At 37.0% G+C, this 144179-nt stretch overlaps 1 protein-coding gene across 2 annotated transcripts; it reads left to right on the forward strand.

The window, feature by feature from the left end:
• Nucleotides 1–20636: 20636 nt before the first annotated feature.
• LOC131166819 (zinc finger CCCH domain-containing protein 16) lies at nucleotides 20637–79567 on the forward strand. Of its 2 annotated transcripts, XM_058125405.1 has the most exons (11): nucleotides 20637–20907; nucleotides 45225–45432; nucleotides 45656–45750; nucleotides 45871–45966; nucleotides 49413–49506; nucleotides 49878–50101; nucleotides 50261–50367; nucleotides 50451–50667; nucleotides 72214–72286; nucleotides 78480–78538; nucleotides 78935–79567. In XM_058125405.1, exons 1-10 carry the CDS (start codon nucleotides 20864–20866, stop codon nucleotides 78513–78515), a joined length of 1194 nt encoding a protein of 397 aa, XP_057981388.1. In that variant the 5' UTR covers nucleotides 20637–20863; the 3' UTR covers nucleotides 78516–78538; nucleotides 78935–79567. The 2 variants fall into 2 exon arrangements, with proteins under 2 accessions (XP_057981388.1, XP_057981389.1); XM_058125406.1 differs by lacking the exons at nucleotides 72214–72286; nucleotides 78480–78538; nucleotides 78935–79567 and adding an exon at nucleotides 71831–72162 and having other exon boundaries at nucleotides 20654–20907.
• Nucleotides 79568–144179: the final 64612 nt, after the last annotated feature.

Genomic DNA, 144179 nt, shown 5'->3' on the forward strand with positions numbered 1-144179 from the left:
ACCCAGTTTTGATAATGACAAATACTCTAGTATTTGATGGCTTTTAAGTTTATATGCAGGTTTATATTAGTAAATTAATTGATGCACGCGAAGTAAAGCCTCAAGACCCTGAAGATGACTTATTGTTCTAATTTATATTATTTGGGTCTAAAATAATTTATATCGGTCTATAATAATCTTTGCATGTCATGCATGTAGGTATGTGTAAGCTCATAAATGCCATAGACTAACCATAGAAACCGAATGACCTTAAGGCACGCCAGGTTTTTTGGCGTACTTAAAAATTGTGCACAAAGTCCCCATAATTACTTACATAATATCAGGGGAATTAATCAAAGTGAAAATGAACTTAAAAGGCATAAAATGTGTGAGGTCGGGCGACCGAACGCCAAGTGAACAAATCACCTCAAGCGCCCGAATTGTTGAGGAGCCAATAGTTTGACCAGACTTCGGGCGACCAAACCTATTTTGATATTACGGTCCTCGGGCGCCCAAATCCCTCAAAAGGGACTCCTCACCAACTCGGGCTACCGAACCATACAGTTCAAATCAGACCTCGGGCGACCGAACACACGAGTTCGGGCTACCGAACCTATGACCGGGCACCCGTAGTTACAAAGAAATGTTTCTGACTTTTGTTTGAGCCACCGAACTGAGACTCGGGCTGCCGAATTGATTTAAATGGCTTTAATAATTGTGTCTGTTCGGGCAACATAACCTAGGTTCAGCCACCCAAACCTCGGTGGGTTAAAAATTATTTAACTGCGTTCAAACAAGGTTAAGTTGGGTTAATGAGCTTTTAACATTTTGAATCTTTTCTAATTATTCCCAACAAGTCCCCGACGGTTATAATTTTACCTCTACCTATAAATATGAGTTCATTTGTGAGGATTAGGTAGAGATTAGCCAAAATCATTAGTATAAATCCTCTCTATCTCAAAATCATATTTTTGCCCAAATACTCTCATATCCTTATACCCTTGATACATTTTGGTATTGTGGGAGCATATTGGTTGTGTTAGTGCATATTAGGTTTTGCTAATACTCCCATTATTCTTGTTTGATTAATTGAGCTATTTTTGGGGAGTTAGCAAAGTTTATCCCACAGATTTGAATATAATAAATCTTGTGTTGGGATAAACTAGCAAGCTTAGGGTATTTGCATTGTTATTGCAAGTGCCTTATAGCTTTGATTTTTTCATGCAAAAACATTTTCTACAAGCTATAATATTCTTCAAACTACTCTTGAGCTCATTACATTGAAGGAAAATATTTTGAGTTAGTTTGGTTGTTTGATTAGCATCTTTGAAACTCCGATTAGCTATTGAGATTTGATATAAATTGTTTCAAAGATATAGCTTGTCTTAGAACACTCTTGAGCATACTTGTTATCATATCTTGTTGAGTGTAGCTTGCACAAAAATACACATCACTGAGCTTACATTTACCTACATTGTTGATGTGCATTTGATTGATTAAGTATACTGCGCGTATCTGGGTACACATCTGCTTTACATGAAAGCATAATTACTGTACCATTTCGTTGTATTTCAAATATTGTTGTATTTCCAGGCACGGGCCTGAAGAGGGAGACTAGCCCTTTGAAATAGTCCAGGATTGGCTTTGACCCGGTTAGGAAAGCTAGGTGCGCCATCCTGGTAAGGCGTGTTGGTTGAGATCAGCCTTTTAATTGACTTAGTTAAGGTTGAGTTCAGCCATGTGGTAATTGACCTCGTTGTATTAGGTTCCGCTCCACCCGTTAAGTGAGTGATTAGTGGAATCCTCGAGCTTGCGAGCTAGAGGCGGGGACGTAGACACAGTTGGCCGAACCCCGATAACATATCGTGTGTGTATTTATATTTCAGTACTTTATATTTACCGCATGTGTATGTTATAGTGTGAATGATGTGCATGATTTAAATTTTCGCATATTATTTGCACATTTGGAATTGCATAGACAGACCCTAGGTTATGAATGTACTGCTGTTGAACTAGCTAAACCTAGGATTAAATTTTAAATTCCAATTCACCGCCCCCTCTTGGGAATACACCAAAGCTAACATTCTTCGTCAAGGATGTTAATTTTGTTGAACTTTTGAGTCCGATCCCTATTTTGATACTGATAAAGCACAAGGTTCTTATGTGTGTTTTTAGGTGCTTGAACATGTTTACTATTCAACACACACATAAGGCTAAAGGGAAATGGAAGCAAAAAGGAGTCAAAGCATATACACCTGACGTATTCCATGAAGTTTGAAGAGCAAAAGAAGAAGAAGAAGAAGACTTATGATTTTATTTGTAATGCATTTAAGTTTAGTTTTTGGTATGTAATAATGCATGTCATGCATGATATGATTTCTAAGCTCAGAATAACCATATACTGACCTTAGGGGACACAACAACTGCACCAAAAACCTTTTTACAAAAGACTAGAAACATACAAAGCTTTTGAAATAGCTTTAGGGTATAAATTAGAGCAAAAACTGAGGAATTCATTGTCCTCGGTTGACCGACCTATTCCAGTGTTAAATACCTCAGTTGACCAAAAACACCGTAGGCCAAAAGTCAAAGTTTGACTAGGTTTAGTCAATCTACGATATTTTGAACTTAGCTTCCACAGTCGACCGAGATATGAACTTGGTTTTTATTATCTTCCTCAGTCGACCGACCACTATAGTTCAAAACAGCCTCAGCCGACTGTCCTTTAAAGCTCGGCAGACCGAACCTTAAGCCAGTCGACCAAACCTACGAACAAAAGGAAAATTGCCTAAGGACAGCCACTGGCCCTTTGCTCGGCCAACTGAACCCATTTTGAAAACTCAAATTGATGTATGAGGTCAGTCGACCGACGCTAGGGTCAATCAACCGAACCTCTAGGGTTCCGACAATTTTTAGCGCTAATCCGTGTTTAATTTTTAATTAAAAAAATTCTTAACTATCGAGCATGTCCCTTAACAGTCAAAATTTCTGAAAACCTATAAATACCCCTCTAATAACTTCAATTTGTAACTTTGATTTGCCAAAATTTTCTCTCAAATTTATTTGGGCGATTTTTGATCGAAGTTCCCCCAAACTCATTTTTATTGCAAAAATTCTTTCATTAAGGTCAAATCTTTAATACTTTCTCCAACTCTCTTTCCTTTTATTCATTTCAAAAATTATTTTGAAAAAGAACATTTTATTTGGGCATTTATTTATTTAGCACTTAGTCTCACTTATACTCATATTTTTAGAAAATCATTTTGAGAGTAATCTTTAAATTTCTCTGAGTTATTTTGTTAATAAATATTCTTAGAGAAAATTATTTTTGGTTATCTTTGAAAGACATAAGCACACATTTTTACATTCAAGTTTTCTTGTGCTTGGAAAAGTCTTCTTGCATTTATGCTTTCATAGATAAAAAAATCTTGCAAAAATCATTTGAAAAACCAAAACTCTAGGTTCTCCCATTATTCTTTGAAAAATATTTATGGAGAAAATCTTTATTAGGGTTAAATCTATGAAGAATTTATTATATACATCATCTTTCAAAGATTGAAAAAAATTATTTTGAGGAAAACACCCTTACTCACTTGAGTTCAATTCATATCTTGTGGGAGTGTATTTTTTAGAGTTTAAATGTGTACAACTTTACTTGTATTTAGAAGAATGTATATGTACTTAAACAATTTTTATGTATCGGTTCGGCTCATCCTGTGAATTGAGCTGGGGAGTCTCTGCCCCATAAGGGAGACCAGTTTGGTTTAGCGCAGTAAATTAAACTAGGGAGTCTTCGCACCATAAGGGAGACCAGTTGGACTCAGTCTGGTAATGGAGCTGGGTTTTGGCACCGCCCGTAAAGTGTGGCTGGGTTATGGCTCCACCCAGTAAGTGTAGTTGGGGTATTCCTCGCCCTATAAGGAGAGGTTGTAAACGACTTCTACTCTGCCCGTTCAAGTGAACAGGGATAGTGCAATCCTTGGGGGGTATGCCCAAGGTGGGAACGTAGACTGGTTTCGCCGAACCTTGATAACAAAAATCGTGTTTCTCTCTCTATTTGTCTCATTTATTTTCTGCACTTTAATTTCCATATGTGTATGTTGGTTTATTTACTATTATAATTATCTGCATGCACACATTTGAATTAAATGAGATATGCTGCACTCATGTATGTTCGCATTAATTAGTAAATCATTTCACATACACATTAATATTTAAATGGGATATAATGTGTTATCTGTATGCTAATATTTAAATTTGTTTTGAACACCTTATTGGTTTAGAATATTAGCATACTTGATTAATTGAAGGAATTGAGTTTGTTTAGAATGACCTTAGGTTATGTAATACTAATTGCAATGTTAATTTAACCTAGGAAGAATTTTAAATACCCAATTCCCCCCCTCTTGAGAATACACCTATTATATCAATTGGTATCAGAGCGAGGTTGCAATAAGTTTAACCGCTATTTGCATAAAGATTGCAACGACTCATGTTTGGTGTATTCCTGTTTTGAGGGTCAAACCTTTACAAATCCTCCAGTATTTTTAGTGCATAGATTTTACTGTTCAAAAATTGAAAATAATCTTTGTAAAATCAATTGTTTGGAGGATCTGGAAAGTGTTTGTCAAAGATAATTTATACCCCATTGAAAATGTTTTCAAAATGCAAATTTTCCCAAACTTGAAAATGATTTGAATGAGCATAACAAGAACTTAATGCATATCATTTGAGTATCATTCATATGTTTATATTTTACCTTAGTAACTAATGTCTTTATAAAGATCATATATAGTACTAGTTCTAAGGATTTTGGAAACCATAAGAAGTACAGAGAAATCAAGAGAGAGGAAGACGCCACTTTGAACTTAAATGATTAAGGAGTAAAATATATTGGTATATCTCTATCTCCTTCTATTTTATTAAATATTTCATGCCATGATTCTTGTGATATATGTTGTGTTAAATCCTTAGTTGAATCATGTGTTATAGCATGTTATCTTATGAGATGCCTTAAAAGGAATTTTATTAATACTCATAAGATGCTAGGATAAAATATATATATAAGGGGTCATAATGCTTTATATGATTAAATAGTGTTTTGTGCTTAATATGTTAAATTCTAATACACACTATTGTTATACTAAGAACTTTAGAAAGGCTAGCCATGTTAAAAAGGTTCATTGATATGCCCAATCTATGTTTAATATATATATATGAGTTTAATTGGGTATTATGCGATAACATTGGCTATAGCATAAGTAATTTGTGAATCGCCTTCAAATGGACAAAGGAGTTTTATTAGTGGAAATAATTTGTAATGCTATGTATGCTTTTGTATGAATATCTTGAGTATAACATATCTTTATCCATCACATGGAATTGAGTTTTAGGGAATCAATTTTATACTATAAATCATATAGCCCTAAACTCATAATGGAGCTTAACTGGTCAAACATATTCAAATACATTTGAAGCCCATTCCCCCCCCCCCCCATTAGAAATTATTAAGTTTAATTTAATCATAAAATAGTAAAGTGAAGTCTATTGAAAATTTAAAACTTTTGGCTAAGAATTTAATGCATAAACTGCATAATTGAGGGGGAGCAGCAAAAATTAAAATTCATCTAATAAACCTTTTATGGCAATGTGCTTATTTTCAAAACACCATTTTATTAAGGCTATATTTTATGCCTCTATGCTATCTCTACTGAATTCCACCATCCATTCCTTGTTTAAAGTTTGAATCATATTAGATGGATGGACTAGTTTTTAAACAATTTGCAAGTGTGCTAAATGCTACTATCCATTGATAAATAAATGATAAATTATCTGATGGATGGTTCATTAAATCCTTTGAGTTGAATGCAAATATCCATCTTCGATAAATGGTTATATTATGGATGGATAATTTATAACATAAATTGATTTGAGATATACTGAGTTACATTCTGGAATGCACTAAATGCTTACATTCCATTCTTAGCTTAAATGCTTAATCTTAATTGATAGATGATTTACATTTTAGCATGATCTGTTCTTTGAGTTGAATTCCGTCCATTTTTACTTAATGTCTATTTTTATATGATGGATAGTATATATATGCTTTATGGACTTTGCTTGAACTACTGGATTGCATGCTTTATTTGGAATGTCAACTGCATGGTTAATGCAGTATTGTGAATTGCATGCTGGTAATTGATTTTAGGAGTGCATGCTATTTGTATAGAACGCCATCTGCAAGGTTGTTGTAGAACTTTGTGAATTGTATACTATAGGAACTCCTAGGATGTCTGGTGCATGCTTTTGTGATATACAAATTTGGGAAATGTTTTATTTACGGATGGCATGCTGTCGAAATTTCGTTAGATTTACCCAAAATAATCAAAGATCATAAAACGTGTGCTAAGATGATTATAATTTGATGCATGTTAAAATATTTTTGAAAGGATGAGTGAATAGTAAAAGAATATTAATTCTCATCCTTAGTATAAAATGCATGCAAAGTAATTTAATAGATTAGTACATGTTGAATCCTATATATTATGTGATAAATTGAAAAAAAAAATATGCACACATTTTATTGTCGTAAGAAAAACTAGTTTGTGCACACCATTTGGTCCAAATCTTTGGATTATGTACTTTCATTCTAGACCCAGGTGGTAAAGCATCATCCATTTAATTAAACGTCCTATGTTTTGATGATGGTCTATAAATTAGGACAATTGCATGACTTAGAGGGAGTTTGCATCCTACACACACTTATCATGTATTTTGAGTTGTATTATTTTGAACCCCTATTGCATAACCTTTGAGTATAACCTTGACTGGCTATCATATTTTTAAATTAAAAAACAATATGTCATGCGTATATGTTGAATGTCAAATATTTGCTACATACTGAAATCTCTTGAAATGATGAATTTATGATGACTGCTCTTAAATGAACATCATCCTTGAACTTAATGCATGTATGTGTGCGTGCAAATATACAGAGGAGCTTAAGCCCCTCTCATAAGAAAAATAAATAAGTGCTTAATTCCTATATTCTCTCGTATGCTAAGTTTGTTATGAAGGATGAACATTTGGTGAATGTGCTTAAATGAAATTCATCATTGATTGTTGTTAATTTTGGTGTAATCCCAAGAGGGAGGGGTGAATTGGGTATTTAAAAATTATTTTATCTCTTAACCCCTAATTTAATATTCAACAAAACAAGCACAAGTATGGTAATACTTAGATTTCAATTATTACACTACCTAATAGATTTTATAAAATTAATATCTCAATAAATTTGGTAACACCCATTTAATCTCAAGTGAACGTAATATTTAAAACATACACACATATAAGATTAGCAATCAAACGCAAGCAGAAAATAAAAAGAGATAAGGGAAGAAAGATACAAACACCAGATTTTTATGAGGTTCAGCCTACTCCGGCCTACATCCTCGCCTTGAGCAAAGCACCCAAGGATTCCACTAACCCACTCCTTTCATTGGGATGGAGCTTCCCATTACAGCCTGTTGCTTACAAGAGGCATAACTTTCTCCTCACCCTAGTTCACAATCGAACCATGAATACAATAATTGAATACAATTTTCTACACACTCAGATTGTAACGACCCAAATTTTCTAACCATTTATTTTTTACTGCCAAACTATATATATATATATATATATATATATATCATAACTCTGATACCTTGTTTATAAAAATCTGTGAACATCATGGCCCAGAGTGGATACCGTGGTAACCTGTGCATTCCATGTATATTACTTATGCAGCAGGAAAACATAAATATCCAAACCATGTCCCAAAAATACACAATACCAGAGTACTATTGATCCACCGATAAATATATACATACATGTACATCATTTCTCAAAAATCCCAAAATACCAAGGGCTCCACTACTCAGCCCGAGACTCGCCCCAAAACTATGCTGACTCAGCCGCCTCCTCTATCCCTGAGCTCGCCCTACACATCTCTCTGGGTTACCTGAAATGTTTATAATACTAAAGTGAGACACCTCTCAGTAAGGAGAAACATGTTATTACCAGTGTATGGCATATGAGTTTGTACGCAAAACGTAATCATTAATTAAACTATAAATGAGAAATCATGCCAAAAGTATTTGTATAATAACCCACACCTATGTCAATTTAAAGTACAAAATTTCTGGTTTATCTATTCAATCATACTTCTAACTATAATAGGTAATCTCTGTTTTCTGTGTATATTGTATATGTATATAGTTCTAAAAACTTCCTTGGATGGTTGTATGTTATGATTTAACCCCTTATGATAAGGTTATGCGACCCATAGGCGGTGTAGTGACCCAAAGAATAATAATATTTAAATAATAAAGAGAGAGAGAAATGGAAACAGTAATAGAAGGAAGAAGTCGAGTTTGTCGACGACATTACATTTTGAATATAATAACCTAGGGAATTTTCTCATGGTCTCGTCGACGAACACAGGAGATTCATCGATGAGGGTACAAGAGGGTCTCGTTGACGAGGGCAAGTTTTGTTGATGAGATGATGCCGAGAGAGGATTTTTGGAAGTTTGAAATTCGTCGACGAGGGTGCAGGTTCGTCGACGAACTTTCTACAGGACTCATCGATGAGGTGACGTGGCTCGTCGACGAATCCCGTAGTATAAATAGCCCTAAACTGATTTTAATCGCAGAAATTCGGCCGCGATCTCTCTCTCTCCTTTCCCCTATGGTTCCTTCCTCCCCTTTCTTCGATTTGGGCTCCAATAGTTGTCGGATCGACGATTTTAGGCCACTATGATGCTCCTGGTGGAGTTCTCTGCAAGTTTGCCGAAGCGGATCATCGGTGGGACGAAGTTGGAATTCATCCCAAATCCAGGGTGAGGTCTTTTATTTGGAATTTGACTTTTCAGCAGTTGTAGGAAATGTTGTAGACGTAGAAATAGTGACGTTTTGTTCTTGGATATATGGTTTCCAGGGTGTTGAGTGGAGAATCCTGCAGGTGTAGGACCCGTCTCAGTGGGGGGATTTTAGCAAAAATCAGGTAAGGGAAATATATTATGTAGTATCAGACCTTGTTAGACCATACAACAGAGCATGGTACTGTAGCTACAGATATTCAGTTCAGAGTGCAACCACCTATTCAGATAATACGTGGTAGTAGGTTGATCGTGCCAAGACGTGGAAAGGCTTCCTATCAAATATGGGTTAAGGAGTGGCCGATCTAACTGAGGGAGTATAGTGGTTTACCCTGGTTGGCCAGCCAGGGTAGATCCCGCCTACCGGCCGCACAACCCTGTCATGATGGGTTAAATCATGACACACAGTTATCCACAGGTAAGTTTTCAGTTATTACTATGTTTATACATATTTATAGATATATATATTAGAAGTATTTTGAGTAGAAACTTAAAGTACAGATATGTTAAACAACAGGGAAAATGTGATGGTTTATATTACTGGTATTGTAATTACCGATTTAGTGATACATAATTATATAGTAATAGATTTTCACAACATTATAACTCAAATGCCACACACTAGCAGTAACATATTTCGTCTCACTAAAAGTCATCTCATGCCATTAAATTCATATTTTTCTCGTGTTCTAGTCGAGCGAGTGAGTCAGGCTCGCAAGTAGAGGGGCTTCTGTACTGCCCTGGAAATAGAATGAGTATTTTTGGGAGTATTTTTGTATAGCCCTAGTTAGTTGAGGATATTGTGAGAAATAGTCATATATGTATATTTTGGGAAACATTTTAGCACTCTCGTATTGTATATAATTATATATGGTTATGTTTATTTGATTTCCGTTTCTCGCTGCTTAGGTTGATGATTGGGTTTAATCCAGTTTGGTATCAGAACATTATAAATGTTATAGTATATATATATAAAAAAAAAAAAAACCTAGTTAAATAGCAGGTCGTTACAGGCAGGGCTGAACATTGGTTGGCCTACCAGTGCTAGCCTAATTGTATTTATCTATATCTATAGCACGAAAGGCCAGCTCCACCTGGTCCGGACGCCAGGGAACCCTCTACCATACCTATGGCACAATCGGCAACACCATACTCTATCTGAGACGTATGGTTGCACTATCTATACTGTATAGCTACGGTACCGTACTCTGTAAACTACTCTATTCCATCAGGGTCTGATACTATTTAATACAACTTCTATATAATATCTATCTGTTTTACCATGATTTTGTATCAACTATATTTACTATGATGCTATAATATCTGTAAATCTATATAATCTATATTTCTGTATGTCTTGGTTCTGTAAAATACTGTATAATCATGGTCCTGTATAATACTGTATGATCATGGTTCTCTAAAATACTATATAATCATGGTTCTATAAAATACAGTATATTCATACACTCCATATTTCTTGTCATAATTAAAGAGGATTAGCATTTTGATTAGCCTTTCTTGACTGTACCTACTTTTGCATAAAGTATTTGTCATCATCAAAAAAGGGAGATTGTTGACCTAATAGGTCATACTCAGTTTTGATCATGACAAATACTCTTGGTGCTAATGGTTGTACTAAGGCTTGCATGCAAGTTCACTGTGCACGTGTATTCGAACTGAAAGATATATCATGATGGCGTGTGGTGATCAAGTAGAAGAATGAAGAAATATGTGTTGTATTTGTAATTATTATTCATTTTCTTCATTCTGGGATGTAATATTATTATGGACTGTACACTCCTATGGCTTGTAATAATTTGCATCATGCATGATAGGTAGGTATGCTCAAATCGACCCTAGTTGGACTTTAGGTACCTACACAGACCTTAGAAAGACCTTAAGGATCACCCTTCGGTTGACCGATGCCAGATCTTTTTGGTAGGATAGAAAGTTCGTAGATCCCTAAACAAATGCACAAAAAGTATCCAACATCACTCTTCATATTCAGGGAATTAAAATAGGCTAAAAATGAACTTGATTGAAAATCTTGAGAGGGTTCATGTGACCAAACCTAAGCCTTATAAAATGGCTTGGGCAACCGAACAAGTCAAAAAGATTGACTTTGTGTTCGGGCACCCGAACCCGATTTGAGTGTATCTTCCTCGGGCACCCAAACCTATGTCAAAGCACTTTTCAACTACTCAGGCGACTGAATGATCTCATTCAAATTGGGCTCCAGAAACCGAATTAGATAGTTTGGTTAACCAAACTTGGAACCGAGCACCTTAATTTACGAACAAAATGCTACTGACTTTTGTTCAGCTGACCGACCGTTTCTTCGGGCACCCGAACCATTAAAAATCGATTTTCTGTGTGGGTTTGGGTACCTGAACCTCAGGCCGAGCACCCGAACCTCGCGGGTTAAAATAATTTTTACCTATTTTTTAATAGGATAAACTGGGTTAATTTTCTTAATGGCTTTTGAAACAAATTTAATTATTCCCATTGTGTCCCTAATGGTAAAAAAATTCTCCTTGCCTATAAATATCTATTCATTTGTCATAATTAGAGAGGATTTGCATTTTGATTAAGGCCAAAATTCTCTCAACTTCCAAAACCCTATTTTAGCCTATACTACTCCCAAACACTCACACACTCCATATTTCTTGATCTTTCAAGTGTTGTGAGTATTTCTAAACTGATTGTGCTTAGTCTTATTAGCTAATGCTCTCATTTGATGCATTGTTTGATTGATTTTATTTGAGAGTATAACCTTAAGTTTTTCCACCGGTTTTACTTGATAAATCTTGTATGGGAAGACTTAGAAGGTTGTGATTCTTGTATTGTCATTGCAAGACACCTAAACCTATATTTTTGTGTGCAAAAATCCTTTTCAAAAGCTAGTTTTTCAAAAAACTCCATTGTTCTTTGTATATTGAAATATCTTATTGAGATTGTTTGAATCAACTTGCTTAGCATATTTGAAACCATGATCTGATTTTGTATCATTCATGTGTTGTGTTCCAAATCTTGCTTTGATATACACTCTAGATCTGGACTGATAATCCATACTTGATTGAGTGTTTAGCACGCGTTAGAACACTGATCATATTTACGTATCATTCGTGCTTGCAATATTGATTGTGCTGAACTGGTGCACATATTTGCTTGTGTAAAAGCATATTTCTATGTACAAATTTTATACACATTGGTTGTATTCCAGACGCGAGCCTGAAGAGGGAGACTGACCTTGTTGAATAGTCTCAGACTAGTTTACACCCGATTAGGAAAGTTAGGTGCGTCATCCTGGTAAGGCGTGTTGGTTGAGTTCAACCCCTTGAATTGACCTGATTGTAACCGGTGCTGCTCCACCCGTTAAGTGAGTAGTAGTGGAATCCTTGTGCTGGTGTAGTCGACGTGAGGATGTAGGCAATTTGGCTAAACCTCGACAAAATATTGTGTGTATTGTTTACTTTTCCATACTTTACTTTTATTGCACGTGTATGTTTATTTATTGATTGCATAGACTAATCCTAGATTGTGTAATACTGCTGTTAAATCGATTGACCTAGGCGATAATTTTTAAAAACCCAATTCACCCCCCCCTTTTGGGATTACATCGAAGCTAACAATTGGTATCAGAGTCTCGTAACTTAAACTTAGACATCATTTAGAAAAAGATCATGATGGCTCGTGTTAGTACATCCCCTTCATGTGAAGGAAGATTGGTCACACACCCACCAGTATTTTGTGGTGATAACTATGCTGTACGGAAATTCAGAATGATTGTGTGTGTGAAAGCCTTAAATTTGAAATTTTGGAAAGTCATTGATCAGGGTGATAATGTGCTTATGAAATCTACTAGGTGTACTGATGTTCCTAAATTTGAGTGTGAACTGAACAATCATGATAGGAACTTAGTGTGGGTAAATTTTGATGCCATGAATACCTTACTGCATACTTTAAATTCTAATGTTTTATGTGAGGTTATGACGTGTAGTAACGCTAAGCAGATCTAGGATGAACTTGACAGGAGATATGGTGCATCCACGCAAAAGGAAGCCATCTCTCCATGCGACTCAAGCTCCATTGATCTTGAGGGTGGTAACCAGTGTTTTGTTGCTTTAACTGATGATGAGGTTATCTCTATTCCTTTTGCTTTAGTAGACAAATCTGAAAATGATTCATATGCTAAATTGAAAGATATGTCTGATTATGAATCATATGATAGCACTGATGATGAAAGCATGCCAACTTATGATGAATTGCAACATGAATATGTTAGGACTCATAAGTTGCTTGTTAAATCGAATAAGAAATATTCTATGCTGAAAACAAGTATGATGCATGCATTAAAGAATATGACTCAAAAGTTATTGCTGAAAGAGAAAATAATTTTAAAATTAAAAGATTGGAAAGTAGGAATGAGTCATTAGAAAAGGAATTGACTATTTTGAAATCTCAAGTTTCTAATGATAATAAAAAGGACCACTTAATTGTTGAACTTGAACAAAAGGAAAATAATTTGACTAGAGAATTCATTAAACTTCAGGATGATTGCAAGGGTCTTAAAAATTTGAAAATGAAAGAGCTTGAAAAGAAAATAGAGGACCAGTCTAGGATCGTTTACACATTCACTAGAGGTAAGGACAACTTTAATAAGTTGTTAGGATCGTAGAAAATGACCTTAGATAGAGAAGGTATAGGCTACAATGGAGTAAGAAATAGGAAGAAGAAAAGTCTATACATGGGGTACTTTGTAAGAGAGTCCAAAGATTTTGCTAGTACCTCTTCAGGTCCATACACCAACACATATTGTGCTTTGTGTAAGAAGAAGGGTCATACCAAATTTGATTGTGCGCTTAAGAGAAAGGGAGTTAAAATGAGATAAATTTGGAGAGTCTAACCCATTGGAGCTTTATATACTTAGAGATGAGTTGAATGGCTAACAAAATCGCCTAGATCTCAATCTAAATGAATGTATCAAAATTCAAGTAGACCTATGCACATGTAGTTTAAATAAAAAGTCATTCCAACTTGGGGCCTCTCACATATTGTAAATCATAAGAAAAGAGGCAAATATAGGCTTAGAACTCTTAAAGAAATAATCAATGTGATTTTTTGATCCATTAAGCCTATGAACTCAAAGCCAAGCTAGAATCATTGAAACTATTATAACTCTTGGTTATTGAACTTGAAGATGAAAGAAAAGGCATAAAATGAGTTGAGTGCATAACTCAGGGGGAGCATATATTCTTGTATGATTATATACATTAAAATGCTCTTAATTTTTTATTTATGCTTATATGTTTGTATGCTCTTATGAGAACAACTCTGCACCAATCTCATAACTATCCATTGTTAGTTACTTGTCATGTCATATGTTGGATAGTTCATTTCTTTTATGAGTTGTTGATTAAACTATTGGAAAACATGCTTGTGTTGAAAACCTCCTGCATGGCAGATGCAGTGATATAATTTGCATGCTAGTTGTGGATATTAGGTTGTTGCTTGCTTTATATGATCTATCTTTTGAAAACAACCCATTATTAGGTATAAGTTTTGTGGGAAAACATCCAATTTACAGACGGAATGCTGCTGAAATTTTGGTAGATTTTTCCCAAAATAAAACTTTGTATAAAGATGATTATGATAATAAAAATGTTAAAATGTTTTTGAAATGATGAGTGAAAATTAATTAAGAAAATTAAACTTCATCCTAGCATAATCATCAAATATTTAGAAAAGCTAAGATTCATCCCTAGAAAATGAGCATAAAGAACTCATTTATATCATGCTTTGAATTTTGAATATTGAGGCTCTTATAAGAATCTTGAATATCATATTCAGCTCTTAATGTTATATATTTAGATATGGATTGTTCTCGGTTATATGCTTTATTTCATGCTTTAATATATATTCTCTGATGCATTTTGAAGGATCTAGGGAGACTATACTAGTTGCCATGTTTGAAATAAATTAGCTAATATCCAGTATAGTTATGTTAAAAGTTTTAAAATGAATGGCTTATACTACTAGGCATAATGAAATAACTCTTTATTTAGTATAAGCATTATTGCATCTAAACTAGAATTCAAATTGATAAGGGGAGCTTCTAAAATTGAAATGCCTATCATATTATCCTCACAAACTTTTTAGCTTAGATATATTGTTGAATCAAATGTGAGATATGCTTGAATAAAATGATTATATTGAAAACTTTTAAGTTAAAATATGTTGATTTGCCACAGTCATTGTATTTGCCATATGATCTTGCATGTGATTGTTAAATTTTTAAGATCCTTATGGTTGTGGTTTTCTAGTTATATTTTAGTATGTATTTCATTAACAAACCAGAAAATTTGTACTTGTTTATTTTAAATTAAATCTTTTTCAGCAAGTACCCCCCATTACTTTTTGCAAATATCAAAGGGGAATATATTTATTATATATATGTTATAAAATTGCATAATTGGTTAGGTAACTTCACATAAAAATGCATGTGAACTAGTTAGACTGTGTTTATGCTCAAACCTTCTTTTTGGTATCATATGTCGTATGCCTTTAACTCAAATCTTCCATGGGTCTTATGATATGTTTCAATTGTAATGGTTTCTGTATGCTTCTAGTCTAACCTTGTTTTCATGTCATTTAAATCATTTAAATGACCAATTATATAGTTTATGTAATCAAATTGCTATGCAGGAGATATAGATGACAGAAGGTCTACAACGGGTTATGTCTTTACCCTTGTAGGAGGTCCTATATGTTGGAGATCCATAGTTCAATCTCTAGTAGCGTTGTCCACGACTGAGGCGGAATATATGACAATTGTCGAAGTTACAAAGAAAGCCTTATGACTTACTAGTTTTGTCAAAGAGTTGGGATTACAATAAGATGGAGTGGTGCTGCATTGTGATAGTCAGAGTGCCATTTACTTGGCAAAGAATTAGGTGTACCATGCTAGAACTAAACATATTGATGTGAGGTTCCACAGGGTTCGAGAGTTGATTACTTTAGGTGAACTCGTATTGGAGAAGGTTCACACTTTTGAAAATGTAGCGGATATGTTGACAAAATCGGTTACTTTTGAAAAGTTCAAGCATTGCTTGGACTTACTTCACGTATCCAATTGATAGAAGGGAGACAAACCCAACCAAGCGTTTTCAAGTTTAAGGTGAAGCAGTTAAACATGTTTTTTGGGATTCTCCTAAAGAGTGTATAATCGCCAAGGTAGAGATTGTTGTTTAAGGTGTGACTCTTATACTTGGAGTTTCATAAACAAAGGAAAGAAAGGGGGCTGCACAACAGGGAGTCATCGACAAGTGCTCTGTGTTCGTCGACAAGTAGATCCTAAGAGCAAGGAAAACTCAGAGTTTCTGAGATACCGAGAAGAGATTTAAAGGATTGTCGACGAGTGGCCAGACTAGTTGATGAGTGCCCTTCTTTGTCTCGTTGACGAATCCCCTGTTCTCGTCGACAAGTGTTTATGGGCTGCGAGCAGTTTTTTGAATTTTTAATTTGAACGTTGGGGTGGTTGGGTAATTGGAGGGAAACCTCCGATGGACTGTTATATATGTCATTCTAGGCGTGCATTGACAGAAATAGTGATCATTTGTGAAGTGTATTGTGTACTTTGACATTTCCTAAGTGAAATTCTTATGTCATTCCTTTCGTGGATGTAGGCTTTGCCAAACGACGTAAATCTTGTTGTTGTGCTTGTTATTTCTTGTTTACAAATGTGATTGATTTGTTTGTTGCGTTTTTATTCCACCGTGCATCCTATATTTGATCCTTATTTACAACAAAAAGTGTAGAGACCCAAACTTGTAATAAGTTGGGTTCGTCGATGAAATTCAGAGCCTCGTTGACGAGCAAATATTGAGCGGGTCAGAGAAATATCCGGAATTGGGCTTAGCGACGAATTTATGGCTTTGTCGACGAGCTGTGTGGCGGATTCATCGACAGCTCGTCAACAAAGGCACCGCCTCGTCGACGAGTTTGACTTGGTCAAAGGTCCTATAAATATCCATTTTGGTTGCTTAGAAGCTAAGTTTCTCCCAAAGCTCTCTCTCTCTCTCTCTAAATTAGTGAAAATCCTCTCTCTCTCTCTAAGATTCTTCGCCGTTCGACGTTCGTTTCTAAAAACGGAGGTTCCTGCGTGGATCAAAGGAGGAAGTTCTACAACTTTAGTGGATTGGATCATTGTTTTGAAGATTTTCGAGTTTTCTCAAAAATCAAGGTAAGGATCTGATTTCAATTTCGATTGACTGTTTGGATAGTAGTCGAAATTATAGTAAGGTTATGTTATGTGGTTTTTAGGTTTTGAGGATCCTAGGTTGTTGGTTTGGATCATTTTTGTACGTAATTTTGTTTCAAGTTTAAGGTAAGGGGAATTTGATTACAATAGTATTTTGTAAAAACTAAACCGCTAAAAAGTTGGGCTATGCTTATATGTATGATTTAACTGTTTATTTGCTAAATTCTATAGAGTAGAAATGCCGGTTTTACGATTTTTCGGTTTTGGTAAAAATATAGATTTTGGCGTATGGTCTCCAAATTTTTCAAAATTTCTTTATTTATATTATTATGTATGTAGGAGTTGCCTGAATCCCTTTATTTTATTTAAATGGTGTTTATTACATTATATACTATATAGCGGATTTTTGTTTAAATTAGTGTGACGTGTGGACGAAAATGAACTTGTGAACATTTGATATTATTAATATGGATTATAGGAATAGAGTTCCAACTTGTTATACTGGAAATGTGGAAAACAAAGGCCGGTTATATACCGAGTTGTATCTAGGGTAAACCGAGAGGATGTGTGCCGATTTATACCCGATGTGATTATCTAAATTTGTGAAAATACTAGAAATGCACAGGTTACTATATTTTGTTATAAATTGTATATATGATATTGGAATCACAACTTGCTACCAAAATAAGTTGAAAAAAACTTTAGTGATGGGGTTGAAAAATACTCTAAACTATTATAAGTACGGTTCCGATGCTGGCAGTACAGTGCAACCACACTTGAGGGATCAGTGTGGGTACTTAAGATAGTCGACTTGCGTGGAGTTTGTAAATTGCTGGTAAAAATAAACCAGGGGGCGATCGGAATAGTAGATGCTTGGCATTGTCTGTATGAATAGGACACTGTTAGAGGTATCAGTGCACAACTCGTGCCACGGGGGTAAACATGCAAACTTGTCATACCAAGCTGGTAGTTGTTCTAATATTCATATGCATGATTTAAATACTTGAATGTGCAGAAAAATCCTATATGTTACAGTATTATAAAGAAATGATCCATATGTACGAATTTTTATGAAAATATGCATATACGCAGTCACACACTATTGTAACACTTTCTTCCTTACTGAGAAGTGTCTCAACCTATTATACAACCTTTGTTTTCAGGTCCATCAAGTCGTCGGTCCTCGTAGCTAGAGGGACTTGGTAGGATTGTTTTTGGTTTAGCTTATTTAAACGTTCAAATCATGTATTACTTAGATGAAGTTCCTTTTTGGAGGGTTGTAATAACATGTTATATTCTATGTTTGGATTTATGTACTTGAGGATGTAATAGTAAGCTCTGGTATAAGTCTAGCAGAAATCTTAATGAATGTTTATGTTTTTCCGCAACATTTACATTGTAATTATGTATGGTTTATACCCATATGTCTAGTTTTAGGGCGGGATGTCCATGTATCTTGAACAGATACAAGTATTTTGCATTTGGATTAACGGTACTGGTCCGTATAAAAGGGTCGGGTCGTTACAAAAAGGCTATCCAAATGTGGACTTTTGTTCATGTAGAAGAATGCATGAGGAGAATGCAAAAATAGTAGAATGGAAAACAAACCCAAATATAACAAAGACAATTGACACTCTTTACAAGAAGATTAATAGCAAATTTGATTGGCCACATAACTACGGTTGTAGAAACAATCTAAAACACATTATCATTTAGCTTAAATATGCTCCTAATAAAATTAGCACTTAGAAACTCCCAATAGCTTTTGCACCTAGAAACTTTCATGTTTATTTCCAATCTTATATACATTAAATACCAAGTCATGCACATCGGTGAAAAGTATTTATTTCAAGAAAAGATCACTTTCAACTTTAAGAACCTACTTTATCTCATTTCCTGCATTGTCATTCACTTAACCCCCTTACCTGCATAATGTGTTAATCTATTTCCATTTTCCACCCCCAATTTGGTTACAAGATTGGTTTCTAAAGGACCTACTAGGAAAATATAAAACAACAAATTAAATAGGACAGTAGAGGAAACCAAATCACAACATATTAAATAAAAATATATGAACAATTCATGTTAAATAAAAATTTTTACCTGCTTTGTGTAGCATCATAATGGTGATTAGGGTTTAGTTTTTCATATGATAGGAGGTTAATATAAGGAATAGATGCAATTCTTAAATTAGGCAGACAAAAAAAAAAGCAACAAATTAAATAAATCAGCAAAGGAAATCAAGTCATAATAAAATTAAACAAAAGTATATGCACAATTCGGTTTGAATAGACAATTTTACTTGTTTCATAAGAGTTCTTTAAGCAACTTCATAGGACGGTGATTAAGATTTTTGGCTTTTTGATATGATTGGAGGTTAACTGAGGAATTTAAATGTTGATTCCATTTAAATTTTAGAAAATAGGTTTTGCAACTTTAGGTAATGTTGACCAAGTTCACAATGTGATTCTATGAGAGGAAGAGTTTGGAATGAAGAGCATTTGAGAGAGATATATAGATAGATAAATAGATAAATAGAGAGAGAGAGAGAGAGAGAGAGAGAGAGAGAGAGAGAGAGAGAGAGTCCAAAATTTAAGCATGTGTGTGTTTGTGTGTGAATGAGTGAGTGAATGCGGGTGAATGGAGAACAATGGGTGCAGAAGGTAGTAAGGAAGGTGTGATATTTAATAGGCTATAAGGTTAAATTAGCAACCAATAAGGTGTAAGGAAAATTTAGAGTAAACAATTAGAAGTTTTTAAAAGAATAAAATAATTGTAAATTTTAGAAAATTTCGAATCAACAATTAGAGGCTTGTGAGGTTAGGCTAATGTCTTTTAATATATTAGTGTGTCTATATATATATATATATATGTATGTATGTATGTATGTATGTATATGTATATTTATATTTTATTGGGAAGCTCACCATGCAAGCCATAGAGAACTCATCAACACACAAATAAAGGTCACACAATCAAATACTCCCACTCCCTTGATTTAAAAGGCCTAATTGGCATCACATATTGAGATAATTTTGAGTAATATTAAGCCATCAACTCAACATGTATAGTGGTGGTCCTGTTTTACTCGTATGTCGACTTGCGAACTCGGAGTGCTACATTTTTGACCTCTTGTGGAAAAAAAATGGGGAAAGTGCGGCCCAAGACCCACTTATTAATGTGTGAGTAAAACAAGACCACAACATGATATGTTAAGTTGGTAGTTTAAGATTATTTAAAAGTACTAATTAAAAATACCATATGGGATTTGAATTTATAGACCCATGAATTTATAGTTTGATTTGAATTTATATTTTCCATGAGGATACATGACAAATTTTCTCTAGAGATTATGAATTTGAAATCTCAAATTTGAATTTGAATAAATATAAATAAATTTTAATATAATTTTATATTATATCTCATTTAAATTTAATATAAACTCAAATCCGTCCCAAGGATTATTGAATTAGAAAGTAATAAAAGAGGAGAATTTGGTGCTTGCGTGGGCATGGAAGTCGATAATAAAAACGAGCAAATTGGTCAAATTTATGGCTTGGAACTTGAAGTGCTCATCTGCCTCGAACGCTCTCATCCAACCCGATTCCGAAGCCTGACCCAACATTGCGGGGACGAGCTTCCGCGCAACAGTATCGTATAAACTTCGTACTCTTCCCGCCGTGACACGCAGAGGAAGAACCAAGATGCCGGTTAAGAAAGAACTCTGCAGAAACTTTCAGCGCGGCAGGTTCTCTTTTTCTTTCCCCAATATTTTTCCTCATCATTCTTCTTCTTGTCATTATTTGTCTGTTGCATGATGCATGAGGAGAGGAATTTTAGCTCCCGTTCTCAATAAATTGTCGATTCTTGCTGCTTCATGCTACCCACTCCAACCCGTGTTTCAGTGTTCGTATGGTTGAAAACTCCTTAGCTCATTTGGGACGAGGAATTTTGCCTGGGACCAGGTGTCCATAGCTTCCTTCAACTCTGGCAGGCTTATTTCTCTTATTAGGGTTACTTTGGTATGAGTGGTTGGCCTTATGATGGGAAGTTCTGTAAATGAGCTGTTTGTTGTTGGGGGGTGGGCATCGGCTCTTATTTTCTCACACTGAATATTTAAAATTTGGGCATATTTATTTTTGTTATAGGTCGATTACCTATGTTATATATTTATTTATTTGATAACAAAAGAACAGATTTCGTTGATAAGAGGAATGTTATTTTGTTATGTATAAACTTGCTAAGTGCCAAGTCTCTTATATGGTGTTTTGGGAGCACATATTTTGGACTTTGGATTTGGATTTGGCTGGGTTTGGACAAAATGTAATATAATTTTATATTTTACTTTGTCCAAATCTACACAAGTCCAAATCCAAGACACCTTCCAAACATAAGATTAGGCTTTTTTTTTTTTCATGAAATTTCTAGAAAATTTTTGATTGAAGCTTTTGAAAGGTAAAAAACTAGTTTCTTATTGATAAATATATTCCATGGGTGTTTTTGTTAATTACAAAATTAACTTTGCAATAATGACATTTTGCAAAATGACATATCCATTTTGGCAATTTCAAACATTTCTAAAAACCCAACCACGCAGAATTAATTTTTTCTTTCAAACATCTCCTTTTGCAAAGGTGGACCAAACAATTTTTACAACACACGGATCAGCTCCTCTTTAAGAGTTTCTTTTCATCGGCCACAGGAGGGCCATACTAAGCTTAAGAACCATTGATCAAATGAATGCTTTATTCATAGAGGAAATTTTGACCTTTCAAATATTACGATGAATTGAAAAGGACATATTGGATTTAATTAGGTGGTTGAAGAAGGATTTATGAAAAAGAGTTGCTGAATCCAAATCCCAAATGCAAACACCCTCCCTTATTTAAAGGGAGACAATCTTGCAGTGAAAGCAAGGGAAGAGAGCTGCCCACTTTCCTTTCTCTTAAATTTCTACCAAAATGACAATCCCAAGTGAAAGTGTTACTGATAGAGATCATAGAGGAAGAAATGATGACCTTATGGATCATGGAAAAGAGATAGAGACAAGGGAATCACTTAGATATCATCTATTAATTAATACGAGAATCATCACCCAATTTATATTTGGTAAAAGGGATAAATGAAGGGTAAATTTTGTGAAATAAACATCCAAGGGCACTTAAAAGAACATCTAATAGCTAGATTTGCATCACAGTCATTCACCTGCAAGCCAAATTTACTTTTAATCAATAGATTTGTGTTTTCAGATACCAACTTTCCAACACCGACATCTCTTCTCCTTAGACCAACAGGCGACAAACAACCTCCTAACAAGCCAAATGATCCCTTTTTCCTCTACTTCCTTGACCGGAGAAAATCCCTCTTAATTTCCTCAAATGTTATTAGCTATCTCAACAAAAATTGTAAAGATAGACACGTAATACAACTTCCTAGCCCATTTGAATTTGTCTTTTGCCTTTAACTCCTCACTTAAGAGTCACCTCCTCCAACTCATTTTTCAGAAATATGCGTTTTGTAGCCTTAACATTCGAAGACCCCTTTACTTCCTCTTTTATACACAATGAATCATTGTCTTCCAAAATGCTAGCTTTTTTTAACCTTAATACCCCAAAAGATTTCTAAATTTCACTTCTTCAAAACCTCTTACCTTAAGTTTAGAGAGACCTTGGATTTGGATAAGATGTAATATAAAGCTGTATTGAAATTTGTCTAAATCCACCCAAATCCAAGGTATGAAATCCATGCTCCCAAACGCAATGTTAGTCTCTTTAAGTTTTTCTATGAACTCGAAACCTTCCCACATTCTTACGAAGCATTCACTCCAAGTCTCCCTAATCAGGGAGTGAAAAGAATGATGATCACTCCTTATCTTCTGAAGAAAATTGGGTTGGACCTCCTTGATCTTAATTGACTTTAGCATGATAGTAGAGTGAACAAAAATTGGTCTAGACAATTCCTCTTATCAAAGCTTGGTGAATTCATTCGCCCACTCTCCACAAAACAAGAACCCATCCAAATGATTGGCTACCACCATCACCCCACCAATTGACCAAGAAAAAGAAAATATTCTCCAAAGGAAGATTTCTAAGCCCATACCACCTAATAAAACTATCAAAGTTTGTGCGCTTGAAGAAAACTTGACCCTCGTGTTTTTTCCTGTAGGAAATTTGACTACATTGAAATCACCCCTACAATCCGTGGACAACAAGATCCAAAAACAGAACATAACTCATCACAAAATTATGAACAAAGAGTAGGCTAATAGGACCATAACCGGAGGTAAACCACCATTAATCCTTCCCTCAAACTTTGAGAAAAGCATAAAAAGGAAAAAAACATATTAAACAATCAATTCTTGAAACAGTTAGAGTATCTCATAAATTAATACCGCTAGTCACCCCCAAGAAGGGAGAAAATCTCAATCCTTACAACTACCATTCCAAATACCCCTAACCACCCCCATCCACACTCTCAAGTTTGTTTTCTTGCAACAAGACAATAATAGGAGAATGCTTAATCGAAAACTTTGTGATTAACCCTTAATCTTGTTATGGGCCTCTTAACGTATCAGCTAGTCACCCTCTCAACTCGATGACTTTACCTACATTCCCACTCCCCTACTTCCGACACAAAGGTTTTATTGAAGAGTTGGCTAACATGTTTCGGCTCTGCAACCATTGTTGGGTGGTAGGGGGAAATTTTAATGTTATAAGGACCTCTAGGGAAAAGTTTAGGGGATCTAGGGGGACTAGTAGCATGAGAAATTTCAATTATTTCATTAGGAATTGTGGTTATGGGGATGTTCCCTTGAACCATGGTTGTTTCACTTGGGTAGCATCTAGGGACATACAAAGCCTTGACCCACATCGATAGATTTCTTTTTATTGATGTGTGGGAAGACTTTTTCGCGAATATTGTGCTAGAGGTATTGATTAGGCCTACTTATGATCACTGCTTGATTCTTTAGGATTCCAACCCCAATAGGGCTTAGATTCCAGAATATGTGGCTTTCACATACTTCTTTTTGTGATCTCATTGGAGTTTAGTGGAAGGAGTGCCACGTTCAAGGATAAGAGGGCTTTAAGTTGTTGAGAATGTTGAAATTTGTCAAAAATAAGCTTAAGGTTTGGAATAAGGAAATGCTTTAGGATATTAAGGAGAAGAAAATAACATTTTGAGTGATATTAGTGTAATGAATAGATTAGAGGAGTGTGGCTCATTAGTGGAGGAAGATAGAATTTGAAGGGTACACCTTAACAATGATTTGAATGTGCTTTGGATGAGGGAAGAGAGGAGTTGGCATCAAAAGTCGAGAGTTGGTTGGGTTAGAGAGTGCGATTGCAACTCTAGGCATTTTCATAGGGTGGCTAATGGAAGGAAGAGGAAGAGTCTCATTAAGAAGTTGGAGGTAGATTCGGGGTGGTGGTGAGAGATTATAAACAAACTGAGGATGAAATCATTAACTTTTATGAAGGGCTGTATAAAGCTGAGTGTAAGAATAGGGTAATGGTGGGGGTGCTTGATTGGAAACCAATTGGGGATGAGGTGGCTAAGTGGCTGGAGAGGCTGTTTGATTTGTAGGAAGTTAGAAGTTGGATATGGATAGAGATGAAACACTAGACCCCAACAATTTCACAATGGCTTTCTTTCAAAACAATTAGGAAGTGTTTACTATTTAAAGATGATGTCATGGTTATTATTATTATTATTTTTTTGAGGAATCCCATAGGAGTGGAGAGGTGTACTAGAGCATGAAAACTCTACTTTCATTGCTTCTATCCCAAACAATGATAATTTAAACCTGTTAGTTTGGTTACTAGTGTCTATTAATGTAACAACCTGCTTATTTTACTATATTTTTTTTTCATGATAATAAAATTGATATAATAACCCAGCAGATCATAATCAACCTGAACCCGTGGGTACTAGGGATGTATCAGAATACAACACGGAAGCCTAAGCAGCAGGAAACAGAAAATCATATACATCTCATTTCACCAGTCAATACAATACTAGAATTTACTACATCCATTGTAATATATATATATACAACCCAAAAGAGTCCTAGGGTCACCTTCCCAAAAAATCCATTTGATCCTATCAAAAACACTTACCCTTCAGAAAGGGTGGATCAACTGTAACTATCTCTGCGGAGCTTTATCCGCTCTCCTATCGGGGGCTCCTGAAATGTTTATATAATTCGAGGTGAGACACCTCTCAGTAAGGGAAGATAAACTAATACTAGTGTGTGACAACATGAGTATCTCCGTGTTATGCACAAAACCATATATACACATATTTAATGTAACTGTCTGTATCATATCTGGGAAAACATATATAATCAAATCATGATAGAACATACTGAATTTCTATAAACATAATTCGTCTCATATGATAATAGTACAAAAACAACCCTGGAAGGTTAGCTGGCTGGTGTCATGTCTTGCCCCCACATGATTGGGTTGTGTGGCCCGAAGGCGAGACCTGACAATGGCTGGCCGATCACTGTCAAGTCAAAGTAAATGTCTGTAAGTACGATGGGTTTGCCAAACCTGGTCCGTACACTAGGGGCGCCAACATTTCAATAAACCACATCGACTATCCATCCTCACGCTACCCCGTACGACAGCGATAACACAATATCATGATGATCATGAACACATAGCTACGGTACCGTGCAAGTGTAAGCCTAAACCAAGCCAATCAGATTCTGATAACATATAACATATTTCAAATTGTGATACATTGCTATTTCATAATAATAGTTGTCATTTCAACATCATCATATCACATTTCATATATATAACATGAAAATCATCGGTCCTTACGCCGACATTTCGTATTCTATTAATCACGGCCCATACGTCGTATCACATATCAAATAAAAGGCTCAGCCCATACGCCAGCATATCATATTAAAGGCTCGGCCCATACGCCGGCATATCATGTAAAAAGCTCGGCCTGTACGTCGGCATATCATGTGAGAACATCTTCGACCCATACGCTGGTATATCATATAAAACTCTCGACTCGTACGCCGGTATAATATAATAAAACTCTTGGCTCGTATGCTGATATATCATAATAAATTTTGTATCATTTATCATATTCTCAGAATTCAATAAATCATAATAAATTCTAGTCATGCCACACAAAATGGGTATTATACATATTTAAATCATATTCTCATTTACAGCAGTATTTTCCCAAACATAACACCAGTATAAAAATATGTATATATATTTTGTGAAATTAGATGCTGTAAAATTATACATACATTTTCATGAAAACAACTTGCTTAGTTTATCCCGTTACCTGATTTCTAAAAAATTCCTACAATAATCAGTTTTGTACCCGCAGGGTTCCTCGTTCAACACCCTAAAAATAATATCTTCCAGAACTAAATTTCAGTATTTCTTCGTATATAACATTTCCTATAACTATGGTAAAGCCAAATTCCAAATAAAAAGCCTTACCTTGAATCTGGGATGAAATCCAAACTAGCCCCACCGACGATCCACTCCAGCAAATTTGTAGAGAACTTCTCTAGGAGTGTCGTGGTGGCTTCTGATCGTTGATCCGACGAAGAACGGACCCAGAAATTAAGAGAGAAAGGTAGGAAACCGAAGAGGAGAGAGAAGAGAGAACTTGCGCATGAAATTTTGGCCAAAAATGAAGTTTTGGCCTATTTATACATTGGCCTTCGCCGACGAGCCATGTCATTTTGTCGACGATGTCAAGAAGGCAATTCATCGACGAACTCTTATCCTTTGTCGACAAAATTCAGTTTCGCCAAAACACCCTCTTGGTATCTTCTCGTCGACGAAACACGTCGCTGTTGACGAGTCCCTTATGTTCTCTCGTCGACGAATCCCCTGTGTTCGTCGACGAGGCCCTGTTTAAATATAAAATTCAATTTCCTTTTCCCCCTTCTTCCATTATTTAAATACCATAATTTCTCCGAGTCACTACATTTTCCCCTCCTTATAAAATTTTGTCCTCGAAATTTACTATCATATGATTCATCATCCCTTAAAAGCAAAATGGTCTACTTATTTTATTATTTACCCTCTCTTATGGTGGAGGAATACCGTGGTTACATTCCAAGTCCTGGGAGATTACATATATATAAAATAAAATTCTCCTAAAACTAAAAGACTACTTATTAATTAAACCACTACATGTACCTACAAAAGAAACATTACCTATTATTACACTTTCTTGAATAATTGTGGATATCTTTGCCTTATCTGTTCCTCGAGCTCCCATGAAACTTCTTCTATTGCATGATTCCTCCACAAGACTTTCACCAAAGGAATCTTCTTATTATGTAATTCTTGCACTTTCCTATCCAGAATCTGTATTGGCACCTCCTCATAAATTAGTGAATCACTGAGCTCTAATTCACCGTAGCTAATAACGTGAGAAGGGTCCAGAACGTATTTCTTTAACATGGAAACGTGGAATACGTCATGAATCCTGGACAACATAGGTGGCAAAGCTAGCCTATAGGCAACCGACACCATTTTCTCTAAAATCTCAAACGGACCGATAAACCTTGGGATAAGTTTACCCTTCTTCCCAAATCGCATAACCTCTTTTAACGGAACTATTTTCAGAAATACATGATTACCAACATCAGACTCCAATTTCCTGCGGCGGTTAGCATAACTCTTCTGTCTGCTCTGAGCTGCACTGATTCCATCTTTGATGAGTCGAACTTTATCATATGTTTGCTGTACCAGCTCTGACTCTATAACTCGCCGCTCGCCCATCTTATCCCAAAATAAAGGAGAGCGACATCTCCTACCGTAAAGTGCCTCAAATGGTGCCATGCCAATGCTGGCCTGATAACTGTTATTGTATGCAAATTCTACTAGCGGCATAAACTGAGTCTTAGCTACCCCCAAAATCTAACACGCATGCCTGAAGCATATCTTCTAATCCCTGTATTGTCCTTTCAGTCTGCCAATCTGACTAAGGATGGAATGCCATGCTAAAAGACAACTGAGACCCTAGAGCTTCCTGCAAACTTTTTCAAAAACGTGACGTGAAACGTGGGTCTCGATCTGACACAATGGATACTAGCACCCCATGAGAACGAACTATCTCCTGAATATAAATCTTCGCCAGACGGTTGAGGGGGTAGCTGATCTTGATAGGTAGGAAATAGGTGGTCTTAGTCAAACGGTCTACAATCACCCAAATCGCATTCTGGTCATGTAATGCAGGCGGCAGCCCTGAAATAAAGTCTATAGATATATGATCCCGCTTTCATTCTGGGATAAATAGCAGTTGCAACTGACCTGCTGGTCTCTGGTGTTCAGCTTTTATCTGTTGACACATCAGACACTGGGCTACATATTCTACAATTTCTTTCTTCATACCACTCCACCAATAAGATTTTCGTAAATCTCTATGCATCTTCGTACTGGCCGGGATGAACTGTGTATAAGGATCTGTGAGCCTCCTCTAAAATGGTCTTCCTGATGTCAGCATCAGTTGAAACACATAATCTGGAACGGAATCGTAAAGTTCCGTCATCTGCAATACTGAATTTCTCCCCCTGACCATTCTGCACTCTGCCTAATATCTCTGCTAACTCTGGATCATGTTTCTGAGCAGCTTTAATCCTTTCTTGCAAAATAGGCTGCACCACCAAACTAGCAATACAAGCCTGAGAACCACTCTCAACTAACTCTATGCCGAGTCTCTCTTGATCCATCATAATCAGATATTGGATTTCCATAGCTGCCAATGCTAGACCCACAGACTTCCTACTCAAAGTATCAGCTACCACGTTCACTTTCCCTGGGTGGTAAATGATAGTGCAGTCAAAATCTTTAATGAGCTCCAACCACCTTCTTTGTCTCATATTTAATTCCTTTTGAGTGAAAATGTACTTTAAACTCTTGTGGTCAGAGAAGATTTCGCACCGTTCACCATACGAGTAATGCCCCCAAATTTTCAATGTGTGTACTATTGCAGCCAATTCAACATCATGGGTAGGGTAGTTCTTTTCATACTCTTTCAATTGCCTGGACGCATATGCTACCATCCTGTCATGCTGCATCAGTACACAGTCAAGTCCCTTTAAGGACGCATCACTGTAGATAACATAACCTTCACCTCTTGACAGGATAACTAGTACTGGTGCCGTAATAAGCCTCTGTTTCAACTCTTGAAAACTCTACTCACAGCTGTCGTCCCACTCAAACCTGACATTCTTCCTAGTCATTCGTGTCAGAGACCCTGATAATGCTGAGAACCCCTCAACCAAACGACGGTAATACCCAGCTAACTCCAAGAAACTCCTAATCTCTTGGATGTCCTCGGCCTAGCCCAATTCACTACCACCTCAATTTTATTAGGATCCACAAAAATACCATCTCCTAAAATGACATGTCCCAAAAACACAACTTTCTCAAGCCACATTTACTGAACTTGGTGTACAATTTCTTTTCCCGAAGCGTCTGTAGAACCTGCTTCAAATGCGTCTCATGCTCCTTATAGCTTCTCGAATAGACTGGTACATAATCAATAAAAACAACAACAAACAGGTCCAAGTATTGGTGAAAAATTCTATTAATTAAATCCATAAATACCGCAGGAGCATTCGTTAAACCAAACGGTATAACGAGAAACTCATAATGCCCATATCTGGTCCTAAAAGCTATTTTCAAGATGTCTTCCCCTTTCACTTTCACCTGATGATAGCCTAATCTGAGGTCAATCTGAGAATACACCCGTGTACCTTGAAACTGGTCAAATAAATCATCTATACGGGGTAGAGGATACTTATTCTTGACTGTCACCTTATTAATTTTCCTATAATCTATATACATCCTCATAGACCCGTCTTTTTTCTTCACAAATAATATTAGAGCTCCCCATGGAGATACACTAGGTCGTATAAAGTCCTTGTCAAGCAAATCTTGCAATTAATTTTTCAATTCTGCCAACTCTGTTGGTGCCATTCGGTAAGGTCCTTTAGAAATCGGTGCTGTACCTAGAAGCAGATCAATAGAAAAATCTACCTCACGATCAGGTGGCAAACCTGGTAACTCATCTGGAAAAACTTTCGTAAATTCCTTTACTATTGGCGTACTAGCGAGTTTCAATTCATTCCCTGACATTTCCTTTACAAAAGTCACGAATCCCTGACAACCATTCTGCAGTAGTCTCCTCGCCTGAATAGCTGAAACAATCTGAGGTAGAGATTGCACTCATGACCCTACAAATCTAAATTCTGGTGTTTTTGGAAGTCTGAATATCACTTCTCGTGCATAACAATCTATACTGGCAAAATTAGCTGCTAGCCAATCCATACCAAATATTATGTCAAACCCATGCATATCTAGCACTATCAGATCGGCAGACAAAATTTTTCCCTGAATATCAACTGGACAATCCCGGAACACCCTACTACATCTCACGGTTGACCCGATCGGTGTAGATACCTATATTTCAGTGTCTAACAACTGTGTTTCTGCCTCACATAGTCTAGGACACTCCAGAGACACAAACCAGTGTGTGGCTCTTGAATCAAATAATACAATAACTTTAAAAGAAAACACGCTAACCATACCTGTCACCACGTTGCCGGCTGTCTCAGCATCACCCGGCGTTAGAGGAAAAACTCTGGCTGGAGCAATATTCCTCTACTAGCCTCCACATGGTGCTTGATGTCCTCCCCGGTACGGTCTAGGAGCAGGATTTGCATCTGGTGGTGTAGAGCAATCTCGCACTAGATGTCCCTATCTACCGCAGCGATAGCAGACAGCTCGTCCCAGTCGACACTCTCCCCAGTGTCTCCTCCCACAAGTCTGACAGACAGGAGGATTCTGCACTGTCTAAACCTCACGATGTTCAGTCTCTTGCCTCCGTCTTCTGCCATAGTTTCCTCTCCTCCACTGACCCTGCTGGTAGCCTGAAGATGTAGATCTCTTCTTCTGTCCTTGTTCCTCCGCATCCATACGCTCACCAACCTCTGCCAGTGCTACTCTGTCAATTAACTCAGTAAAATCGTGAATCTTTAGTGCCACCACCTGTTTGTATATGCCTCTCCTCAATCCTCTTTCAAACTGTCTCGCCTTCTTTATCTCATCAGGAACAAAATACGGAGCGAAGCAAGAGAGCTCTATAAATCACGTCGCATACTGCTGGACCGACAACTGTTCCTGCTTCAAACTCAGGAACTCCTCCACTTTAGCCTCCCTAATAGTGGCTGGAAAATACTTGTCAAAGAATAATTCTTTAAACCGGTCCCATGTCATGGCTATCGGCGTCATCCTCTGCTGCTCTAGAAGTCTCACAGCAGTCCACCACCTCTTAGCCTCTCCTGTCAATTTATAGGTGGCAAAGAGAATTCTCTGTTCCTCCGTATATTGTAGCACCATCAAGACTTTCTCAATCTCCTGCATCCAATTTTCAGCAGCTGCAGGATCAACCCCTCCTGAAAATGCTGGAGGATTCATCTTAGTAAACTTCTCTATAGTGCATCCATGGCCTGCAGACGGACCTCCCTGGTCTCTAAAGCTCCTAGCGATCTTAACCATAACCTGCTGAGCCACGCTGCGTAGTACTATGTCAGAATCAGTCTCGCCTGCACTCGAGGGCCCTGCTCCATCACTGCCACTCGCATGGGCACTACCTCCTCCTGGGTCCATTATGAAAAACATTAAACATAACTTAGGAATCTTATCCTTATAATTTACCCACCTATCCTAACCTCTTATCTTAACATTTTCAGCTCATCTCTAATCCCAGTCCCGCATTTTAGGAACACAATCCGACAATAGTTTACTATGATTTTCCTGAAATCGTCACTCCAGGAAAAACATAGAAACCACCACGAAAGTCCTGCCTCTAGACTGTAGAACAACACCTTAAATCCTTTTCCGATATTCTGGTATCGTTTCCGTTGCACTCTAAAGTCTATAGATACTAGCAACCTAATTTTTGATACCAAACTGTAATGATCTGCTTATTTTATAATATATTTTTTTTCATGATAATAAAATTGATATAATAACCTAGCAGATCATAATCAACCTAGACCCGTGAGTACTAGGGATGTATCAGAATACAACACGGAAGCCTAAGTAGCAGGAAATAGAAAATCATATACATCTCATTTCACCAGTCAATACAATACCAGAATTTACTACATCCATTGTAATATATATATACAACCCAAAAGAATCCTAGGGTCACCTTCCCACAAAATCCATTTGACTCTATCAAAAACACTTGCCCTTTAGAAAGGGTGGATCAACTGTAACTATCTCTGTGGAGCTTTATCCGCTCTCTTATCTGGGGCTCCTAAAATGTTCATATAATTTGGGGTGAGACACCTCTCAGTAAGGAAAGATAAACTAATACTAGTGTGTGGCAACATGAGTATCTCCGTGTTATACATAAAACCATACATACACATATTTAATGTAACTATCTGTATCATTTCTAGGGAAACATATATAATCATATCATGATAGAACATATTGAATTTTCATAAACATAATTCGTCTCATATGATAATAGTACAAAAACAACCCTGGAAGGTTAGCTGGTTGGTGTCATGTCTTGCTTCCACATGACTGGGTTGTGTGGCCCAAAGGCGGGACTTGACAATGGCTGGCCAATCACTGCCAAGTCAAAGTAAATGTCTGTAAGTATGATGGGTCTGCCAGACTTGGTCCGTACACCAGGGACGCCAACGCTTCAATAAACCACATCGACTATCCATCCTCACGCTGTCCCGTACGACAGCGATAACACAATATCATGATGATCATGAACACATAGCTACGGTATCGTGCAAGTGTAAGCCTAAATCAAGACAATCAGGTTCTGATAACATATAACATATTTCAAATTGTGATACATTGCTAATTCATAATAATAGTTGTCATTTCAACATCATCATATCACATTTCATATATATAACATGAAAATCATCGGCCCTTACGCCGACATTTTGTATTCTATTAATCATGGTCCGTACGCCGTATCACATACCAAATAAAAGGCTCGGTCCGTACGCCGGCATATCATATCAAAGGCTCGGCCCATACGCTGACATTTCATGTAAAAAGCTCGGCCCGTACGCTGGCATATTACATGAGAACATCCTCGGCCTGTACGCCGGTATATCATATAAAATTGGCCCGTACGCCGGCATAATATAATAAAACTCTCGGCCCTTACGCCGATATATCATAATAAATTTTGTATCATTTATTATATTCCCAGAAATCAATAAATCATAATAAATTCTACTCATGCTATACAAAATGGGTATTATACATATTTAAATCATATTCTCATTTACAACAGTATTTTCCCAAACATAACACTGGTATAAAAATATATATATATATATATATATATATATATATATTTCTGAAATTAGATGCTGTAAAATTATACATACATTTTCATGAAAACAACTAGGTTAGTTTATCCCCTTACCTGATTCCTGAAAAGCTCATACAATAATCAGTCCTGCACCCGCAGGGTTCCTCGTTCAACACCCTGAAAACAATATCTTTCAGAACTAAACTTCAGTATTTCTTCGTATATCATTTCCTATAACTATGGTAAAGCCAAATTCCAAATAAAAAGCCTTACCTTGAATTTGGGATGAAATCCAAATTAGCCCCATTGACGATTCACTCCAGCAGATTTGTAGAGAACTTTTCTAGGAGTGTCATGGTGGCGTTGGATCGTCGATCTGACGAAGAACGGACCTAGAAATTAAGAGAGAAGGGTAGGGAATTGACGAGGAGAGAGAAGAGAGAACCTATGCATGAAATTTTGGCCAAAAATGAAGTTTTGGCCTATTTATACATTGACCTTCGTCGATGAGCCACGTCATTTCGTCAACGAGGTCAAGAAGGCAATTCGTCAACGAACTCTTATCCCTTGTCGACGAAATTCAAATTCACCGAAACACCCTCTTGGTATGTTCTCATCGACGAGACCCTTATGTTCTCTCGTCGACGAATTCCCTGTGTTCGTTGACGAGGCTTTGTTTAAATATAAAATTCAATTTCCTTTTCCCCCTTCTTCCATTATTTAAATACCATAATTTCTTTGGGTCACTACAATTAAGGTGTTAACTAAGGTCCTTTCGAGAAGGATTAGGGAGGTGCTGGGGGATATGTTAATGGTTATTGAGTCATTTAGCATTATTATTACATGGTAGAGTTACGTTAGTGAGTTAGTAAGGGTATTATGGTCATTGGCATTGTACTTGACATATATTATAAAAGAGGGAGAGGCTTATCATTGAAGTTAGATCTTCCATTTTACCCAATTATTCAACATGGTGTTAGAGCATGATTCCAAAACCTAAACCCTAATTGTTACAACCACCATAAAAAACCGAAGCCCAAAACCCTAAACCTGCTGCATGTCTACCATCATAGAAGAATTTCTAGCTACACTATAGGCCTAGAAAACATCCAGCAGCTCCCAGAAGTCAGACCAGTCACTGGAAATTTCTTGGGCGACATTGCCAGTTCAGGAACACAAAATCTACTGAAGATTTTTCAAAAACAATACCATAGTCACCCACAGACACTGCCGATCTCCCCCCCCACTGAAATCCCATCTCTAGGAAGTGCCCCACGCGCCGGTCGAAGGCAGCCCTGGGGCCAATCCCACACGCAAGCGTGTGAAGCTACTTTCAGGTATGTTTTGGACCTGAAATCATCTAGCATTGATCGAATGCCTCTATAAACATGTTGATGGAGTTTTTTGTGATGCTTTTTGTCCCAAGATCTCACATTTTTTAATTGCTCATGTGCGGCACCTAATGAATGGTTGTTTGATGCTTCTTGAAGCTGTTTATGAATGGTTATTGAGTTTATTGGGTCTGAAACAGTGGGATTTGTTGCGTTTATTTATTTATTTATTAAATGTTCTAATTCCTTCCATATACCAAAATATCAAGCCGTTGGGCATGTGTTTTGCTCAACAATCCATTTTTTGTTTTGATCATGCACTCGTGGTAATTTGTTAGTTGTTGTTCAGTGTTAGTAAAGTTCATTGGTGACTCTCTTGGAGCAGTGGTAGTGTTCATAAGCTGTTTTTGTGAGGCTGTGGCAGTGTTATTATAAGTTGGTGATTTGTCCGTGGTAGTTTTGGTGGCTCACCTCTCCAATTGTTCTAGTGCTGTGTGTTGGTTTCTTGTAGTGTTCATATGCTGTTTTTGTGAGGTTGTGGCAGTGTTATATATGTTTGTTGGTGATTTTTTTGTGGTAATTTGGGTGGTTCACCTCTCCGATTGTTCCAGTAATGTGTGATGGTTTCTTGGGGTTGCGTTTGAGTTTCTTGGTGCTGTGGCAGCCTTGTACTTATTTATTTGTGACTCGCTCATGGTGCGTCACATTCGTGGTTGTTCTGATTGTTCTAAGTTTGCGAGTATTGGGATGGAGTTAGCAAATCCCAAAAGTATGGTTCCCTTGTTAGTCACTTGTTTGAGTGAACCATGTACTGTGACTATATCAAAGGAGGAGTATTCAAGGATTGTACAGTATCAATCGTCTCAACAAGCATCTTATCACATTGCATCTTTTGCCCAGAAAGCTAATCCTATAGTTTGTATGTCATCTGGTATCTTTCCCACTAGTCCTTAGGTTATCGATTCTATTGCCATTGATCATATAACAACTAACAAGTGCAACCAACTTCTTTTTGATCTCCAATATCCTAGAAATCTGCCTTAAGTTACCCTTGCTAATGGGTCCACTATTGCTGTTATGGGGATAGGAACAATAAATCTACTCCTTCCATCTCTCTTTCTTCTGTTTTGTACATTCCTAGATCCCTTTTCAATCTTGCTTACAAAGCACTAAATTGTTTAGTCACTTTCTTTCTTGATTTTATGGTTATTCAGGATTTGAAGATGAGGAAGACAATTGACACAGGATATAAGGCTCGTGGGCTTATTACTTTGAGTTGCTTTCTCCTCCCATTTCCTGCACAGTCGTAGCTACACCACTTCAAATCCATTGTTACCTTGGTGATCCGTCCTTGGACAAGTTAAAATAGCTAGTTCCTACATTAAGTTATGTGTCTAATCTTGAGTGTGAGTCTTGTCAATTGGGAAAACATCATTGTGTTCCCTTTGCTTCCCAGGTTGACATATGGGTGGTTAATCCTTTCATGCTAGTCCATTATGATATTTGGGGTCCTAGTCATGTCACATCGAAGTTGGGGTTTTGATACTTTGTTACATTTGTTGATGACTACTCCAAGATGACTTGGTTATATTTAATGAAAGACCGTTCTGAGTTGTTTATTATCTTTTGTGCCTTCTATTCTCAAATAAAGACTCAATTTGATATGCCAGTCAGGATACTTCATAGTGATAATGCTAAGGAGTATGTCAGTACCCAATTCACTACCTATATGACTAATTTTGGTATGATCCATCAGTCCTCTTGTGGCTAGGCTATACAACAAAATGGAGTTGCAGAGTGGAAAAACAAAAATATTCTTGAAGTCACTTGTACCCTATTGTATCAAATGAATGTCTCCAAGGTTTTTTGGAGTGATGCTGTGCTCACAACTTGCTCCCTCATCAATAAAGTGCCATCCTTTGTCCTTGGTGGTAAAATCCCATATTTAGTTATCTTCCCTAAGGCTCCTTTGTTCTCCTTTCCTCGTATATTCGACTATGTGTCCTTTGTCCATCAGTTTACTCCAGGAATGGATAAGTTGGATCCTCGTGCTATCAAATGGTTTTTTCTAGGCTATTCCTATACTCAAAAGAGATATCGATGATATAGTCCTAATTTACATTGATTCTTTGGCTTTGCTGATGCCACCTTTTTTGAGTCTACACCGTACTACTTTGATTCCTTGAGTTTTGTTGACCTTGATGAGTCCCTTCCTTTGCCTTGTCTTCTAGATCCCAACCTATTATCTGTGCCTAATCCTTCTACATCTTCATCCAATTTGAGTCCTTCTCATCGCTTGGATCATCCTAATTTGCAGGTATACACACGGTGACTGAAGGAGGGAGAGCCTTCTCCAATTTCTACTACTGAGCCTCTAATTCCCTTGTCAGATGATCTTATTTCTCATGATGTTGATCTTCTTATAGCTGTTCGGAAAGGTAAACGCACTTGTACCCAACATTCAATCTCTAATTTGTTTCTTATATTTTTTTATCACCCTCATATTATTGTTTCGTTAGCACTTTGTTGTTTGTTGCTCTCCCAAAATCCATTCTAAAGCCTTGTCCCATTTTGGGTGGAGGATTGCAATGGTTGAAGAGATGCGTGCGCTAGATGATAACGATACTTGGGATTTGGTACCTCTTCCGCTTGTTAAGTCTGTGGTTGCTTGTTGTTGGGTTACAATGCGAAAGTCAATCCTGATGGTTTAGTGGCTCGTTTGAAGGCCCACTTTGTTGCTAAGGGATATACTCAGGTGAATGGTTTGGATTATTCATACACATTCTCTTCGGTCACCAAACTTGCCTCAGTACGCTTGTTCATCTCTTTAGCCACCACTTGTCATTGGCCTTTACATCAATTAGATGTGAAGAATACATGGTGATCTTCATGAGGAGGTATATATGGAGAAACCACTTTTGTTGCTCAGGGAGAGACTCAGTATGTCGGATTAAGAAATTGTTATATGGATTAAAACAATCTCCCGAAGCATGGTTTGGTGTTTTAATGTTGTAGTACATGAGTTTGGCCTTCAACGGTGTGCGGTAGATCACTTTATATTTTATCTTCATACTCCATCTGGCAGGATTTTGCTTATTGTGTATGTGGATGACATTGTGATCATTGGTGACGATGATTGATGCATCCAAGACCTAAAGCTTTTCCTATAGAGTAAGTTTCAGACCAAGGACTTGTGACCATTGAAGTACTTCTTGGCTATAGAATTATCGAGATCTCATACGAGAACTATCTTGTCATAGAATAAGTATGTTCTTGATCTTTTAGATGAGACAGTGTTGTTGGAATCCAAACTTGTTGATACACCTATGGATCCCAATAGTAAGTTAGTGCCAGATATGGATAATTAGTTGCCTAATCTAGGTCGATACTAAATACTTGTTTGAAAGTTGAATTATCTCACAGTCACTCAATCAGATATATTTTTTGCAACAAGTGTTGTGAGTCATTTTCTTAATTCCCTATGAACAAGTCACTAATTGGTGTCTTGGAAAAGTAAGGAACAAATTGTGGTCGCTAGGTCAAGTGTTGAGTTAGAGTATAGGGCTATGGCGCGGACTATATGTGAACTTGTTTGGTTGAAGAACATGTTGAAAGAACTAGGTTTTCCACATTCTCAACCTACCGAGTTGATATGTGATAATCGAGCTGCTATTCATATTGCCTCCAACCCGGGTCTTCCATGAGCGCATAAAGCACATTGAAGTTGATTGCCACTTTATTTGGGGGAAATTTATATAGAAGCTCATTACAACTACTCATGTGAAGTTTGAGTTTCAGCTTGCTGATTTGTTCACTAAAACCATGGGAGGTGCTCGTGTGAAATTCATTGTAATAAGCTAGGAGCATATGATATATATGCTTCAGCTTGAAGGGGAGTATTAATGGTTATTTAGTCATTTAGCATTATTATTATATGTTAGAGTTATGTTAATAATAAGTGTGAATTAGTAAGGGTGTTATGGTCATTGGCATTGTACTTGACATATATTATAAATAGAGGGAGAGACCTTCATTGAAGTTAGGTCTTCCATTCTACCCAATTACTCATTGAAGTTAGGTCTTCCATTGTAATTGATGTCTTTAGCCCAATCTACTTTCGTTAGAGATAGATAGATTTTAGATGTAGTTTTGGTAGTCAATAAGGTGGTTGTGATGCAAGGAGGAGAGATAAAAAGGGTGTGGTCTTTAAATTGAATTTCAAAAAGCCTATGACATGGTTAATTGGGGCTTTTTCGTGAATGTGCAGTGGATAAAAGGGTGCCTCAACTCTACTGGTCTGCTTGTGATTGTTAATGGTTTGCTTAGAGATTGGTTTAGTACTTTGTGGGGGTTAAGAGAAGGGAATGCTTTATTATTTTTTTTCTGGTATACCTTGGTAGTGTATGTTTTGAGTAGGATGGTTTCTCGAGCTCAGGATTTGGGGGTTTAGCGATCTTTCAATGGGTAGGGAGGAAGTGAAGGTGTTTCATCTTTAGTTTGTGGATGACACCATTGTTTACCTTGTGTATGATGTTGAGAAATTCCACAAGGTTTTGATTTTGCATAGGGTTTTTGAGAAAATTGCGATGTTGAAGATTAATATGTCTAAGAGTGGCTTAGCGGGTGTAAATTTGTGTAGTAGGGATTTAGAGAATTTATATCTTTAGCAGGTTGTGAATCCCTATTTTGGCCTCTTCCTTTTGAGGGTAATCCTTTGTTTGATGTTTTTTGGGATCCAATGATCAAGAGAGTAGGGAAAAGATTAGAGGGTGGGGGGGGGGGGGGGGGGGGGGGGAAGGCGTCTTGTCTAACGCTAAGGGGTAGGATCACTCTTATTTTTGCTTCTCTTGCCAATATTCCAATTTATTTTTATCACTTTTCAAGTTACGTTCTAGGGTGGCTGGGAAGTTGGAGAAGATTATGAGAAATTTCTTGTGGTACCACCTAGCTAGTCAGGATGTTGTAGGCCTAAGTCGGAGGGGGGGGGGGGGGGGGATGTCTTGGGCTTGGTAATGTGGTTTCTAAGAACATCTCATTAATTGGGGAATGGTTATGGAGGTTTTCCTTAGAATCTAATCCTTCATGGCATCAAGCAAGTAGTAGCGTAAATATGGAATGCACAGGAATGGATGGGATTCCAAAGGGAGTGGAGATGCTACTCATGCAAGCCCTTGGAAGTTTGTTTCACAGGTAGCTTGCCTTTTATTTCCTTTCACACATTTGAAAGCAGGATTTGGGGATAAAACTCGTTTATGGGAGGATATTTGGTTTGGTGAATCTGTGTTGGAGCTGTTGGTGCTGCATTTTCTTAGACTTCCCTCCATTCATATTGCACCAATTTCAGCTTTTTATTTCATTGAGCAGGGTTCTCTTTCTTGGAATTTCCACTTTTTTAGGAGTCTCAATGACAGATTGGTTGATGAGTTAACTTGTTTGCTGGGTGTGCCCTTGCCAAATTTGACGGGGGGACACAAGGTTTTGGATTGGAGATACTTCAGGGTCTCTCCTTCAAAGTCTTTCTTTTCTAATCTTACTAAATCAGCAAACCTAGTCTCTTTTAAACAAAGTTGTTTGGAAAGCAAAAGTTCCATTCAAAATCTGGGCTTTCATCTGGCCTCTAATTCTTAACAAGATCAATAAGAACGATGTGTTGCTGATAAGGAGGCCTTACAAAGCCCTTAGTCTAGATGTCTTCATGCTGTGTTGTGAGTCAAACGGTACTTCTAGCCATATTTTCCTTTGTTGGAAGGTTGTGAGATATATGTGGAACAACCTGTTTTCTTATTTTGGAGAGGATTGGGTGGCTCTGGAGTTTATTCAGAACATTTTGTTGGTGAAGTTCTGGGGTTTTGGGAAGAATAAAAGAGGAAGGATTTTTGGGTTTGTGCAGCTTTTACATTGCTGTGGGTGCTCTGGCTCAAAAGGAATGCTAGAATCTTCAAAGATCAGAAGACGCTTTCAATTTTTCTTTGGCAGAAGTTTTTTTTTTTTGCTTCTTTCTAGGCGCATTCTTTCAGGGTTTTTGGGTTCTAATGCTGTCCGATATCCAAAAAGGATTGGAAGGGGGCTTTGATGTAATTATCTTTTAGTTTGCTCATTTTCTGTTTCTTTCTGGCAGTATTTCTTATCCTCCATCCATTGTAATTACTTCTTTTTTTTCATTAATAGATTTGTTTTGTTTCCTTATCTTCCAAGGATTGTAAGCCTATAAAAGGCCATGCATTAGTTTCTATTCATACTTGAATTGAGAATTAAGGTAATTGGACGTTGGTCCTGCATCACATCCCCTTCACTATTGGATGCATATCCTTCCCTGCAATTTGATATCTCCTTCAAGGCTTGATGGGACCACCAGCCTGAGGCTTCTGCTGCCTCTGGAATAGACATAAATTGGTAATAACCAGCCTATCTGAATTTTTCAATGCACAAGAAACATCCCCATCTATTTGATAACAGCTTTTGGATTTGGAAGCCCCCCTCCATTCTCAATCTTCCACATTATGGAATATTGCCTTTCCCACAAGATCCTGACGAAAAAATTGGTGTAATATCCACAATAATTCTCTAGAACCCATCAACAAAAATGATGTCCATTTTGCCTTGGATTTTGAGATGTGAAGTGATACATTATCCACTTGATGTATGTTTATAATCTTATTATCAGCTTCAAATGAGTGGTGAAACCTCATACTTGACTAACAATCACCCCTAGCTGATATCTTTTGCCCATTTTAGGTCAAACAGTGGCCTTTTGCTGTCAGCCATCTTCTCATCTTTGTAATTATTAATATCTTCTCTTTTAAGAAACCCAAATTTCAGATAGTCCCCCATAGGCCCTAAACTAGGCTTGCCCTATCCACCGGAATGATTCATGAATATTATTAAAATCTAATGGTTAAAGAACCTGACACCGCTTATTTAAAGCTTATTCTTTCACTCTCTCAGGAATTGAGATTGGTACGGACTGAATCAGATTTCTCTGACAGTTGATACCATGATGAAAAGCTTATTTCTCTATACTTTTAAAGAAAAAGGGGGAGAGATTTGAAATTGGGAAAGTGAAAACCAAAGAGTAGGTGTTTCATGGTGTTTCTGGTGTCAAATGTTTGGCTTCACAAACCAACCAATAGCAGAACACCAAAGCAAAACTAGAAAAGCAATTCTACCTTAAACCAGGTCAGGATAAGTCATTTTCCCATTAATGTTCCTAGCATTCTGTATCTACCAAATAGACCAAACAACGGCAAAGGTAGCAGTCCTTCCGTTCCTTCCGACTCCATATAGCCTTAAACTTATGGAGAAAGAACCATTCCGAAGAAGAAGGACAATCCCACTGCTGCTGAGAGATTCCAAATAACTTATTTCACTTATGTGAAGAGATCACTCTAGAAGTGAAGGACACAAATATTGGGAAACATCAAACAGCTTTCTTTGGCCTTCTTAACTATAAAAAATCATTAATATTCTTTTATGTACCACTGAACAGGTTAAAGCCTTATTTTGGAAGGGATTTTAACATTCCATATTGGAGAACGCCAAGGGAAATGATCACCAATAGAAGTATAGAACCAGGATTTCAATGATTAAAGAAAGACTTGCAAAATAAAAGGAAAAAAATCTGAAGCACCCAAATTCCGATCCCTCGTATCCTCTCTTTGAAGGAGACAAAAGTATAATAAAGAATTTGGAACAAATGAGCAAGATCACTCAGAACAAAAGAAACTAAAAATGAGAGGTTTGTAGAGGTTTGGAAGGCGATAAAAGACTAGCATATGCACCAGAAAAAGGAGCATCTCCTCTCCAGTGATCCTCCCAAAATTTAATGTTCTCCCCATTGCCAATACATAACATTACCCGAGGAAGGAAGAGATGATAAATCAGTGCAATACATTTCCAAGGGCTTGCATGGGTGACATTGACACCTTCATTTGTCTCCCAACCACTCTGACGGACTCCATATTTACTCTCTATTACATTATGGCAAAGGGAGGCTGGCTTCAAATTGAAAAGTTTAAGCCATTTAATCACAAAAGCAATGTTTTTAGACACCAAGGGTCCTGTACCCCTGTTTGTTAAGCATATAAAAACTGATATTCATTGGCAATAATAGAAGAGAATCAAGAGATCAAACAAGATCATTGCATTGAAAGTGGGGGCGGTCAGATTGGGCAATGCAGCTCACTCATCTTTCTTTCTCATTCTCAACTCTATTTACTGAGTGGACTTTTGTATGGAAATTTTTGTATGAATGAGATGGTGTACGCTATTTTGTATCCTATGAAAAATGGAAGCTTTTGTGTGAATAACCATAAAATTTATTTTAATTTTTTTTATAGGTCGTTGAACATAATTGATCCTATAGGACCTACATTAATATAAATCCAACAGGCCATATTATGGTGTCTTGGCAATCCTTTTGGCTTTTGTAGATTTCTATGTACATGTGAATAGATGCAGTTTGAGGCAAATATATTCGTTTTTGTCTATTGAATTGACTTTTATTCTTTTAATAATGCTGTCGTTAATAACAAAGTTTTTCTATTGTCCTAGAAAATTTTCAGAACTTTCAACCCCGAAGTTGGAATTGTGTCCCCCCGCCCTCCTATTGCTGTCTTGCATTATACACGCTGAGTATGGGTTAAGAAGTTGGAATATTATGGAAAATTTGGGGGGTTTGAGATATTTTACACCACCAATTTATGTTGATGGGAAGCTGGAAGAATGCCATGGAAAATGAAAAACAAAATTTGCTGTCATTGGTTCTAGAGAAAACAATTAAATTACATCTACATTCTAGGTAATGGCCCACTGGTAAAGCTCATATGGAGAAGTGCTGGTCAAGGAAGACCTTGTTAAGGATATTTGGGATATCAAAGCCAATCTGCTGCTATTCTTTTACCACATGAGGGTAACTTTGGTTTCAGTGTGGAGGGTTCTCAAGTAAGCATTGATCATAGTTTAAAATCTGGATCAGACTGACTGGGTCAGACCAGACCTGGTCATCGCTGGTTGTCACAGTCCCACATCGGATATGTACTAAGGAAATCTTGGGCTTATAAGGAGGGTTTGGGCTCCAACTAGGGGAGGCGCCTTTTGTAGTACAAACCTGTGAGGCTAGTGGGCCAAAGCAGACGATGCCTCACGAGAGTTGGGCCCAAGACCGTTGCATTGGTCCAGGTGGCATGACAAACCTGGAAGTATTGTGAATTTGAATCAACACAGCCAAAAATAACTAGGGGCCATATCTATGCCTAGGTGTCACCAAGTTTGGTGACTCTTTTATGTATGGCCCAGATGAGGCCACAATAATGATCTCAACTGTTGGATTGAAAATTCCTCTTATGCCTAGCTTACCATTTGAATTTGGGTCCTATACAACATCGGATTGTCCTTGATCAATGTGGTCAAACTTATGAGTATTTTAAAAGTATTTAAAAAATCTCAATGTAGAAGCGAAATTTTGACTGCAATGATTGGGATCCACTCGTTATTGGATGAAACCCAAATTCACTGATAGGGATCCACTTTTTACTGGATGAAACCTAAATTTGAGTGGCAAGTTAGGAATGAGATAAATTTTCAATCCAGTGGCTGAAATGTGTTTTGAACTGCCAAATAGGCCCCACATGATAATGTGTCACAGTGAGGTGTTAGCGTAGCATTTATATATATATATATATATATATATATATATATATATATATGTATGTATGTATATACAGAAATTAATAAAATACTGTAATCCAATAATATATTTTTAAATATTGATATAAAAAGGCATTGATTAACTGGTTTGACCATGCAAATCTCTATCCGAGTCCAGCACCATTCTGCATTTTAAAACATTGGTGCTGATGCATGGGATTTTATTGTCATGCTGGCTGCCCTAACACGAGAGTTGTTTTCCCACTTAACAATTTTGGGCTGGAAATTTTGCCCTTTTTGCCTTGGTAAAGCTGAAAAATAAGTGGGTTTGCAGCATAATCATGGTCCCTGTTTCCACAAAGTATTTTGGACAATCTCTTCATAGTTTTTAGCAGGAGATTTCATTGCTTGTTTTTTATTAGGAGATATTATTTCCATTATAGCTTTTAACATTATTGTATTACATTAATTAGTTTCTTTAATTGTTTAGAGAAGTAAATTTTGTGCATTGTGATTCAATTAATATATTCTATCTTTCTGCCAGCCATAGTTTATGTTTCAATTTTCCTTTTTTTTGCTTTGTCTTGCTGCCTAATCCTCGTATCATCTTGTATGTGCTTATGATGTTTTAGTCGATTTGTTTGTATGCTTGGTTATGAGATTATGTGCTCCCATTAGTTCTTAGTTTTCGGTTTGTATCTGTTGAAATATGCTTTGTACATTCCAGCTGTCATTATGGTGAACGGTGTAAGTTCCTTCATGTTACTCAGCAACAGCCAAAACGTGGTGTCCTTGGATTTGGTGCGCAAACGGCTTCACACTTTAATAGCTCAAATTCACAACAGCAAAAGCTGAACCCTTTTGGGTTCAGTGTTCAAAACAGCACACAGCCAAAAGGGGTCTCAGATTTTGGATCCAAACCGAGGCAATTCAAGGTTCTTACCCCTCCCAATATTGTTGCTGCTGCCTGTTAGCTGGATAATGATTGTCCTCTTAGTCATATTGTGTTAATTTTGAGAATGCCTTTGCATAATGACATATTTTCTTTGGACTTTCTTTATTAAATGAAGTCTGCTTGGTTTTAGCTGTCCACCATTATGCATAAATGAATATCATAGTTTCCTACTCATTGATTGAAATAATTTAATTGTGGATCAGCCTTTTGAAAATAAGTGGACCCGCTCCTCTGCTGCAACTGCTAACTCCCCTTCATCATGGCAACCTGATAATCAGCCTCAGGCAGCTAGCCATAAGTAAGTGCTTGGTTGATGGGTTATGCTAGTCGCTGTCTCTGGTTGTACGGCTTTACCCCTGTTCTTGTTCTGTCTTTTTTATAATTTATTTTATCTAATTTGAGTTTGTTGCGTGTGAAGGTGCACAGATCTTGATTCATGTAAGCGGGAAATTGTCCAAGATTTTGAGCATGAGAGACCACTTTGGAAGCTTACGTGCTATGGTCACTGTAAAAGGTATATTTTACTAATCATGTCTATGTCAAGCATGAGTTGGATGTGGTGTATATACAACAACAGATAAACATACTAATAAAATCTAACGTATGAAAGATGTTATTGATTAGTTCATTTTAAATTTTATGTCTGTAACTTGAACTAATTTTATGCTGCTAAGTTTTGTAGTTTATTTATTTATTTATTCAGATTCATGAAATAAGCGAAATAGTAAAAACTTCAGATGCTGGAGGCAAAGAAATGATACATGTCCTATGCTGCACAGCCTTAGACACTGGATATTTTGAGGCTTGCAATGTCTGATGGACGTTGATTGAGTGTTAGGGTAGTGTTTGGAATTAATATTTTTTTAAAAATAAAATAAAATAATGGTTTATGTTTATTCTTTACAGAGTATTTGATGTGTCCAGGAAATTATTGTGCTTGAAATGAGTATAGATCTTTTGTAGAGGTATCCATGCTACAAAGGGGGGCAATTATTAATGGGCTTAAATCAAGTGGCAGACAAGCTCCCTAACCTTGTTCTGGAGGTTCAATTTTAATTTTTTTACATAACAAATGGAATATTATTGAAAGAAAGATTGGTAATGAACCAAAGGAGGACAAGCTGGAGAAGATTAAAATAGAAAAGAAAGAAGTAATGAAGAAACTAGGACAACTTGTTCAAAATTCATTTTGAAAACCCTTTCCTGTTGTAATTAATGGATCACTTAAAATTTTCTCCTTGTTTTTTTTTTTTCCCCCCTGAAATCTTTCCACAATCCAAGTTGATTTCCTGAGCTCTAGGAACAGTCAACCTCAATGTCATCTTATCCTGGAAATCTTCAGCTTTACTGTCCTTGTCATAAAACTTTTTAATAATCTATATGACCATTAGCAAAACCAGAGTGGTTCTCTGGTGGGATGGGGATAATAAAATACCATCGTCCTGGCAAGAAATTCTTCTGTTCCTCAAGTTGGAGAAGATTAAAATAGAATAGAAACAAGTAATGAAGAAACTAGGACAACTTGTTCAAAACTCATTTTGAGAACCCTTAAAATTTTCTCTCTGTTTTTTTTTTGTTCGTTTGTTTTTTTTTTCCCCCAGAAATCTTTCCACAATCCAAGTTGATTTCCTGAGCTCTAGGAGCAGTCAACCTCAATGTCATCTTATCCTGGAAATCTTCAGCTTCACTGTCCTTGTCATAAAACTTTTTAATAATCTATCTGACCATTAGCAAAACCAGAGTGGTTCTCTGGTGGGATGGGGTTTAATAAATACCATCGTCCAGGCAAGAAATTTTTCTGTTCCTCACATTTTGTTCATAATTCATTCCCAGATTATTCCTTTGGCCTTTTTCCTTACCTGCTCCGTTGTCAAAAAAAATATTGATCCCTTTCAAATCAGCTGTCGGATTTTCTGTGTGAGAGAAACCTTGTTTAAAAGTGGATCATACCCATATTGATCCTTCCCGTTCCAAAGTCAAATCAAATTCAATTCTCCCCTTTTGCCTTCTGTTCCAATTCTTGTCTTGAACTCCCTTTCCAGGCTTGTTACTATTTGTGCCTGGACTTGCCACCTGCTAAATAAAAACTGCTATCGCTTTGGGTTTTCTGCACAGATTATTTCACAAACTTATCTATACAATATTCTTTTATGCAACCGATAGCAACAGCAATCCAAGGATAAAAAGAGGAAAGAAAAGAAAAGTCTCATACTTAGTGATGAGTTTGGGCCTTAGAAGCATGCAAAAGGATATGTCTGGAAATAAGTTTAGTGTAAGAAGATATTCATTAAAAGTAATCATCTAATGCATAACCTCTTTGGAGGATCTCATGAGCTCTATGATCATAATTCTGGTCTCTTTGAGCTTCACCCAACTCACTCTTGGAACTACCCTGTTTCACATTACGAACACCACCAACTGAATCATTCTGCTTCCAACAACCATCATAATGAATCAGAGAAGACTTTGAAATATCTTGTGCTTTCTGCAGATCTTTAGAAAACCTAAAATTGCTTCTCAACTTCAAAACAAAAAAATTGTTGTTTATCCATAGACATTGAAACATCCTGAGTTCCCTATGACATTCAACCTTTTGCTGCTGATTCACGGAGGACAAGATTCCCTGATGGCTGACAAGAAGAATGAAGCCAGTGATCTGTTTCAAGTGCGCACTTCTACATACTTTTATTGATGAGAACCAATATCATACCTTAGTGCATTGACAAAACTTTGTCACTGATCCCTGTAAATACATGGAATGAATTGTTCTAATGCCATGCGGAATGTGTATGGAAACTCAGCCCCACATCTAAGAAGCTATCTCATGCTTTACTTCAATTCTTCCCCTAATATGAGAAAATTTACTGCAGCTGAATTTCTCCAATGCAATGAACACTGACGTTGAAATCCTAATCCACTTCCAAACCCTACCTCTCTCCAATGCATTGACAACTCTCCCAACCATGACCTCCTTAAATCTCAACTCAAAAGTCTTGCTCCCCACCCCCTTTTTAAATCTGATAGCTTAATATATCCCCTAGGGGACACCCAGTTGTTAGAGCTTGGGATTTCCATGTTGGTGGTCTTGGGTTTGAACCTTGGGAGAGGTGGACCCTGGAAAGGGGGATGGGGCGGGAGATGGGCTACCTCCTGCTCTATAGCCCTGGCTTAGTGAGCCTCCAATGGACCCCCTAAAAAAGGCATGACCTATAAATTTGGATCCATTTGCAAAGGAAATAGAGGGAGTAGGGGGGGGGGGGGTGGGGGTGTGCCATAGCTCTTAAAAATTATATGGATGGATAATTGTTTGGGTTAAAAGGCGACAGGCTTAAGAGTGAAAATAATGATTTTTTTGATTGTTCAATTTTTTTTGGTAGCTTGCTTGAAGGTGTTTGTAAAGTTTATTGATTGGCTATACTTTTTAAAAATTGTTTAAAGGGAGTTGTTTTTATTTTTTATTTTTTTATAATTTTTCCTGTTGCTTAGGGATTCTTTTCTTGTAGATGAAACAACTAAGCTCCAGTTGTTGGTTAGTTACATAATTAGTAAACTTATAGAAAGATAAAAAAAATTTGTGTAATTTTTTTGGGTGCACCCCCCGGAGGGGTGTGACGGTAGGAGTAAGCACATGTTGTTAACTTGGAGTTGGAATATCCAAAATTTTACAGATTGTTCCTAATAATCCTAGAATCATACACAATACTTGTATTTTAGTGGAAAAATCTAGTTACAAATGCCCCCAAAGTAATTTCGGTATGTTTAGGCTTTCTCCCCATTGAAAAGAAAAAGAAAGATAATTTGTCAAGATTTGTTAAAGAGTGATGATGACTCTTCATGCTTAATCATAATTACTATATGCCACATTCCATATTGAGGTTTAAAATATTCTACTTTATTTTCTTCATGAGTGGTTTGGGATATTATATTAGTTGCCAAATTGACGGGTTCCTGTGGTTGCAGTTCTCCTTGTGACATTGTTGGCGATATTAGTTATGAAGAATTGCGGGCGGCTGCGTATAACGATGCTGTGTCTGGATTGAGCTTGCAGTCAATTGTATGAATTTGGAACTCTTGGTAGCTGCCTCTTTATAATGATATCACTATCATTTTAAAATGATTATGTGCAGTTTTCAAAAAGGACCTTGTGCAAGCTGAGTGTTGTTTCATTAAATATTTTTACTTTTTTTTTGATTGACAGTATCTGAATCCCATGCTATGCATAGGAACTGTTTTCAGAAATTTAATTTAGTATAATCAAACTGTCAAACATTAAATGTGTTTATATCATTTATTAATTATAGGATCTGCTGCTCCTGTTTCTGATTGTTCTTCATTAGAATATCAGCGATGTTGATATTGTTGTTCATTTGGATAATTAGTCAATGGAAATGTTGCTTCTTGAACCATTAGTGAATGACATTGCAGGTTGACAGAGAGAGGAGTTTACTCAATTCCAAGTTAATTGAATTTGAGAGCTTACTTCAGAATCCACATGCAGCTCGATCAAATTCGACTCTTGTCAAGCAAGACCCTGATCCTGGGGCCAGTGTTAGTACATCTGTACTGATTGCTAAGAACAGTTGTCCTCCTTCAGTTTCTAGTTTTAGTCAACTGGGTGCATCACTTAACATGGTGTCTGGAATGATGAGGCAAGATCCACTCCTAGAAAATGAATTCTATTTTGTTTATTGCATTGAAGATTATTGACACTGATACAGCTGATTTTGTTCTTTAAAAATAAATTTTGTTACTTATATCTAAACTTGGCCTTTGGCCTTTAATAATGTGTTGGGAAAATTATTTGGCAGTGCCTCTGCTCCACCAAATAATTCTTTTGGGCAGTCTAATTCCCTCCAAAATTCTGGTCAGATGTCAGGTGTATTTGGGATACAAAACTTGCCATCTGGAGGTGCAGGTGTGGTTTTATGGATTTGGTATGTTAGATTGCTTGTGTTAGCATATGTTTTTGCATTGCCCCTAAGTTTTAGCCATTTTTAGGTTCATTTGGTGGCCAACTTTCTGCCCAGACACCTGGCAATTCTTTTGCCACCAAGCCAGCAAGCTTTAGCAATAGCTTTCTGGCTGCTGGAAGTAATGCATTTCCCCTGCCAGTAGCGTCACAACAGACTCCTGCAAGCAGCCCCTCATCAATGCTTTCCAGTGAGCCTAAGCCCGCACATGATGTTGGGCAAGCTGCTTCAAGCGTCCATTTGCTGTAAGTTTGCGGGTATATTATTATTTATATGTAAGCCTTTAGAGTAGAAGAAGTTTGATCCAAAGCATGCCAATAAGAAATGGAAATTGTGGGCGTGCCTGCATACACACTGGTGTGCATGTGATGTACATGTTTCATGTCTTCCTTGACAGTTGATTTTACTTAAAAAAAAAAAAAAATTCTCAATGGGTGAAAAAAAATAATAATAATGGGGGAAGACATATTTAATGTTGGGAAGGAATTAAAATTTGAAGTTGATAATTTCTTGAGGCCAGCCAGCCCTTAGCCTGCTCCAAATTTTGTTCTTGGATTGGTAAAAATAGAAAAACAAAGTGAACTGCTTAATTTTAATTTAGCTCAGAAAATTATGTTCTACTTTTATTTGTCTCTATTTTAAACTACCTTTTTTCGACAGTTTTGGAGGTACTGCTTTGTAGAGCAACTCTTATTCCTTTGGAACTAACTTGCCTAAATGAGGTCTCTTGATTTGTATCTGTGAATGTTTACAATGTATAAATATAAACTTGCGTCTGCACATACTTTTTTAAAAAAAAAGTACTTCATTGGTTGAATGTAGCTTCATGAATTGTTGTATTGTTGTTTGTTCAAATAATCAATTTATTATTGCTTTAATATTGGAGCTTTTTTTTTTTTTAAAAGTCAGGTAGTTAATAGTTTGTTTTGCAACTTTGTGTTCTTTTGTTGTTCTTTATTTGTTGATTAAAGAGGTCTAATTTAAGAGAGGAAGAAAATAAATGTTGCAAGTTAAAAGGTGGAGCTGTTTGACTTGATGCAGGGCTGAACCAATGAAACATAAGCTAATATTCTCTAGTAGTTGTCATCCACTTTTTTGTCTTGTTAGCTGCAATAATATTTATGAAACATTGTAATCTAAGTGTCATTTTTATGGTCTTGTTGTGTGTCATTTCCCAAGTCCAGGTTTTTAATTACAAAGTTCATTTATGAGTCTGGTTATGAAGTATATTTATGAGGCTTTTTGAGTCTAGAGAAGTCAAACTACTCTGTAATAGTCATTATCCTAGGCACGTTTGATCCCAAAGCTATCCTGTACATATTAACCCAGATAATGAAGAAACAATCAAAGTTCTCTCGTCTCATTTTTTTCTTATCAATTCTGATCTGCTCAAAATTTTCATGAGATCTGGGAGAGTGGGTTGAGGTTCACCTGGCATCTTTCATAGCCTCCACAGCTGCATTTCCATGCCCGAGAAACTCTATTTGCCACTAAATATCCATGCAATTAACCCTACTCTGTCAGATTTCTAATATGATGGATCCTACAGTCTTTCCTCCATGCATGCTGCATCAAATTGGTATCAGAGCAATTCCTCCCTGGGGCTTGTTTCTGTTGTTCGCCATTTGTTATTTCATATTGGAATTATTACACTTCTTGTTTTCTTCACATCTCCCATTCCAGTTATTCCTTCTGTGTTTTTTAAACCAAGTCATTTGGTTTGGTTTCTTGGATTTGCATGACACTATTTTATTCAGGCTTCAATCATTAAATATGACTGTCCATATTTCAATGAAAAATTATTTAGGTATCAACCAGTCCTCTAGTTATATTATTTTTTTTTTGTAAAGGAAAATTTATTGAAAAGGCATCAAGGGAATGCCAGCCTGTGGTACAGCAAGTCAAGCACCCTGAAGGGTGTCACAAAAATCAAAGGTTACATCATAGTCATTAACAAGTCCCACAATGCCAGCTATGGACTGCAGTAAACCAGTCTCTTTGCTGATCTGGAGTGCTGAGTTTGAATTTTTAACACTCTCCTATTCCTCTCTTTCCAAACGCACCTGAAAATTGCAAGGGGAATGAGGGATGAGATTAAAGGTGTACTCCCAAGAAGGGGGGTGAATTGGGTTTTTAAAATTTTCTTTACAAAAACTTTAGTTAAGTATTACCCTTTTCAAATTAAATTGCTACAATCACTCGCACACAAAAATTCTAATCAGCGACCATACTATACCAATTGAGAATCCTAGACATATATATATATGTAAATATGAGATTACAATTCAAATCCAAATTTCAAGACTTCAATTAAAATTCAGAATCAGTTTTTCAGCAATGATCAATGATAATCCAAGATACAATTTAAATAAGTCAATCTTAAGTATCTTGCAATTTTTGCCCCAATAGGATAATCAATCACACAAGTTTTACCTCAGCTGTATATATATATATGAATGTAAATATGAGATTACAATTCAAATCCAAATTTCAAGACTTCAATTAAAATTCAGAATCAGTTTTTCAGCAATGATCAATGATAATCCAAGATACAATTTAAATAAGTTAATCTTAAGTATCTTGCAATTTTTACCCCAATAGGATAATCAATCACACAAGTTTTACCTCAGCTGTATATTCAAAATTTCAGTATTCAAAGCTTGTCTGAATATTCAATCCAATCCACACAACCAATCTAATTCCTTGATTCAAATACAACTAAAATCAGTATTCAACAAATTCCCAATATCCAGCAAGTTTTCAACGATTAAGTAAGCATACACACAGTTTATAATCTTGCAAGAATGTAAAAAGTTTAAGGGAAGAAGAGCTGAACACCTGATTTTTTACGAGGTTCAGCCAGCGGCCTACGTCCTTGTCTCAAGCTACACGCTGTGAGGATTTCCTTTCCACTTTGTTATCAAGTAAAGCAATTCTCTCTCCGTTCAAGGTGGAGATCCCTCTCTAACGAGAGCAACCCTCTCGTTAGGCAACGATTCAATAATCGTGAACCGTCAAACAAAAACAAAAACAGGAAACAAGGAACAACTTGGTTCGTACAAAGAAGTACTCTCAGTTAGAGAAGATTTTTACAAGTTAGATTCATTATACTTCAATCAAAAACAATAAAGAAGTTGAAGCTCAGGTTAATATCACCAGGGTTCTCATTTATAATTGAGAAAATCAGTAGAACATATCAGAATTGCGTGAGTAAATTCAGCAACAGCACAACAGCGTTTTTAGAATGCTTTCAGCAATATAACTTTGAAATTATGATTCGTATGTGGTTGATGTTGTATAATATGCGAAAATATCATGTATATACAGAGCAATAAAGTTTCTTACCGTTTCCCCCAAGTTTTCTCTAAGTTTGGAAGCCAAAAAATCAATTTTGGAAACTTTATAAGCGCTGTTAAAAAATTAAAACACAGACTTCAGTAGACTAAGGCCCGAGGGTCAGTCACCTGAGCTTTTTAAATTTAGTGTGTTTTGAAAGTCAGTGCTGAGTCAGTCGACTGGACTTTAAGAGGTCAATCGCCTGCTCCTTTTATGTCTGTTTAATTGTTTATTAACAAAGTCAGCAACACATCAGTCGCCTGTCCTGCTTGCCACTTCTTTGTTTTTCAAAATTTGGTTTCGAAACTTAACTTGTAACTTGGAAAAACTTACTTGAGACTTTGAGAAAATGTTTTCCATGATTTAAAACAGGTCTCTAAGTCAATGATATTTCCTAAGAGCTTCAAACATCAGTATTGAATTTGTGAAGTACTTACATGAGACTTTTAAGATAAAATTATCTAAGCTAAGTCTTCATGCTTTGGCTTCCATGCTATGTCCAGCTTTAACCATTTCTTCAATATGCTTTAACTTCATCATTACTCATGGCTTTAAGTACAAACTTCATTTAAGCTCGTCAAATACTTGAACTTGATCTCATGAATACTTTTTAGCCTTGAAACTATACTTAAACAAACATGTTAAGTCCCCTTGATTTGTTATCATCAAAACTAGATTTAGCCTTGTTAGGCCAAAAAGGATCATAGCCTTTTTCTTCTCTTTTGTTTCCTGAATCCATTTCCAGGCCTAAGTTCCCCTCCCACAGAGTTAGTGATAACCTACAGTTGTCTAATCAAAGACAACACCATATTCCAATGATTCCTGGTCCAAGTGCAATGAAGGAGGATGTGCTTTACTAATTCTTTGCATCAGCCATGCAAAGGGGACATCTGTTGGCGACTAACAGACCCCTTCTTCAAAAATCATCCAAAGTCAATATCGTACTTTGAGTTGCCTTCTAGGCATGAAAGGCAACTTTTGTGGGGGCAGCTGTCTTTCAAATTTGAGTCCAAGGGGATTAAAGTTGTTTGACTCCAAAGGAAAGAGCTTCCTGTAAGAGGATCTAACAGTGAAGAGCCCCTTCTCATCTAAGGCCCAAATTGGAAGGTTAGAAGTCTGTGAGCTGGTTAAGTTACATTTCTAAGGAAGGGGGTGTTCCAAAAGAGCCCCTGATATGAGGTTTGGAGGTGCGGACTGAGGCAAGCATCTTTATCATAGGCCAAGTTGTAAATGGCTGGAAATAAGACATTGAGAGCTTTCTGATCGCACCACACATCATGCCAAAAGTAAATATTGTCCCCATTCCTCACCTGAAATCTAATACAATAAGAGAAATCATTCCAGCCTTTCTTGATGAAATTCCACATCCTTACACCATGTGGTCCTCTACTAGCCTGGGAGATCCAATCATAATGTTCAAGCCCATATTTCATAGCAATAATTCCCCGCCAAAGGTGATATTTCTCAATCATGAATCTCCACAACCATTTCCCTAAAAGGGCTTTATTGAAAATGTGGAGGGACTTAAACCAAAGCCTTCTAAATGAATGGGTTGCTTCACCATGCCCCATTTGATAAGGTGAAATTTAAATTCCGCCTCAAAGCTCCTCCAAAGAACCCTCCTTTTAGGCTTGGCAAAACAGGTCATGACCCGTCGGGTCACCTGGATCCGCCCGTTTAGAACGGGTTCAGGTTTAAAGAAGTCGACCCGTTTAATAATTGGGTGGGTCACGGGTTGACCCGTTTATACGGATTCAGGCAGGTGTTAATTTGGATCCTTTATATTTTATGCATCCGTCGTCACTCACTCTGTCCACCCTAACCAAAAATCCCTAGTCTCTTTGAGCCTTCGAGCTTCGCTCGTCGCTCTCTTTTGGCTCTCAGCCTCTCGGCCTTCGGCGCTTCGCTCTCCTCTGGCTCTCAGCCTCTCGGCCTTCGGCGCTTTGCTCTTCTCTGGCTCTTAGCCTCTTGACTCTTAGCCTCTCACTCTCGCAGACTCTCATCTTGGTCCTGTCCTCTCGGTTCTAGCGGCCCAGCTGCACGTTGTCGCCCACGCCGCACGACGTCGCCATCACCTATGCCGCACACCGTCGCCCACGCCGCACGCTGTCTGCCTGTCCGGCCCATCCCCCTCCCTCTCACTTTTAGTCTTCCTAGTTCCTAAGTCCCTCTCAGCTCAGTGAGCTTACGATCTCGACTCTCCCTCTCACTCTAAGTTCGGTGTGACGGTGTCAACAGTCAATCTCCGTCTCTCGGTTCTCTCAGACAATCAGACCTTGATGATCTGCATCTTTCTTTTCACATTTCACCTTTTTTTTTTTTTAAGATTCAATAAATAAAACAAGTATTTTTTTAAAAAAATAAATTTTAAAAATTAAAATATATAAATATTTGTTAAACGGTTAACCCGTGACCCGCCCATTTATTAAACAGGCGGGTTAGGGTTGGCATGTGTGTGACCCATTTAACATTAACCCATTTATGATCCAGCCCGTTGACGACCCACCCGAACTCGGCCTGCCGCCCGTTTTGCCACACGTACCTCCTTTGAATTTCTTCAAGTAGGGGTGGCAAAACGGTTTGATGGGCCGGATTCGGGCGGGTCGTAAATGGGTTGGGGTTAAATGGGTTCGAGTTGACCCCGTTTATTAACGGGGCACTACTATATAAATCCAAATCCGCCCGTTTAATGAGCGAGTCACTTGTTTAAAAAAAATATAATTTATTTATTTTAAAAAATTTAAAACATTTCAAATAAGATGACATTTTTTTATTAAAAAAAAGCACTCCTTTTTATTTATTAATATCTAAATGAAAATAACATAAAATGTAAAAAGGAATACGTCTCTTTAATTAATAATTTTTTTAATACAAATTCGCATAATTTTTTTTATTCAAATTCAAGCTAGTTAAATTTACTATTTCAAATATATATTCCAAACACAACAATACAAATTATAGATTATTGAACAATTGAACAAAAACAGAGAATAATTGTTACTTGGGGAAATAGTAAAATAAACAAAATAATGAAAATATATGCATGAGCCCAGTCATGATGCTTCCCATCTGGGTTCCCTACTTCCCTTCAGTTCAGCTCCACAGACTACACATTACTACTAGGCAGATCTGAACAAAAATCTAAGCAGATTTGCAGTTTTTTCCAAACCATAATTTTTAAAATTTTAAAATTTTAAAATACCACAAATCTGAGAGGCCGTGGCCTGTGGCTGCTCACTGCTCACAGTGCTCAGAGGCTGTAGCCAGTGAGGGATTGAGGGAGAGGCTTGCTGCTGCTATCTGCAGTGAAGCTTGTGACTCCTCTGTGAGGGCGTGAGGCCGTGACTCGTGAGGGAGATCCGGAGTCAGAGATGGCCAGATTGAGATAGATTAGGGAGTGAGCGAGAGGCTTCTCAGCCCTCGCTGCTGTGAGCATGACTCGTGAGGGGGATCCGGCCCCCGCCTAATCGCTAACCGGTAACCAGAACCACTCCTCGGCAGTCAGCCATCTCTAGTCGGCAGTCGGCCACCGAGAGGCTTCTGGATCTGGTCTGCAGGCTGCAACAGACTATAGATCTTCTTCAATCCTTCGGCGCGGCGTGCGTGCTGCACTGCTGCTAAGGTTAGGGGTTTCAGCCCCCTTCCAGTGAACCACAATCTACAAACCAAAATTATGAAATGTTAAGTATATATATATATATGAAGCTAAACGGGTCACCCGATGGGTGGCCCGATCCCTGAACCCGTTTAACAAATGGGTCGGGTTTGGGTTGACCCATTTATAAATGGGTAAGCTTACCTCAACCTGAACCTGTTTTAAACGGGTGGACCATAGGTCACCCGTTGGGTTTTGACCCATTTTGCCACCCCTATCTTAAAGTCTCTTGACAACTAAAGCTAGAAGGAAAATGAGAGACATGAAGTAAACGGGGAGATTTGTCAAGATGTTTTTAATGAGAGTGAGTTTGCTACCTATCAATAGTTATTTTTTGACCAAACAAATCCTAATTTAAATAAAGATATCAAAATCTAGAGAAAAAATAAAGAGAGAATGAATTTTTCATTTGGTGGTCAACTGGTCTCTTTCCCTCCTTTTTGCTTGGCACCAATAGAAGGCAGTCGATTGCCTCCAAAAAATTTTGAATTTTTGTATTGTCCTCTTGTGATTGGCTAGGGAATTTGGGCATGCTATGTGTTCTAAGATTGCACATGTCAAGCAACGACATCAACAATTGGTGGTTGGTAGTTATTTAATTTGAATTTGAATTTTCAAAATTCAAATTCAAAGAGGCTTTTCCTGCCATTCCATTGGAGGTCTATATTCTATAAAAGGATCTCTTGGGAGAGGGATGGGGGCATGTCCAGGTGGGGGCAAAAAGAGAATTTTAAGTGTTTTTGTGGGGTTAAATAGGGAATTTGGTTGAAGGAAAGGAAGAAAAAAGTTTATCTTTCATCCATTTTTTTTTGTGGGCATTTGGGGAATGAATTGAAGTGAACATGTCATCCATTTGATCTATAGAGGATTGTTCTTCAATAAGGTTAGTGTCTAACTATCTACTTTATTCACTTCCACTTGTTTTATGAGTTTTTGAATGTTGAGGCATGTAGTTGCTTTTTTGAATGTTCATGTTTTCTCCATTAACTCATGTCAATACTGCATGCTAGAGGTGTTAGGATGTTTAATTTCATGGAAAAAAGCATGTTTGAGAACTACAAAAAAAAAGAGCATGTGTTCTTAAAATTGGCTTGCAAGCGGTTGACCGCCCCCTGGTTTATTCGAAAAAATAATTGTTGGGCTACCATGTGGTCGGCTGTCCTCTGCAAGTGGTCGGCTACCTAATCTCGAGAGTGCATATTTTTTTACATTTTTTCATAGTTTTCTTTGAAATTTTAAGTGTTTTTGAGTCTGTACACTCACTAGAGTGTATTTGGTTGAGTCTGAATGCTGTTTTGTTAGAGGTTTTTATGGTTTTTCCATAAAAAAGCAAATTCTCATAAAAGAAAAAATGAGTTCATGTGAAGTTTTCACAAAGCTTCCAGGTTTTTGCGAAGTTTTCATTCTTGGAGTTATACATCTATGATGTGGCTTTTGGATGCTCTCCAAATCTTTTCAAAACAAGATTTCAAGGCTAGTTTGTGGTTCTCCCACCAAAATTTCACACTTTTCAAGTTCGGTTCTATGGTTTTCCTTCAAAAGAAACTGAAGCATCCTTTTAGAAAATTTGACTTTTTAATGAACCATTCATGATGTGGCTGTTGGATAGATTAAAAAGCCTCTTTTAAGTAAAGTCAGAGTTTTCAAGTTGGGTTTTATGGTTTTCCTCCCAAAGAGACCAAATCATTCAAATTCAAGAGTTTTTATAAAACAACCCAAAAAAATATTTTTAAAATTGTACATAAATTTTTTTTTTTGGGTACTGTAGATGGCTTGATTCCTTTTTTGAGGATATGTAGGCCGTCACTTTGTAGATCTAGCCATACCACCAAAAACCAACAAAGTCTCTCTCTCTTTCTCTTCTTCTTTATTTTTGGGTTTGTATGATTGTATGTTCGTTTTGAAGAGACATTAAATAGTCGGGTTTTCATAGGGTTGAAACCTTTGTATAGACCCTATGAAAGCCTTTCTCAAAAGGAGTCAAGGGTTGGAAGATTTCTGAGAAAACAAGCACAAAAGAAGAAATATGGTAGAGAATGGTCGACTGACCTCTGCAGGCGATTGACTACCTGATCCTGCAAGTTATTTTTTCTTAGTTTTAACCATTTTTTCAGAAAATTGCTTTCATAAAAGGGAGATACACACACAAGATAAGTATGGTAACCATTCATAGAATAGGTGCTATAGGGTGCTAGTTCTTTGAATTCGAACAAAAAGGAATTTAGGGAATTACTTTCCCTATTTGCAAAAGTACTCCCGAACCTAATCTCTTTTCAAAAGAGGTTTTGCTTTGTTTTGCCTTTTTAAAATTAAAATAAAGTGGCGACTACATTTTCTAAAATAAATAGGCAAGTTAGGGAACTAACGGTTTGGTTATCTATACTTGTTTGATTTGTTAACGGTCATCAAAATGTTGGCGACCAAAATGGGTCATTCGTGTCGACACCACTTTTTGATGAAAAGTTCCTCTTCTGCCTAGCCAAACCTCTTTCTTTTTTTTTTTTTTTTTTCAAATTTCTCAATGATGGGGTTCCACACTCCTTTATATTTGAATTTGGCATCGAGAGGTAGCCCAAGGTAGCTAATAGGGAAAGTTCCCATCTTGCAACCCAAAAAGTCAGCAAGGAGAGGCCCGTCAATAGGAATGATTTCACTTTTTCCAAGGTTAACTTTCAAAACCGGAACCGCCTCAAACCTTGCCAAGATACATCTCTGATTTAGAATGGTGGAGAGGGTTATCCTCACAAAAAATGATAGTGTCATGTGCGAATAGGACATGCGTGACCTCCATGTGGACTTTTTGTGCCTGTCAACTCTAAGGCTTATGATTAGCCCTTCTCCTGTAGCTTTTTTCAACATAAAGCTTTGTACCTTTATCACGAAGATGAACAAAAGGGGGGATAGAGGGTCCCCTTATCTCACTTCTCTTGAGGAGCGAAAGAAATCAGTAGGGTGCCCATTGATTAACATTGAGAAACTTGGTGTGTTGATGCATTGAGTGATCCCACTACACCATCGCTTCCCAAAGCCCATTTTTCTAAGATTATAGAGAAGAAAGTTCCATTTTACATGATTGAAAGCTTTGTCCATGTCAAGTTTGCACACCACCTTGTTTTTCTTTTCCCTTCGATAAGTATCCACCACCTTGTTAGCTATGAGGGCTGCATCCATGATTTGTCTTCCCACCATGTAGGTGTGTTGATGTTGGCCAATGACTTTCAGATTTGATCCTGGTAGCAAGGACCTTAGCTAGGATCTTATAAATACTTCCCACCAAGCTAATTGGACGAAAGTCCTTATTGTTGGTTGCCCCGGTTTTCTTCGATATAAGGGTAAGGAGAGTGGCATTGATGCTGCTCACAAATCTACCCGATCTAAAGAATTCCTCAAAAGTGTTAATAAAGTTCTGCTTGAGCTCGCCCTAATTTGACCGGAAGAATGACAAGGAGAACCCATTTGGCCTTGGTGCTTTGTCTCCATTGCATTCTCTTGTGGCATGAAGGATTTTTGTTTCCTCAAAAGGTCTCTCAAGCCACTCTACAGTGGAGGGGCTGATAGAGTTAAAGTCGATGCCATCCACTACAGGTCTTCAAGTTTTGGATTAAGAGTAAAGAGCTTTATAGAAGTTGTAGATTCCCCTTTTGATTTCTTCTTCCTCAATTAAGGTGTTTTCCCCAATTTCAATGCTGGCCATGGTGTTCAATCTGCGATGGGCATCCATAGTTCGGTGGAAAAATATGGTGTTCTGATCTCCCTCCTCGAGCCATAAGGCTCTAGATTTCTACCTCTAGAAGATCTCTTCAAGGCTAATAGCCTCGACTAGCTTCTTCTTCAACAAAAAATTTTTAGCCCTTTCATGGGTACTAAGCCCTTGTCTTAGCTCTTGCTCATTAAGGATCTTGATGCCATTAAGAATATTGGTCTTCTTCACTTGTATATTCCCAAATTTGCTTTTACTCCACACTTTGAGCTACTCTTTCAATGCCTTTAGTTTTGAAGCTAGCACAAAGCTAGCTTTCCCCTTAGCATGAAGCATGGACCACCATGAAGTCCCCGAAGCTATTGTGCTTTAACCACATCTTTTCAACATGGAATGGGGTTGGTCCCCATTTGACTCCACCCCTGTCAATGAGGATAGAGAAGTGATTTGACGTGGGCTTGGGAAGGAGCTCTTGAGTGGTTTTGGGCAAGTGTGTATCCCAATTCACTGAAATAAGGAATCTATCAATTCTTGAGAAGGAAGGTGGATCTTTAGAGTTGGACCAAATGAAAGCACCACCAATGAGGGCATTCACATCAGTGAAGTCTAGGATGCCTCCACAACATTATGATTCCACAAAATGAGGATGCCTCCTGCATTGCCCACAGCACCATGGGAGATCCAACCACAATTCTCCCATCCCCAAAGATCTCCGACTAAGAATTGATCCATATTTTGCCTGTGAGTTTTCGGTAAGCAGACGATGTCACCTCTCTTTTCTCTAAGAAAGGATTTGATTAGACTCCTTTTATCTTTGTCATTTAATCCCCTCACATTTCAGAAAATGAGTTTCTTTAACATGATTTAGTAGTACAAACCCAACTGCTGCTTGTCTCCACCCAATCTGTGCATCCACCCTATTTATCATAATTTAATGAACATTCCAGGTGATTCAGCTCCCTGTCTGTGTCCAGTTTCTTAGTACTGCCCATAGGCTTTTTGGAGCTGAATTGTGCTTCCTCTCTTCTCTTCTTTTCGATCTCTTCAAACAATTTCAAAATCCTATCTTCAAAGCCATCAAAAGACATGCCAATGGCTGTACTGATCATTTTCATTTTCCGTAACCTCACTTGGAGACCTGCTCCTTAAAATGTGTGCTTTCCGAGTCTATTCCCTTCTGCATTTCAAAGTTGCGGGTGTCCTGAGTATCAACCGGATTGGGACTGGTTTGTAAGGCCTCCAGATGGTTTGAAGGAGCTGGAATTAAGGACAAATCAATGGCATCAGCCTGTGTAATTGGAGGCACTGAATCTGGTTCCTTCTTGGTGTCACTAGAAGCAAAGACCTGAGAGTTGGGCTCTGTTTTCCAGAAAAATGAAGTCTTCTTGGCTGACAAAGAAGGGCCTTTGTGGGAAATAAAGGGACTGAAAGCATTTGGTTTGGTTGTTGGGGAAGTTTTAGAAGTAGGGAGGCCAAAGGGGGAAACCCCCTCAAACAGAGTGCCCCCTGTCTATCTTCAGTTCTGTCCCGAGCTCGATGAAGGAGGACAAAAGTTTAGGTTTGCCCAGGCTTATGCTGTTCTTCTTAACAATGCTCACAAAAGATTGCGCAAAAGCAGACGAATTCCCCACCCTAAGAATTCATGCAGCTGGTAAGCTTTCGGGATTTGTAGAAGGGGTTTGCCACAGCAAGGGCATGTGCAGTGTGTACATGGCCGAGCTGTTGCTGGCTTCGACAAGGTCCTAGGGGCTGCAACAGAAGCTGAGGTCTTCAAAACCTCCCAGCTCAAGGAGGGGGACAAGGGTCTGCATTGTTGCCTGGTTTTGGGCTTCCAAAAAGAGGGTGGAAGCAGGCATCAGCCCAGTTCAGTTACAGCATCAGAGGTTTTGTGCTGCCTCTTCAAATCTAAACCCACCTGGAAGACCAAATGTCTCCAGCCTCTGCTGTTGGTTTCCAATAGGGAGGTGAACCCTGCCATGCTTGTTCAAATTCAGGAGAAGCGATAGGGTTTTCTCCCCCTAATGTCTCCAGCCTCTGTTGTTGGTTTCCAATAGGGAGGTGAACCCTGCCATGCTTGTTCAAATTCAGGAGAAGCAATGGGGTTTCCTCCTTGTTCTGCGTTCTGCGAAATCACAAGGTTGAGTGGGGGCCTCTTCTCAAGCTCCAGAATTCTTCCTCGGCTTGAAGGAACTAAGCAAGCTCCTCCAAACTCAAAAAGATGGATGTGCGACGACTATTACGAAGCTCCATGAGTCTCAAGATGTTTGTTTCCTCCCCTTCAATGGCCAAGTTGAAGGTCTTCCTCTCAATTCACACTGAGAGCTTTGCGCCTGCCATGGAAGAAGGTCGGAAGGTGAGGGTGAGGGTGGGGGAATCCCCAGAGTTGCAGGGAATGAAGGCTGAAGCTGCCCAGGAGAAAGTGTATTGCAGGTGGTTTAGGGTTTTTCGGCAAAGAGAGAAGGTGAAGGCAGGGGAAAGAAAGAGGAGGGGAGAAGAGTTAGAGAGATTCTCTGATATAGGGATGTCTCTTATCGTCGCGAAAGGGAAGAATCAATTGCCACGAATAAGGGAGGAGGGGTCTTCACGGGGGAGCGACAGGGAGGAGCGTCATTACATCATTTATTTGCACAAAGTGTATGATATTTCTACACAACCAGAATGTAAAGCGAATCTCTAGTTATTGTTAGTAGAGAGAAAGTGTTGGTTGATAAAATGGGTAATATGGTAGTAGCAATCTCTAAAGAATAGTGAAGGACAACTTATGTAAATATTGAGATGAAGGATGACTAGTTGTGGAAGACTTATTTTAGAACAAGATGCACAAAAGCCTTTTAAATTTGTAATTGACAATGATAGGTGCAAAAATCTTCTTGATGATGTAGTGTGGAAAAATTGAATCTTGAAGTGGTGGAAGTACTACAACTATATTTCATTTTTTGATCCAATAAAGGGAAGGAAGTATTTGTGATGACAAGGTGCTTGGTCAATTGTTGAATTGGAGTCTTTTATCTAGAATCTGTTTGGTGTGATGTAGTACCGGTGGACACTTGCGATATCTTCTTGGTCGTCCTTTATGGTTGAAGTTCTGTCAATGATGAGCATAACAGGACCTACTCTTTCTATGCCAAAAATGGTGACAAAAAAAAAAAGTGTTTTAAAGCCCATGATGGGTGTTGATGTGACAAATAAGAAGGATGAAACAGCCTAGTAGTTTCGATGAAATAGACCAATATGCCATTGTAAATGAGAAACATTACGTGTTTCTATGAAGAGCTTCCTCAACTGAAAATCAAGTTACCACAGATGAAGCTCATGATACACCTTAAAGATGTTGAGTGGTGTTTCAACAAAAGCAAGCTGCATCCCTAATGTTGACCCTGTTCCTGTGAATGGTTACCACAACAAGAAGATTTTTGACTATCAACATATTTTACAAGAAATTGATGAAGTAGTTGCTGCTACCAAAGAGAAATTAAGGGTGGGACAACAACAAAAATAAGCTTTAGAAGCCAAGAATGCTGGAAATGTGCAAGATGTTAAGGGAAATTTGTAAAACATGAGCCAAAGTGAATTTGCTGATCACCACTGCAAGTTCAAAGAATGATTAATTGAGAATTTGGCTTGTGAATTGCAGTTATAAAAATGAATTTCTTATAGGAAAAGTCTCTAGAATGGTTATCTACGAAGGAGAATATTTGGCTAAAAAGGCAATTATGGTGCAGGAAATCAAAGAAAAGAAAATGATACTCGCTTTTATTTTCTAGCTGCATGGAAAGTAAAGCCAACCATGGGAACTCCCAAATAAGCAAATCAGAGCTATGTTGAGTCATTCCATGATATTTGAACCACTAGAGATGCCAACTAGCATAGAGGTAGTTTCTTCTGACAAGGGGGAATGATGCAGCGTTGAATGAGTAAAGCATGAGTTAATTTTCTCTAAAAGTCTGTCCACTCTTTGCTTATTTAGTTGCAATAATATATATTAGTTATTGTTATCAAGGTTTCATTATTATGTTCTAGGGGGACAAATTCCCTTCTACACCATGTACCCAAAAACATCCATGTTCTCTATTATGCTTTGCGCCTTTTGTGCATACTCATTTTTTATGTTTCACATACTGGTCAAGACAAGTTCTCTCCCTGTGTTGTTAAATTTGTCTCTGTTGGATACTTGAAATCTTAGAAAGCATATGCATGTTATGATCCCAACACACGGAAAAAATATGTTAGTGCCGATGTCACTTTTTTGATGGGATACCTTATTTTTCTAGTGTTGAGTCCTCTTTGGATGAGTCTATTTTGATTCCATCAATGCTTTATTATCCCCATGTCTTGTGTTGATTTCTTATTCCTGCCCTTATCCCTCTCGAGAAATCTTATGTTGCTTTTCGAAATCCATTATTTGCTGATCAGAGAAACGATTGAAGGTTTATGAACAATGGTAAACAATTACAAACATCATTACCACCATGCAGAAGCCTCCTTTGCCCATCACGATTTCGACTTTTGATTGTGGAGATCCAATCTCATTGCGACTTGGATTTGCCTATTGCTTACCAAAAAGGTACTCAAACATGTGCTCAACAATCCTTAGTTGCTTATTCTATTGCTCATTATGTTTTAGTTCACTTTCGTAGTACTATCATCTTATGAGCTTTTTTTCCTTGTCTATTTCCTTTGTTTCTATCCCTTTCCTCACACGTTGAAGCACTTGTGACTTGACACCATCATATATCTTCCTGGCAGTTCTATTAAACTATTTAAGGTTTGGTTGGTTGCCAAGGGGTATACCCAAACATTTATTGATTATTTTGAGACCTATTATGGTGCTCAACTATATTTTGTTCGTGTATCGATCTCGTTGGTAGTTAATTTTGATTGGCCCTTATACTAGTCGGATGTGAAGAATGCCTTTTTATATAGAGATTTGCAAGAATAGGTATACAAGGAGCAACCTTCTAGGTAAGTTGCTCAGAGGGAGGATGGCAAAGTATGCATGTTGCATAAGGCATTTATGATCTTAAATAGTCTCCTTAACTCTAGTTTGACAAATTTAGTGTTATCCAGTGCTACTCTGATCATTCAATTTTTGTTTGCTAAAAGAAGACATGTGTGGACCAATATGGTACTTCTAGTAGTTTATGTTGATGATATCATCACCATTGGCAGGGAGTAGAGTGGGATTGCACATGTAAAGTAGTGTTCAAGCAAAATTTTCAAATCAAGGACTTGGGTATTCTGCATTACTTTCTTAGTATTGAGATTGTATGATGTAGGAAAGTGTTAAATCTATCTCAGCAAAAATATATGTTGGACTTGCTAAATGAGATTGGTTTGTTGGGAACTAAACCAATTAATACTGCTATGGATACCAATGTGAAGTTGTCTAGGAATGTTGGAGCGGACTTTGAAGACAAATGTCGATTAGGCTATTGGTCAGCAAGTTGATCTACTTGACTGTCACTAGACCTTACATATCTTTTGCAGTTGAGTTGGTGAGTTTGTTTATGGAAAATCATAAACAACTTCATTGGGATGCTGTTTTTAAGATTCCAAGGTATCTCAAAGGTGCTCTCGACAGAGATTTGATATATAAATATAATAGAAATTGCCAAACTATGGGATACTTTGGTGCACACTGAGCTGAATCTATTGATGATCGAAGGTCTACTACTGGATGTTCTACATTTATGGGAGGTAATTTTGTTACTTGGCATTGTAAGAAACATACTACTATAGCAAGATCTAGCGTTGAAGCAAAAGATGGACCATACTGTGAGTGAGCTTATGTGGTTGAAGTCTTCAAAAATGAGATTCTTGGTAATGAAGCTAGTTGATATATTTTGTGATAATCAAGCTGCCATTTATATTGCTAGCAATCCATTGTTTAATGAGAGGACAAATCACATGGAGGTTGAATGTCATGTTGTGAGGGATGCTGTGTTGAAGAATGTCATGAGGACTCCTTTCGTGAAATATGTGGATTAGTTTAGCGATGTTTTTACGAAGTGTCTAATGGTTGTCACAAGCTAGGGTTAGGTGATATTTATACACCTCCAGCTTGAGGGGGAGTGTTAAAAGAGAATATGTTATTTTAGTAATTAGGTTGTGTTAATAGAGGTATTTTTGCCTTTTAAGACTATTATTATTTATAATATATAAAAGGGTAGACTTGGAGCTGTACGTAGACTCTAGGAAACTAGCCTTTTTTCCTCCTTCCTCTCTTTTTTCACCTTTTCTCTTCTTCAGTCCATAGCCATGGATACTTTTTGCTTCCTTCAAGTTTACCTTACTGCACATTAGTATTGATCTATATGAAAAGAAGTTTTTGAACTCCTTAGCATCATGGGCACCATCGAGTGCTCGAGGTTTTGATTCCTCACTCCACTCTTCACAAAATTAGTATTTCCAATGACGCAAAGCAAAGATTCATCTTGGCGCCTGGCTTTCCTATTTTATATTGTAAAACTTCCATTGTGTTATGGAAGTCTTCCATCAATTCAAGAACAAAATTTTGTTGCTTTTGAGGTCCCTCAAGAGCCATATAGCATTTTGTAAGTTGGGCCATCTTTATAGCCACCTTGTTGACATTCCCAACTTGAGTGCATCTTGTGTGAGCCATGATTTCTCCATCAATGCTTCAAGAAAACACACAATCGGAAGGCACCTGATCAAGCTTTGGTACCAACTGTCGTGGGCTACACCTCACATTGTGTGAGGACTGTGCCACATTAGTTGCAGAATACATGCTTTAACTAGTTAGTCTAGTTAACTGCAAATACAGGACCATAAATTCATTCACTAGCATTGAATGCAAAGCAAGCATAAAGCGGTAAGTATGTAGTAGAAAAATGAATCATATGGTGAATAGCAAAGCAATGTGAATCATTTTATTACACTTTTATAGGCAATGTGTGTTTAGTGATGGAGGCAAGTGGGCTAAACAAATTATAATCGCTAGTAAGTTTTACAATGTTGATGAATGTTCACCCCCTTCTAAAGAGCCTTCTATGGCATTGTCACCTAGTGCTACAAAACATTACTATGCAAGGAGGCATTCTCCACTTATTTACTAGTATGCCATTCAACTCGAGATGAGTTTGACATTGCTATTTATGTGATGGTTGCAATGCTAATGGGTACAAGATAAGGGGCCATAGGCAAGAATGAGGCCTTGGACAAGCTACCGCCTCATCAAGTGGTAGCTTGTTCAAACAATACGACTTCTGGGTATATTTTCACTTGTAATTCTTTTGTTTTTTTTTGTTTTTTTGTAAATTTATGGATACTTGTAATAGTTATGTGGCCTTGTCCCACCCCACCCCAACTCCGTCTCTCTGTTTTTTCCTTTCTTTTTGTTTAAAAAATTGCATGGACTTTCTGTGGGCATGAACACTGTGCACGAGATGGTGGTGGCGATGGAGAATTGCAGAAGAGGTGATGGTTATGGAAGTTGTGTTGGAAATATGGATGGGTATTTTTTTATTCACAACTAGTTGTGGGCCTCCCATATGTCAAGGAATGAATTGTTTTATAGAGTATGTATTTGTCTTGATGTGGCATGGTCTGTGTATTTAATGGGTGAATAGAGAAGCAAACTTGCCTTGTTCTTGCACCCTCAGCAAAGCAGTAGCTAAAAATAGGGATTGGGTCTTGATTTCCTACTTTTGATTTTTTTCTATGTTGTGCTTTATTTGGAGTCCAGTTTTAATTTCACCAAGTGATGGCTTGTAGTTAGGGTTGTAATCGGTTTGGTTTTGTTCGGTTATGGGCCAACCGAACCGAACCTAGTGGTTTTTGGGATTCCCCAACCGAAATCGAAATCGAACGGATTTTATTATCCCATGGAGAATCAAACATTTATTGGTTCGGTTACTGTTTTTTCAGTTTTTAACTGATTTTTTAAATATTTAACAATTATTTTTCAAAAATTTCACAAGCGCTATCCCAAAAAATGATTGTTGAATGCTCCCAAGATAATCAGATTCATCACATTCTCTCCCTCTCCCCACACACATTGACATCAAACACAACAAAAATGCAAAATAGAAAAAAAATCCACAAAATAAAAGAGAAAATTTAAAATTAGTGAGGGGATCTGTGAGGGCCGAGGCAAATTGTACCTCAAGTCCTTAGCTGCTTGAGAGGACAAGGGAGGGAGGCAGAGTCATAGAGGTAGGGTTGCTGACCGTTGACGGGAGCGGCGCAGCGCAGTTGCGTTGCCTGCGCATAGGGCAGAGGCGACTAGCAACTAAGAGAGTGAAATCGTTTGGAGAGGGGTTTGATTGTTGATCAACTGAGATTCTGAGAGTCTGAGAGAGTGAGAGAGACTGAGAGGGTGACACCGTGAGGAATGGCCGCATGAACCTGTGAAGTGGCGACTGGAGACTGGCGAGGCGACTGACCATTGACTTCGAGTGTCGATTGACGGAGAGTCGAGAGAGACTAAGAGAGAGCAGTGTGAGTGTGAATTATGAAATGAAACCCTAGTCCCTAGCTCAAATTCATATATATTAAGTAATTATATTAATTTATATATATTTAATTTAAATCGATTTTTTCGGTTTTTCGGTTCGGTTATATTTGGAAATCAAAATCGAAATAGAAATCGAGAATATAAATTTTCAGAGATCGAAACCGAAACCGAATACCGAAAAATCGAATCGCTTATGATTTCGGTTCGGTTTTAGGTTTTTTGGTAATTTTTGTACACCCTTACTTGTAGTGACTTCCTATTTGGCAACTCATAGGACCTTTCATTTCCCTCTTTCTTTTGTGCTAGCTGTATTCCCATTTTCATGTATGTTGGCTTCATCGTTGCTAGGGAGATGGAGATGGGGTGTGGTCAATGGAAGCTTTAACAGTGGGGGTTGTGGACGGGACCCACATTTTAATTTGATTTCACATTTGAATCTTGAGCTAATTTTTTTAAAGAAAAACTTTGATGTTCCTCAATTTTGCTCAAATTAAGCTTTGGTAAAATGAAATAAAATGAATTGTAAAAAAGGAATTCAAGGAGTGGGGAAAATGATGAGGACTGATAAAAGTTATCCAAATGATCTTGAGATGAAATGGGGTGTCTAAAGGCTCAGTTCGTCTTTCTTAAGAGTCCGGATAGAGGGTTTTGACCTTGGATGCTTTTGTTGCATTTTTCTTGTACATTTCTTTTTGTTCATTTAACCTGTGGGCACTAGTGTTGATAATTTTTCTTTGTGCTTCTTTATTTTGAAAGGTAAGATCCCTTAATTTAGGGCCTTGACTTGGTTTGTGATTCTTAATTGGATATGAAGGCCTAACAATGTTCTTTCTGGATGTTTGTCTCGTTCGCCTCCAAAATTGCAAAATCAATGCTCATATTTCCTGCATGATTCTTTTGCTTGGTAGGGGTGCAGTAGGTTGCTTGGTATTCTTGAGGATAGTGGGGTTGCGTTCTCTTTGGAGGGATATTTTCTTTAGGAGTTTATGCTTTTGGTATGTGCAACGGGAGGACACTTCTTTGGAAATGTGTTTTGTGGAGTGTATTTGTTAGATGTGCAGCCTTACAGAGGGTTTTGCTTCATTGATGTTCTACATTTATTTTTTTTAGTTTTTGGAGGACGTCTCCTCCTTTTATGTTCCTACTTCATTCTTAATGAAATTCATTGGTTATCCAAAAGTTTTAGAACATACAGTTCTTTTTTGAATAAATATATTTAGTGTGTTTTTGTTATCCTATCTCGTGGTCAAAATAGTTGTCTTTTGCAAGATATGTTCGTTCTTTATTCTTTTTCTGTTGTTGATGTAAAGAGGACTAAGTTAAGACATTTGGGGGAAGAAACCTTGATGCCATAACCAAAAAGGTGGACTTGACTTGACTTTATACATCAACTTACATCATGGGGATACAAGCTCAAAATCTTGTCATAAGCATTCAATATTGGGGTGAATGATGCAGAACTTGTCAATAATAAATAAAATTTTGAGTCATTTAAGTATGTGGGAATTTTCAATTTTTTAGATGGAAAAGATGGCTCCCCAGTTTTGTCTGCATGCAAGGTCAAAAATCTGTCATTGTTGTCCTTTACCTTGAGGGAGACTGAATTAGAATCTTTTAACAAGAGGAAGGAAAATCCAGCCACCATGTGTAGTGATATACCACTGTCCCCAAAGGGCGGCCAAACCTACCCTTAGCCCTCAGTCCTCCATAATGTTCCTGATGGAGGCTGAGCCCTATCCACCTACAGGAAGGGCCTAGTTGTGAACCATTGAGCTAACTGCCTGTTTAGGATATTCTTTATGCTTGGACGATTGCAGTTTCTTTGGTGTGTATCCTTGGCTCACTGAATTAGCAGCTGTAGATAGGGAAGGCAAGCAAAGCATAAATTTCAATTGGCAGTTGTAGTAACTAGCAATATTGAAGCAAAGTTGCTCTTGTAGGTACTGTAACCATTGGTCATGCCACTATATAAAGTTATTGTTTACATTGGCATGGCTTGCCTTTTTTCAACCTATATAGCAAGTATTACAGAGTGATTAGGGTTTTATGGTCTCTTAGGGTTTCTTATTATTGGGTTTGGAATAAATTTGTATTAGAATCAATACATTGGAACTAGGTTCCTTAAAGAGCAAGTAGGGTTATATAGCTTTGTACTGTCGTGGTGCTGTGTTCTTCATCAAGAAGTCAAATCTTTTTAAAGTTATCCTCATTTTTAGTACCATCTTTTGAATTCCCTTTCAGGACAGGCAGCTGGCCTCATGGCTCCAAAGGTTATCGTGCATCAAAGTATCAGGGACTAATAAAAAATAAGTCCTATCAATTAAGGAATTGTGGATTTTAGGATATGTGGATTGGAGATTTCTTTTCAGTGTTCTGACTTGAAATTATTTATTCAGATGAGTATTGACAACCCTTTGAATATCCTTTTAGTTGAAGCATGATTAGAGGCTTTGGATTATGCTTTGCAAAATATAATTTGAGCTCACTCAACTGAACAATGTCTTAATCCCAACTACCCAGCTAATTTGTAGGTTCACTTGCCATCTAGAATTTGTAAATTTGTAATTGGTCTATTCTAGTCACATGCTTATAATTGTGCTTTGCTTGTCTTCTCATTCATGTAGGAATACCTTAAAAGGAGAGATGGTTGTGATGGATGCAAACACTTGGATGAAAGAGGAGTGGAGTATTGGAGAGGTAAAGGCTTAACTGATTTTTAAATTTTGAAATTGTATTTGCAATCCATGTTATAGTTATGTTCCTGTTAAAGAGTGCCAGGACCATTTGTTAATATCACCATTTTAAGATTTAAGATCTTGTGCTTTGTTTAATATATTAAGAATTGCCATTCTCAAACTCAACCAATGCATTAAATATAGGGAAAAGTAAACTTACACCTTGAATTTTTTACTGTGTTACAAATGCAGAATTTTGAAAGTGACACTAAAACCCCTTAAACTATCTTTGTAGTTACAAAGGACTCCTTTACAAAAACCGTTAAATCTAATGGATTAGCATCATCTGGTTTATGAATAATTAGTAATTTTAGGCAAAAAATTGTCCTCATACATCTAAGGAAGATTATGATTAATTTATTTTACTATATTATGGTGATGCAGAAACGTATTTGTGACATGTCTTACACCTACTAATTTTATTTTTCTCTTTTTTTTTTAGTGGAGTAAAATTACTCATCTATGCAAAAAGTAGTAAACTTAGCTTATGTTACAAATATTTAATTACAAGAAAAAATAAAAAAATAAAAATCCTCAAATCTTAAGATATCAAGAATAGAACTAGATAGTTTGTAGGGAATATTGAAGGTTTCAAATTTCAATAGTTATATAGCAAACAAAATGAAATTAGTGTCGAAAATATTGAAGTAGTTTCAAAAATAAAATAAAATGATTACAACTAACAATTTTAATGACTAGTAGTTGTAAATTCCAACAATTTTTATTTAAATTAATAAGATACATCAAAACTATGTCAAAATATATGATGCATTGATATACATAAACCTAAATTGTGGTTTAGAGCATTGGGGGGGTGGTTAGAAAAAGGGCTCCATTATCTCCTTTCTTGTTTGTGTTAGTAGTTGATGTTTTGAGTAGGATGGTAGAGAGGGTGGTTGATAAGGGTTTAGTAAAAGGGTTTGAAGTGGGTAGGGAGGGGGTTTGTGTGATTCAATTCGTTGATGATACTATGTTTTTTCATTTTTGGTCATCAAGATTATTTTATGAACATTACGATTCTTTCAAATCTTTGAGAGGGTTTTTGGGATTAAATTGAAATTGGGGAAGAGTGGTATCGTGACTATATTTTGAAATCTAGTGGATTTGGGGGGTTGGATTTGTTGGTGGGTTGTGGTCTTTTGGATTGGCCCTTGTCTTATCTTGGAGTCCCATTGGTGGTAATCCTAAGTTTGTGGGTTTTTGGGAACCATTGGTGGAGAGGGTGTCTAAGCTTTTGGATGGGTGGAAACGTGTGTTATTTTCCCAGGAGTTGCATTACTTTGATACAGGCTTGTCTTGCTAGTCTTCTTCCTCTCTATTATTTGCCAATTTTTGGGATTTCAATGGGGATAGCTAGCAAGCTTGAGAAGATTATGAGAGATTTCCTTTGGTTTCGGATTGGGGATAGTTGGGATCATCTTGTTAATTGGGAGATTGTGTTTAGGTCCAAGTTGGATAGGGGTTTGAGTGGCTGAATGGTTATAATTGTTGGTATTAGAGGAGTCCTCTCTTTGGCTAAAGTTTGCTTTGTTGAATTATTTTCTTCGTCATTATCACTTGATTTTGGAGCATAATAGTGAGGTGGAGGAGTCGTCTTTTTTGTTGATGTTTGGAGAGTTTTGCCCTTACTTTAGGGCAGATAGTCATTCTTGGGAATCCTTTGGAACGAGCTAAGTCGTCCCTCCCTTATTTTGTTTTCAACCAATGCTATGCTTATTATGTATATGTTCATTTCTTATTTTATCTTTTAATGTTTAACCACTCATCCACCTTAACATTTGCTTCTCAGCAACTTTTATTTTTTGTATATGTTGTTTCTTAGTTGCCTAACATTATGAACCATAAAGCATAGCTGACCTTATAGCTGTCTTATAAAACTTTCCTTTTAATTTTAAGGGTATCCTATGATCACGCAACACACCCAACGCATTCAGCTTGCATAGTAGATTCAAGATATCTAAATCTCTCGGTGCTATTAATCTCTTGATTATCAATTTTAATCCTCTCCATTGCTACTCCTTACATTATTAAAATTACATTTCATATATTCTGTCGTATTCCTACTTATCCCGAACTCTTTAGATTGTAATGTAGCTCTCCAAAGTTCTAGCTTAGATTCCACTTTGCTCCTGCTATTATCAATCAACCCGATATCATTTGCGAACAACATATACCAAGGGATCTCATTTTAGATATTCTTAGTTAATTCATCAATTACTAAAGTAAAAAGATAAGTACTCAAAGTAGAACCTTGATGTAAGCCTATTGTGATTGGAAAATCTCTAAATTCACCTCCTATAGTCCTAACGCTAGTCACTACTCTATCATACATATCCTTAATGACCTCTGTATATCTACTACAAATCCTTTCTTTTCTAAGACCCATTAAAGAACTTCCCTCGATAATCTATCATAAGCTTTCTCTAGGTCAATAAAAATCATATGCATGTCCCTCTTCATTTTCCTAAACTTTTCATTAAACTTATTAAAAGTTAAATAGCTTTTGTTGTTGATCTCCTAAGCATAAAACCAAATTGATTTTCTTAAATTTTAGTTTCTAATCTTATTCTATGTTTAATTACCCTTTCTCATAATTTTATCGTATGACTAATAATTTAATTCCACAATAGGTATTACAGTTTTGAATATCGCCTTTGTTTTTGTACACATGTACTAATATTCTTTTCCTCCATTCTTCTGGCATTTTCTTGGTTTTTGTAATAGTATTGAATATATTAGTTAACCAAACAATTCCTTTACCCCCTAAATATTTCCAAACTTCAATTGGTATTTTTTTTGGTCCTATAGATTTTTCACTTTTCATCTTTTTTAATGCCATCTCAACTTCAAGGATTCTAATTTCGTGAATAAATCTTCTATATTTAATCTTCTCCTTATATGTCACTTACAAGTTTAATCTTTCATTTTGGTTTTCATTAAACAAATTATCAAAGTAACTTTGCCACCTCGCTTTTATATCTTCTCTAATTAAGACATTGTCATTCTCATCCTTTATACATTTTACATCACTTAAATCTTTGCATTTTCTTTCTCTAACCCTAACAAGTTTATAGATGTCTTTTTCTCCTTTTGTATCTAGTTTAGTATATAAAGTATCATAAGCTCTATATTTAGCTTCATTAATAGTCTTTTTTGCATTTTTTCTTGCTTCTTTATGTTTTTCAAGATTTTTTATATTTTTACAATTTTACCATATTTTATACCAATTTCTTTTTGTTTTAATGACTTTTTGGACTTCTTGATTCCACCACCAACTTTCTTTACTACCTGAGTATCTTCCTTTGAACTCACCTGAAATCTCCTTTGCTATCCTTACGATACAATTTGCAATTCTATTCCAAACAGTATTTGCATCAACCTTATTCCCTATTGTCCAATTGCACTCATTGTTCATTTTATCTTTAAATTTGACTATATTATCTCCCTTCAAGTTCCACCATCTAGTTTTCTTGCGTTGATTTATGCTACTCCTTTTCATTTATTTTTTAATATGTATATCTAATACTAAGACTTTATGTTGTGTAACCAAACTTTTACCTGGAATAACTTTATAACCCTTATAAGATAGACGACCCCCGTTCTTAATTAAGAATAAATCTATTTGACTTTTATTATACCCTCTCTTGAAGGTTATTAAGTATTATTCTCTTTTTATAAAACAAGTATTCAATATAACTAAATCATAAGACATGGCAAAATCTAAGATTGTATCACCAACCTCATTTTTATCTCCATTTCTGTGGACTCCATGTATCCTATCATATCCTATATTATCCTTTCCCATGTGACCATTCAAATAAGCTCCTATGAATGTCTTTATTGGCATAGGTATCCCTTATAAAATACTATCCATAACTTTTCAAATTTGTCTTTCAAGATTTTTTGCTAATCCTATTTGGGGAGTATATGCACTAATGATGGTCACTATCTACGAGCTTAAAGCTATCCTGATTTTAATGATCTTATCCCCTATTCTTTAAACATCTACTATGTTATCTTTTGGGTCTTTGTTTACAATAATACCCACCCTATTTTTATATTTCTGTATACCAGTGTACCAAAGTTTAAATCCTAATTTTTCAATTTCTCTAACCTTCTCTCCTACCCATTTTGTCTCTTGAAGGTTGATTAAGTTAATTTTCCCTCTAAACATTATGCCCACCATTTCCATACTTTTTCCTGTAATAGTTCCAATATTTTAAGTTGCTAATCTAATCTTAATTTTTTGTGCTAATGTATTTATCCTCTCCCTTTTATATTAGCCCAATCTTTTTCCTTGACCTAGGTGAATTTGGTAAGAATTCATGATAATGAGATCTAACAAAGTTTTACGTTGGTTGCCAGCTACCTAACACAATCCTGTTCCTTTATCTGGGCTTGGGACCGGTTGTGTGTACAAAGAATTTGTGTTACACAGGCAAAGTACACGCTTTCTATTTTTTTTCACATAGACAATTTTCTAAATTGCACCCTACAATTGGTAGAAACCACACAACTTTTTAATACAAATGCATTAAAATTTTTTTTTAAAAGCATACAATTTTGAGTGTGAATCAAGCTAGATTACAATTAAAAAAACCATGCAATAGTATTTTTCGAAAAATTTTGTATATTCCAAAACTTGCAAATGAAAAACACAAAAATGCATATATTAAGCCTACACATCATAAACACAATCTCTACTATTAACCAACTATTAGAAAATTTTTTAATAATAGTAATAAGAAAAGAAATAACAAGAGAGGAGAAGATCTTACCAGTGACTGAAACTAAAAAGGAAATGACAACCACTTGAAAAATATTAGAATATGTACTCTTTGTCGCAGGAAATTTGATGATGCTAACGAAAATCAATCAAAGTATATTTAAGTAACGAGGGATTGTAAGAATTCTTCAATCTAAATTCAAGATTTAAAATTCAAGAATATTGAAGAAACAAGATTTCTCAACCCATAAAATCTTTATTGCTTCTTCATGATTTTAGGGTTGAAGAAACAAGAATCCTTGAATTTGTTTGGGTCTTTGGGAGAAAAGAAAGGAAAGAAAGAAAGGAAACAATCCATTTCCATTTTCTGAAATAGAAATGAATAGACTGCAATTTCCAATTCAACTCATCCTCATTTTGAATAACTAGCCAAGCATTAGTAGCCAAAAAATATAAAGTGTTGCATTCTTCAGCTCACTTCTTTCTAAATTTTTCCTTGTGAAATTTATTATATTTGAATCACCTAATTATTTTCAACAAATATTATAATGTCACATAGTTGGGTATTTATGAGAGAGAGAGAGTGGGTCTATTCTTGTAAATCCTTCTTTGATTATTTGACTAGTGCTAATGTTTTCTTTTCACTTCAAAGATTTTTGGAAGGCCAAAGTTCCTTCAAAGATCAAGGTTTTTATTTGACTGGTCGTTGTTAATAGAGTTAACACCAATTACAGAGTAGGAGACCTTCAAAGGCGTTTTGTTTTGATGTTTATTCTCTGCCTTCATATTTATGAAACAATGTCTCATTTGTTCTTGTGCTGCTGTTGCTTGGAATATATCGAATAAGCTTTTTGATACGGATATATACATATGTGTGCGTGCGTGTGTGTGTGTGTGTGATATATATGATTCATTATATATATGATACATTGAAAAATATACGTGGATATCATAAACTCCAACAGAATGTATCCATATTCTGGAAGTCCTTCAAAAGCAATTAAATTGTAGGATTTTTGTTCGTTCCTTAGGATTACAAGGGTAATTTCATCTAAAAAATTATTAATTATTTACGTGCATGCTAATCTGTCTTTTTGTCAATAAAAGGAATTTTTTGTAACAAAAATGATAGTTGAGACTTTCGAGTGATTTTTAATAGTCCTTGAATAGAAGAATATTTCTTTTTTAAAAAAAGTATGGGTTAAGGGCATTCATTAACAAAATTTGTATAAAATTACTGCTGACAAAGGCAACCCTACTACAGAACAAATTTTGCCCTTGAACCGTACTTTTGTCATTTGATACATTCTGAACGCTAATGTGGTGTGATTGTCAGCCGAAAGCTACACTGCTGTAGCTGTTGCTCTTGCTGTTGTAGTATTTTATTTTATATTCATATTTGTGTTTATTTTTCAAATTGCAACTGCAGATTCCAGAAGCAGCACCGCCAGATGCATTTATTTAACAAGAGTATTTTTTGGAGGACAGGTTAGGGATCAGATTTTTTTTTTTTTTTTTAAATTAAGTTTTATTGGCAGAGAGCAAAGTATGAGAGTTGCAGAAAGAGGGAAAAAAAAAAACAAAAAGGTTGGGCCACAGTTTTCAGACAACCACCAAAGCGGAAAGGAGATGCCCTTTACCTTACCCTGCAGGCTGCAGCAGGATTTATTGAGAAACAATGGTGGGGTGGGGGCCTCTTGTTGCCTCTGCCTCCCTCGTGACTGGAAGAGAGAGAGAGAGAGAGAGAGATAATAAAAAGGTTTAAAAATTAAGAGTGAAAAATAAATGTGCATCCCCTAATGGCCTGTTCAAAAACAAGTCCTTCGTAACAGTAATTACTTTAAAATTGTCTTAATTTTTTTTTTTTTTTTTTGAAATTTTCAGGAAGTCACTCAAAAGAGGGACGGTCAAGGCGCAATCTCCTCAGAGCAATCACTTAGCATCATAGTGGTGGCTAACTGGTTATAGACAAAGCACCATTTTTCAAAGTGATTAAAAAGGACGGAGGCAGAGAACTAATTAGGACAATTTAGCAATTGAACCGAGGGAGAGGGAGGGAGTATATAGAGGAGAAATGAGTGGTATCGCGCGGAGGAGGCTGTTGCTTCGCTTCGATCACAAGAGAGGCACCATTTACCCATTCATGAGTATTGATGATTGTTGAGTTGGAGATGGTTCAAGTGAAGAATTAATTATATTTGGACTACGTTTACCAGAGTTGGAATGGTTGACACCCCTCCTCCACAGTGCCCTAGCTATCATTGTCACAATGCTGTACTGGCTGAGCCTTGAAGAAACTTGTTTGCGTGGGATCAGCATGTAACACTATTCCAGTTTATCTAATTTTGTTAGGGGTGGGCTGTGCAATTACTTCCTGGTGAGTGTAATGCTAGCAGCTGTGCCTGTGGATGCAATTGTTGCTAGCATTTCTCTTATTAATATATATGTGATGATGAATAGCAATATTTCAAAAAAAAAAAAGGGGAAAAAAACACCACATATTTTGAGTGATCAAAAGCCTTCTAATGTTTCGATTTGAGAAAAAAAAATGTGACAGTATCTAAAAAAAATTAATCGACATTTTTATTCAATTACAGGACATTAAAAAATGCTTGTGCTCTGCAAATCTGCATAAGCTGGGTTACATAATAACGAATCATGAAGGTAGTTGTCTAATACACAATACACTCCACTCTTTGAAACTACAAGTCCAAATTGTGATTCATCAATGATGATTCTTTCATAGAATAAAAACAATATTTGCATTTTCTTGATGATGACTTAAATCCCTTGCTCAAACTGATTTACTGTCTCATATTCAAACAACAATGCTCTCGGAAATGGCCAAATAGGAGTGGAGGTACATCCGAAGTTGCCAAAGGTCAATAGTAAACTTGGTACGCTTATCCTATATCTGGAGAGACTTTCCATTTATATTGAATTTGGTACATCAGAAGGGATAAACTAATTATTGCATAATGGGTACCGTAGTCGATGGCTATGGATCAAAACAAAGGGGAAGAGGTCTCGAGCACGCAGTAAGTTTTCAGTTGTGCAATAGACACATAAGAAAGAGTATTGAGTTAGGCATTAGACAACTGCTGTCGGAGCTCGTTCTAGCCCAGCTTTGCTTTCTTAGGTCTCGAAACACTGGTGATCAAACCAATCCAGAAATGTAGGGAAAGAATCATCTTATTAAAATGCTCAATTTGTGCGGACCTATGAATCCTGTTGGAACGCAAAGTTGAGCCTATGAATTTTTCTATTCCACCTTAATTTGTTAGTTTAACCTAATTTCTCAGGAAAATACCTACTTCTGTAAGCACTCGTCCTCATAAAAACATTTATTTAGAAAATTTTTGGGGACATGTAGCACGTGCATTGGACATGATTGCATGTTAGTAATATAATATAAAATATTTGTGTTTCTTAATAAAATGTGTATGTATGTTTTTTTTTTTTAAATTTTAAGATTAGGATATATATATATATATATATATATATATATATGGTATAAAAGTTAATTTATAGGAATTTTTTTGTAATCTTTTCAAAAGATAAGGATATTTTTATCTATGAACTAATTTACATTATTCATACTTTTATATAGACTAGTGAACATATTTTATGTGTTGTACGTGATCACATGAAAATAATACTATACAAAATATTTTTGTAACTCTTAATAAAATTTAGAAATATTTTTTTAAAAATTAATAACTTATTCTCATAATTTAGTTTATGAATATTAAGTATGAATATTCAAAGTTATTTATAAAAAAAATATATTTTCTTAAAAATATAAGATATGATATGATTTGAATGCTCTAATGTAAATTATATGTATGAAATATTAAGTTTAATATTTATATATCATTATATATAAGAAATTCAATGAATAATATTTTTACTATTTTATTTATAAAAATCTCAAAATATTACTTCTTCCAATGAAAATATTATGATTTTCTACCTACAATTATAATAATAATAATTGTTTTACGTAATGATCACTTAATGAGTTTTTTTTCCTGAATTTCATATAAGTTATTTGTGAGTAACTATATGGTTATAATATTGTTTTTAAATTTTAATTTTTAGAAGTTATATTATTATTTATGTATTAGATACATCAAAGTAATTTTAGAACAACATCAAAATAATTTACCTAATATATTTTGAGATATATATTGTATTTATTATTCATAAATTACAATATCATTATATTTTATTTTTTTAATTAAATGGATTTTTACTTATTCAATTTAATAAATTTAAATACAACTAATTTTTCTTGAATTTTGTTTTCTAGAAATGTTGTCTTATTTTTAAAAGATAATAATATTTTTTACCTGCAAAATCATTTACACTATTCTTATATATACTGCTAGTTTAGTTTAGTTTTTAGCCAAATGAAGTTTTTTTTTTAGGTTGGGTTAAATTTAATTTCTTTTAGAATAGTTATCTTATTTTAAAAAAAATAAGGATTTTTTTTCCTAAAATCATTTATCCTATTTGTACTTTTATTAATTTATGTATAAATATAGATATATTGATACATGTATGTATATATATATTGTCAATTCTTTCTATTTTTTTAACTAGATGAAATTTTTTTCTTTAATTTTAAAGCAAGAATTTCTAAAAATTTTAAATATAATTTTTTTTTTCTAATTTTAGTTGAATTACTTTATAATATATAAATTTACTTCTTTCAAAAATATTTGGCTTTACTTTAAAAAGATAAGCATGAAATGATTTACACCATTTCCACTTCTATATATATATATATATATATATATATATATATATATGTATATGTATGTATGTATGTATGTATATGTATGTATGTATGTATGTATATGTATGTATGTATGCATGCATGCATATATAATATGAAAATATATTTCTTTTAAAAATATTTAATTTTTCATGAACCTCCTTGTGGCTTAGTTAAAAAATAAGCCACATTATTTTATTATGACCACTAAACCTCCCATATAATTCTCAAAACTGTGAAAAGTGATAACACCATTAAATTATGCTAATTAAAAAGTATAAAAATACTAAAATACCCTCATAAAATTAATTAAAATGGGAATAAGTGAGAGTAGTAGGGTTTCCAATAACCAACACAGAGAGATATTGTAGCAACAATCTTGTTGTAGTTGGTGTAATCCCAAGAGGGGGGCAGGGGTGAATTGAGTTTTAAAACATTTTGGTTAACTTAAATTCATACCGATTCACCACATATCATATCTCATTCAAAATACACGCGTGTATGTGAAAACAATTAAAGAATGAATACAAACATACACGAATGGAGCATATCTCATTTAACTTAAATGTGTGCATGCAAAATAATTATAACCATAAATGAACAAACATACACATATTGAATTTAAAGTGCAGAAATTAAATAAGATAGAAAGAGAGACACACATATTTGTTATCGATGTTCGGCTAATACTACCTACATCCTCACCTTGGACATACCCTCTAAGGATTTCACTATCCTTACTCACTTAAATGGGTAGAGTGGAAGCCATTTATAACCTCTCCTTACGGGGCGAGGAAAATCCTAGCTCAATTACAGGGCTGAGTCACAACCATACAGTCTCTCCTTATGGGACGAGGAATATCCCAGCATAATTACATGGCTGAACCCACCTGATCTCCCTTAAGGGACGAAGACACCACGGTTCAATTTGCTGGGTCGAACCAAACCGGTTTCCTTTACAGGGCAGAGACTCCCCAACTCAATCAACAGGCCGAGCCAAACTTGTACATAAAACAATTTTTGTACATAAAACATGCTTCTAAATACATATAGAGATGTACACAATGAAACTTGTTAGCCCTAGTGGCTACGAGTTTTCATTCTAGCTTGTTTTGATGACAACAACCCATTAGTAGTTCTTTAAGTTTACTAACATCTTTCCTCAAGTTCAATTCAATATATAGGAAAACTCCAAGACAAGCATAAGGGTTAAATATGTATTGAACAGGCAAATGACCATCAGCAAAGTCCAACATATGGCACATCCGGCACTCAACCACCCAAGCAAAGCATTTATGATTTCTACATATATGTGTTGGGTTGTGTGTATGAGATTAATATTGTAACTCCTGTGCATATGGTATATTTCAAGAGTATCTTGCAAGAGAAGAGCAATTCATACATGTATACAGTTCATAATAGGTTAGAACATGATTTCGAGTTCACACATGCATATCCAAGTCACTTAAACTGCATAAGATGTCAAAATGACTTTCAAACGTGTTTTTATCAAAGCAAGACATCTTAAAATTGGTAAAAAATTATTCTGGACAAGATGGAACCTTTACATGAACGAAAACCAAATTTTGAACGTATTAAAACTTATATAAGTAAAGGGTTCGTCGACAAATACAAGGGATTCGTTGACGAATGCAAGAAGAGATTTCATCGACGTACATAGGGGACTTGTCGACGAAAAGATACCGAGACCACCTAAAATTTTAGAAGTAGGTTCATTGACGAATACAGGGGATTCGGCGACGAAGACATAGTGGTGGTTCGTTGACGTACACAGGGGACTCGTCAACGAAAAGAATCGAGACCCACTTGAATTCAGAATGGGCGGTTCGTCGACAAACACAGGGTCTCGTTGACGAAGGCATGCATAAGACTCATTGATGAAGGCGTGAACTCGTCAACGAATGTCGGCTTGTAGACAGCATTTAATGCGTATTAACAACTAGTTTTCAAATTGCCTTATGTTCCTTAATGCCCAACGGCTCTCCAGCGCATTGCTCGTCCCTTTGGCCTTTAAAATGAGTTTTGTGCATTTATTTCAAAGAAGTTAAGAACTTTGGTTGTTTAGAACATTCATTGAGCATTCATTCTAGGGTTTCATTTGTGCTCTCAAGTTCTCTTGCTCCTTACTCTTGTTTACACATCATTTTCAAAGAGAGAGTAGTGTGAAATGTTGGTTTGTACTATTTGCTTAAAAAGGGGCATTTTGTTATTGTAACTCATTGTTTTAAATTCATAGTGTTGAAAGGTTCTTTGTGAGCCTTTGTAAGGTGACTCTTGGTGAGTACCTTGTTGTAGCTCTTGGTGAGCAGCTGGATTGTAAAGGCTTCTCCACCAGTGAAAGAGGGTTGCTTAGAGGATTTTGGGAATCCTTGAGTTGGTCTCAAGGCGTGGACGTAGGCTTGGTGCTGAACCATGTTAATATCTTCGTGTTAAGCTTTTCTTATCCTTCCTCTTTCAATTTGCTTGCTTGTTATTATTTGCCTTGAATATAAACTATGATATAATACTCTTGTATCTTGCCAAGATAATTTTGTGATTGTAGAAAATTTTCATATCTGTGAAAAGTGCGAAGAATGTCTATTCACTCCCCCTCTAGACGTGCACCTAGACCGAAAATTGGTATCAGAGCGTCAGTCGCTAGACCTTCGGAGTAACATCCAGGCGCAAAGATCAAACGGAGGATATGTTTGCCCAAGGACAATCCGTTGATTGTCCATCCAAGTTCTGTGGTTTTAACTATCCGGCATGGAAAGACCTTATGTAAATCTTCATCCAAGCATACGACTACAAAATGTGGAATGTAATCACCGAAGGAGACTACATATTCAAGGACGACCAAGGTCAGGTCATACCGATTGGAAAACTCCTAGAAGCCGATGCAAAGCTAGCACAACTAAACTTCAAAATGAAAAACTTTCTTATTGTGCTGTGAACGATGAAGAATACAACTGAATCTGCGGATGCAACACGGGAAAGAAAATATGGGAGAAGCTCCAGGTAACGTATGAAGGTACAACTCAGGTTAGAAAATAAAAAAATTTATATGTTAGTCAAAGAATATGAAATGTTTAAAATGGAGGAAGGTGAGTCGATTACTTCCATATTTACACGTTTTACACATATAACGAATGGATTGAAAACACTTGGTAGGGAATATTCTATGGAAGATAATGTGCAGAAAGTTCTTCATTCATTACCAAATTCGTGGCATGTGAAGTCTACGATGATTGAAGAAGCAAAAGACCTTTCTAAGGTCACTCTCGATGAGCTCATTGGGTCTCTCACGACCTATGAGATCAAAAAGAAGGATGCCTCAGCTGAAGTAGAAAAGCCCAAAAAGACAATGGACTTGACTATAAAGCCAACAAGCAAGAAGGAAATTATCGAAGAAGAAGAAGAGTGCAACAACGAGGAAGAAGTTGCCCTCATCACCAGGGGAATCAGAAGTTTCTTGCTAAACAAGAAGGGTAAGCAAAAGAATAAGGGAGAATCGAGTATGAGGTGCTATAATTGTAAGAAGCCTAGTCATCGGATGGCCGAATGCCCCTTATTCAAAAACAAAGGGAATAATCAGCAAGGAGATAAAAAGAAATACAAAGCCATGAATGCAACCGAATGGGACGAGATCGATGGACTTTCTACTGACGAAGACAACGAAGAAGAAGTCGCCAACTTTTGCTTCCTGGTGGATGAGTAGGATGAGGTAATTTCCAACGACGAATACACTCCCCCATATGATGAATTAGACGATACTTGTAGAAAACTCTATAATGAATTAATTGCTGCTAAAAGAAGAAATAAACATCTTGAAGAAACTCATTCAAAATGCAAGAGAAAAGAAGTATGTCTTTGCTTTACTTTAAAGGAAGAAAATGCATCTTTGATTACAAAAATTGAAAATCTCAATGAAAGTTCACAAATTGATCATGAGCTTTGCCAAAAGAAAATTGAAAGTTTGAAAAACCAAATTGAAGAAAGTGTTGAGGAAAACTTGTCTTTGAAAAAGAAAATTGAAGACCACAACAATATCATTAACAAGTTTACAAATGGAAAGGAAAATTTTAACAAATTACTTGGGGCTCAAAGATTTGGGATTTGTAAAGAAGGATTAGGCTATGGCTTTTTATCATCCAAATCTATCGGTTTTACAAACCTTTGTGTCAAAAGAAATTCATTACCAAGAAAAAATCCAGTGCCCAAACCAAACCCTTTGCATGCAAATAAAACTTGCTTGTATTATGAGAGAAAGGGCCATGTACGCTTCACCTGTCCTTTTAGAAGAAACAAAGGAAAAGGAAAAAAACATGTATGAGTGGTCAAGAACACTAACCCCATAGGACCCAAGGTAAATTGGGTACCAAAACAAATCACTTTGGGTACCAAAACAAATCACCTAATTCTCTCTGCAGGTTTGCTTGAAGACCTCCATGATGAAAAACAACTGGATTCTTGATAGCAGGTGCTCAAGGCATATGACGAGGGGCGCCAGCAAATTTCTCTCACTCATTTACAAGAAAGAAGAGCTTGTGACATTTGGAGACAACACCAAGGGAAGAATCATAGATAAAGGTAAAATAGGTAACTTCTCTCTCTCCATTGAAAATGTTGCTCTTATAGATACACTTAAGCATAATTTGTTGAGTATTAGTCAGTTATGTGATAAAGGTCTAAATGTTTTATTTCAATCCACACAATGTTCAATAACTGTCTTACACGGAAATACTATATTGGTGGGCAAGCGGGAATCAAACGTATACACCATTGAATTTAATGATATAAATTCATGTGATGTAAAATGTCTAGCGGTAACAAGTGAGCCTAGTTGGTTGTGGCATAGGAGGTTGGGTCACGCTAGCATGGACCTTTTGCATAATCTATCTTCTAAAGAGTTAGTAAATGGCTTACCTAAAGACAACTATGTTAAAGACAAAGTATGTGATGCTTGCCAATATGGAAAACAAAATAAATCATCGTTTAAAACTACGAAAGTGATTTCCACATCAAGACCATTAGAGTTAATTCACCTTGATCTATTTGAGCCAAATAATGTTGCAAGCATATCTGGAAAATCATATGCATTTGTTATTGTTGATGACTTCTCTAGATTTTCCTGGGTTATCTTTTTAGGAAACAAAAGTGACACATGCAATGCTTTCATTCACTTTTGTGGTAAAGTACAAAATGAAAAAGGTATGCCCATTGTTCATACTAGGAGTGATAGGGGAAGAGAATTTAGAAACCAAGAACTAGAAGATTTTTTGTAACGAAAATGGTTACTCACACAATTTCTCTGCACCTAAAACTCCACAGCAAAATGGAGTAGTTGAAAGAAAGAACCAAACGCTCCAATAAATGGTTAGGACAATGATCAATGAACATAAACTTCCAAAATATTTTTGAGCCGAAGCCATTAGTACAACATGCTATGTTAGTAACTGTGTCTTTATTAGATCCAAAGTAGGCAAAACTCCATATGAGATTTGGAAGGGTAGAAAACCTAACATCTCACACTTCAAGGTTTTTGGATGCAAATGCTTCATTCTAAATGATAGAGATCACTTAGCCAAATTTGATTCAAAATCCAATGAAGGGATCTTTTTAGGGTATGCAATGAACAGTAAAGCCTACAGAGTATTTAATAGAAGGACTCAAGTTATTCAAGAATCAATGCATGTTGTTTTTGATGAAACTAACCCTAATGCACCCAAAGGAATAGTTGACGAAGATGATCAAGTAACTACCATGAGAATTGAGAGGGAAGTTGAGCAACTTAAAATAGACGATGAACAAAATGAAAATTCCCAAGAAATAAAAAAATGATCATCAAGATTCATCACCTAAGGAAGATTATATAAAACCTAAAGAAGAAAATATGGAACTCTCTAGAGCATGGAAATTTGTTATAAACCACCCAACTGACCTTATCATTGGTAATTCATACCAAAGAGTTAGTACTAGGTCACACTTGAGAAGTGGATATAATCACATAGCCTTTGTATCTCAAATAGAGCCTAAGAACTTTGAAGAGGCTGAAAATGACGAGAACTGGATCATTGCCATGCAAGAGGAGCTTGATCAATTCGAAAAGAACAAAGTATGGGACTTGGTTCCTAAACCCAAGAACACAACCATAATAGGCACAAAATGGGTGTTTAGGAATAAGAAAGATGAAGATGGTAACATTGTGAGAAATAAAGCGAGACTAGTTGCACAAGGGTATAATCAACAAGAAGGAATTGATTACGATGAAACTTATGCCCTTGTAGGAAGGCTTGAGGCCATTAGGATGTTACTTGCATTTGCTTATTTCAAAAATTTCAAACTATTTCAAATGGATGTCAAGAGTGCATTTCTAAATGGATTCATTAATGAAGAAGTATGCGTTAGAAAACCCTTAGGTTTTGAGAGTCATATTCACCCTGAATATGTCTTCAAACTCTCAAAAGCTCTATATGGACTCAAACAGGCACCAAGAGCATGGTATGAACGTTTAAGAAAATTCCTCTTGGAAGATGGCTTCACGAGAGGAAAATTTGATACTACCTTGTTCTTGAAACATAAGGAAAATGATATGCCGGTCATTCAGATTTACATAAATGATATCATTTTTTGGACCATGAATGAAAATATGTGTAAAGAATTTGCCCGGACTATGCAGGAGACATTTGAGATGAGTATGATGGGCGAATTACCTTTCTTCCTTGGTTTGAAAATCAAACAATTGAAAAATGGTATATTCATTAATCAAACCAAGTATGTCAAAGACATGCTCAAGAAATTTGGACTTGAAATAGGAAAACCCAAAGCAACCCCTATGAGCACAACAACAAAGCTTGACAATGATGAAAAAGGGAAGAATGTTGACCAAAGGCTATATAGAGGAATGATTGGTAGCTTATTATACCTCACTTCTAGCAGGCCAGATATTATGTTCAATGTTTGCTTATGTGCTAGATTCCAATCATGTCCCAAAGAGTCACATCTTAATGCCGTTAAGAAAATATTTAGGTACCTTGCAGGAACACATGACTTAGGGCTCTTTTACCCTAAGAATGCTCCTTTTGATCTCACCTGCTACTCAGATGTTGACTATGGAGGGTGCAAAACCGATAGAAAGAGCACTAGTGGAACATGTCACTTTCTAGGACATTCGCTTGTCTCATGGTTTTGCAAGAAGCAAACTTCGGTTGCTCTTTCAACCACTGAGGCTGAATACATTGCAACCGGTAGTTGTTGTGTACAAGCTTTATATATGAAGCAACAACTCGAGGACTTTAAAATTTTGATAAAAGGTACACCAATCCATGGTGATAATACTAGTATCATCAATATCTTAAAAAACTCGTGCCTGCACGCTAGGACTAAACATATTGAGATACGACACCACTTTAGCTGAGATCATGTTCAAAAGGGGGACGTTGAGTTAGTATATGTAAATACCAAAAATTAACTGGCTGATATTTTAACAAATCACCTAAATGAAGAAAGGTTCAGCAAAATCAGGCATGCCTTGGGCATGTGCACTTCCAAGGACCTATCTTAGGAATGTCACATTGCCTTTCATTGGCTCAAAACTCCCAAAAGGTAAAATGCAGCAGTTTTCACTCGCCTCGTCTACGAACATAGGGGATTCATCGACGAGGAGTGAAGAGCTCTCTGTCAACGAACATAGGGGATTTATTGTCGAACAATATATAGCTCTTCGTCGACGAACACAGGGGATTCATCGACGAAATCTATCAAGGCTACTTAAAATTACCAGCATTCAGAATGTTTTCCTTGAGCCCTAAACCCTAGCTCTCATGACCTTTCTCCCTCCTTTGTTCCTCTGAACCCCATTTGCGCCCCCACCCCCTACGTGGGCCCGGAGTGCTACTAATCCATTCATTTACCTGATAATCCACATTCTAACATCATATACATAGTGAAAAACATAAATATAATCCTTAATCATATAATACTAGAGTTTACTATTCCTATCCATAATCCAAATTAATTATTCACCAATTGTACTCACATATATACATATCTCCAAAAACATTCAGTATTCACAAACATCAGAAGACTTAAAACATAAGACATAAAACATAAAACATAAAATATATATCTCAAAATTAACATAAAAATATACCATTTTCTCTTTCTATTTTCCCAAAAATTTTATAAAACCCCTAACTCTCTAAGCTCGATCTCGAGAAAATCCTGAAAAAGATAAATTCATATTCGGGTGAGACACATCTCAGTAAGGGAAGAAACAATATATTAAAATAGTGTGTGACCAACATGGGTCTATATAAAAACATAATATTTAACATTTGAAAATCATTAATATAATTTCTGAAACCATTCTCTGATCCTAACCAAACACATGCAAAAGATTTAACCCACGAGATTACCCAAGGATAGGGGTGATTACCCACCCAATCAAGTAGCACCCCTCTGCTTTGATACTTAGGCAACCCGAAGGTCACAACTGAAGCATACCAGGGCACTCATCTTACTTAGTAAGCCCTCAAGTATTAGATTGATCTCGTACTCACACAGTTCAAAGAAAGGTTTACCAGCAAAGGCCCCAAGGATAGGGAAATCTACCGACCCATACAAGTAGGTTCCCTCTGCCCTAGTACGTTATGCAACTACTGCCACATCTGAAGTTACTAGCACACTCGCCTTTCTCAACAAGCCCTCAAGTGAAGAGTACGCCCCGCCCAATCATAACATGTTCTAAAAGCATAGATACTTCTAATATCATAATACGTTGTTCTTTATTCAACCATTCACCTATGTTCAAGTTCATAACTTCAACATTTCATTTCATTTCATTTCATTTTAAGTGACTCTTTCCCATTTTACATTATTCACATTTCACACTTCATTTTCGTTTCATTCATTTCCATTTTCATTTCATTTCATTACATACCCAGTATCTTTCAGCTGTTTTACCCAGCATCTTTCAGCTGTTTTACCCAGCAACTTTCAGCTATTTTACCTAACATCTTTCAGCTGTTTTACCCAATATCTTTCAACTGTTTTTCCCAGCATCTTTCAGCTGTTTACATAGTTGCACTAACACACACAAGTAGCATAGTTCATATCATATTTCATTCTCAATGCATTACTTACTTAACCTGCATCTCATACATTTGACATATATTTGCAAAGAACTTACATTTACTTATGTCACATAATTGAGTAATAAAATTCATACATTGCCTGTAAAATAAGTCAACCAACATTTAATATTTATATACTAAAAAAATACATTTCATTTATTACATAATTATCTTGTAAATATTTTCCACTTTCATGAGTTCATTTTCGCATATACGTATCTAATAAACAACCCTAAACTCGGAAAAAACATAATTTAAACGGTTGGCATTTTAAACCTATACTGAAACATATATACATATATATAAAGCAATTCATTTTCCATAAAACTCATAAAAATTTTGGTTTAATATATATTTTTTCTCTTACCTGGTTTCTTGAACTACGCCAATAGGGACCCTGAAAAATACCTGCGGCGCTCACCTGAACCCTGCTTAAAAAATCCTAATTCCATTAAATCAATCCTATATAAAATAATATTTTAATATCTCCTAGGGTTATAAATTCCAAATAAATAATTATACCCTCAAATATAGCCAATTTACCTAATTTTTCAAATCCCACTCTTACTTTGCAATGGGGCCTAAAAAACCCCAATTGAAAATTTACTTCGGTTAAAACATCGACGATCGCGACTAGAACCATGTGATAGTACCTGATCGTCGATGTAGTGGCAGATTTAAAGAGAAATTGAGAAATTAGGGAAAATTTACCTTACCCCAGGAATGGTGCCTACGCCGCTCCCACGACAAATCCGCTTCAGTAGAAATGTTGGTGGCGGAGTTAGGAATCCAACGGCACCTTCTGTTTGCTGATCAGCCGTAAATCCGTCAAAAAATTGAGAGAGAGAGAGACGGAGACGGAGATGGAGGCGATGCATTGGGGGGCTTCTGTTCTCCTTCTCTCTTTAAAAAAAAAACTATTCTTCTTGAAGCTTTCTGCTTTAGGAAGTTATTAAACTATATATATATATAATCCTATAGTATAATATAATATATTATATTATATAATTTAATTAATAATTATTATTTAATTAATTTTTTTAAATTATTATTATTAAAAAATTATATTTTATTAATTTATTTATTATTAATTTATTTTTTAATTTTTTTTTGAATCACTACATTTTCCCCTCCTAAAAAAAATTTCGTCCTCTAAATTCTTTACCTAATCTTTCATTTCCATAATTCTATGATTTACTATACCTCATACAATTTAGTAAATATATCTCCCAAACAAATTTTTGCATCATTAATAATTAAATAAAATCATCATTATCTTAAACATAAATTTATACTTGCCCTCTTGGCTTTATCTGCCTCATCCAAGACCATCATATAAACATGTGTTGGTCCACTTCTACCTAGTGGTACTTGCTGGTTTACCCTAATACCATAACCTTTGAAATCAACTAACCAACCTCATACTACACTTTTCCATATACTCCAATTTAAATATCTAACATCCTAGTTGACCACAAACCATTAATCACATCACCTAAATTATTCTCCTTCAAAGGTTTTTTTTTTCCCCACATTCAACCAACCTAACCTTTGAGTTCAAATTCCAAGTTCTAATTTCTTTGCTCGAAAACATCACCATCGATGGATTTACCATGATTTTTTGAACCTAGCTACTTCTTCAGAAAAAACACAGAAGACCATCAAGGGATTTTTGCTCCTAAAGTTACGAAACACAACTCAGAATTCCTAATGGTATCTTAATCTACCCATCCCTATCCTTATCGCAACTCAATCCTATACTCTGGTATAAATCATTCCTAACCTAATACTCTAACATTTCCATATCCAGGCGATGTGAAATTAATCACACTTCTGGCTGGACATTGCTCTGATACCATCTGTAATGCCCTGACCCCCTACGTGGGCTCGTAGTGCTACTAATCCATTCATTTACTTGACAATCCACATTCTAACATCATATACGCAGCGAAAAACATAAATATAATCCTCAATCATATAATACCAGAGTTTACTATTCCTATCCATAATCCAAATTAATTATTCACCACCTGTACTCACATATATACATATCTCCAAAAACATTCAGTATTCACAAACACCAGTATTCACAACTAACCATTTCCTCAAAAGACTTAAAACATAAGACATAAAACATAAAGGTTTACCAGCGAAGGCCCTAAAGATAGGGAAATCTACCCGCCCATACAAGTAGGTTCCCTCTGCCCTAGTATGTTATGCAACTATTGCTACATTTGAAGTTACTAGTGCACTCACCTTTCTCAGCAAGACCTCAGGCGAAGAGTACGCCCCGCCCAATCGTAACATGTTCTACGAGCATAGATACTTCTAATATCATAATACATTGTTCTTTCTATCATTATTCAACCATTCACCTATGTTCAAGTTCATAACTTTAACATTTCATTTCATTTCACTTTAAGTGACTCTTTCCCATTTTACATTGTTCACATTTCACACTTCATTTTCGTTTCATTCATTCCCATTTTCATTACATTTCATTACATACCCAACATCTTTTAGTTGTTTTACCCAGCATCTTTCAACTGTTTTACCTAACATCTTTCAGCTGTTTTACCAAACATTTTTTATTTATTTTAACTAACATCATTCAGCTGTTTTAACCAACATTTTTCAACTATTTTGTTGACTCTACGAGTCTAATCTTGTTTTGATAATGACAAATCACGTGGTATTTGATCTGTGCATTGCGTTTGTGAACATGACCTATATTAAGCATGCACGGAAAGATAACAAGTCATGGAAGTCACAAAGTAAAGTTAACATATCTTGGCAAGATCCATGGAACTCAAAAAGTATGAGAATCAAGATGCAAGCGGCAAAGTTCAAGAACATCTTGGGAATGGGTATTAGAACTTATGTACTTACATTTTCATATGATTTAATTTGAGGCTCAACTTAACTTAGAATGATTTTAGGATTCATGCATTTCATGTATATCATTAGGGGACTTTCATAGACTTAGAAATACTTCTAAAATAATGGAAAATATGTTTTATAAAAGACCCAAGAAAAAGAGCAAAGCAGATTTTTAAATTAGAAAAAAAAAATTGAGAAAAAGGGGACTTCGGTAGCCTGAACTCAACCTCAGTCGCCTGAAGATTTTCTTCAAGAGCTTGAAGATTAAGTTCGGTAGCTTGAAAAATTAATGGGAAACACAGTACGTTGGCTGAGGCTCTTCGGTCTCCTGACCTTGGAACCTCAGGCGCCTGACCTGACTTCAGGAGCTTGAACTCCTTTCTTTAGGCGCCTGACCCCGCATTCCAAGCTAATTTTTTCAAAAGGTCAAGGAATTTCGGTCGCTTGGGCATTCACCCTCAGGCGCCTGAACCTGCAGGAAAATTAAAATTTCGATTTTTATTAAATGAACTCGCGAGCTATTTCTTTTATCCAACGGTTGAGATCAATCCCAAGGGTAAGACACTATATATACTGAATATCTAAACCCTAGAACGAAAAAAATACACACAAGAAAGAGAAGAATGCATCTTGTTGAAAGAATATTGGAAAACTTTCTCCTATTGCTATACGATTGCCTACACTTCAATTTCTAATCATCGAGCTTGGGCAAATCAACTCAGAATCTCAAAGGGAACTTGTTTACTCATCTGAATTCTCATTCTAGTATTGAGGTTTGATGATTCAAGTTATTATTTTCAAGAACCTCTCATCTCATTACTTGTTATTGAACATCATTAGAAAAGTTTGATCTTGAGTGTGCACATACATATAAAAATTGTTTTTGAAAAGATCATTACTTGAGAAAGTTTTTTAGCTTTTGGTTGATTGGTTTTTGATTCAAGAGTATATATATTGTTCATAGAGCTTATTATTGAAAAATCTATTTTTGATTAAGTATTAAAAGGTTGATCTTGAATGTGCATATACATATACCTATTTTTTTTTTTTTAACAAGATCATTACTTGATTAAGGTTTTGTTATTGATTGAATGGTTTAATTCAAGTGTGTTTCCAGTTAAAGGATTCATAATTTAGATATATTAAAATACTTGAATATATATCCTTGGTATTCATAAATATTTATCTTATTGAGGGATATTGTGTTTTGAAAACCTTATACTCAGTATTTTGATCCTTGAATTACATATCTATATATCTATATTTGCATATTGCAAAGGTTGTGTTGTGATTGAATATTTGAAAGAAAGTTTTGTGATTTTGATTGATTTAATATTGAAGACAAAGTTTTTATTAATAAGTTCACATCAAATATATTTGTGCATTTTTGCAAAGTGAACTAAGAATCCTAAAATTCTCCAAAGCGTTTTAAATATATCATTACTTGGGAGTTTTGGTTAAAGAGGGAAATTGTTTATTGAAGCATTTCTTTCATAAAACGATGTTATGGTTTCATTCATATTGAACTTCAAGTTTAATCATATGTTAATGTGTTAGGAATTTGAATTGTACTTACGAGCTTTTGTTTAGAAGCATTTTTGAGTATTATTTTTCAGAATCTATTGTATACACGATTTGGTGTGTGAACCGGGGTTTGAGGAGAGGCTGTTTCTCTTGTAAGCAGCGGGTGAGGAGGAAGCTGTACCTCTTGTAAGCAGCGGATTGTAAGGGAAGCTCCGTCCCAATTTAAGGAGCAGGGATTTAGTGAAATCCTTGAGTTGTTGCTCAAGGCGAGGACGTAGGCCAAGTTGGCTGAACCTCGTAAAAATCGTGTTTGTCTTCTCTCTTCCCTTTTACTCTTTACTTTCAGCACTGCATTTAAATTGTTTATATTGCATGTATAGGTTGGATAGCATTGTACATAAGTAATTGAGTAACAAGAATTCATTGGTAAATATATAAAAAGGGTTTAAGTGGTAAATAAGTGGCAAAGAACTTTTAAATACCCAATTCACCCCCCCTCTTGGGATTACACCCGATTCAACAATTGGTATCAGAGTGGGTTTACATAGACTTGATAGTTAATTTGTAAAACGATCACATGACACACATTGGTGTAACTCTATTCGGTGAGGGACACTCATCCACTAGACCACCCATTTTTTGTGGTGTAAACTGTACCTATTGGAAACGTAGGATGAGCATATATCTATTGAACGTAGATTGGAAGGTTTGGAAAATAGTGACTAAGGGAAATCACATTCCCATGAAAGTAATTGATAAGATTAATGTACCTAAAACTGAAGATGAATATACTGAAGAGGATTGGAAGTCAGTACAAATCAATGCCACTGCCATGAACTTACTTTTCTGTGCATTAGATGTCAATGAATTTAATAGGGTAATGACTTGTAACTCAGCTAAAGAAATTTGGGAAAAATTAGAAGTTACATATGAAGGCACTAAGAAAGTAAAGGATAGTAGGATATACATGCTCACTAGTGAATATGAAGCATTTAAAATGACGACTGATGAATCCATACAATCCATGTACACTAGATTCACACACATCATTAACTCTTTAAATGCTCTTGGAAAAACTTACCCTACTTATGAGTTGATCAAGAAAATACTCAGGGGATTGCCTCCAGTGTGGGAAGCGAAAGCTACGGCAATAGCAGAAGGGAGAAATCTCAAGGAGATGTCGGTGGACGAACTCATTGGATCGCTCATCACCTATGAGCTGGCAATAAACGAGAGGAAAAATGAGCAAAGCAAAGCAAAGAAGGTCACTACACTTAAGGCATTATCAAGCTACTCAAGTGAAGGAAGTGATGCCGAAATGTATGATGACATGGCCTTGCTAACAAAGAAGTTTGGGAAGTTCTTGAAGAAGAACAAGAAGTTCAAAAAATTTCGGAACTCTAAATTGGAAAGAGGAGAGTTTAGCATGAAGAAAAAGAAGGAGGATCCACCAACATGCTACAACTGTCGAGAAGTTGGACACATCAAACCTGAGTGCCCTAAGCTCGTGAAAGCCTCAAAGAAAAAGAAGAAGGCGCTGAAAGTCGGCTGGGATACACACAACACTAGCGGTTTAGAATCTGAATCCAGTGATGACGAGGTTGCCAATCTATGTCTAATGGCACATGATGACCTTAAGATATACTTAAGATCAACATCCTCAAAAGATAGATGGTATATGGATAGCGGATGCTCATGTCACATGACTAGGGATAAAGCAAAGTTCACATCCATCACACCCAAGGATGATGGATTTGTCACTTTTGGAGATAATGTTAAGGGAAAGATCACAGGTGTAGGTAAAGTCGGTAATGATTCCTCACTCATTATAGATGATGTTTTATTAGTTGAAGGCTTAAAGCACAATTTATTGAGCATAAGTCAACTATGTGATAAAGGTTACAAAGTGTCTTTTGAACATGACAAGTGCATAGTTGAACAAAAAACTGATAATAAGATATTGTTCATTGCTAAGCGTCATGAAAACGTATATACCACAAGCTTTGATAACTTAACTTCACAGAGTGTGACATTCTTATTTGCTATGAATGAAATAAGCTGGATTTGGCATAGGAGACTAGGATACACAAACATGGATTTAATCTCAAAACTAGTTAAGAAAGAATTAGTTAAGGGACTACCTAAGACTAAATTTGTGAAAGATAAAATTTGTGATGCATGCCAACTAGGAAAACAAGAAAGAACAACATTTAAGAAGAAGAAAGAGATCTCCACTACTAGGCCACTCCAAATGCTACACTTAGACTTATTTGGACAAAACCAAATTCAGAGTTTAGGAGGAAAATCATACGCCTTTGTCATAGTTGATGATTTTTCAAGATACACATGGGTACTATTCTTAGGTCACAAAGATGAAGCATGTGAACAATTTATAAACCTATGCAAGAAAATCCAAAATGAAAAGGGATATACAATTACTAAAATTCAAAGTGATAGGGGTAGAAAATTCAAAAATCAAGGCATGGAAGACTATTGTAACTCATTAGGAATTGCCCATAACTTTTCAGTACCTAGAACACCACAACAGAATGGTGTATTTGAAAGGAAAAATAGGTCTATACAAGAGATGGCCAGAACTATGCTTAACGAACATAAACTACCTAAGTACTTTTGGGCTGAGGTAGTGAATACCGCCTGCTATGTGCTAAATAGAGTTCTGATTAGGCCATCACTTAATAAAACTCCGTACGAGTTATGGAATGACCATAGACCAAACATATCATATTTTCATATCTTTGACTGCAAGTGTTTTGTGCTTAGAGACTATGAGCATTTAGGAAACTTTGATGTAAAATCTGATGAAGGTATCTTCTTAGGGTATGCCTTAGATAGTAAAGCTTATAAAGTATATAACAAACAAAAATTGACAGTCATAAAATCTATTCATGTAGTGTTCGATGAGTCAAATCCCTTCTCCAAAAGAACTGATGAAGATGAAATTGAATTAAACAAGGAATTTGAAGAACTATCAATTGAGAATGATTCAGAAAAGAAAAATGAACTTAAGGAACCATCCATTGAAATTGATCATACTGAAAATGAGGTTAGTGAACCACCTAGAGAATGGAAATACATAAAGAATCATCCCATAGATCAAATAATAGGTGAACCATTACGTGGAGTAGCCACTCGCTCCTCTCTTAGGAACATGGTTAGTCATTTTGCATTTCTATCTCAAGAAGAACCTAAGAATGTGAGTGAAGGTATAGAGGATGAATCTTGGGTGCTGTCCATGCAAAAAGAATTAAATCAATTTGAGAAAAAAAAAAGTATGGACATTAGTTCCCAGACCTGAGAATAAGTCAATCATAGGGACCAAATGGATATATAAGAATAAGAAAGATGAACATGGAGTAGTTGTGAGAAATAAGCCTAGATTAGTAGCTCAGGGTTATAATCAAGAAGAGGGTATAGATTTTGAAGAAACCTTTGTACCTATAACTAGGATGGAAGCCATACGAATGCTTTTAGCATATGCAGTTTTTAAGGATTTCAAGCTATATCAAATGGACGTCAAAAGCGCATTTTTAAATGGCTACATAAATGAAAAAGTGTATGTAGAACAACCCCTAGGTTTTGAAAACCATAAGAATCTAGATCACGTGTATAGATTGACAAAAGCCTTGTACGGATTAAAGCAAACTCCTAGAGCTTGGTATGAAAGGCTAAGCGGTTTTCTATTAGAAAATGGATTTATAAGAGAAAAGATAGATACAACCCTGTTCATAAAGTCTAAGAAAGATGATATTCTCCTAGTGCAAGTATATGTAGATGACATCATATTTGGCGCTACAAATAAATAATTGTGTAATGAATTTACCAATACCATGCAAAATGAATTTGAGATGAGCACGATAGGTGAACTAAATTTCTTCCTAAGACTTCAGATCAAACAAGCAAATCATGGAATATTCATAAATCAATCAAAGTATATTAGATACTTACTCAAAAAGTTTAATATGGAAGATGGAAAAATACTAGGTACACCAATGAGCGTCATTGAAATTAGACAAAGATGAACAAGGTATACCAGTAGATGTCAAGTTATATCGTGGAATGATAGGTAGCTTATTATACCTGACTGCTAGTAGACCTGATATAATGTTTAGCGTATGTTTGTGTGCAAGATTTCAGTCTGCACCAAAAGAGTCTCATTTGCTAGTTGTTAAACAAATACTTAGATACCTGATAGGAACCATGAAAATTGGATTATGGTATCCTAAGTACACATCCTTTGAGATTCTCAGCTATTCAGATGCTGATTTTGCAGGTAGAAAAGTGGATAGGAAGAGCACGAGTGGTACTTGTCATTTCTTAGGACATTCCTTGGTCTCTTGGTTTTCCAAGAAAAAAAATTCAGTTGCTCTTTCCACAGCAGAGGCTGAATACATAGCGGCAGGTAGTTGTTGTGTTCAAACGCTTTACATGAAGCAACGACTGAAGGATTTTGGATTAAGTTATGAAACAATCCCTATTAGATGCAATAATACGAGTGCTATAAATATTTCAAAGAATCCCATATTACATTCACGAACTAAGCACATAGAAATACGACATCACTTTCTTTGTGACCATGTGCAAAAAGGGAATGTGACACTAGAGTTTGTATGCACAGATGAACAATGGGCAGATATATTCACGAAACCACTTGCGGAGGATAGGTTTATCCAAATTAGGCGTAAATTAGGTCTCATGCATAGTCGAGAGGTTGCTTAGAATTATGTTAGATGATATAATTCAAGGGGAGCAACGTCACTTATGATATAATCACTTGGTATTGCTTTAATCAACAATTGGTATAAAAAATCAGACATAACATTTAATTCAACATTTGATATCCTCATGTAACCTTTGAAATGCGTTAGCAAGGGGGATAATTGATGTCAAAAAACGTGAAAAGGATTTTTTACTAATGATTGAACTCGTTTAAAACCTTAAGATTTCTAAGGAGAGAAGAACATAAGGGTACATCTACTTATGTTTTATTATTTTACACCTTTTTGTTGATGTCAAAGGGGGAGAAACTTGGGAGCAAAAATAATAGAATGGAAGCAAAAATTGTTGGTAAAACTAATTGTGCAAAAAGGGGGAGAAGTATAATAACAAAAATTGTTGAAACATCTTATTGAAACATCATGAGCATATTGTCATTCATTGAATTTTTGATGCATTAATTGAGGGGGAGCCTTGTTTGGCGTAACCCATTACATATATTTTTGCTAGTACATTTGTCATCATAAAAAAAAAGGAGATTGTTGACTCTACGAGTCCAATCCTGTTTTGATAATGACAAATCACTTGGTATTTGATCTGTGCATTGAGTTTGTGAACAAGGTATATATTAAGCATGCACAGAAAGATAACGAGTCATGGAAGTCACAAAGTAAAGCTAACATATCTTGGAAAGATCCATGGAACTCAAAGAGTACGAGAATCAAGATGCAAGTGACAAAGTTCAAGAACATTTTGGGAATGGGTATTTAGAACTCATGTACTTACATTTTCATATGATTTAATTTGAGGCTCAACATAACTTAGAATGATTTTAGGATTCATGCATTTCATGTATATCATTAGGGGACTTTCATAGACTTAGAAATACTTTTAAAATAATGGAAAATATGTTTTATAAAAGACCCAAGAAAAAGAGCAAAGTAGATTTTTAAATTAGAAAAGAAAAATTAAGAAAAAGGGGACTTCGGTAGCGTGAACTCAACCTCAGTCTCTTGAAGATTTTCTTCAGTAGCCTGAAGATTAAGTTCGGTAGCTTGAAGAATTAATAGGCAACACAACAAGTTGGCCGAGGCTCTTCGGTCGCCTGACCTTGGAACCTTAGGTGCCTGACCTAGCTTCAGGAGCCTGAATTCCTCTCTAGGCGCCTGACCCTACATTCCAAGCTAATTTTTTCAAAGGGTCAAGGAACTTTGGTTGCTTGGGCATTCACCCTCAGGCGCCTGAACCTACGGGAAACTTAAAATTTCAATTTTTATTAAACGAACTTGCGAGCTATTTCTTTGATCCAACGGTTGAGATCAATCCTAAGGGTATGACACTATATATACTAAAAATCTAAACCCTAGAATGAAGAAAAGACACACAAGAAAGAGAAGAACGCATCTCTTTGAAAGAATATTGGAAAACTTGCTCCTATTGCTATACGATTGCCTACACTTCAATTTCTAATCATCGAGCTTGGGCAAATCAACTCAGAATCTCAAAGGGAACTTGTTTACTCATCTGAATTCTCATTCTAGTATTGAGGTTTGATGATTCAAGTTATTATTTTCAAGAACCTCTCATCTCATTACTTGTTATTGAACATCATTAGAAAAGTTTGATCTTGAGTGTGCACATACATATAAAAATTGTTTTTGAAAAGATCATTACTTGAGAAAGTTTTTTAGCTTTTGGTTGATTGGTTTTTGATTCAAGAGTATATATATTGTTCATAGAGCTTATTATTGAAAAATCTATTTTTGATTAAGTATTAAAAGGTTGATCTTGAATGTGCATATACATATACCTATTTTTTTTTTTAACAAGATCATTACTTGATTAAGGTTTTGTTATTGATTGAATGGTTTAATTCAAGTGTGTTTCCAGTTAAAGGATTCATAATTTAGATATATTAAAATACTTGAATATATATCCTTGGTATTCATAAATATTTATCTTATTGAGGGATATTGTGTTTTGAAAACCTTATACTCAGTATTTTGATCCTTGAATTACATATCTATATATCTATATTTGCATATTGCAAAGGTTGTGTTGTGATTGAATATTTGAAAGAAAGTTTTGTGATTTTGATTGATTTAATATTGAAGACAAAGTTTTTATTAATAAGTTCACATCAAATATATTTGTGCATTTTTGAAAAGTGAACTAAGAACCCTAAAATTCTCCAAAGCATTTTAAATATATCATTACTTGGGAGTTTTGGTTAAAGAGGGAAATTGTTTATTGAAGCATTTCATTCATAAAACGATGTTATGGTTTCATTCATATTGAACTTCAAGTTTAATCATATGTTAATGTGTTAGGAATTTGAATTGTACTTACGAGCTTTTGTTTAGAAGCATTTTTGAGTGTTGTTTTTCAGAATTTATTGTATATACGGTTCGGTGTGTGAACCGGGGTTTGAGGAGAGAGCTGTTTCTCTTGTAAGCAGCGGGTGAGGAGGAAGCTGTACCTCTTGTAAGCAGTAGATTGTAAGGGAATCTCTATCCCAATTTAAGGAGTAGGGATTTAGTGAAATCCTTGAGTGGTTGCTCTAGGCGAAAACGTAGGCCAAGTCGGCTGAACCTCGTAAAAATCGTGTTTGTCTTCTCTCTTCCCTTTTACTCTTTACTTTCAGTACTACATTTAATTTTTTTATATTGCATGTATAGGTTGGATAGCATTGTACATAAGTAATTGAGTAACAAGAATTCATTGGTAAATATATAAGAAAGGTTTAAGTGGTAAATAAGTGGCAAAGAACTTTTACCCAGCATCTTTCAACTGTTTACATGGTTGCATTAACGAATACAAGTAGCATAGTTTATATCATATTTCATTCTCAATGCATTACTTACTTAACCTATATCTCATACATTTAACATATATTTGCACAGAACTTACATTTAATAAAATTCATACACTGCCTGTAAAATAAGCCAACCAACATTTAATATTTATATACTGAAAAATACCTTTCATTTCTTACATAATTATCCTGAAAATATTTTTCACTTTCATTAGTTCATTTTTGCATATACGTATCTAATAAAAAGCCCTAAACTCGGAAAAACGTAATTTAAATGGTTGGCATTTTAAACCCATTCTGAAACATATACACGTATATATAACGCAATTCATTTTCCATTAAATTCGTAAAAATTTTGATTTAATATGTATTTTTCCTCTTACCCGGTTTCTTGAATTACGCCAACATGGACCCTGAAAAATACCTACGGCGCTCACGCGAATCCTGAATAAAAAATCCTAATTTCATTAAATCAATCCTAAATAAAATAATATTTTAATATTTCATAGGGTCATAAATTTCAAATAATTAATTATACCCTCAAATATTGCCAATTTACCTAATTTTTCAAATCCCACTCTCGCTTTGGAGTGGGGCCTAAAAAACCCCAATTGGAAATTTACTCCAGCCAAAACGTTGACGATTGTGACTAGGACCACGTGGTGGTGCCTGATCATTGATTTAGCAACAGATTTAAAGAGAAATTGAGAAATTAGAGAAAAGTTGCCCTACTCCAGGAATGGTGCTTACACCGCTCCCACGACAAATCCGCTCCAGTAGAAATGTCGGTGGCGAAATTAAGAATCCAACGACACCTTTTGTTTCCCAATCAGCCGCAAATCCATTGAGAAATTGAGAGAGAGAGAGAGAGAGACGGAGACGGAGACGGAGGCGAGGCGTTGGGGGGCTTCTGTTCTCCTTCTCTCTGTAAAAAAAAAAAAAACTATTCTTCCTGAAGTTGAAAGCTTCAAGAATTTATTAAACTATATATATATATATATATATATATATATATATATAATCCCATAGTATAATATAATATATTATATTATATAATTTAATTATTAATAATAATTATTTAATTAATTTAATTATTTTTTAAATTATTATTTTTTTTAAAATTATATCATATTATATTTATTTATTTATTATTATTATTATTATTTTATTTTTAAATTTTTTTTTGAATCACCATCCCTTCATCCCCCTCGCTCCTCATTCTCCATTTTCCTCATACTCACCCCTTCTAACCCTCGCCACCCCTCGTAGCCGACTCCCTCTCACTAATTGTCTCTCCCTGCTTTGTGCCCTAACCCACGCATCCGACTCCCTCTCACCAACTCTCTCTCCCCTCTCTTCCTCTCACCCAAATGGCTCCTCGCTCGAAGAAGAGAGCTTCTCACCCTGAGCTCGGTGAAGGTTCTTCTTAGCGGCCTCCCACTGAGCCGTCCCGGCAAGCCACCACCGAGGCTGACCAGCACCTCGTCTCCTCTGAGGCTACCTACCAGTATCAGACTGACATCTCTAAGTGCCACATAGTGCATGGTAAGATCGTTCCTTCGGCTTTCCTTTAGACTCACTTCCCCACCCTGTTAACTAAAATCAAACTAGTCGGATGGGACATTCTATTTGATTTGGGAGAGCTTGTGTATAACTAACTCGTTCGTGAGTTTTATGCCAACTTTGTTCCATCCAATCGAGGTTGTGGGGCATACTCTACGGTTCAGGGAACCATCATTCGGTTATCCAACAACACTTTCACTCAGGTCTTAGGCAGCTAGTTCTATCCGATATAAGGCCTTCCCAAGGCCTCATGCCCTACTAGTTTTGACTGGTTTGATTCTCATGAGGCCCTGAAACTGATCACCGGTGACCCCCAAATTTCTCTCGTTACCTGACCCAAATCCAAGGACCTTATAGTTGAATTTTGGGTCCTACATCATATGATCACATACAACTTCTCACCAAGGACTGGTGGGCGCGGCTGGGTGACTTTGGGTGATATTTTTTGCATGTACTGTTTGTGGCATGGCAAATGAATCTACTTGCCGACAGTAATTATTCAACATATGGAGGAAAGTATGAAACGACAATGGGGTTATTTGCCATATTACCGCCTACTCACCACCTCTTTCGATCACTTCGGCCTCATCCGCGTCGGGATGCCTTGTATCAGCCCTGCTTTGGATGATATATACACTGAGGCTTCTCTAGGCCAGATGCATTTTAAGAAATACGAGGATACGAACACTTGGGTAAAGGCCCATGAACAGGGCAGGGCACTAGTGGACGAGGTGTAGGCTACCATAGAGGAAGATGAGGAGGCCGAGGAACCTGCAGTTGATCCCATCCTGGAACATCTAGATGGCCTACAGCTCGCCATGGCACAGTAAGATCAACAAAATCGTGCCCATTTTGACTCAATTGATGCAGCCCTGGCACTGCAAGCCCATCAAAATCATGCCTGATTCGACTCCATTGACGATGCCTTAGCCGCCCTCCTCACCAAATTGGATCGCCCCTCGGAGTATCTCTCCCTTCTCTCTAGAAGGTGCATTCCTGCGGGTGGAAGAAGCTGGTGGGTGTTGGGTTCAATCCTTGTGTTGCATTGGTTTGATTTGATTGTGATCCTCAATCGTAGGCTGCTGGTGAGTCGATCTGTTTATTTCCTTGATCTTTGGTTGTAATCGGAAGTTGCTGTTTCAAATTTTGGTTTTCCCGCCTATGTGGGTTTGAAAGCTGGAACTGTGCTTCGTGTTCGATGGTTGGTAGCTCAGTTTGCTGGGCACAGGTAGTAAAAGGAAACAAAGATGAAAGAAGGGAGAAGGTTGCAGATGTGCTTAGATTCATTGAAATCAAAGGAGGAAATAGGGCCGAGTGGGCTTCAAAGAATGACTCTAAAATTCTCGTGGAGTACTTGAGACTGGAAAAGGAAGTGGAGAAGAGGTTCGAGGAATCTAAAGGACTACACTCTCCTATGGCCTCTTAGAGCTTCTGTAGTACCGTCTAGGTACCATTGCATGTTCGACATCTGGTATGAAGGTAGCAGAGGTTCCTGGTGATTTTGCACAATCTACCCCGATGGTGCTTAGTGAGAAAATTATGGAATCGTTGGGATTAGTTGAGAGTGAGTCTACCCCAGAGAGGAGTGGTGGTGGAGATGTAACTGAAGGGAAGAGATTGTGGAGTGACGAGGACCTAGATGGTGGGTCATCAAAATCATGTGCTAAAAGACCATGGGTCTCTAGAAGGTGAGGAAAACTCATAAAATGTTGGAAGGAAAAACAAAGATGAAAGAACGATTATCAGGAATGACAAAAGGGTTCCTTGGTCTAAATTATTTGCAAACAACAGAAACCCAAATTGGTGTTCTCTTATCCTTTCCTTTAACTTAGATGGCCAAGGAGCTAAACTGAATCTTTTTGACTTGTCTAGGCCTGAGGACTCATACCTAAAGTACCTCGTGGGGTATTTTGTTGGCAAATTTCCTGGTAGAGCGACATTGGGTGTGATAGTGAGTTCTTGGAAAGCAAAAGTCAACTATATAAGACACACTGATGCATGGGTAGTATTTAAATTTTAGAAAGATGAGGAAATGGATTTGATGTTGCAGAAGGCTCCATATGTTATCCATGGCAGAACTCTATTCATTAATAGAATGCCCAAACAGTTTTAGTTCGAACTTGAACATAGGACCTCCCTCCCTGTCTGGGTTCAGCTGAGAAATTTACTTATTGAAATGTGGACTCCAAGGGCTCTGGGTAGAATCTGTTCTGAACTGAGAAAGCCAATGTGTGCTGACAAAATGACAACAATGCAAGCAAGAATCTCCTTTGCAAAAGTTCTTGTGGAGGTAGATGTGACAAAGGAAATTAAACACTTTGTCAAGATATTACTACCAGATGATGAAGAGCTAGTGTAGGAGGTTGTGTATGAAAACCTCCCCAGATTTTGTACATTCTATAAGCATGTAGGCCACTCTATGAACTTTTGTGGGTGGAAGAAGTGGAAATAAGGAACAAATAGTTCTAAAGGGAATGCTGCTATGGGTTTAAGTGCAGGGAATTTGTCTGACATGCCATAGGATAATAAGAAAAAGTATGTGAATAAAGGTAAAGGGAAGGAGGTGGAGTTGTTGAATGATTGTGCAGATGGACTTGTTGATGAAGTGTTGGGGGATCCTCTTTCAAAGTCTGATGGTGCCTTGTGGCATGGAGAACCTTTCTTTTGTCATACTTTGAGAGTGGATGCACTGGGAGTTGAAAATGCTAGATGTAGTAATCAGAGGAGCTTGGACTGTGTTCTGTTTCCAGAAGCTATTCGTGGGAGTAGTCTTTAGGAGTTACAGATTGCTGATCATGTACAAGATACTACTATTTATACTAGTGAGACTGTTAACTTGGGATTGGGTGATAGGGGTTCCAAGGGCAGCAGGAGTGTTATTCCAAGGAGGAAGGTGAGGTAAGTGCTCAGGGTCGGTGTTGCTGACAGGAAAACCAAGTCTGTCAGTATGAGAATCATGAAGAGGGCTCTAATTAGAGTGAAAATCAGGTGGTGGTGTGTGCTTTAAAAGCCAGTGGTGGGTCTAAAGTAGGTTCCTCTGTGAAAAAGCCTAACCAACCCTATAAGGATATGAATAAGAGGTTTACAGTTGTAAAGAACAAAAAAACTATGAAGAAAGGAGGAGCTCCACTGCAGTCGAACAGGTATAGGGGGCCTAGCTCCCATCATACTCAATGAAGTTAGTAGCTTGGAATATCAGGGGCCTTAATAATCTCATTAGGAAAAATAATCTAGATGTGGTGGGGATTTTGGAAACAAAAATGTTTGTAGCAAAATTGAATGTAATGATGGGTAGGAAGTTCAATTCGTGGGAGTATATAAATAATTTTGAGATGCACAATGTAGGGAGAATATTAATCTTGTGGAATCCTTAGAAGGTTCAGCTACAGACACTTCATAAGAGTGCACAAGTTATCCATTGTAGTGTGAAATGCATGGTTACCTCAAATGAATTCTTTGTGAGTTTCATCTCTGGTTTTAATTATTTGGTGGGTAGGAGAGCTCTGTAGGGGGATCTGGTCCATACTGGGAGTCTTATTTGGCCCTTGGATGTTGTTGGGTGATTTTAATTGTGTTCTGAATGCTGATGAAAAAAGGAATGGTGCTCCTGTTACAGTGTATGGAACCAAAGACATAAGGGAGTGCCTGAATGAAGCTGGTCTGACTGATTTAAACTCCTCAGGGTGCTTCCTTACATTGTCTTATGCTAATGTGTGGTGCAATTTGGATAGAGCATTGGTGAACCAGGGATGGTATGTGGCAAATTGGAGAGCACAAGCCATGTTTCAGTTCCCAAGAATCCTGTCAGGCCATTCTGTCTATCTGGTGACCCTGTTCACAGATCAGGATCAGGGTAGAGCTCCATTTAAATTCTCTAATATGTGGACAACTCACTCTGACTTTCAAGAGGTTGTAAAGGAAGTTTGGAAGAGGTGCATTGATGGAAGGAAATAATACTGTCTAACCAGGAAATTGCAAGCACTGAAAAAGCCTTTGAAAATTCTGAACTCTCTTCATTTTTCTCATATCTCAGCTTGTGCTGAGAGAGCCAGTGTAGAGCTATTGGAAATTCAAAAAAAGTTGCATGATTCTCCTTTATGTCCTGATCTACAGATAGAGCTGGGAGTTAAGAGGTGTATTGTTGTGAAGATGGAGGAAGCAAACAGATTATACCTAGCTCAGTTGGCTAAAAGTAAGTTTTTAAAACACAGTGATAGGGGATCATCTTTCTTTCATGCTTTACTGAGAAGGAACAAAATCAGGAACCACATTGCTTCAATTACTAAACAAAATGGTGAGCAAACTGAATATTATGACCAGGTAACTGAGGAATTTGTGGGCCTTTACAATCAGTTGCTTGGTATAGAGGGGAATTGCTCTAGGGTGGATATGCAGGTTATTACAAAGGGACCTGTCCTTAATGAGTCAAGAAGGAATTGCATGGTGGTTCCAGTGTCGGATGAGGAAATAAAAGATGCTCTTTTTAGCATTAGAGATGATAAATCTCTTGGTCCGAATGGCTACTCAGCTAGTTTTTAAAAAAATACCTAGAGTACTGTTAGTCATGAAGTTACTCAGACTATCAAGGAATTCTTCCATAGTGGTAAGTTTCTGAAACAGATCAATTACACTATAATTGCACTGATTCCCAAATCAAGCCATGCTTGCTCAGTACCTCCTATATAAATAGACACCCATGTATACTCTTATAGAAAAGAAATACAATAATACTTAGTTAGTATTTATAAAATGGTATCAGAGCCATTGCTCTGACCTTTTCTTAGCAGTCTTGTTTTCTTGGTGTTGCTCCTTCCCTATCACGCTTCTGTCGTCGTCAAGGAACCACACCATAAATCATTGCATCCTTAATTGCCTGTGCCCATATGTTAGCTTGCCACGTTTGCACACCATGTCAACTTTCCAAGTTAGCACGCCACGTCTGCTTGCCACGTCAGCATCGTTGACCAAGAGTGTTGATCGTTGACTGTTGAATTTTCTAGGGTTGACTTTTTCAGGCGAGGTTCTCCTTACCTAGTTTTTCACGTAGATTTCCTTTTTGTAGTCTATTTTTTGCATATTGTGTATCTAAATGGATAAAAAGACATTTTTCTTTCTCGCCCTATCAATACTACATTGGAGGGGACTAGGAATTATTTATTTTGGTCTCAAGCTATGCACAGTTTTCTTAAGGGTTGTATGCTTTGGCAATATTGTGCTGGTGCAATCACTATTATTGTTAAGGGGGCACCTGAAGAAGTTGTTGCATTCACTGCTCGCCTAGTTGAATGGTATAGTCATAACCATGTGATCCTTACTTGGCTCTAGAACACTTTCATTCCTTCCATCTCCAATTTATTGGGCAGCTTTGATGATGAAAAATCTGCATGGGATATGTTGGCCAAACGATATTCCACTTCTCACGGATCTATGAAATATCAGTTAATGGTTGAGTTGCATCAGCTTCGGCAAAAAACAGGGCAATCTATCAATGACTACTATGATTAGCTTCGCTTCCTTTGGGACCAAATTGACCTTTCTGATCCAACTTGAGAATGTTCAAAAGATGCTCAACAATGTGCTACTGTTCAAGATCAATTCCGTCTCTATGAATTCTTGATGTCACTTGACAAAGCCTATGAGCCCATTCGAGGTCATCTTCTTAATTGCGGTCCTCCTCCCTCTATTGATACTGCTAGAAATGAGTTGGCTGGAGAAGAAGCTTGTCTTGCAACCCTTCAAGCCCAGAATAAGCTAAATGTTCTGGCTATTGCTCCCTCTACTCCCACAGAGCAACCTTCGCAATTAAGGTTTGATACCTCTAGCTCTGACAATCGTTGCAAGCAGTCTAACAAAAATTTCTACAACTATTGCAAGCATCTTGGCCACACTATTGAGACTTGTTACAGTTACAACAAATCTACTACAGCTGTTGCCAATTCTAAGTCTACTTCGCCAATACCTTTCATCTCAGCTGAGTCTTAGTTTTCTGGATCCACTATCCACGTCTCCTTAACTGAACTACAAGACATAATAGCTCAGGTTATTCATATGGCTAGTAATGCATCTCTTTCCACTGTTCTCTTAGTCTTGCCTGGTAAGTCTTAATCTTGGCTCTTTGATTCTGCCTGTTGCAACCGCATGACACCTCAATCATCCTTATTTTCTAAACTTGAACCTACACCACATCCTCTAAATATTCATATAGCTGATGGTTCCACTTTACATGACAATAGTCTAGGGTCTGTTTCGACCTCCAACCTTTCAGGTCCTGGGGTCTTCCATGTACCTGACCTATCCTATAATTTATTCTCTATGGGAAAATTAGCTGAACTAAGTTATCGTCTTACCTTTGACTATTTTGTATGTATTGTGCAGGATCCAAGGACGAGGTAGGAGCTTGGGACTAGTCCTAGCATTGGGCGTATGTTTCCCTTGGACAACCTTCATCTTCCACATGTTGCTTCTGTTTCCGTTGTTGCTGCATCTGTTGTGGTTTCTTCTTTACCTTCTCTTGCACTTTGGTATACTCATCTTGGTCATGCACCCTCTTCTTGGGTACAAGAACTAGCTTTTAGGGGTTTGTTAGGTTCTGTGTCCAAAGAAAATTTTGATTGTACTTCATGCCAGTTAGGAAAACAATCAGCTTCACCTTTTCAATAATAGTGAATCTATCACTAATAGAACTTTTGAGTTAATTCATTTTGATGTTTGGGGACCTTCTCCTATTACTAGTATTGGTGGATCTTGATATTTTGTTATCTCTATTGATGATTATTCTCATTATAGTTGGATTTTTCCCATGAAATCTCGTTCTAAATTACTACCAATTTATAATAACTTTGCTCTTGAATATACTCAATATGTTTTTCAAGCCATTTTGCATTCCTATGACACTATACATCACCTAACTTGTCCAGGTACCTCTCAGCAAAATGGTAGAGCCGATTGAAAACTTCGTCATATTCTAGACACCGTTTGTGCTCTCCTTCTGTCTACCACAGTTCCTGCTCCTTTTTTGGGGTGAAGTTGCTCTTCATGCTGTTCATACTATCAATTACATTCCTAGTCATGTCATCCAAAATCAAACTCCATATGAGTGTCTTTTTGGTTCACCTCTAGATTATCATCACCTTCGCTCCTTTAGTTCTGCTGGTTTCGTTCTTCTTTAGCCACATGAGCACAACAAACTTGAGCCTCGAACCAAACTTTGTTGTTTCCTTGACTATGGGGAAACTCAAAAGGGGTATCGGTGTTATGACCCTATCTCTCATCATCTTTATGTCTCCTGTAATGTTGTCTTTTGGGAACACAGATCCTTTGTTGAGCTCTCTCACTTTCGTTCTTCCCTGTCTACCTCCTCTATGTCAAAAATCTTTCCAGATGAGTCACCTATTTCCTCTATAGATGCTTATGATCCTCCTATATACTTGTCTGTCCAACCACCAGATACTTTTGATCCCTTTCCTAGTTCCCCCTTTAATGAACAGGTGGAAAATGAACAGGTCGACGACGAGCCACCCAACCTTGAGCTTGGGTCCCTTGCTCCTACTTCGCATAAAGATCTTGTAGAAGACATTCCACCTCGTCACTCAACTCAGGTAAGATCCATTCTTGCTCACTTACTTGAATATCATTGTTACATTGCCCTTGCTACACTGCACGAGCCTCACACCTATCATGAGGCCTCCAATGACCCTTTATGGCAGATTGCAATGAAAGAGGAACTTGATGCATTATCTAAGAACCATACTTGGGACTTAGTTACTCTCCCTCCTAGACAGTCCATTGTTGGTTGTAAGTGGATCTACAAGATCAAGACTCGCTCTAATGGGTCCATTAAGCCCTATAAGGCTCGTTTTGTTGCAAAAGGTTTTACATAGGAGTACGAGATTGATTATGAGGAGACCTTTGCTCCAGTTGCTCGTATCTCATCAGTTCGTGCCCTCTTAGCTGTTGTTGCTGCTAGTAAGTGGAACCTTTTTCAGATGGATGTCAAAAGTGCCTTCCTTAATGGGGAGTTAAGTGAAGAAGTTTATATGCAATCTCCACTTGGTCTTTCTATTGAACCAAACAAGGTTTGTCACCTTTGACATGCACTTTATGGTCTTAAACAAGTTCCACGAGCTTGGTTTGCCAAGTTCAGCTCCACCTACCAGTTCTTATGATTCTTTCTTATTTCTTTGACACACTAACAAAGGGGTCATTTTTCTTCTCCTATATGTGGATGATATTATTATAACTGGTGATGACCTCAGTGGCATTCAAGAACTCAAGGATTTTCTCAGTCAGTAGTTTGAGATGAAAGATCTTGGTCATCTCAGCTACTTCTTGGGGTCTTGAAATCACTCATTCCACAGATGAACTTTACATTTCTTAGGCCAAGTATGCATCTGAACTCTTGTCTCAAGCTGGACTCACTAATAGAAAAACTGTTGACGCTCCATTTGAACTTAATGTGCATCTGACTCCATCAGGGGGGGAAACCATTATCTAATCCCTCTCTTTACAGACACTTGGTTGGCAGCCTAATTTATCTCATTGTCATTCGTCCATACATCTCCTATACTATTCAACAGGTGAGACAGTATTTGTTTGCTCCAAGATTGACTCACTATGCTGCTATTCTGCGCATTCTTCAATATCTGAAGGGCACTCTCTTCCATGGCCTTTTCTACTTTGCTCATTCTCTGTTTATTCTCCATGCATTCTCTGATGCTAATTGGGTAGGAGATCTATCATGCCCCGAACCCGCAGATGGGCCCCAAGGTGTGATTTTAGTAATCTAACATGTCTCTATATTAATTAAAACATATATGATACTGCACTAAATGAGGGTCGGACCCCGTGGGGTACGACCCCGTGGGGTACCCGTATTGTAGAGACCCGAATAATTATAGAAATTTAATAATAGAATGAGGAGAGAAAAGGAAATTGCAATTGGAATTCAACAGGGGTCTCATCGACGAATGCAGCACGTTCGTCGACGAACACATTTGATGGGATCGTCAATGAGGACACTCGTCTCATCGACGAGAAGTTACCGAGAGGCTATTTTCAACTCTGAATTTCATCGATGAGGAATAGGCATCCATAGACGAACTCCCTTTGTGGCCTTGTCGACGAAGTGACGTGGCTAGTCGACGAGGGCAGGAGTATAACTAGCCCTAAACTCGGATTCAGCATAGATTTTTTAGCCAAAATAGATTCTCTCTCTCTCTCTCTCTCTCTCTCTCATGTATGTCCCTTGTCCCTTCTCTCTAAGATTCTGGGTCCATTCTTCGCCGGATCGACGATCCGAAGCGACCATGCTACTCCTGGGGAAGTTCTCTTCAAGTCTGTTGGAGTAAATCGTTGGTGGGGTTAACTTGGACTCCATCCTAAATTCAGGGTAAGGCTTTATGTTGAGTATTTGACTTTCCTACAGTTGTAGAATAGGTAGTACTCAAAGAAATACTAAAGTTTTGTTTGGGGCAATGTTGTTTTCAGGGTGTTGAGTTGGGAACTCTGCGGGTGCAGGATTAGTCATTTTAGGGGCTTTTCAGTAGTCAGGTAAGGGGGTAAACTAAAGCAGTAATTTTTCATGAAAATTATTATTATTTAATAGCAGATTAATTTTCAGAAAGCATGTATTATGTATGAGTATATTTGGGAAAATGTATACATATTTGGGAATATACTACTGCTATACAAGAATATATATTTTTAGTATGAAATGTCAGGAAATGTGATTTCAGAATATAATTCATGATTTTAGTCAGTTTGTGAGGTATGAATATTATTTCACGTATATTATATTATGTTAAGTCAGATTTACAGAAAAAGCATGCTTATAGTTATTTTCAGGAATAATATGATAAATTAGGAAATTATGATTTCAGAATATATGATAAACAGTACATATGCTCAGTTCAATATTTATGAAATGTTCGGTGCAAGGCCGTGATTGATAGCCGACGCAAGGCCGCAGCTTTGCATGTTATTCGGAGCAAGGCCGCAATTATATATGTTATCTGGCGCAAGGCCGTGATTATTTATGTTATGATAGAATTCATAAAATGCTATCAATCTATTTATGTTTAAATAGTATATTGTCATGTACTATATGTTATCAGAAGCCGGATGATAGTTCAGATCAGTTATCAGGAGCACGGTACCATAACTATACAGTTCAGTTCAGTTCAGACTTGTGCTAACCGCCCCTGCCAGTAGAGGGTGTAGGAGATGGATAATCGATGTGACTTTTAGTGTAGAGTTATAGACGTCCACCTGGAAGTCTGAACCAGGGTGTGGTGGGCCCATCGTACTTACAGACATTTTTGACTCGGTAGTGGTTGGCCAGCCATTGTTGGGTCCTGCCTTCGGGCTGCACAACCCGTCATGGGGGTAATATATAACATAAACTAGCTATTCATCCTGGGTAAATTTCAAAAATACTAGTTATATTAGATGTTTTTATGAACAACGAGATACATTATGATTCAGTATAATTATGAAATTGTATGTTTATTCAGTTATGATATTTTAGTAGTGTTTTCAAGCATGCAATATGTACTGTATATTTATTATAACACGTAAATATTCATGTTACCACATAAATGTATTTAGTTTATTTCCCTTACTGAGAGGTGTCTCACCCTAGTTTAAACCATTTTAGGGAACTTAGAAAGAAAGGTGGGCCGAGGAGCCCCGCGCCATTGAGGCGACAATACTACCCTACTAGGAGGGTGAGTCTTTTAAACTAGGGTTAGTAGGTTTTTGATGTAGGATTCTGGTTTTATATTTTGATTTTTTGAGAATTGTACATATATATTTACAGAAACATGGTGGAATGCAAGTAACTCTGGTATTATATTATATGATTGGGTGGATGGAATTTATATTTACTGTTGCTTAGGTGTCTGTTGTGTATGACAGGTTTGTCCCCGTTACCCATGGGTTCAGGTTGACTTTGTTATGCTTTACGTTAATGGTATCAGGGTATTTAATGTGGTTGATTATGTAGTAAATTAGGCAGGTCGTTACAGTTTGGTATCAGAGCCTAGGTTGCTAGGTTCTGTAGACTCTAGAATGTAGCAGTGATAATACCAGAGTATAGGATAAAGGAATTTGAGGTCTGGTCTTGTAGTTTAGATGCAGGACTTCCGTGATGGTTTGTGTGTCTTTCCTAGGATGACGATTTTAGGAAAGTCATGGTAAACTATTGTTGGGTTGGGTATCTAGGTTGCAGGATTGAACCTTGAATTAAGATCAGGGATGATGAATTAGTTAAGGATATAATATACTAGTTAGATGATATGTTATGGTAATAAAGTCCTAAGCTAAGTTTATTGTCTTTTTAGGATGGACCCTGGAGATAGTAGCGCCTATGCTAGCGGTAATGAGGGTGCTAGGCCCTCGGGCGTTGCGGGTGGTGATTTAGACGCAGTACTGTGTAGCGTGACTCAGCAAGTCATGGCTGATATTGCTGGAAACTCCAAAGAGTAGGGTGGTCCATCTGCAGGCCACGATAGTTTGATTGAGAAGTTTATTAAGATGAATCCTCCAACTTTCTCAAGAGGAATTGATCCTACGGTCGCCGATAATTGGATGCAAGAGATTGAAAAAGTGTTTGCAGTGCTGCAGTGTACCGAGGAGCAGAAAGTGCTGTTCACTACATATAAATTGACCAGAGAGGCTGAAAGATGGTGGATGACAGTGAAACTCCTAGAGCAGCAGAGGACAGTTCCTATAGAGATGACATGGGATCGATTTAAGGAGATATTTTTTGATAGATACTTCCTAACCTCGTCCAGGGAAGCCAAGATAGAGGAGGTCTTGAATTTGAAGCAGGGACAGCAGACAGTGCAGCAGTACGTGGTGAGGTTCATTGAACTATCTCGCTTTGCCTGTACATTATTCTAGATGAGACGAAGACGGTAAGATAGTTTGAAAGAGGTTTGAGGAGAGAATTATATAAGCAAGTGTCGATATTGAAATTGCAAGATTTCGCTAAGCTGGTAGACAGGGCAACTATGGAAGAAGCTGGAGAGAGGTTAGAGGCTGAGGAGCAGAGACAGAGGAAGAGATCCATGCCTTCTGGTTCATAATAGGGGTTCATTCGTGGTTCGTGGAGGAGAGGTGGCTACTATAAGGATTGGAGGTAAAAGTCAGGGAATCGTAGGTTTCAAGGTATACAGTCTTTTCCAGCTTATCCGACTTGTGGGAAGAAACACCCAGGTGAGTGTCGTGCCAGGCGAGGTATCTGCTACCGATGTGCGGAGCCAGGGCATATGATAAGAGACTGTTAGGCTCCAATTGGAGCTGCTTCCGCTCCTAGACCTGCTCGGGGAGGCTATCAAGTGCCTCGTGGAGGTCAGCAAAGGATTATGGCTCCAGCTAGAGTTTTTCTTTGACATTGGGTGATGCCGAGACAACTAGCGACGTGGTGACATGTATGGTTAGCATGCTTTCATTTAAAGTTATTGTATTATTTGATTCAGTAGCCACACACTCGTTTGTCTCTATGGGGTGTATTAAATTGTGTGGGGGCAGAAACACAGTTGTTGGACACTGAACTACTAGTAACTACACCGACCGGATCAGTAGTGAGGTGTAGTAGGGTGCTCTGGGGCTGTCTAGTTGATATCTAGGGGAAAATTTTGTCTGCTAATTTGATAGTGCTGGACATGCACAACTTTGATGTAATATTCGACATGGATTGGTTAGCAGCTAACTTTTCTAGTATAGATTGTCGTTCAAGGGAAGTGATATTCAGACCTTCGGGAAGACCAGAATTCAGGTTTATAGGGTCGCCAGTGCAATCCTTACCTCAGTTAGTTTCAGCTATCAGGCGAGGAGACTGCTCCTGAGTGGTTGTCAGGGATTCGTGGCCTTTGTGAAGGAAATTTCAGGGAATGAATTGAAGCTTACTGGTATGCCAGTAGTAAAAGAGTTTAAAAATGTGTTTCCAGATGAGCTACCAGGCTTACCACCTAATCGTGAGGTAGATTTTCCTATTGATCTGCTTCCAAGTACAGCGTCGATCTCTAAAGCACCCTACCGAATGACACCAGCAGAGTTGGTAGAAATAAAGAATCAGTTGCAAGATTGCTTGATAAGGGATTTATATAACCTAGTGTATCTCCGTGGGGTGCTCCAGTGTTATTTGTGAAGAAGAAAGACGAGTCCATGAGGATGTGTATAGATTATAGGGAAATTAATAAGGTAACAATCAAGAACAAGTATCCTCTACCCCGTATATATGATTTATTTGACTAGTTTTAGGGTACACGGGTGTATTCTAAGATTGATCTCAGATAAGGTTATCATCAAGTAAAGATAAAGGAAGAAGATGTATCGAAGACAGCCTTTCGGGCCAGATATGAGCATTATGAGTTTCTTGTTATGCCTTTTGGTCTGACGAATGCTCCTGCAATATTTAGGGATTTGATGAATATAATCTTCCACCAATATTTAGACCAATTTGTTGTTGTTTTTATTGATATTGTACTGGTCTATTCGAGGAGCTATGAGGAGCATGAGACGTATTTGAGGTAGGTCTCATAGACGCTCACGGAAAATAAGTTGTATGCCAAGTTCAGCAAATGTGAATTCTGACTCGAGAAGGTTTTGTTTTTGGGGCATGTTATCTCAGGGGATGGAATTTATGTGGATCCTAGTAAAATTGATACAGTAGTGAATTGGGTTAGACCGAGGAACGTCTTGAGATTAAGAGTTTCTTGGGGCTAGTTGGTTATTACCATCATTTTGTTGAGGGATTCTCAGTGTTATCAGAGCCCCTGACGAGACTGACTAGGAAGAACGTCTGATTTGAATGGGACGACAGCTGTGAGCAGAGCTTCTGGGAATTAAAGGAAAAGCTTGTCACGGCACCAGTGCTGATCATCCTGTCAGGGGGTGAGGTTATATTATCTATAATGATGCATCCTTGAAGAGACTTGACTATGTAATGATGCAGCATGGTAGGATGATAGCTTATGCTTCTAGGCAGTTGAAAGAATACGAAAAGAACTGCCCTACCCACGATCTTGAATTGGCTGCAGTAGTATATGCATTGAAGATTTGGAGGCATTATCTGTATAGTGAGCGATGAGAAATCTTCTCCGACCATAAGAGTTTAAAGTACTTTTTCACTCAGATGGAACTGAATATGAGGCAAAGAAGGTGGTTAGATCTTATTAAAGATTTTGATTGTACTATCAGTTACCACCCAGGAAAAGCAAACATGGTAGCTGATGCACTGAGTAGGAAGTCCATGGGACCAGTGCTAGAAGCTATGGAGATATAGTATACGATCGTGATGGATCTGGAGAGACTCGGCATAGAGTTGGTTAAAAGTGATCCTTATGAATGCATTGCTAGTTTAATGGTGTGGCCTACTCTGCAGGAAAGGATTAAAACTGCTCAGAAGAAGGATCCAGAATTAGCAGAGGTAATGGTCAAAATACAAAGTGGCCAGGGAGAGAAATTTTGTATCAGAGATGATGGAGCTTTGTGGCTCCGTTCTAGATTATGTGTTCCTACTGATGTGGATATTAGAAAGACCATTTTAGAAGAGGCTCATAGATCTTTGTACACAGTTCATCCCGGCAGCACGAAAATGTATAGGGATCTGCGAGAGTCTTATTGGTGGAGTGGTATGAAGAAGGAGATTACTGAGTATATAGCACAGTGTTTGACGTGCTAGCAGGTAAAAGCTGAGCACCAGAGGCCGGCAAGTTAGTTACAACCACTTTTTATCCCAGAGTGGAAATGGGATCATATATCTATGGATTTTGTTTCAGGGCCGCCGTCGACATTACATGGCCAGAATGCAATCTGGGTGATTGTAGATCGTTTGACTAAGGCTGCCCTTTTCCTTCCCATCAAGATTAGCTACTCCATTAACAGACTGATAGAGATTTATATTCAGGAGATAGTCCATTCTCACGGTGTGCCTGTGTCTATAGTGTCAGATCGAGACCCGCGTTTCACGTCATGATTTTGGTGGAGCTTGTAGGAGACTCAAGGGTCTCAGTTATCTTTCAGCACGACGCTCCATCCTCAGTTAGATGGGTAGACTGAAAGGATGATTCATATATTAGAAGATATGCTTCGAGCATGCGTGCTGGATTTTGGGGGTAATTGGACTCAGTTCATGCCACTAGTGGAGTTTGTGTATAATAATAGTTATCAGGTCAGCATTGACATGACACCGTTTGAGGCACTTTATGGTAGAAGATGTCGTTCTCCTCTATATTGGGACAAAATGGATGAATGGCAAGTTGTGGGACCAGAGTTAGTATAGCAAGCGTATGATAAGGTTCGGCTCATCAAAGATAGAATCAGTGCAGCTCAGAGCCAACATAAGAGTTATGCCAATACCCGCCACAGGAAATTGGAATTTGATATCGGTGATCATGTTTTTTGAAAATAGCTCCGTTAAAAGGGATTATAAGATTTGGAAGGAAAGGTAAACTTAGCCCTAGGTTCATTGGCCCATTTGAGAGTTTAGAGAAAGTGGGGCCGGTTGCCTACAGGCTAGCTTTGCCACCTGTGTTGTCTAGGATACACGCCGTATTCCATGTCTCCCTGTTGAGGAAATACGTCCCAAACCCTTCTCATGTAATCAGTTATGGTGAATTAGAGCTTAGTGATTCACTAGTTTATGAGGAGGTACTAGTACAGATTCTAGACAGGAAAGAACAGGAATTACGTAATAAGAAGATTCCTTTAGTAAAAGTCCTATGGAGAAATCACACAATAGAAGAAGCTTCTTGAGAGCTTAAGGAATAGATAAGGTAGAGATGTCCGTATTTGGTAATAGAGTTTAGTTGTAATCAGAAATGTGTAAGTAATTATGAAGTGTTTCTTTTGCAGGTTAGTCGGTATATGTAGTAGTCTAGTTAGTAAGTAGTATTTTAGTTTTGGGAGAATTTTATTTTGTATATGTAATCTCCTAAAACTCTGAATGTAACCACGGTATTCCTCCACCACAAGTGAGGGTACGTAATAAAATAAGTAGAATGTAGAGACCCGAATAATTATAGTAATTTAATAATAAGAGGAGGAGAGAAAAGGAAATTGTAATTGGAATTCAACAGGGGTCTCGTCGACGAACGCAGCACGTTCGTTGACAAACACGCTTAATGGGATCATCGACGAGGAATAGGTGTAATAAACCAAGAAATTAATCAAGGCCTCGTCGACGAACACAGGGGATTCATCGACGAGGGTACATGAGAGTCTCGTCTACGAGAAAATACCGAGAGGGGTTTTAAGACAGTCTGAAATTCGTCGACGAGAAATGAAGGTTTGTCGACAAAATTCTTTAGGGACTCGTCGATGAGATGACGTGTATCGTTGACGAACCCAGGGCTATAAATAGTTAAAACCCAAATTTTTTAGTGTATTTTGGCTCAAGACTCTCTCTTTCTCTCTCTCTCTCTCTCTCTCTCTCTCTCTCTCTCTAAACGTCTCCCTCTCCTTCTCCCTTCAATCCTAGCCCCGTTTCTTGCCGAGTCGACGATCTGAGAACACCACGAAGCTCCTGGGGAAGTTCTCTACAAGTTTGTCAGAGTGAATCATTGGTGCGCGTGGATCAAATTTCATCCCAATCTTAGGCTAAGGCATTTTATTCAGAATTTGTTTTTCCTACCGTTATACAAAACGTAGTATACAAAGAAATAATGATATTTTGTTCTGGGGGATGTTGTTTTCAGGATGTTGAGCGGGGAGCCCTGTGGGTATAGGGTCAGAGTACAGTAGGGGCTTTTCAGAATTCAGGTAAGGGAAATATGCTATGCTAGGAGTTTTAAAAATGTTAATAGAGATTTCATAGATACATATATATACCAATTTATTATACAGTTTTTTTTTTTTTACTAAATAAGAGTTTTAATGTTTGTGTGGTTTGAGTAGATATTTATTTGATACAGAACTTATATAGCTTTTTACCTGCATATCATGTTATACAACTTATACAAATAATTATCCAGATCAGTATACATATACAGATGTTTATTCAGATCAGTATATTATAGTTTTATTCAGAATCAATATGTTACAGTCTTTATATAGATCAGTATATACAATATTTACAGCATGCCATGTTTCCTAATACCATAACACTCAGAGTATACAGACAGATTATACAGATATATTATACAGACAGATTATACAGTCAGATATACAGATATAGCATCAAGATGCTGTAGTTGAATTATTCACATATTACAATATTTATTGGACATAATTACAGTGTTATGGTTATTTTGGAAACATGATGAAAACAGTAGAAAGATTATAGTATTATATATATATGATATCAGATCCCTATGAAAAGATTTCAAACAGATACTAAATACAGAGCACAGTACCGTTGCTAATACAGATAGAGTGTAACCACATATCTCAAATAGTGTGTGGGTACCATCAAACCGTGCTCAGAGAAGATGCAGCTCTCCAGTTCATTGGGTTGAGGGGGCCGGTTTGACGAGGCAACAGTCCAGTTCCGCGCCTAGGAGTGGATGCAGTTTGGCCGGGTTGAGGTAGTGTAGAGTATAGTGACTTACTTGGAGGGCCGACCAGCGTTAAGTCCTACCTACAAGCCACACAACCCTGTCATGAGGGGTCAAATCATGACATACAGAGTTCCAGGGATAAAACACAGTTATGTATAAGTATACAATTTTACAGTATTTGATGAGTATAGTATAATATTAGCAGTATGAAAAGTAAAAAATACAGATGATACAATTATATTTTAAACTGTGAAAATGTACGATATGCATGATAGATTTATTGTTTCATACAGTTCAGATGTTATTAAAATAGTATGCAACTTAGTAGCCACACACTAGTAATAGCATATTTTCACTTACTAAGTGTCGACTCACCCCATTATTTTAATATTTTTCAGGTGAGCTAGTTAGGTGAGTAGACGAGGCTTGCAGATAGCATGATTACAGTGTTGCCCTGTTTATAGGGTAAGTTTGTACAGAGAGTTGTATTTTGGGGTAGATGGGACTAGAGAGAGATGTATTATATAACCATGGTCTGGAAATATTGATTTCTGGTATTGTTGGGTATTTGTGGTTGCATGATTTATGTTTCTGCTGCGTAGGTATGTTTATTGCATACAGGAATACCTCAGTACCCCCTGAGGCCTGAGATTTCATAGTAGGGGTATCAGAGTAGTGCATATGTGTAAACCAAATGATTAAATTTTGAGGTCGTTACAATTGTGGTATCAGAGCCTAGGTGTGACGCCCCAATTTTCGTACAATTTTTTTTTCTCAATAATAAATAAATAATCACACGTCATCCATAACATTCACAAATCGGCCACGTCAACAATCCTACTATCATTTGTATGACCTGACCCACATTGGGTATCGGGTAAAAAGTCATTTTATTTATAAAACCTAGCAGCGAAAGACAATGTATTTATATAATTCAGAATATAATACCCAGAGTATCTACATACACACATATACATCATTATCACAAACTCAAAAACTACTCAACACTAGGGGAATTACACCTCTCCTAGTCCAGAAACTCACCCTTTGTGTCAGGGTCTTAGCTCCCAATGGTCACAGAGCTCTATCGCCTGGCCTATCTCTGTCTCCTGAAAAATTTAGATAATTTGGGCGAGACACATCTCAGTAAGAAGGAATAAATTATTTACGGTGTGTGGCCATATGTGTGATACCCCATGGATGAAAGACTTAAAAAGATTAGATGTTATTACCCATATCAAAAGGGTGCACCTTTCTTTTCGGGAGCTTTCCCATAAGAACTCCATAGTTAAGCGTGCTTGACTTGGAGCAATCTTGGGATGGGTGACCACTTGGGAAGTTTTCTCAGGAAGTGTGTGAGTGAGGAAAAAACACACTGAAAATGACACGTTTTGGTTTGTGGGGTCAGTCATTAGTCCGATAAGGCCCGCCCCCCTGTTGTCTGGTCCAGGTGGAGGAGGAGAGATGCAGTGCTCCCTGACAGACCCAGGTTGGGGCGTTACAATATAAGTTCAGTTATAACATGCTTTACTTTTCAAAAAAACATTTCATCTGGGAAAATACACTAGCAAATATATTCCCATAGTCATATAGATGTATAACACAAGTTTTTATAAGCTTAAAACTATTTCTCAAATTCAATGATTTCCATCACATAATTATTCGCAAAGTTCTTGAGAATAGGGAAGATTACCCGACCATACAGGTAGCTTCCCTTTGCCCTAACACGTTATGCAACCAGGTATGACCACATCTGATACCTATCAGGGCACTCACCTTACTCAGTAAGCCCTCAGGCGGAAAGTTTCACTTCGCCTCAATTATTTATGTCATTAACTCATACATTCATTTCTTATATTTAACATTCTTTATTTCTCAATTTCCATTCTTTCTTTCATTTCTCATTTTAGCCAAATTTATCATTCTTTCACTTTCCATTTTCATTTTACTTTCCTACTCATGAGTATCCTTGGTATCAAATAAAAACATCGTGTTTGTAACTCATGGCCACCCTGAGGATCTTTCTATCCACGCCATGCTTCCCCCCATGATCAAGGTTGTGTGGCCTGAAGGCTGGATCTAACTGCGATTGGTCGACCCAGTTAGATCAAAGTATCATATCACATATCGCGTCTATAATACGACTGACCGACCTATAACCCTAATCCGGACTCAAGGGCCCAACAATCCTACAAAATGGCACAGTCGATTGTCACGCCACACGCTCCAAGAGTTCGTGTAGTTACACTAACACCACTAGTAACGGTACCGTGCTCAATATCATAACCATCCATCAAGGTTCACTGTCACATACCCGCAATCATTATGCGATATTGGCATTTCATCAATCATATTCCAGTATATCACAATTCAGTTCAATATAAATATTCACATAATTTTCTGTGCACATTACATCATCTCGTAATAACATATATCATATTTCACGTATTTTCACATTTTCCCAAAATACTCATACAAGTAACTTGTACAAACTCATTTCTCATGTAAATAATTTCCACTCACATATAAATATCATATTTCATTATTTTTCACTAATCACATCAATCATTCTCATTTCAATATTTTCTCAAAAAATACCCATCATTATATTTCATATTTTTCAACACATGTCATGTGCCACACAGTTTTCATCTAATATTCATAACATATTATTTTCACACTCCAAAATATCACAATTTAAAATCACTCAAATGCCACACAATTTATCTGATATTTATATCATGATAATTTTCAGAAAAAATAGCATAAGCACATTTTCACATATTAATTTAAACAGTAATTCTAAAAATACTGCTATAATTTATTCCCCTTACGTGGCTTACTGAGAGTCTCGCTAAAACCCCAAATCCTATGCCCTTGGCCCCCGAAATTCAACTCTTGAAATTTACATTTTTCCCAGATTAATTAATCTATTTCTCCAAAACAGTACCCATCTAACCTTCCCTAGGCTCCATATACCTTAAATTAATATTTAAACTAACATTTAACAACCCCACTTAATTTTCTGAATTTTGCCTGCAGGTCCGAAAATTACACCCGCGGCGCTCACCCGGGCCTAAATTTCAAAAATCCTACTTCAACTCCAGATGCTCAACATTTTAGCATTTCTAAATTAATCCTAATTAATTAAAAATAAGCTCCTTAATAACCCCCATACCCCAAATTTATGTTTTTGCTCACGACAACCCCATGAGAATTTTGTCCCATTATGTAGAGAATCATCCCTAGATTCTCGTGGTGGTGTGCATTCGTCAATCGGGCTTATAATTTGCAAGAAATTAAAGTAAAAAGGGAAATTGGCTTACCCCAGAAGATACGTCTACGCCGCTCCTACCACCGATCCGCTCCGGAAGAAATGACAATAGCGGAGAATGGAGTCCAACGGTATCTTCTGATTTTCGATCGAGCAAAAATCCACCACGAAATCGAGGAGAGAGAGAGAGAGAGAGAGAGAGAGAGAGAGAGAGAGAGAGAGAGAGAGAGAGAGAGAGAGAGAGATTACAGGGCTGCACGAGTTTTTTTTAGTGAAGATGACTCCTGAAGCTTCAAAGAAGCTTTAGGAGTGATAATAATAATAATAATAATAATAATAATAATAATAATAATATATTTAATTAATATTGATAATAATATATTTTTTTAATAAAAATAAAAATAAATTTTAATTATTTTTTTTATAAATCCAATTAATTAATTAATTATTATTATTATTATTATTATTATTATTATTATTATTATTATTATTATTATTATTATTATTTTGGAATCATTCCACTAATCTTCTATATCCCTTTTTGGAGCTATTACATTCTCCCCTCTCTATAAAAATTTCGTCCTCGAAATTTGCTTATTTATCACCTTTTCATTCTTAAAGAGAAACACCCCAATTTTCGTAATTACCCTCACTTATGGCGGAGGAATACCGTGGTTACAAAAAGGGTTTTGGAATCCATTCATATTTCAAAACTAAAAACTCTATCTATCCTATATTACATTATACAAATAAAAATATACAATATTATTCCATTCACTTGACTGGCTCAACTCTAAGCTCCACCGAATAAGTGTGAATATCTCTGGCGCATCTGATCCTCCAGTTCCCAGGAAGTCTCCTCAACGACATGATTGCGCCACAAAACTTTCACCAGTGGAATCCTCTTCGTGCGTAGATCTTATTCCTTCCAGTTAAGAATCTGCACTTGCACTTCCTCATAAGCTAAAGTGTCTCTCAACTCTAGTGCTTCATAGCTAATCACATGGGAAGGGTCTGGGACGTATTTTATCAGCATAGAAACGTGGAATACATCATGGATCTTAGACAAGATCGGTGGTAATGCCAACCGATAGGCAACTAGACCCACTCTTTTAAGAATCTCGAATGGTCCAATATACCTAGAGCTCAGCTTACCCTTTTTCTCGAACCTCATAACTCCCTTCATTGGCGCCACCTTCAGGAACACGTGATCTCCTGCGTCAAACTCCAATTCTCGCCAACGAGTATCAGCATAACTCTTCTGCCGGCTCTACACTGTCCTGATCCTGTCTCTAATGAGTCTGACTTTATCCTGATTCTGTTGTATCAACTCTGGCCCTAATGCCTGTCTCACTCCAACCTCATCCCAATATAATGGGGATCGACACCTCCTGCCATAAAGTGCCTTATATGGTGCCATTCCAATGCTGGCCTGGTAGCTCTTGTTATACGCAAACTCAACCAATGGCAGATACTGCATCCAATGACCTCCAAAGTACAACACACATGCTCGCAGCATATCCTCCAAAATTTGTATCGTCCTCTCCGTCTGCCCATTTGTCTGAGGATGAAAAGTTGTGCTGAACGACAACTAAGAACCTATGGCCCCTTTTAGACTCTTCCAAAAACGAGATGTGAACCGTGGGTCTCTATCTGAAACTATGGACACTGGGATGCCGTGGAGCCTAACTATCTCCTAGATATATAACTCAGCCAATCTGTCCATGGAGTAGCTAACTCTAATCGGCAAAAAGTGGGTAGTCTTCGTCAGTCGATCCACCACTACCCAAATATCGTCCTATCCACAGAATGCCAGCGAAAATCTTGTGACGAAATCCATTACTATATGCTCCCACTTCCACTTAGGAATGTGGAGTGGCTGCAATGATCCCGCGGGTCTCTAGTGCTCAGCCTTCACTTGCTGGCACGTCAAACACTGATCCACATACTAGACTATCTCCCTCTTCATGTTGCTCCACCAAAAGGACTCTTGAAGATTCCTGTACATTTTAGTACTACCTGGATGTACAGTGTATAGGGACCGATGCGCTTCCTACAGGATAACCTTCTTGATCTCAGGGTCGGTAGGAACGCATAACCTAGTACGGAACCTCAAGGCTCCATCATTTGGAATACTGAACTCTATTTCCTGACCATCCTGTACCTTCCCTATAAGCTTTACTAGTTCTGCATTATTCCTATGAGCTGCTTTAATCCTCTCCTGTAGAGTCGGCTACAAAACCAAGTCAGCAATGAATGCCTGGTGATCGCCCTTTACCAGCTCCACACCAAGCCTCTCTAGATCCATCTAGATTGGATGCTGAATCTCCACTGTAGATACAGATGAATCCACTGATTTTCGACTCAAAGCATCAACGACCACATTAGCCTTTCCTGGGTGGTAGCTGATAGTGCAGTCATAAGCCTTTATTAGATCTAGCTCATATTTAATTCCTTCTGCGTGAAGAAATACTTTAAACTCTTATAGTCAGTAAATATTTCACACCTACCCCCATATAGATAGTGCCTCCAAATCTTCAGTGCGTATACAACCACCGCCAACTCCAGATCATGAGTACGGTAGTTCTTCTCATATTCTTTCAACTGTCGTGAGACATAGACTATCACTCTCCCTCGTTGCATCAACACACATCCGAGCCCTTTATGGGACGCATCACTGTAAATCACAAACCCTTCTTCTCCCGAAGGAATCGTCAACACTGGCGTAGCGATGAGTCGCTGCTTCAATTCCTGGAAGCTCTGTTCACATTCCTCAGAGCACTCAAACTTCACTCCCTTCTTGGTCAATCTGGTTAATGGGCCTGACAGCCTAGAGAAGCCCTCAACAAATCTGTGGTAGTACCCAGCCAATCCCAGGAAACTCTGATCTCGTGCACATTCTTTGGTCGTACCCAGTATACTACCGCCTCAATCTTACTCAGATCAATACAAATACCACCCCTGGATATAATGTGTCCAAGGAAGGTAACCTGTTCCAGTCAGAACTCACACTTCTTGAGCTTCGCATAAAGATTCTTCTCTCGCAATACCTAATGCACTATACTCAGATGCTCCTCATGCTCCTCCAGGCTCTTCAAATACACCAGCATATCATCAATAAATACTACCACAAACTGATCCAAATACTGGTGAAAGACCCTGTTCATCAAATCCATAAATACCGCATGAGCATTCGTCAAACCAAACGGCATAACTAGAAATTCATAGTGACCATACCGTGTTCTGAATTCCGTCTTCGAAACATCTTCCGCCCTGACTTTCACCTGATGATACCTGGAACGTAAATCTATCTTCGAAAAGATCTGTGTCCCCTGTAACTGGTCAAACAAATCATCGATACGTGAGAGCGGGTATTTATTCTTGATAGTTACTTTGTTTATTTCCCTGTAGTCGATGCACAACCTCATCGACCCATCCTTCTTCCTCACAAATAAGACCGGTGCTCCCTCACGATCAGGAGGTAGTCTTAAAAAAATCCTTGGGAAATACATCAGGAAAGTCCCTCACCACTGGGATATTCTCCACCCTCAGCTCCCCTTTTGACACTGTCTTCACAAAGTCTAAATATCCCTGACAGCCTTCTGATAGCAACCTACGTGCCTGAATAGCAGACAGTAATTGAGGTGGGGTGCGCACATGTGATCCCACGAATATGTACTTCTGTACCTCTAGAGGTCTGAACACTACCTCCCTATGATGGCAATCAATGCTAGCATAGTGGGCAACTAGCCAATCCATACTTAAGATTATTTCAAACCCATGCATGTCTAAAACCACCAGATTAGCTAACAAAGACCTCCCCTGAATGTCCACTGGACAGTCCCTGAGTACCTTTATACATACCCCTATAGCCCTAGTCGGCGTAGCAACAGACAGATTAATATCTAACTGCTGAGGCTCAAACTCACACAACTTAACATATTCTTGGGTGATAAAAGAATGAGTCGCCCCAGAATCAAACAAGACAGTAGTTTTAAATGACAGTATTGAAACCGTACCTGTCAACACATCTCCTGTAGCTTCAGCATCTCCCAGCGTCAGTGCATAAACTCGTGTCGGGGCAGTATTCCTCTACAGTCCACCTCGAGGTGCCTGATAGCCTCCTCTGTATGGTCGAGGAGCAACCACTATCGTTGGCAGTGCCTGATAGTTCCTCGCGATATGCCCAGGCCGGTGGCACTAATAGCAAACAACCTCTCTCGCTTGACACTCTCTTGGGTGCCTCCTCAAACATCTGGGACAAGGAGGGGGCATCTGTATGCTCTGTACTGCTCAATCTCCTCCCCCTTTTCGTTGTCCCCCTCTGCTATCATATCTCCTCCACGGCCCTCGACTGGACCCTGCCTAAAAAGCAAAAGGTGGTCACCTCTTCCTCTGGCTCTAGGCAGCTGCGCCTCTCTGTATGCTGCTCTTAATCACCGTAGCCCTATCCACAATCTTCGAGAAGGTCCGAGCTCGGAAACCTACCATCTGCTCATACAAGTTTTATCTTAGGCCCTCCTCAAACTTCCTTACCTTCCTCTCCTCGTCAGGCACCATATACGAGGCAAATCGAGACAACTCAACAAATCTTGTTGCGTACTGCTGCACCATCATAGACCCCTGTGTCATATACAGAAACTTTGACGCCTTCACACTCCTGACCATAGCAGGAAAGTACCACTCGAAGAAAATCTCCCTAAAGCGACTCCACGTCATCGCTACAGGGTCAAACCTTTGCTCCTTAAGTAGTCTCACTGACCTCCACAAGTGTTTTTCTTCCCTGGTTAATTTAAATGTAGAAAATAACACCCTCTACTCAGAACACTGTCAGTATGTCCTCTATGTCCTTAACCCAATTCTCTGCTACCAGTGGGTCTGCTCCTCTAACAAAAGATGGGGGTCGCATACGCGTGAACTGCTCAATCGTGCAGCTCCTCTCCCCCGAGCTCCAAACCATCTCAGCCATAACCTGTTGAGTGACGCTACGCAATACCGTGTCAGGGACTACACCACCCATACTGGAAGGTCCTACTCCATCACCTCCCGTATTCGTGTTCCTGTTCCCTGGATCCATCCTACAAAGGAAACAACTAATCTTAGCATACAATCACTATCACACAACCCATACACTGCAATAACTCATAAATTATTCTTCTATCCACATCCTTAATCCCTATTTAAGATTCAGTCCTACCACTCAGAAACAAGACCCAGCGATAGTATCCATGGTTTTCCTGAAATCGTCACCCCGGGAAAAACACAGAAACAACCCCAGTACTCTAGACTTTAGGTCGCAAGATAGAATCCTAAATTCTCACCTCATCCTCTAAAAACCACTAGCTCACATTTCAATCTACCCACCTCCTATTTTCCCCAAAATCCATTCCTATACTCTAGTATTGTATTTTGCTATCTACTAAAGTCTACAGAACCTAGCAACCTAGGCTCTAATACCAAATTGTGACGCCCCAATTTTCGTACAATTTTTTTTCTCAATAATAAATAAATAATCACACGTTATCCATAACATTCACAAATCGACCACGTCAACAATCCTACTATCATCCGTACGACCCGACTAACATTGGGTACCGGGTAAAAAGTCATTTTATTTATAAAACCTTGCAGTGGAAGACAGTGTATTTATATCATTTAGAATACAATACCCAGAGTATCTATGTACACACATTTACATCATTATCACAAACTCAAAAACTACTCCACACTAGGGGAATTACACCTCCCCTAGTCCAGAAACTCACCGTGTGTGTCAGGGTCTTAGCTCCCAATGGTCACGGAGTTCTATCACCTGGCCTATCTCTGTCCCTTGAAAAATTTAGATAATTTGGGCAAGACACATCTCAGTAAGAAGGAATAAATTATTTACAGTGTGTGGTCATATGAGTTCAGTTATAACATGCTTTACTTTTCAAAATAGCATTTCATCTGAGAAAATACACTGGCAAATATATTCCCATAGTCATATAGATATACAACACAAGCTTTTATAAGCTTTAAAACCATTTCTAAAATTCAATAATTTCCATCACATAATTATCTACGAAGTTCCTGAGAATAGGGAAGATTACCCGCCCATATAGGTAGCTTCCCTCTGCCCTAACACGTTATGTAACCAGGTATGACCACAAATGATACCTATCAGGGCACTCACTTTACTCAGTAAGCCCTCAGGCGGAGAGTTTCACTTTGCCTCAATTATTTATGTCATTAACTCACACAGTTCATTTCTCATATTTAACATTATTTATTTCTCAATTTCCATTCTTTCTTTCATTTCTCATTTTAACCAATTTTATCATTCTTTCACTTTCCATTTTCATTTTACTTTTCGGCTCATGAGTATTCTTGGTATTAAATACCAACATCGCGTCTATAACTCATGGCCACCCTGAGGATCTTTCTATCCACGCCATGCTTCCCCCCATGGTCAAGGTTGTGCGTCTTGAAGGCTGGATCTAACTGCGGTTGGCCGACCCGCTTAGATCAAAGTATCATATCACATATTGCGTTTGTAGTACGACTAGTCGGCCTATAACCTTGATCCAGACTCAGGGGCCTAACAACACTACAAAATGGCATAGTTGACTATCACGCCCACGCTCCAAGAGTCCGTGTGGTTGCACTAACACCACTAGCAACGGTACCGTGCTCAATATCATAACCATCCATCAGGATTCACTATTACATACCCGCAATCATTATGCGATATTAACATTTCATCAATCATATTTCAGTATATCACAATTCAGTTCAATATAAATATTCTCATAATTTTCGGTACACATTTCATCATCTTGTAATAACATATATCATATTTCATGTATTTTCACATTTTTCCAAAATACTCCTACAAGTAACTTGTACAAACTCATTTCTTATGCAAATAATTTCCACTCACATATAAATATCACATTTCATTATTTTTCACTAATCACATCAATCATTCTCATTTCAATATTTTCCGAGAAAATACCCATCGTTATATTTCACATTTTTCAACACATGTCATGTGCCACACAGTTTTCATTTAATATTCATAACATATTATTTTCACTCCAAAATATCATAATTTAAAATCACTCAAATGCCAAAATTTATCTGATGTTTATATTGTAATAATTTTTAGACAAAATGTCATAAGCACATTTTCACATATTAATTTAAATAGTAATTCTAAAAATACTGTTATAACTTATTCCCCTCACTTGGCTTATTGAGAGTCTCGCTAAAACCCAAAATCCTATGCCCTTGGCGCCCGAAATTCAACTCCTGAAATTTACATTTTTCTCAGATTAACTAATCTGTTTCTCCAAAATAATACCCATCTAACCTTCCCTAGACTCTATATACCTCAAATTAATATTTAAACTAACATTTAACAGCCCCACTTAATTTTCTGAATTTTGCCTACGGGTCCCAAAATTACACCCGCGACGCTCACCCGGTCAGTAAATTTCAAAAATCTTACTTCAACTCTAGATGCTCAACATTTTAACATTTCTAAATTAATCCTAATTAATTAAAAATAAGCTCTTTAATAACCCCCATACCCCAAATTTGGGGTTTTGCCCACGACGACCCCACGAGAATTTCGTCCCGCTAGACTTGTAGAGAATCATCCCTAGATTCTCGTTGTGGTGTCTGTTCATCAATTGAGCTTATAATTTGCAAGAAATTAAAGAAAAAGGGGAAATTGGCTTACCCCTAGAAATAAATTTTAATTATTTTTTTCTTATTAATTTTTTTATAAATCTGATTAATTATTATTATTATTATTATTATTTTATTTTTTTTAATTTTTTTTTTTTAGGATTCACTCCACTAATCTTCTATATCCCTTTTTGGGGTTATTACACTAGGTTTCTAGGTTTTGTAGACTTTAGAGTGTAGTGGAAAGCAATACCAGAATATAGGAAAAATGATTTCAGGTTTTGTTCTGTGATCTGGATATAGGATTTCGTGGTGGTTTCTGTGTTTTTCCTGGGGTGACGATTTCAGGAAAGTCATAGTAAACAACTAACGAGTCGTGTGTTTAGGTTGCAGGATTGGATTTTGGGCTAGGAATATGGGTGATAATGAATAGAGAATCTGAGGTTTTAGCTGAATGAGATAAATTAGATCTATATGGGAAATAGGATTCTGAAATGGTGTTTGATGTAATTGCAAGATGGACCCAGGGGGTAGTAGCGCTCATGCTAGTGGCGATGATGGAGTTGGTCCTTTTGGCGCAGGAGGCGGGGATTCAGATGCTAGGCTATGCAGTGTGGCTCAGCAAGTTATGATTGAGATAGCTCGGAGCTTTAGAGAGCAGGGAGGTCCATCTCCAGCTCTGGATGTACTATAGAGAAATTTATGAAGATGAACCCAACATCGTTTTCAGGAGCGACTGACCCTGCTGTTGCAGAGAATTGGATGCAGGAGGTAGAAAAGATTTTGATAGTACTTCACTGCACGGATGAGCAAAGGGTTCTGTATGCTACGTATATAGGCTAGCAGGGGAGGCCAAGAGATGGTAGTCAGCCACCAAATTATTGGAGGAGTAGAGGTGTAACGCCCCGAACCCTTAATCTCGGGTCCGTTGCGTTATACTTGATCATATCCTTATAAATCATATTTCATAACATACGCAGCGGAAAACATAATCATAATCTCCATATAACATAATACCATAGTTTACTAATTCTAACTATAATCCATAATAAATCATTCATCACCTACATTTCCATAAATCTACATAACTTCCAAAACAATTCAGTAATTTCACAATCATTCCTTACTCAATAGCCTTAAAACATAAAGGCATAAAACTTAAATATTTACATTCCCCAAAATTAACATAGAAATATACCATTTTATTTTTCTATTTCCCAGTAATGCTATAAAAACCTCGAGCTCTCAAAGCTCGATCTCGAGGAAATCCTGAAAAAAGATAAATTCATATTCGGGTGAGACACATCTCAGTAAGGGAAGAAACCATATATTAAAACAGTGTGTGGCCAACATGAGTTTATATATAACATAATATTTAACATTTTAAAATCCTTAACATAATTTCTGAAATTATTCCCTGATCCTAATCAAACACATGCAAATGTTTAACCCACGAGATTACCTGAGGATAGGGGTGATTACCCGCCCATACAAGTAGCACCCCTCTGCTATGATATTTAGGCAACCCAAAGGTCGCAACTAAAGCATACCAGGGCACTCACCTTACTCAGTAAGCCCTCAAGTGATAAATTAATCTCATACTCACACCATTCAACAATAGCTTATTGGCAAAGGCCCTAAGGATAGGGAAATCTACCCGCCCATACAAGTAGGTTCCCTCTGTCCTAGTACGTTATGCGACTACTGCCACATCTGTAGCTACTAGTGCACTCGCCTTACTCAGCAAGCCCTCAGGTGAAAGGTACGCCTCGCCCAATCGTAACATGTTCTACGTATATACATACTTCTATTATCATAATACATCATTCTTTTTTGTCATTATACATTCATGCACATTCATTCCTGTTCATAACTTAACTTTGCATTTCGTTTCACTTTAAGTGACTCTTTCCCATTTACATCATTTATCTTTGTAATTTTATTTCATCGTCATTTCATTGCATAACATTTCATTTCATTATTTCGTACTACAGCTAGTCTTTAGTCATCATCAGTTAGTCTACGTAGAAACGTGCTAGATCTGCTAACACAACTCCTTTTAACTGTCATCAGTTAGTCTACACAGAAGTGTGCTAGATCTGCTAACATGGCTGTCTTTCAGGTGTCTTACATTTACATGGTTGCATTTAACATACACAGGCAACATTATCCATATCATATTTTATTCTCATTGTTTTACTTACTTAGTCTGCATCTCATACATTTAACATATATTTACACACAACATTCTATTTACTCATGCCACACAATTTAGCAATAAAATTCATACACTACCTGTAAAATAAGCCAACCAACATTTAATGTTTATATACTAAAAATACCTTTCATATCTTACATAAATATTCTAAAAATATTTTTCCACTTTCATCAATTCATTTTCCCACATATATATCTAATAAACAGTCCTAAACTTAAAAAAATATAATTTAAACAGTTGGCGTTTTACCCATACTGAAACATATATACGTACATATAACACAATTTATTTTTTCATTAAATTTATAAAAATTCTGATTTAATATATATTTTTTCCCTTACTTGGTTTCTTGAACTACGCCAACAGGGACTCCGAAAAATACCTGCGGCGCTCACTTGGACCCTGAAATTAAATTCCTAGTTCCAATAAATTATTCCTGAATAAAATTTTACTTTAATACTTCCTAGGGCCATAATTCCTAAATAAATAATAATACCCTTAAATTTAGCCAAATTGCCAAATTTCTCAAATCCAACTCTCGCTTTGGAGTAGGGTTTAGAAAACCCCAATTGAAAAATTACCTACGCCAAAATGACGATGAGGACGACTAGGACCCTGTGGTGGTGTTCGTTCGTCGATTTAACCACATATTAACGACGAAATTGAGAAAATGGAGAAAAATTACCTTTCCCCAGGAGCAGTGCCTAAGCCGTTCCCATGAAAAATCTGCTCTAGTAGAAATGTCGGCAGCAGAACCAGGATTCCAACGGCACCTTCCGTTTCCCGATCCGTCGCAAACTTGTCGAGTAATTGAGAGAGAGACAGAGAGAGAGAGGAACGGAGGTGGCTGGCGCGCGCAGGAAATGAAGTTCAAAGGGGGGGGGGTGTCAGCTCTGACTATTTCTTCTTCTTCTTTCTTCTTCTTCTTCTTCTTCTTCTTTAACTTTATCTCTTCAGATTACTTTATATATATATTCTCTTATTTCAATTAGGTTTTTTTTTTTTTAAATCTAATGTAAAAATATTTAATTTAATAACTAATTATTTAATTGATCTTAATTTAATTTAATTTCTTTTTTTTTAATTTTTTTTTCTTTTCCCACACCATTCCTTTTATTTATTTATCTGTTATTTTATTTATATTTTTTTTTTCTAAATTATTTTAATCCTTTTAAATTTCCGAGTCTTTACAAGAGGGCTATTCTAGTGCTGATGACTTGGGCCCGATTTAGGGATGTGTTATTTGATAGATATTATCTTGCTTCAGTTAGAGAGGCTTGGGTATAGGAGTTTTTGAGCTTGTCCCAGGGATCATTGACCGTCCAGCAGTACGCAGCAAGATTCATTGAGCTTTTGCATTTCTGCCCTTATATCGTCCTGGATGAAGTTAAGAAGGCTACGATGTTCGAGAGGAATCTGAGGCGAGGTATTTACAAACAGGTGGTAATACTGAGGATTGAGGATTTCTCAGAGTTAGTTGACAAGGCTATTATAGCAGAAGAAAGTCTGCCGAGGGAGACTGAGATATAGAGTCAGAAGAAGAGGACCGCACCCTCGAGTTTTCAGGCGGGTCCCAGTCGAGGCCCTTAGAGTGGAGGCAGATTTGGTGGGGGGGTTAGAGGCAGATGGTAGAGCATGGTGGATTTTAGGGTGGACAGCCTCTTACCACTTGCCCCAGATGTGGACGGAGGCATTCGAGGGAGTGCCGACTAGGGGAGAATGTTTGTTATCGCTGCGGGAGGCCTAGCCATATGGCTCAATCGTGTCAGATGCCATCGGATTATACACCAGCTCCCAGACCATTTTGGGATGGATACCAGACGCCCTGCGGAGGTTAGCAGAGGAATACTGCCATGCTGAGATGGTCGGATACATGGTTATAGGTACCTTTATTGCTTTACCATATAAAGTTATTATTTTATTTGATACAGGTGCCACTCACTCCTTTATATTGGCGGGATATGTGAGAATAACTAGAGTAGAGACACATCCATTAGATGCAGAATTGTCTGTGGGTACGCCGATGGGATTTGTAGTAAAATGCAGGAAGGTGCTTTGTAATTTTCCAGTAAGTATTCAGGAGAGAGTACTATTAGCCGATCTTGTGGTCCTAAATATGCAGGGATTTGGTGTGATACTGGGCATGGATTAGCTAGAAACTTATCACGCCAGCATAGATTGCCATCAAAAAGAGTGATTTTCAGACCCCCGGGTGAGTAAGAATTTAGATTTGTGGGTTCACGAGTGCGTGCCTCGCCACAGCTAGTGTCGGCTATTCAGGTGAGGAGACTGCTACGGGATGGTTGCTAGGGGTATGTCGTATACATAAAAGAATTTCTAAAAGAAGAATTAAAACAAGCTGACATACCAGTAGTGAGAGAATTCCCAGACGTTTTTCTGGAGGAATTGCCTGACTTGCCACCAGACCAAGAAATTGAGTTTACTGTAGATCTGTTGTCGGGGTCAGCACTAGTATCTAAAGCACTATACCATATGGCTCCAATCGACTTAAAAGAATTTAAATATCAGTTACAAGAATTGCTGGACAAGGAATTTATCAGGCCCCGTGTGTCACCCTGGGGAGCGCCAGTTCTGTTTGTCAAAAAGAAAGATGGGACCATGAGCTTGTGTATCGATTATAGGGAGACAAACAAACTGACAGTCAAAAATAAATATCCTCTCCCTAGGATCGATGATTTGTTCGATCAGCTTCAGCGGACCCGGGTTTACTCTAAAATTGACCTACGGTCGGCTTATCATCAAGTGAAAGTTAAAGCAGAAGATATTTCGAAGACCGCGTTACGAACCAGATATGGACATTACGAGTTCTTAATGATGCCATTTGGATCCAACAGTATTTATGGATCTAATGAACCGAGTGTTCCATTAGTATTTGGACCAGTTTGTGGTTGTATTCATAGATGATATACAAGTTTACTCGAGGAGTGTTGAGGAGCACGAGCATCACTTGAGGCTGGTGTTACAGATATTGAGAGAAAAGAAATTATATGAAAAATTTAAGAAATGTGAGTTCTGGTTAAGGCAGGTTACCTTTCTTGGCCACGTGATCTCTAAGGCAAGTATATTAGTTGATCCGAGTAAAATAGAGGCAGCAGTGAGTTGGGAAAGGCCGGGAAGTATTCAAAAGGTCAGGAGTTTTCAGGGGTTGGTAGGTTATTACCGACGCTTCATGGATGACTTCTCTAGGTTGTCAGGTCTGTTAACACGACTTACGAGGAAAAATGTGAAGTTTGATTGGACTAGTGAGTGTGAGCAGAGTTTCCAAGAATTAAAGCGGTGGTTGGTTTCGGCACCAGTTGTTGCTATTCTATCAGGGGGAGATGAATTTGTGATATACAGTGATGCCTCTTTAAAGGGTATTGGATGTGTGTTGATGCAGCATGGGAAAGTCATTGCTTATGCGTCTAGACAACTTAAAGAATATGAAAAGAACTATCCTGTGCATGACTTAGAATTAGCTGCAGTAGTTTATGCTTTAAAGATCTGAAGGCATTATTTATATGGCGGAAAGTGCGATATTTTCACTGATCACAAGAGCCTGAAATATTTATTTACCCAGAAATAACTGAATATGAGGTAAAGAATGTGGTTAGAACTTATTAAAGATTATGACTGTACTATTATTTACCATCCAGGGAAGGCAAATGTGGTAACTGATGCTCTGAGCAGGAAATTAGTGGGACCAGCACTAGCAGCCATGGAGATTCCGCATTCAGTTTTGATGGATTTGGAGAGACTCAGCATAGAGTTAGTTGAGGATAGTTCTCAATAATTTATTTCCAGCCTGGTGGTACAACCTACACTATATGAGAAGATTAAGACAGCTCAAGGTGATGACGCAGAATTGGCAGAGGTAATGGCAAGAGTGCGGGATGGTCAGGGTGAGGAGTTCAATATCTCTGATGATGGAGCTCTGAGGTTCCGTACCAGACTGTGTGTGCCTACAGATGATGAAATTAAAAGAACGATTTTAGAGGAGGCTCACAGATCACTGTACACAGTTCATCCTGGCAGTATTAAAATGTATAGGGATCTGCGAGAGTATTTATGGTGGAGTGGAATGAAAAGGGAGATAGCTGATTTTGTATAGCAGTGCTTGACGTGCCAGCAAGTTAAAGCTTAGCACCATAGATAGCAGGGGCAGTTGCAGCCATTGTTCATTCCAGAATGGAAATTGGATCACGTTTCGATGGATTTCGTTACAGGGTTACCATCAGTTCGACAGGGATTGAATGCAATTTGGGTGGTTGTTGATCATGTGACGAAGACCCCTCATTTCATCCCGATTAAAGTAGGTTACTCCATGGATAGGTTGGTAGAAATATATGTTCAGGAGATAGTTCGTGTCCATGGTGTACCGGTATCCATAGTTTCAGATCGAGATTCTCGGTTCACTTCACAATTTTGAAAAAGAATTCAGGAGGCTATGGGTACACAGTTAGCATTTAGCACTGCTTTTCACCCCCAGACAGATGATCAGACCGAGAGGACGATTCAGATCCTTGAAGATATGCTTCGTGCTTGATTTTAGGGGTAGTTGGACCCAGTATATGCTGTTAGTCGAGTTTGCTTATAATAACAGCTATCAGGCTAGTATTAGCATGACACCTTACGAGGCATTGTATAGTAGGAGATGTCGTTCTCCTCTGTTCTAGGACGAAGTAGGTGAAAGGCGAGTTTTGGGTCCAGAGATAGTACAACAGGCGTACGACAAGTTTCGACTAATTAAAGAAAGAATCAGTACATCACAGAGTCGGCAGAAAAGCTATGCAGACACCTGTCGCCAGAAGTTAGAGTTTCATGTGGGGGATCGAGTATTCCTAAAGATAGCTCCCCTGAAAGGGATTATAAGGTTTGGAAAGAAGGGCAAGTTGAGCCCTAGGTATATTGGTCCTTTTGAGATACTAGAGAAAGTAGGGCCAGTTGCCTATAAGCTAGCTTTGCCGCCAGTTCTGTCTAGAATACATGACGTGTTTCATGTTGCTATGCTAAGGAAATACGTCCTAGACCCGTCCCACATCATCAACTATGCAGAGATAAAGCTTAAAGATTCATTAGCTTATGAAGAAGTGCTAGTACAAATTTTGGACAGAAGGACACAGGAGTTGCGCACTAAGGAAATTTAGCTAGTGAAAGTTCTATGGAAGAACCATGCTATAGAAGAAGCTTCATAAGAACTTGAAGATGAAATTAGACAGAAATATCCATATTTATTCCAATAGAATTAACAATAATTAGGTAAAATGTAAGTAGTTAGCTAATGTTTCTTTTGCAGGTACATGTATCAATTTAGTTAGTAGGTAGTCTTTTAGGTTTTATATGTGTAATCTCCCAGAGTTTAGATTGTAACCACGGCATTCCTCCGTCATAAGTGAGGGTAAGTAATAAAATAAGTAGACCATTTACCTCTTGAGATGATAGATTATATGGATGATGTTCAACACGAATAGTAAATTTTGAGGATGAAATTTTATAAGGAGGGGACAATGTAATAACCCAAGAAATTAATCAGGGCCTCGTCGATGAAGGTACATGAGGTTCTCATCGACGAAGACACGTCTCGTCGACGAGAAAATACCGAGAGGGGTTTTAAGGCAGTCTGAAATTCGTTGATGAGAAATGAAGGTTCGTCTATGAAATTCTTTAGGGACTCATCGACGAGATGACGTGTCTCGTCGACGAACCTGGGGCTCTAAATAGTTAAAACCCAGATTTTTCAGTGTATTTTGGTGCAATACTCTCTCTCTCTCTCTCTCTCTCTCTAAACGTCTCCCTCTCCTTCTCTATTCGATCCCGACCCCGTTTCTCGCCGGATCGACAATCTGAGACCACCACAACGTTCCTGGGGAAGTTCTCTACAAGTCTGCCGGAGCGGATCGTTGGTGGGTGTGGTTAGAATTTCATCCCAATATTAGGGTAAGACATTTTATTCAGAATATGCTTTCCCTACATTTATACAAAACGTAGTACACAAACAAATAATGATATTTTATTCTGAGGGATGTTGTTTTCAGGATGTTGAGCGGGGAACCCTGCGGGTAAAGGGTTAGAGTACAGTAGGGGCTTTTTAGAATTTAGGTAAGGGAAATATGCTATGCTAGGAGTTTTAAAAATGTTAATAGAGATTTCATAGATACATATATATATATATATATATATATATATATATACCAGTTTATTATACATTTTTTTTTACAGAATAAGAGTTTTAATGTTTGTGTGGCTTGAGTAGATATTTATTTGATACAGAACTTATATAGCTTTTTACCAGCATATCATGTTATACAACTTATACAGATAATTATCCAAATCAGTATACATATACAAATGTTTATTCAGATCAGTATATTATAGTTTCATTCAGAATCAGTATGTTATAGTTTTTATATAGATCAGTATATACAGTATGCCATGTTTCCTAATACCATAATACTCAGAGTATACAGATAGATTATATAGATAGATTATAAAGACAGATTATACAGTCAGATATACAAATATAACATCAAGATGCTACAATTGAATTATTTAGATATTACAGTACATAATTTGTAATAACCCGAGAAAAAAATTAAAATTTTAAAAAATTAATAAATTAAATTTATTAGTCAATTAATTAGTTAAACATTATTAAATTAATGTATTAAATAAAAAAATAAAGGAAATAGAAAAAAATTTAAATTAAATTAAAATTATTTATTAGTATTTAATTAATTAGTTAAATATTATTAAATTGAATTAATTAAATTTAGTAAATTGGTGGTTGTATATATACATAAGTTAAGTTAAAGTAAATAAAAAAAAAAAGGATAAAAGAAAATTAAAGAAGCTTACCTAAAGTCTAGCGCCTCTCCTTCTCTCTCTGCATCTCTTCAGCAGTCTCCGCCATCTTTATCTTCGCCTTTCTCTTTCTCCTCTCATTTCTTGACAAATATTTCGCTAATCGAGAAACGGAAGGTGCCGTTGGATTTCTAACTCTGCCACCGACATTTCTACTGGAGCGGATTTGTCGTGGGGGCGGCGTTGGCACCATTCCTAAGGAAAGGTATATTTCCCCTAATTTTTCAATTTTTTGTTAAATCTGCCCTTAAATCGATGATCAGGCACCATTATAGGGTCCTAGTCATGATCGTTATCATTTTGACATAAGTAAAGTTCCAATTGAGGTTTTTTAGGCCCCACTCCAAAGCGAGAGTGAGATTTAGGAAATTTGGTAATTTAACTATATTTAAGGGTATATTTATTTATTTAGAATTTATGGATTTAGGAATTATTAAAATAATATTTTATTCAGGATTAATTACATGGAACTAGAATTTTTAATTTTAGGATTCAGGTGAGCGCTGCAGACATCTTTTTGGGGTCCCTGTTGGCGTAGTTCAAGAAATTAGGTAAGAGAAAAAATATATATTAAACCAGAATTTTTATGAATTTAATGAAAAAATAAATTGTGTTATATATGTACGTATATATGCTTTGGTATGGGTAAAATGCCAGCCATTTAAATTATATTTTTTTCGAGTTTAGGGCTGTTTATTAGATATGTATATACGAAAATGAACTGATGAAAGTGGGAAAATATTTTCAGGATAATTATGTAAGAAATGAAAAGTATTTTCAATATATAAACATTAAATGTTGGTTGGCTTATTTTGCAGGCAGTGTTTAAATTTTATTGTTAAACTGTATGACATGAGATTCTGTGCAAATATATGTTAAATGTATGAGATGCAGGTTAAGTAAGTAATGCATTGTGAATAAAACATGATATGGACTATGTTGCTTGTATGAGTTAATGCAACCATGTAAACAGTTAAAAAATGTTGGATAAACAGTTGGAAAATGTTGGGTAAAACAACTAAAAGATGCTGGGTAAAACAGTTGAAAGATGCTAGATAAAACAGCTGAAAGATGTTGGATAAATGTGTAACAGCTGAAAAATGTAGGGTAAAACCGCTGAAAGATGTTGGGTAAATGTATGACAGCTGAAAAATGTTGGGTAAAACAGCTGAAAGATGTTAGGTATTAAATGAAATGAAATGAAAATGGAAATGAATGAAATGGAAGTGAAATGTGAAATGTGAAATGTGAACAATGTAAAATGGGAAAGAGTCACGTAAAGTGAAATGAAATGAAAAGTAAAAGATGGGTTTAAGGGTTCGGGGCATTACATTGTGGTATCAGAGAAATGTCCAGCTGGAAGTGTGATTAATTTCACATCGTCTAGATATGAAAATATTAGAGTATTAGGTTAGGAATGATTTATACTAGAGTATAAGATTAAGTTGTTATAAGGATAGGAATGGGTAGATTAAGATACCGTTAGGAATTCTGAGTTATGTTTTGTAAGTTTGGGGGCAAAAATCCCTTGATGGTCTTTTGTGTTTTTCTGAAGAAGTAGCTAGCTTCAGAAAATCATGGTAAATCCATCGATGGTGATGTTTCCGAGCAGAGAAATTAGAACTCGGGATTTGAACTCTATCATTTGGTTAGTTGATTTCAAAGGTTAAGGAAATGATTGATTAGCTAACAAAATTTCGAGGACAAAATTTCTTATAGGAGGGAAGAATGTAATAACCCGGGAAAAAAATTAAAATTTCAAAAAATTAAAAAATTAAATTTATTAATCAATCAATTAGTTAAACATTATTAAATTAATGTATTAAATAAAAAATAAAGGAAATAGAAAAAAGAGAGAATTAAATTAAATTAAAATTATTTATTAGTAATTAATTAATTAGTTAAATATTATTAAAATGAATTAATTAAATTAAGTAAAATGGTGGTTGTATATATATAAGTTAAGTTAAAGTAAGTAAAAAAAAAAAAAAAGGATAAAAGAAGATTAAAGAAGCTTACCTGAAGTCCAACGCCTCTCCTTCTCTCTCTACATCTCTTTAGCAGTCTCCGCCGTCTCCGTCTTTGCCTCTCTCTTTCTTCTCTCATTTCTCAACAGATATTTGGCTAATCGGGAAACGGAAGGTGCCATTGGATTCCTAACTCCGCCACCG

The sequence above is a fragment of the Malania oleifera genome, chromosome 10 (genome assembly GCF_029873635.1).
Source record: "Malania oleifera isolate guangnan ecotype guangnan chromosome 10, ASM2987363v1, whole genome shotgun sequence".
Classification (NCBI taxonomy): domain Eukaryota; kingdom Viridiplantae; phylum Streptophyta; class Magnoliopsida; order Santalales; family Ximeniaceae; genus Malania; species Malania oleifera.

Excerpts from the sequence above, each read along its gene's own strand:
- LOC131166819 (XM_058125405.1), top strand. The coding sequence starts at position 20,864 with ATGCCGGTTAAGAAAGAACTCTGCAGAAACTTTCAGCGCGGCAG. Across the intron at positions 50,368-50,450 it reads CTTGCCATCTGGAGGTGCAG|GTTCATTTGGTGGCCAACTT; the intron begins GTGTGGTTTTAT and ends AGCCATTTTTAG. Across the intron at positions 50,668-72,213 it reads GCTTCAAGCGTCCATTTGCT|GAATACCTTAAAAGGAGAGA; the intron begins GTAAGTTTGCGG and ends TCATTCATGTAG.